The 121,179-nt window shown below is 63.0% G+C and overlaps 10 protein-coding genes across 16 annotated transcripts; 3 read left to right on the top strand and 7 right to left on the bottom strand.

Annotated features, from left to right (window-relative positions):
- Window positions 1-7,151: 7,151 nt before the first annotated feature.
- Window positions 7,152-8,304, top strand: LAGE3 (L antigen family member 3; the record flags this gene model as incomplete). Its single annotated transcript, XM_084258143.1, has 3 exons — window positions 7,152-7,342; window positions 7,677-7,805; window positions 8,040-8,304. The coding sequence occupies 3 exons, from the start codon at window positions 7,152-7,154 to the stop codon at window positions 8,152-8,154; spliced, it is 435 nt and encodes a 144-aa protein (XP_084114269.1). The 3' UTR covers window positions 8,155-8,304.
- A 3,690-nt stretch (window positions 8,305-11,994) lies between these two features.
- PLXNA3 (plexin A3) lies at window positions 11,995-24,122 on the bottom strand (the record flags this gene model as incomplete). 2 transcript variants are annotated; one of them, XM_084258866.1, is made up of 32 exons in its annotated part: window positions 11,995-12,090; window positions 12,763-12,913; window positions 13,056-13,268; window positions 13,667-13,836; window positions 14,637-14,827; window positions 15,082-15,178; window positions 15,337-15,440; window positions 15,571-15,730; window positions 15,817-15,963; window positions 16,053-16,119; window positions 16,231-16,487; window positions 16,567-16,709; window positions 16,810-17,044; window positions 17,121-17,264; window positions 17,336-17,575; window positions 17,663-17,756; window positions 17,973-18,143; window positions 18,257-18,393; window positions 18,492-18,612; window positions 18,675-18,820; window positions 18,901-19,091; window positions 19,210-19,306; window positions 19,434-19,634; window positions 19,750-19,864; window positions 20,032-20,131; window positions 20,212-20,368; window positions 20,439-20,562; window positions 20,900-21,000; window positions 21,071-21,199; window positions 21,928-22,110; window positions 22,671-23,210; window positions 23,526-24,122. In XM_084258866.1, 32 exons carry the CDS (start codon window positions 24,120-24,122, stop codon window positions 11,995-11,997), a joined length of 5,619 nt encoding a protein of 1,872 aa, XP_084114992.1. The 2 variants fall into 2 exon arrangements, with proteins under 2 accessions (XP_084114992.1, XP_084114993.1); XM_084258867.1 differs by having other exon boundaries at window positions 17,567-17,575.
- An 8,559-nt stretch (window positions 24,123-32,681) lies between these two features.
- FAM50A (family with sequence similarity 50 member A) lies at window positions 32,682-38,774 on the bottom strand (the record flags this gene model as incomplete). The annotated part of the gene is made up of 13 exons (XM_084258505.1): window positions 32,682-33,118; window positions 33,217-33,327; window positions 33,420-33,490; window positions 33,577-33,625; window positions 33,757-33,811; window positions 34,120-34,196; window positions 34,361-34,422; window positions 34,581-34,647; window positions 34,760-34,836; window positions 37,138-37,280; window positions 37,507-37,606; window positions 37,683-37,767; window positions 38,664-38,774. The coding sequence occupies 13 exons, from the start codon at window positions 38,772-38,774 to the stop codon at window positions 33,110-33,112; spliced, it is 1,017 nt and encodes a 338-aa protein (XP_084114631.1). The 3' UTR covers window positions 32,682-33,109.
- Window positions 38,775-40,128: 1,354 nt separating this feature from the next.
- On the bottom strand, window positions 40,129-44,749 carry GDI1 (GDP dissociation inhibitor 1; the record flags this gene model as incomplete). The annotated part of the gene is made up of 11 exons (XM_084258411.1): window positions 40,129-40,281; window positions 40,372-40,426; window positions 40,540-40,684; window positions 40,866-41,037; window positions 41,449-41,548; window positions 41,949-42,080; window positions 42,311-42,509; window positions 42,964-43,098; window positions 43,237-43,336; window positions 43,464-43,571; window positions 44,705-44,749. 11 exons carry the CDS (start codon window positions 44,747-44,749, stop codon window positions 40,129-40,131), a joined length of 1,344 nt encoding a protein of 447 aa, XP_084114537.1.
- Window positions 44,750-45,888: 1,139 nt separating this feature from the next.
- Window positions 45,889-52,488, bottom strand: ATP6AP1 (ATPase H+ transporting accessory protein 1; the record flags this gene model as incomplete). Its single annotated transcript, XM_084258089.1, has 10 exons — window positions 45,889-46,210; window positions 46,463-46,694; window positions 46,775-46,822; window positions 47,409-47,647; window positions 47,982-48,067; window positions 48,676-48,716; window positions 49,191-49,384; window positions 49,936-50,010; window positions 51,965-52,091; window positions 52,340-52,488. The coding sequence occupies 10 exons, from the start codon at window positions 52,486-52,488 to the stop codon at window positions 46,001-46,003; spliced, it is 1,401 nt and encodes a 466-aa protein (XP_084114215.1). The 3' UTR covers window positions 45,889-46,000.
- Window positions 52,489-57,337: 4,849 nt separating this feature from the next.
- On the bottom strand, window positions 57,338-63,018 carry TAFAZZIN (tafazzin, phospholipid-lysophospholipid transacylase; the record flags this gene model as incomplete). The annotated part of the gene is made up of 10 exons (XM_084259062.1): window positions 62,885-63,018; window positions 62,592-62,720; window positions 61,638-61,683; window positions 61,336-61,421; window positions 58,582-58,662; window positions 58,466-58,507; window positions 58,237-58,299; window positions 58,035-58,087; window positions 57,553-57,630; window positions 57,338-57,439 (listed from the first exon to the last, which is right to left on the bottom strand). Exons 1-10 carry the CDS (start codon window positions 62,991-62,993, stop codon window positions 57,338-57,340), a joined length of 789 nt encoding a protein of 262 aa, XP_084115188.1. The 5' UTR covers window positions 62,994-63,018.
- A 4,834-nt stretch (window positions 63,019-67,852) lies between these two features.
- On the top strand, window positions 67,853-70,520 carry DNASE1L1 (deoxyribonuclease 1 like 1; the record flags this gene model as incomplete). Its single annotated transcript, XM_084258605.1, has 7 exons — window positions 67,853-67,987; window positions 68,332-68,420; window positions 68,496-68,582; window positions 69,607-69,707; window positions 69,848-69,960; window positions 70,040-70,288; window positions 70,371-70,520. The coding sequence occupies 7 exons, from the start codon at window positions 67,853-67,855 to the stop codon at window positions 70,518-70,520; spliced, it is 924 nt and encodes a 307-aa protein (XP_084114731.1).
- Window positions 70,521-72,004: 1,484 nt separating this feature from the next.
- Window positions 72,005-74,267, bottom strand: RPL10 (ribosomal protein L10). Of its 2 annotated transcripts, XM_084258538.1 has the most exons (6): window positions 74,234-74,267; window positions 73,410-73,468; window positions 73,213-73,320; window positions 72,914-73,052; window positions 72,288-72,450; window positions 72,005-72,213 (listed from the first exon to the last, which is right to left on the bottom strand). In XM_084258538.1, exons 1-6 carry the CDS (start codon window positions 74,254-74,256, stop codon window positions 72,061-72,063), a joined length of 645 nt encoding a protein of 214 aa, XP_084114664.1. In that variant the 5' UTR covers window positions 74,257-74,267; the 3' UTR covers window positions 72,005-72,060. The 2 variants fall into 2 exon arrangements, with proteins under 2 accessions (XP_084114664.1, XP_084114665.1); XM_084258539.1 differs by lacking the exon at window positions 72,005-72,213 and having other exon boundaries at window positions 72,296-72,439.
- Window positions 74,268-84,592: 10,325 nt separating this feature from the next.
- On the bottom strand, window positions 84,593-86,598 carry EMD (emerin; the record flags this gene model as incomplete). Of its 4 annotated transcripts, XM_084258687.1 has the most annotated exons (6): window positions 84,593-85,231; window positions 85,309-85,355; window positions 85,730-85,863; window positions 86,047-86,124; window positions 86,253-86,360; window positions 86,517-86,598. In XM_084258687.1, the coding sequence occupies 6 exons, from the start codon at window positions 86,596-86,598 to the stop codon at window positions 84,907-84,909; spliced, it is 774 nt and encodes a 257-aa protein (XP_084114813.1). The 4 variants fall into 4 exon arrangements, with proteins under 4 accessions (XP_084114813.1, XP_084114814.1, XP_084114815.1 ...); XM_084258688.1 differs by lacking the exon at window positions 86,047-86,124; XM_084258689.1 differs by lacking the exon at window positions 86,253-86,360.
- A 7,430-nt stretch (window positions 86,599-94,028) lies between these two features.
- Window positions 94,029-115,256, top strand: FLNA (filamin A; the record flags this gene model as incomplete). Of its 2 annotated transcripts, XM_084258452.1 has the most annotated exons (47): window positions 94,029-94,401; window positions 97,391-97,639; window positions 97,735-97,832; window positions 97,930-98,077; window positions 98,547-98,665; window positions 98,743-98,820; window positions 98,906-99,068; window positions 99,170-99,370; window positions 99,853-99,990; window positions 100,072-100,195; window positions 100,283-100,419; window positions 100,505-100,698; window positions 100,845-100,958; window positions 101,043-101,186; window positions 101,750-101,873; window positions 101,959-102,119; window positions 102,202-102,292; window positions 102,382-102,551; window positions 102,788-102,905; window positions 103,014-103,276; window positions 103,501-104,098; window positions 104,182-104,355; window positions 104,437-104,599; window positions 104,674-104,834; window positions 104,926-105,096; window positions 105,462-105,585; window positions 105,676-105,832; window positions 106,328-106,517; window positions 106,672-106,695; window positions 108,865-109,112; window positions 109,205-109,300; window positions 109,417-109,519; window positions 109,605-109,745; window positions 109,843-109,971; window positions 110,146-110,319; window positions 110,408-110,569; window positions 110,655-110,858; window positions 110,934-111,086; window positions 111,198-111,320; window positions 111,445-111,711; window positions 111,819-111,956; window positions 112,167-112,282; window positions 112,794-112,926; window positions 113,577-113,753; window positions 113,916-114,134; window positions 114,217-114,420; window positions 114,684-115,256. In XM_084258452.1, 47 exons carry the CDS (start codon window positions 94,029-94,031, stop codon window positions 114,869-114,871), a joined length of 7,944 nt encoding a protein of 2,647 aa, XP_084114578.1. In that variant the 3' UTR covers window positions 114,872-115,256. The 2 variants fall into 2 exon arrangements, with proteins under 2 accessions (XP_084114578.1, XP_084114579.1); XM_084258453.1 differs by lacking the exon at window positions 106,672-106,695.
- Window positions 115,257-121,179: the final 5,923 nt, after the last annotated feature.

Below are 121,179 nucleotides of genomic sequence, written 5' to 3'. Positions count from 1 at the left end.
CCTTCTCTCTTGATTATCACAATAGATTCTCTCATTCAACAACTTAAAATCCCTGAGTGGGGAGCCTCCCTGGTGGCGCAGGGATTAAGTCTCGCACTATCACACTACCACCAGCCACTGCAGCCTGAATTCCATCCCCAGCCAGGAAGCTGACCCACACAGCACAGCAGACCTCTCCTGTCTCCCCGCTGCTCCCCTCAGTGTATTTCAGTGGATCCGACTGTTCTGCTCCCCACTCTGTCTTGGGGAGTCCTCACACACCCCCCTCTGCACCTCTGGCCTGTACCCCAGTTCGTCTATGCATAAAGAAATAATCTTTTTTAAAAACCCATGAGTGGGCAACCTTTATTTGGACTTCAGCGTGCACACAGTAAGGGACATAAGCCCAGCGTGCACTGCTCAGTGGAGTTTGAAAGTGAATACACCAAGGAGCCACTCCCCTGCAGAGCAGATAGGGAACCTTGCTGGCACCCCAGTGCCTGCCCTGCTGCCCCTCCTCATTGTCCTCTCCAGAAGATCTCACAGCCTTCCAGGGCTTAAGTTCTGCTAGATCGGCTCCCGCGCCCGCACCCTACACTTCACAAGGTGCTCCAGGCTCGTCTAGTACTTTTCTCGTGGCCAAGCTCTAGAGCCAGCCATTTCTTCAAGGAGCCCTGTTTCCTTTTAGTGGAGAACCTGAGCGTGCAACAAGGTCAGGGGCAGGGCGTGATCACAGCACTGGGTGTCACTGCTTCTAGACTCTAAGCAGACAGAGCTAGGAGACACATTTTCAAGAGTTCATACTGAGATGCCCCATAACAGCCCAGCAGCACAGTTTTTTCTCACCTTCCTTCCCACAGTGAGAATTCTGGCTCCTGACAACAGCGATATATTTATGCATTTGCCCTCCCAGATAAGAGTCTTTTGGAAAGTACATCCCAAATAGTCACACTCCCCTCGGCACTGCCGTGCTGACAGCAAACACGCTTAAAGTAGAATCAGTCTTCTCATCCTTAGGATGTATCCCACAAAGAACAGGCAGACAGCTGAGTTTGAAAGGCACCTGAATTATTTTCTGTGTTTTTTTAATTAAAAACCACCATCCAGGGCCTCCCCGGTGGCGCAGCAGTTGAGCACTGGGCTGCGAAGCTCCCCTTAGCCTCTGCAGCGCCAGTTCGATACCCGGCCGCCAGCGAGAGTCCCACATGGTGCACAGACCTCTCCTGCCGCGCCCGCTGCTCCCCTCGGCAGTGTATTTCGTCGGTCTGCCTGTTCTGCTCCCCGCTCTGGCTCTGGTGAATTCTCACCCTCCTGCACTTCTGACTGTACCCAGTGCTTGTATAAATAAATAAATAAATAAATATTAAAAAAAAACCACCATCCACTGTACCCTCTCTGCCCCTGCTCCCACTCCCACCCTGGTAACCACAGCCCTGTCGTCCACTAGTATCTTTTTATTTCATTTTGTCTGTTCATCTGCTTTGTTTCCTTCCATTGCATATATAGGTGAAATCAGGCAATATTTGTCCTCCTGAATTATTTCACTTTGTATAGTCCCCACTTCCTTCCATTTTGCTGCAAATGGCAAAATGTCTTCTTTTTACAGCTGAAACGGATGCCATTGTATATATGCACCATGTCTTCCTTAGCCAGTCTTCTCAGTAGGTACGCAGGTTGCGTCCATATCTTAGCTACTGCAAGTCATGCTGAAATAAGCACTGTGGCGCATACAATTGGAGTTGATGATTTCCAATTCTTCAAATAGATGCCCAGAAGTTTATTGCTGGATCATGAGGTAGCTCCGTGTTTAGTTTTCTGAGGAAGGTCCATACGGTTTTCCAAGATGGTTGTACCAATTTTATACCCATCATCAGCGTACAAGGGTTCCTTTTTCTACACACCCTCACCAACACTTGTTTCTAACTAGTCCTTTTGATGTAAACTGTTCTCCCAGGTGTGAGGTGATAGCTCATTGTGGTTTTGATTTGCATTTCCCTAATAAGTGATAATGAGACTTTTCTCATATGTCTGTTGGTCATCTGTATGTCTTCTTGGAGAAGTAGCCATTTAGCTTTTCTGCCCATTTTCTTTTTTTTTTTTTTAAATATATATTTATTTATTTATTTAAACAAGCACTGGGTACAGTCAGAAGCACGGGATGGCAAGAGAATTCACCAGAGTCAGAGCAGAGAGCAGAAAAGGCAGACTGACGAAATACACTACTGAGAGGAGCAGCGGGTGGCAGGAGAGGTCTGCGCGCCATGTGGGACCCTTGCCCAGTGGCCGGGGATCGAACTGGTGCTGCAGAGGCTGCGGACAGCTTCGCAACCCAGCGCTCAACCGCTGCGCCACTGGGGAGGCCCACTGCCCATTTTCTTTAGTTTGTTTTATTGTTGAGTCACACAAGTTATTCATACACTTTGGCTATTAAGCCCTTATCAGATGAATATGAACAAATGTCTTCTCCCATCAGTAGGCTGCCTTTTTTTTCCTGCTAATATTGTCTTTCATTGTGCAGACTTTTTCATTTGATATAGTCCCAATTGTCTCTTTTGACTTTCATTTCCTTTGCCACTGGGCTCAACTCCCCACAGACATCTCTATTGCTGATATCATGGAACATAGCTCCTATATTTTCTTAAATATATTTTATGGTTTCTGGTATTTCATGAGGACTTTATTCCATTTTGAATTAATTTTTGTGTATGGAGTTAAAGAGTGATCTAGTTTTATTCTCTTGCATGTGGCTGTGCAGTTTTCCCAACACCATTTGATGAAGAGAATTACTTTCTTCATCATATGGTTATGGCTCCTCTGTCACAGATTAATTATTGATGCATGTGTGGGTTTATTTCTGGACTCTCCATTCTATTCCGTTGATCCACGTGTCTCTTTTTATCCAATACCATGCCATTTTAGTTACTGTCTCTTTGTAATATACTTTGAAATTGTGTACTGTGATGCCCCATTTTTCTTCTTTCCCCCCCCCCAAGGAAAAAAAAACTATACAGTATCTTTTGTGGTTCCATATATATTTTAGATTTTTGTTCTATTTCTCTAAAAAAAATCAGAATTTTGATCGAGATTGCATTGAATCAGTCTATTGCTTTTGATAAGATGGCTGTTTTAACTACACTAATTTTCCCCATCTATGTATTGGAATATTTTCCCATCTTTTTGTGTCTTCTATATCTTTTTTTTAAGATTTATTTATTTATGCATACAAGAACTAGGGTGTAGGCCAGAGGTGCAGAGGGTAAGAGGATTCACTAGAGACAGAGTGGTGAGCAGAACAGGCTGATGTACTGAAATACACTGCTGAGGGGAGCAGAAGGGAGACAGGAGAGGTCTGCTGTGCCATGTGGGTCAGTTCCCTGGCGAGGGATCGAACTCATGCTGCAATAGCTGGTTATAGCTTGATAGTGCTGAGACTTAACCCCTTGCACCACCAAGGAGGCCTGTATCTTCTATATCTTTTAATAGTGTCTTCTAGCTTTCATTGTATAGTTCTTTCATCTCCTTTGTTAAAATGAATTCCTAGGTATTTAATTTTTTTGATGCCATTGTATATTGAATTTTCCTAATTTTTTCTCACTTGTTTATGTATACAAATGCAAGGTTTCTGTATATTGATTTTGAAACTGATACTTGACTGTATTTGTTTCTAACAGATTTTTTTTTAATTTTTTTTATAGAGGCATGTTTTATTTATTTGTTTGTTTGTTTGTTTTGTTTATACATGCACTGGGTACAGTCAGAAGCGCGGGAGGGTGAGAGAATTCACCAGAGCCAGAGCGGGGAACAGAGCAGGCAGAAGGACCGAGGTACACTGCTGAGGGGAGCAGCGGGCGGCAGGAGAGGTCTGCGCGCCATGCGGGACCCTCCTCCGGTGGCCGGGGAGCAGCCGGGGATCGAACCGGCGCCGCAGAGGCCGCGGGCAGCTTTGCAACCCAGCGCTCAACCGCTGCGCCACAGGGGAGGCCCTGTTTCTAACAGATTTTTTTAATGGAGTCATTATATTCCACTATTATCATGCTGCAGATAGTGATAGTTTCAACTCTTCTTTTCCAACTCTGACTCCTTTTATTTAAGATTTTATTTATTGGGCCTCCCCGGTGGCGCAGCTGGATTGCAAAGCTGCCCGCAGCCTCTGCAGCGCCGGTTCGATCCCCGGCTGCTCCCCGGCCACCGGAGGAGGGTCCCGCATGGCGCGCAGACCTCTCCTGCCGCCCGCTGCTCTCCTCAGCAGTGTACTTCAGTCCTTCTGCCTGCTCTGCTCCCCGCTCTGGCTCTGGTGAATTCTCTCACCCTCCCGCGCTTCTGACTATACCCAGTCCTTGTATAAATAAATAAATAAATCTTAAAAAAAAAAAGTAGTTTCTCCCTCTTAAAAAAAAAAAGATTTTATTTATTTTTATTTTTTGCATAGAACTGGGGTATGGGCCAGAGGCACAGGAGTATGAGAATTCACCAGAGACAGAATGGGAGCAGAATAGGCAGATATACTGAAATATACTGCTAAAGGGAGTAGTGGGTAAGATAGGAGAGATCTGTCTGCAGGGACATGTGTGTGTCAGCTCCCTGGCTGGGGCTCGAACTCAGGCCATAGCGTTGAAAGTGCTGAGACTTAACCCCTAGGCTACCAGGATGACCCTCCTTTCATTTCTTCTTGTCTAGCTGCTCTAGCTAAGACCTCTAGTACTAAGTTAAATAGAAATGCTGAGAATGGAGAAGCTTGGCCTTAAAGGAAAACCTTTTGAATATCACTTTTGATATATTAGCTGGGGATGTGTAGCATACGGCTTTATTGTGTTGACATATGTTCCTTCTATTCCCATTTTACAGGGTTTTTTAAACCATAAATGTGTGCTGAATCTGCATTGATGTGTGTGGTTTTGTCATCAATTAGATAAGCAATTAGGCTGATTTCTGTCTATTTAGTTTCAGTATTTTTCAACAAATATTTTTGAACATATAAAAATTTTTTTTAAAGATTTATTTTTATACAAGAGCTGGTGTGCAGGCCAGAGGTGCAGGAGGGTGAGAGGATTCACCAGAGACAGAGCGGGGAGCAGAACAGGCAGAGGGACCGAAGTACACTGCTGAGGGGAGCAGTGGGTGTGGGAATCTCCCTGGCTGGCCAGGATGGAACTGGCATTGCAGAGGCTGCAGACAGATTCACAGCGCTGTGCTCAACCCACTGTGCCACTGGGGAGGCCCTATAAAATATTTTTGAACATATAAAAATATTTACATGAGTTAAAAGTCTAAATTATATAAAAAGGTATAGTCTTAGAAATTCCATCTCCATCTCAACCCCCTGTAAATTACCATTTTCTTTCCTTTAGTGTTTCTCCTTCCTATGGCTTCCTCCTCCCCCACTAAGTGTGTGTGTGTCTGAGAGTATGTGTTCCTTTGCACTGTACTTTTTTCATATAACAATTTACCTGCAAATCATTTTTTTAAAGATTAATTTATTTATACAAGCACTGGGTACAGTCAGAAGCGCGGGAGGGTGAGAGAATTCACCAGAGCCAGAGTGGGGAACAGAACAGACAGACTGACGAAGGACACTGCTGAGGGGAGCAGTGTGCGCGGCAGGAGCGATCTGTGCGCCATGTGGGACCCTCGCCGGCGGTCGGGGATGTAACCGGCGCTGCAGAGGCTGCGGGCAGCTTCGCAGCCCAGCGCTCAACCGCTGTGCCACCGGGGAGGCCCCAAATCATTTTTTTATTAAGAGATTTCCATAGCTTTGCTGCCGCTTTTAGGAGTGTTGTATGAGAGTGCCATGGTTTATTTGACGAATGCCCTGCTAATGGACACTGTGTTCATATAGTTTCATGTTATCAACTATGATATAGCGGCTTTGTAAATAGTGTTTCACATTTTTTCGTAGAACTGGGGTGTAGGGCAGAGGTGCGGGCGGAGGGGGGGGTGAGAGGACTCACCAGAGATAGAGTGGGGAGCAGAACAGGTGGATCCACTGAAATCCACTGCTGAGGGGAGCAGCGGGGAGGCAGGAGAGGGCTGCTGCGCCCTGTGGGTAGCTCCCAGGTGGGGATCGAACTCAGGCTACAGTGGCTGGTGATAGCTTGATAATGGTGAGACTTTAACCCCTGCACCACCAGGGAGGCCGTGATTTAGGGTCTATTTGAGGGGAGAGCTGACAGGACTTAGAGACCTGGGCCAGCTTCCGCTCGTCCTTGTGATTGGAAAGCAGGAAATCAAGCAGCCCAACCCTCGCCGTCGGGCCCGCTCCCTTACGACGGGTGGCCCAGAAGGGCACACTGTGAACAATTCGGGGGGCTCCGGGAGAAGGACGCTGCAAACCGGCCCCAATGCCAACCCGCCGGGGGGCCCCCTCAAGCGCTCCAGGGCACCGCAGGAAACGCGGCTCCCACGGGAGTGTGCGGGGCCTCCCGCGGTGTCAGTGCCGATGTGACCCGTGGGGGCGGGGGGCCGAGCGGGGCCCCGGGGGCTGTCCACGCTGCCTCGCGGTTTGCTGAGGTGCCTGGGGGGGGGTGGTGTCACATGGGCCCATGGGGCGGGGCTTCGCGCATGCTCAGTGGCCGTGGTGCCCGTGGGGTCCTGGCGACGCGGGGTGTTTGCGCAGGCGCATTAGGGTCACCACGTTCCAAGGAGGTGCGCCCAAAGGGATGCGCCTGAGGGGCCGCTAATTGGCTGGGAAGCTGCGGCCTCTGGGGCACCCCGGAGCACCCCGGACGCGACAGCAATGTTCGCGGAGGTGCCCCGTGAGTCCGCAGGAGATTGTGCGTCACGCGTGGCGCGAGGGGTGCTCACTCGATAGGCAACCAGGACTCGCCCGGGCCCGCGGGCATCAGGGTGGGCTCGGCGGAAGCGATACAATGTATGGCGGCATCTCCAGAAACTGCTGCATACAGGCCAACTAGTGGGTCCAGCTGCCGTCCCCCGGAGGGAGGAAACCTCGCGGAGGCGCCTCAGTGTTCCCGGCGGCTGACGGGGGCGCCTGGCCGGGCGCGAGTCGCGGGGTGGCCGAAGGCAGGAAGGCGGGAAGCGGCCACGCGCCTCCAACGTCTCGGACCCTGTGTGCGCAGGCGCGGAGGGGCGGTGCCGGCGCGGGGTGGGGGCGGAGCCGGCGGACGGAGCGAGCGGCTCTCTGGGGGCGGAGGCGGAGGCGGAGCTCGGCGGCGATGCTGGCGGCGGGCGCAGGCGCGGGCGGCGCCGAGGGCCCGGAGGACCAGGCGGCCCCCGGCAGTCCTGGTGGCGCGGGAGCGGCCGCCGCGGGTGCCGGTGGAATTCCGCGCATAGGGCGAGGCCTGCACGCCCCGGGCCCGGGCGGAGACGCGGCTTCCAGAAGACCGGGACACCGGCTGCACATATTGTAGCCTGCCCCAGGGGGCAGCCGGCGCGGCGGCCAGGGCGGGTCGGGAGTGGGAGGATGGACAGGCTGGGGGCCTGGAGAAGCGGGGTAGCCCAGGCCGCCGGCAGGTGCGTTTTTAGGGCTGCTGCAGACGGAGAACCGGGGCGCCTGAGGGGCGGCGAAACGCGCGCAGAAAGGCGCTGAGGCAGCTAGGGGGCGGGAGGAGGACAAGTGAGAGGCGGGCGCAGCGGGTGGCCTGGGGGGCGGGAGGAGGCCTGAGGGAGGAGATGAGATGGCTTGAGAGGGACCCGAAGCCCAAAATCGTGTGCATGTTGCCTTAACCGTACCCCACCAGCGCACTCAGCGTGCCTTTTCCATCTGCGCTGGAGGCGGAGATCGCCCGCGGGTCCCTGGCCCCAGATGCTGAGCCCCACGGAGCGGCGGTTCGGAAGGAGCTGGCGGTGACCGGCTGCGTCCTGGCAGTGTGAGTGCCACGCGGGGCCCAGTGGGCGTGGCAGCCAGCGTTTGCTCTGTCCGCTAGGGGCGCCCCGCGGGAGACTGGGAGGCCCTCGGGCGTGGGGCCGGGAGGCAGGGGTGCACCAGCCCGCCTCCGCCCAAGGGGGCTCCTCTTGGGCTCGGTGCGGTGGCAACCGGAGGGCTTGCCCGAGCAGGGGAGGAGTTACCACCGCCACTTGGATTTTCTTTCCTTCCCTTTTAGCCACTGGACAGCTGAAGATTCTCGCCTCCTCAGAATTTCCATCATCAACTTTCTAGATCAGCTTTCTCTGGTGGTGCGCACCATGCAGCGCTTTGGGCCCCCTGTTTCCCGCTGACCCCAGCCTGGAAAAGAGGCCTTGCGCGTACCCCGTGTCCCTCCCGAGGCATCCGTCCTAGGGCCCAGCTTCTTGCAGCACTTGCCACTTGGTTGCAGGGGCTTCATCTTTGGTGCTACTGGCCGGCCAGCACTCGGGTTCCCCACATTGTGTTTGCTGCTTAAATGCTAACTTCACAAAGTAAAACTGAGCAACTATTCTGTGTGTGCTTCTTTTCAAATACAGCGGCTCCAAATACTCTTGCCTTTGCCCTCAGAGGGAAGGTTGTACTCACAGAGTTCAAGGACATTGAAGACAATTTAGGACATGGAAGAAAAGGATGAAAATAAACTGGGCCAGTGTTTTGAATGTGGTGACTATATAACTTCTCTATAAAGTTCGGCATTACATTTTTAAATTTTTTTTCATTGAGCATGAGCTTTCCCTCTTCTTACAGTCTTTAAAAACCATTGTGTTCAGATTCTTTTCAATTTTTGCTCCATTATAGGTAATGATTCGGTGGCATTCTTGTATACAAATTCTTGCATGAATGATTGTGTTTCCTTAGGTAGGCCTTAACAGGTAGAAATGCTATTAAAAATACTTTTTTAAAAAAGGTAGACTTACTAACTTAACTACTCCGTGAGGTCAGGTCACTGTGGGAGGCGGCCCCTCCCTCCCTCCCAGCTCCGGGTCCCTCACCACTGCATCTCCCCAGTGAGGGATCTTAAGGCCCGCTCGGCCCGCAGGGGCCAGCCCCACAGAGGGAGTAGAAGCAGAGCTTGGGGCTGGCTTGGTTGGGAAGAAGAGGTGCTGGTGCAGGGCTTCAGCCTCCGGTGGGGGTGCTCCCTCCCCGGGATGTGGCCCTGCAGCCCGGAGCTCAGCCCTGGCAGCTGTCTCCCACAAGCAGGTGCACGTTGGCTCCAGGGCGGTCGTGTCGTCTCACCCTGTAGAGCCCACAAGGCACGGGCAGGCTCTCCATCTGCGGGCAGCGGGTGAAGGAGCGTCCTGTTGCCCTCAGTGGCTCTTTCTACCAGAGCCAGTCGTTCTACCGCGCCAGTGGTTGCGCAGCAAGCCCACAGGCTGGCAAGGCAGGGAGGCTGGCGGGCCTCCCAGCCCTGGCGAATCTCCACTCTCTGCTCGGGCTCCCCCTGGAGTCCTGCCCCTCTGCGGCCCCTCATCCTCTCGTGGCCGTCTCGCCGCAGCCACCTCTGTGATGCCGCCCTCACAGCCCCAGGCGCGTCCACTTACGCAGGCCCGCACCACGCTCCAGGTGCCCCCCATCGGGCCCGCGCGCCCCGCGTCATGCTCCCAGGCGCCTCCTGCATTCAAGGCCGCAGGTGATGGCCACGGAGGCCACCGCTCACCCGACAAGCATCCCGCCGCTTTCCGCTTCCCCTCTGGTCCGGGGCGTTGGGCCAGGATGGTCTGCCGCTGTCCCCGGGAGCGCTCTGCTCTGCCTGCGTGTCACCGGAGGCCCCTGTCCCTGGGGGCCGGCGGCTGGGCGTTCCCGCACTCGTCCGTGACTGCGTCCTGCCGAGCCGTGAGGCCCCGTGAAGCTTAGGAGTCTTGCCTGGGAGGCGGGCGACGTGCCCCCCGCAGTTCCCTCTCCACACTGCTGGAGCCCCAGGCCTGCTGCCCCTTCCTCCCCGCCCGGGTGCGTCCCCCTGGTGCTGACCGGTGTTGTCGGGTCGGCCCGAGGGAGCCTCAGCACACACAGGGCTCTCCCTCCGCCCCGCCTCCCGCCCACGGCAGCTGCCGGCTCCAACAGCCTGTCCCCAAGCGGGCACAGGGCGAACCCTCCAGGCCGCGAGCTGGGGCACTGGCGGGGCTCGCCTACCTGTCGTCAGCTCCCAGAGATCACGGTCCTTCACTGCCTGGCTACACTGTCTTGTCGGGTTTTGGGGGTGCTCCCAGTGGCAAGGCGAGTCCCCTCCTTGTCTCTGCAGATGCATGACACCCCGTTCAGGCATAAAGTCTAAGAGTTTTGGTCATCATGTACTGTCATGTAACCCCCACAATCTATAGCCGTGGCGCCATGATGGACTGCTGAGGCTGTGGGTGGCTTTACCCCCCGTTACACAACTCCTGTTCCATGCCTCCCCAGGGAACCCCTGCCCACCTCCTGCAAACAGGCCCATTCCTGCAAAAGGGCCCATCCATTTTCAGTGGCTCTTCCCCATCTGGATTTCTCTCAGGGCTCCAGCTGGCTCATTGAAATATCACCGCCCCCCCAAGCAAGGTACTCCTGGCCACCCTATTTTCAGTGGCACCCCACTTTATCCCCACCGGCTGCATGAGGTTAGCCAATGTGGAGGAGTGAGGTCGGGCACGCACCATGACTGTGATGCAGCTTGGGCAGGAAGGTGGCAGGCAGAAGGCACATCACAGGGCTCGGAACCAAACAGGGACAAAACCCACCTTTAATCTCAACTGGCTCCCTGGGCCTCCCTGGTGGCGCAGGCGGTTGAGCGCAGCGCTGTGAAGCTGTCTGCAGCCTCTGCGGCACCGGTTTGATCCCGGCCGGCCAGGGAGATTCCCACAGGACCCAGCAGACCTCTCCTGTCTCCCTGCTGCTCCCCTTAGCAGTGGATTTCTGTCGTCTGCCTGTTCTGTTCCCTACTCTGTCTCTGGTGAATCCTCTCACCCTCCTGCGCATCTGTCAGCTCTTGTATAAAAATAAATAAATCTTAAAAAAAACTCTTAACTGGCTCCCAGTGACTCCCGTCTGGAGAACAGGCTGAGGGCAGGGGGCAGAAGCAGGGAGACCGACTCACATTCAGGCAAGAGAACAAGGGTGCCTTGGACCAGCTGCAGCCAGGCAGGTGGCAGATGTCAGTTGGATGTTGAAGGCACAGCCACTAGGGTTTGCTGATGCAGCACCTGTGAGCCTGGGCCTCCTCGCAGCCCCAGGGCCTGGCCGTGAGTTCTGAGCTTCTCCCCAAGGACCACGCCACACACTGGCTGTTTTCCCAACATTTATTAGGAAAAAAATTTACATGGAGAAAGAAAAACTCATGCAACAAAAGAGGAAAGAACTGGGTTTCCGGGGCCGGGGGCCGGGAGCCGGGGCCCGACTCATCCGAGGCAGAGGGAGGGAGGAGTAAGGCACTGCCGCCTCGGCCCCTCGGGGTCGGCGCGGGAGGGCAGCTGAGGAAAAGGGCCCCGGGCTCGGGGCAAGCAGACAACACCGGGACGTTTGGCAGTGGGCTGTGAGAAGGAGCGTTCTGGAGCCCCAAGCGCAGGTCAGGCCGACGCAGGCCTGGCCTAGCTCTCCAGGTGCCTGGAGAGCACAGGGTCCTCTGAGAAAGGGGGAGTCCCACTCTTCGGGAGAAGCTGGGGAGTGCCGCGGGCCAGGTACACAGGGACCCCTCAACACAGCCATATCTGAGGGTGGCTGCAGGGGCCTCACCCGCCCCAGGTGCGGCTAATGCTGAGGCCCCCTTCTCAGGACCAGTTGCAGCCAGCCACAGCAAGAGGGGGTGCCATGGCCAGGCCACAGCCGACACTGTCCCAAGGCGTCAGGACAATTCAAGGAGAGAAGATGAGCAAGGGGTTGGCAACCCTGGGGGACGGTGCACAGAGAGGGGGGAAGGAGGACAGTTCAATAAATAGGTGGTTGGGGAGCACATCGCCAGGAGGGCAGGACCACTCACGTCAGCTGGGCACCCGGACAAGAGGCTAGGGGTATTGCTGCTGTGGGGCTGGGGTGCTTGGTCCTGTCACCCCCTCCCCTGCAGGGCCCAAAGCAAGGCACTCATGAAGGGGCCCCGTGCCACCCGACCCGGGGCTCAGCCCCGAGACCCAGCGTGAGCACACAGCTCAGGCCTAAGATGCCCCTCCTCACCCACTGCGCCACCCTTAGCTGTTGCTGGACACGAGGCCGATGATCTGTTCCAGCTTCTGGCGCAACTTATGCTTCCGACAAGAGGCGTCTAGGTCCAGAGCACTGAGAACCTGGGGGAAGAGGCCCCCCGGAGCTGGGCTCTCCTCCTGGGCCCAGCCACTACTCCCCAGTGGGCCCTCCTCCCTCATGCTGTCCAGGACCTGCACGGCACTCTTGGGGTCCCTCCCGGCCATGCTCAGTCTCCAGGGCCCGCTCCTCCTCTTGCTGCCACCTCAGAGCATCCCAGGGCCCAGGCTCAGGGCTGAGTCTCCCCTGAGATGTCACGTGGGTGAGCTCAGCCAGCGCAGGGCGCTCATTGCCCCCTCCCGCTCACGAGTGCTTGTCTCCAGCCAGAATACAGCCTGCGGTGCACGTGCTACGTCCTATATCCCTGCCTGCTGATGTCCCAGGTCACGAACCCCACCAGCCCTCTCAACGGCTGCATGTGCCCGTCTTCTGGTCCCAGCCCCTCTGCTCATCCCCCCATGCCACGCCAAGACAGAACACAGCTCTGGCCAGGGCCTCCTCCCCTGAAGCCGTCAGGTCTCAGCGTCTCTGGAGAATGTCAACTGTGCTGGCCTGGGAGCCTGACTGGGGAGGGACTATGACAACCCAAGAGATGGGCACCACGTCCCTCTGCCTCCCGGTGGCACTCCTGACCAACACCCCCCCCCAAGCCCGTCTTTGCCACCTGCTATGCTCTCAGGGCTATGCCGCCCAGGGGCCTGTGGGACAGCACGCACCTCCTGGCGGTACTTCGTGACGTAGAAGTAGAGCTCACTGAGCGCGCTCAGGACGTTAAAGTCATTGGCATGGAGACGGGATTGCTCCACCAGGTAGGCATCCATGTCCTGGTCACTGATGGACGCCATCTTGGCGATGTCTCGGTAGTACCTGTGAGGCCGCTGAGTAAGTCACAGCAGCAGGTGTCGCAAAAGCCCAAGATCCTGCTCTGGCTGCCATGCCTGCCTGAGGTGCCCCTTCCTGCAGCCAGCCCCCCACCCAGCCCCTGCATGGGCAACAGGTCAGGGCCCACCTCTCTACCCAGCTCTTGTAGCTGGGGATGTCCTTGGCATACAGCAACTTGTTGGAGGGCGAGTCCTTGCCCAGCCGGTGCTCGGACGTGGAGCAGGAGTCCATGAAGGTCTGGGCCACCACCGACAGGCAGGCGTCCGTGATGCTGCTCTTGTGGATGTCGAACACGAACTGCGGGTTCTTGATCACGTTCACCCAGAAGCGCAGGGGCAGGCTGGACAGATGGGGAAGACATGTAGCTCCCCACTCAGCCAGCCGGTGAGCACCCTCCCATCACCCTTCTCATCCCAGCTCCTGTCTGGTCAGCTTGATGATGCCCAGAGGTCACAACTGTGGCAGGCTCAGGGCTACTGGCCTTTGACAAACTGTGTCCATTAGACTTAAGCGTGAGTCGACGGCCCTTGGTCCTCAGAGCCTCCTGGCCCCCTCCGCACTCTGCTAGCACCTGGGCCAGGCCGCCAGCATCCCTGCCCTGTGCACCACCCTGGAGGCCTCAAGGCTACCTTGGGTCACCACTCTCCCTTGCCTCAAGCATCACTCCAGCCCGTCCCGCCACCCTGAGGCAGGGCTGAGCCACCGGCCTCCTCCACCCGCCGGGGCCCTGGGTGGCACCAGTTGCTCTTCCAGGTGTGGCGCACATCGGGGTCACTGATCTGTCGCTGGTCAGCCTGCTCATCTAGGAAGTCGAACATGTATTTGATGGCCAGAGGCAGGGCAGAGCCACGGTGGGCTGTGCTGAACACCGTCTCGAAGAGGTCGTCCACGAACTTTTGCAGCGTGCCCTGGGGGCACAGCAAGAGCACCATTGTGACCGCGGGGTCATCCACACAGCACGACAGACCAGACATAGCGGCCTGGTGAGCAAGGTGTCCTGACAGATCCGGCACCAGGAAGACGGGCCGAGTCACCCGGGGCCAGAAGGGCAAGAGTAAAAGCCTTTAGAAAGGCCCTCGGGATTCACATGGCCCAGCACTACCTCCCCAGGCCGGCCGGGCCAACCTCAGGGCCAAGGCCAGGCTAGAAGTCATCTGAGCTCTTTCCCTGCTGCCTGGAGTCGCGCAAAGGCGGAGACTTGGGTGCACTCAAGATCCACCCCTCCCACCCAAGCGACCCATGCCCAGCCATGCAGGCGCTGCAGCTGGAGGCTTCACAGACATTGACATTGCTTGGCAGGAGGTGCTGAAGACACCCCCACTCGCGGCGGCCTAGCCTGTGGACCTCGCGGAGCCGGCCAAGCCCGCCACGAGCACCACGTCTGTGTGCCGCGTCCAGCTACAGCAACCCCGTGGGTGGCGGGCTGCCTGGGCCCTTCGTGCCAAGCACTTAAGTGACTTCTTAAAAGCTGATGCTAAAAAAAATCCGGGCACTGGGTTCTGTACGCTGGACAGAGTGAACCCGTCGAGGGGCTGATTGCAGTTGTGTGAAGAACAATGGCAGAGTCTCGGGCCAAGGATATCCTCGAGGAATACTTCAAATGCAAGAAATGAGCAAATAAAAAAGTCTGGCTAACCTAAAATAAATAAAATAAATAAACTCGAAGGCATCTGAGCCGAGGCCAGGAGGGCACGGGGCCAACCCACACCTTGGTGGCCAGCAGGCGCGTCAGGTATATCTCGGAGACCATCTTGCTGCCGCGGTCCCCCTCTCGGTGGTCGGCATGGTCGTGGTTCTTCACCAGGTGCCACAGCTTGGTGCCCGTCTCCTGGTCGGGCGTGATCATTGGGGCTCGAGAGCGGAGGCTGTCAGGGCTGCTGGCTGTGCGCAGCAGGCTCTCTGGGCAGCGGACAGATGTGCCCGTTAGGCCAAGAAGCCATATCAGTCATCGCCAGGGCTCCCATCCCTCTCTGTCCCTGAAGCCCACAGCTGAGGGGCCCACTGACTCTCGGTCAGGCCATCCCACTTCCAGGCTCTGTGGATCTGGAGAGCTGCCAAGGGCAGGGTCCAGAGCCAAGCCCGCTGCTCAGCCAGGGGCTCCCCAGGGCCGCTGGCAGGCCTGGAAGGGCACAGGGCCAGCTGAAGACACCTACCGTAGCGGCTGAGGGAGCGGGTGAAGGTGAAAGAGTTGGCCATGTTATAGGCAGACACTTGTTTGGGCACCAGTGCCACCAAGGAGCCATCTGTCACCTACAGCCCCCAAACACAGAGAAGGAGCAGTGCAGGAGGCTGAGCAGCCAAGGGCCTGAGGCTCCGCCTGCCCACACCCTGCAGAGCACATTCCGGTGGGGGGGGGGCACCCTCGTGCGCTCCTAGGAAGCCCTGGGACGACAGGCCCAGCCGCTCACCTGGTAGTGAGCCAGCGAGTTGACCCTCTTCCAGTCGCACTCGATCTTGGTGGTGACGTCCTCGTCCTGGAGGATGACGCGGGCCATGCGGCCCTGGCGCCACTCTGCAGGCCAGAGATGCCGCCTGAGGTCCTGCTCAGTCTCCCTCCAGCCCCTGGGTCCACTCCCCTGGGAGGACAGAGCCCAGGTGGGGAGCCTGCGTGCCAGCCACGGAGGCGGGGGCCAGGGGCTCACCCAAGTCCATGTCCTCGGCTTTGGGGCGCTGGGAGTATGGGATGCCCTTGAACACGGCATCGAGCAGTTTGTCCTTGGCCTGGGTGATGCTGTCACAGTTGAGAACCTTTACCGGGACCTGAGCGCTGCCCTCGCTCTCCGGGCACACGCAGTGAAGGGTCTGAAAGCGAAGGGACCACAGGGTGGGTCCTGGGCTGTGCACACATCCCCCGTGCCCACGACCCTGCCCACCTGTGCTCTGCTCACCAGCGTCTTGTAGTCGATCTGCTGGCGGATGAGCTTGTCCTCGCTCAGTGAATAGCGGGCCTCGCCTGTGATGGCATCGATGGGGCCCTTCTCCATCTGCTGCTTGATGGCGCAATAGAGCAGGAAGAGCGGCTCCCCAGCACACTCCTGCAGGGGGGCGGGGATGCACAGCCCGCTGTCTGCCTGACAGCGCCGCGGCCACATCCACTCCCCAGCCACCCGCCCGCACAGCACACCTTCAGGAACTTATGAAGCAGGAACGTGAACCAGTTAGTAAGCATCTTCTCAGCCACCGACTCAGTCCTAGGGCAAGAGGGGCGCTCGAGCCCTGGCCAGGCAGGGGCCGCCAGGCCGGGGTGGGGCCGGAGGCCAGGGTGGGGCCTGTCCAGGGGCGGCGGCGGCAGAGGGCGGTACCTGCGGAGCAGCAGCTTCGGGTGGTTCTTGCTCTCCAGGTTCTTCTCGATGAGGTCGGCCAGCAGCTGCTTGAGCAGCCCCGTGGCGTAGTCAAGGCGGCTCTGCAGGGCCACCATAGTGAGCGAGGCCACAGTGCCGCGGTCGCGCATGGAGAAGCTGCTCTGGGCCTCCAGCGTGTGGATGAAGGTGAGGACGAAAGCTCGGCTGTGCAGCAGCTGCCCGAAGAGGCGCAGGGCCTTCTCGACGTTGGGGGGTGTCTGTGGGGGACAGCAAGTCTCAGCGGGTAGGGCTGTGGCCTGGGGCGTGATGGGGTGCAGGCAGGCCAGGGGGGCTCACGTCCAGCTCCTTGAGCACCGGATGAGCCTCTATGCCTGGGAAAAGCACGCGCACGGCGTAGGTCCGGTAATCCAGGAAAGGGATCTGCACCCCGTCCATGTGGTTGGTTAACTCGTTGATGTCCGTCTGCAGCTCAGCAAAGGCTGGGGAGGGCCGGGGGTGGACTGTGAGCCGAGCAGGAGGGGTGCGGCCCCCACTCCCGCTCCCACCCCACGCTGTACCCCACACCCCCGCCCCGGGCACCTTCCTTGCACTCCAGAGCCACGCGGGACTCCAAGTTATCCATCTGCAGCTGCAGTCGCTTGAGCGTGCGGTCCGCATCCTGCGTCTTCCGCTTGTATGCCACCAGCACGGCCGTGATGGCCAGCAGCAGGAGCCCGCCCCCCGCCGCCAGCCCCACCAGGGCCGGCAGCGTCAGGGCCCGCTCTGCCGTGATGTGCAGGGTGCCCAGCCAGAACTCCAGACCGCCCACCAGCACCTTCGGGGACAGGCACCATGAGTTGACCCCCACACCCTCCCCAAGCGCCCTGGGGCCCTCCCCGAGCCCCACCCACCATGACAGGCTGCCGGCCAGTCTGGCTGGGTGAGTCGCACAGGAGCTGTGTGTCGGAGACGGTGAGGGCGCACGGCTGGCCTCCGATCAGCACCGTGTAGTTGAGGCGGGAGCTGCCGGCGGCCGCAGGGATCAGGTTCTTGCCCTGGAAGTGTAGGGCACAGTCAGGGAGGGCATCCCCCGGCCCCACCCTCCCTGCACCTCCCAGGGCCACACCTTCAGCACCACGTGAGAGCCAGGCTTGACATCCAAGACGCCTGCAGGCCCGAGCGGCTCAAAGCTGGGATCAGGGTAGTAGGTGAAGGAGGACCGGTTCAGGGAACGTGCCGTCTGAACGTGGTCCAGCAGGAAGCCGAACTCGTCAGGGTGCTCGCCCTGGGCCCGCGGCTGGGGCCGCCCCGGGAAGATGCCAGGAGCCTTACACAGCATGGCGGTGTCGTTGATCACCTGGCACGTCTGCGGGGACAAGGGCGGGCAGCCCCGCACGTGAGGCCACCGGGGGTGGTGGCAGCGGGGGCAGCAGCAGGGGCAGCTGGCACTCACGTTGGTGGTCTCGATGCCTCGGTACTTGGCCCGGACCCGAGGCTCCTGAACTGTCAGCAGGTGCGTCCCGCTCACGGTGATGGCAGTGCTCCCGCTGGAGATGGGGGCAAGGACCTCAGGCTCCCTGCCCCACTGCCCCCCATCCAGCCCTGGAGAGCTAGTGAGGCTGCCGTGGGACTCAAGGCCCCCCACCTGGGTCACCCAGGGAGGCTCAGACTGCGAGGAGATATCATTTGATGCCCAGGACCCCAGGAGAGCAGCTCAGGGACCCTCCGTGCTGGCCAGGACCCCCATGTTCCCGGGGTCTCACTTGATGATGCTCCAGGCAGGCTCTAGGCGAGTGACGGTGGGGTCCTGGGTGTAGGTGTAGAGCACGCCGGGACTGGAAATGTTGGCACGGTCGATGGCCAGGGTGATGGGGGCCTGGCTGGGGCCCAGGGTGGAGACGGGCGAGATGCACACGATCGCCTTGGCGTCCCTCCTGCCAGCGAGCGGGGTGCGTGGAGGCGGCAGCCCAGGCCAGCCCTCACCCGCTGGGCTGCATCCTGGCAGGCCCTGCCCACGCCTGCCCAAGGTTGGCCAGGCTTCACCCACCTCACAAACTGGCACTCGCCGTCTCTCACGATCACGGTGACCCTGCTGCCCGCGTCCAGAGAGCTGCCAGAGATGGTGAGTCGTGTGCCCCCTGAAGCTGGGCCCCGACTGGGGCTCACGTGGTTGAACGTTGGGGTCTGCGAGACAAGCAGCTTTGAGGGGAGAAGGCAGCAGCCCCTTGCTGGCGCCGGGCCACGGCCCCCTCAGAAGGGGCAGGCTGGGGGTTGCCACGCACCACAAAGTTGTACAGCTGCTCCGACTGCGTGCGGAAGTCAGCAGAACAGTCACCCACGCACAGCTCCACGGGCCCGGGTGGCGGGCTGGGCACGAGCGACTCCTCCATCTCACACACGATCCTAGGAGCAGACACGGTCAGAACCGCAGCGGGGCAGCCCGGCACCCGCACAGCCACACTCACCTCTCGGCGCTGACGTACTCCGCGGGGACGGGGTTGCAGCGCACGCCGGCCACCCGCAGACCCACCTCTCGGGAGGAGAGGCCCAGGTTCTCGCCCATGATGGTGACTCGGGTGCCCCCTTCCTTGGGCCCCACAAGCGGGTGGATCTACAGAGCGGAACCGGAGGCCAGAGGGTGAGCCCAGGTTCTTGGGGGCTGGAAGGGCAAGGGGCGTGGGCAAAGCTGACCTGGGCGATGCGAGGGTGGCTGCAGCGCGCACCCTTCTGGCTCGGGTGCATCCAGTTGCTTTTGGGAACTGGGCAGTGGGCCCGCAGCTGGCACCTGTGCTCCGAGACACACCAGCCACAGTTGAAGCGGGGGTCAGCTTTGAGGCAGAGGCCACAGCTGGGCCGCTGCGCCCAGCACTTGTACAGGAGGGCTGTGGGCACAGAGGGCACTGCTAGGGGCGGCCACCGGGAGCACGCACCAGGCTCCCCCCGCTGGCCCCAGTCTCAGCGCGTGCGGACTCCACCTGGGAGGCCCGCGCCTGCGCTCACCTCGGAAGGTGGGAGGCTTGTCGATGGGAAAATCTCCATCCCAGACCACAGAGAAGTCCAGCTCAGCGTCGCCAGATTCGTCGCCGTCGTAGGAGTACTAGGAAGAGGAAGCCGCGTGACCCCCGAGGCGGGCGGACCCCCGCCCCCAGCTTAGAAGCCCCAAGAAGAAAGAGAAGACTTTGTCCCTGCCCCGGAGGGCCCCAGGGTGAGGTGCGCGGCCTCACCGAGGCGTTCTGGCACTGCACGCTGCTGCTGTTGAAGCGCACGGCGGGCACGCGCTGCTGCCGGCCCTGCACACGCACCACACACTCATAGTTCTTCTGGCCCGACTGTGGCTGCGGAAGGTTCTTGGCCCGCAAGGTGAGTGGCTGCATGACACCCACTGGGATGAGGAGGTCCCCACTGGGCAGGATCTCAGGGCAGCCCTAGGAGAGGATGCTCGTCAGCCCTCCCCTGAGGCAGCCCAGCTGGGCCTGCCCTGCCTCCAGGAAACCCAAGAAAGCCAAGCCAGGGCTGGCCTGCGCGCATCGCCCGCCTCACCTCAGGGCTGCGGACCCGGCCCTCCTGGAAGGAGCACTCGTGGGGGTGGCCGGTACACACGTGCCGGTACTTGCACCAGTGGCAGGGGTACGGGCTGCCGACGCACGACATGCACCTGCGGAAGAGGCTGCGGAAATAACGCGGAAGGCCAGGGTGCCCCTAGCCAGCCCTCCCGCCGGACACATGCGGAGCCCAGGAAGAAGCAAAGAAGGCAGCAGCCCCGCCTGTGCGCGTGACCCAGCGGGGCGGCGAGAGCACGGAGCTCAGGGAGCTGGCACTCACGACTGCAGGACGCTGCAGTTGTAGAAGACAAAGTCGGCCTCAGCGAAGCTCATGCCTGTCTCCTTGGAGAGCAGCTGGAGGCGCACGGTGCGCACAGCCCCTGCAGCGAGGCAGGGCCAGCAGTAAGCGAGCAGGGACAGGCCGCCATCCCCCCGCCCCAGGCGGCCCCAGCCCACTGACCGTGTCCCCTGGTGAGAGCCCGCAGCTCCTGCAGGGAGGGTGAGGGGCAGCGCAGCTCCCCGGAGGGCAGCAGGACGGCCTCACTCTCCGTCACCTCCTCAAAGGCACAGCTGACGCCCGCGCTGAGGTCGGGCACATTGCTCATAGCTACAGTCAGCTGGGGAGGCAGAGGACTCAGTGCAGGTGTTCCCCCACCGCGTGCTCCCCCCCGCCACCGCAACACTCACCTGCACCCCAGGCGACGTCACCGACACGTTGTTGGGGCGCACCCGCACCTGGACACACTTGCCCAGCTCCTCGGCAAAGCCACGAGGAGCAGAAGCGCCAGGACAGGCCCCCTCGCGGCAGCACCTGTGGGGGTCGGGGCACAGTCTATCTAAGGCTGCCCCAGGGTCTGCTGGGGGGGGGTGCACCGTGGGGGCCTGGACTGGGGGGACAGGGACAGCGGGCCCAGCCCACAGTGCCAGGCAGCAGCAGGCCTCGGTCTCCCCTGGGGTACAAGGGACGTCACTCAGGGTGGAGCTTCCGCTCATTAGCTGGGGAAAGCGGAAGGGCAGGGAGGGGGCACTGCAAGGGCCTGGCTGGGAGAAGCGGGCATGCGGACCAGGGCCAGCCTGGCCGGTTCCTCCCATGAAGGGCACCCCCAGTCCAGCGTTCCCCCCAGCCCCACCCCAAGAGGCGACCTCACCTGTGCTGTAGCACGCACCAACCACAGTGCGGGTCCCCGGAGCCCAGGCACGCTTCGCAGCTCAGGTATTGCTCACAGGTCTCCACCGGGAGCTGGCTCACCTGGGGACAGGTACGTCAGCACCCAACCTGCCCCCACCCCACCGCCTATCACCGCCCGCCACGGGCCCACCTGCTTCTCACTCAGGAGGTAGATGTGCCGGTGGTCAGGGCTGAAGAGCAAGTCTCGGAGGATGGGGCTGCCGTCCACCACAGGCACAGTCTCGTACAGGTGGGCCTCCTGCGAGTCATCCACCCGCACCTGGGCCGCGAGACCAGAGCGCGCAGGTGACAAGCCTGCCTGGTGCTGCAGCAGCACCCCCGCACCCAGTGTCTTCTTCTTGAGTCGGGGACCCTCCAGGCTGGGGCCGAGCTGAAGCCAGGACCTGGGGGCTCAGCACCCAACCCACCAGCTGCCACCAGAGACCCCTCGAGGTGTTCCCAGGAGATATGACTGAGATTCGTGTTGCCGAGGGTGGGGAGCAGGGCTGGGTGGGATGGACAGAGAGAGAGATAAGGGTGATGGAGGCATCATGGGGTGAGCCTGTCACACCATTGTGCAAACTGCTAAAAAGCACGAAAATACAGCTGGGGGTGGGGTGGGGCGTCTCCTCCAAGAAGCCGTTACTCTGCACCCCAGGCATGAGCAAGCGTGGGTCCAAGTTCAGGGGCTCCCGCACAAACCTCCCCAGCGACCCCAGCGCTCTCCGGGAAGGGCTCCGCATCCGGCCCCTTCCAGACTTGGAGCGGGAGGGGCCGCGCCCCGTGTCCTTCCCGAGGCCCACGTGTACTCCCTGTGCATTCGGCCGAGCAAACCTCAGCGCGGCCCTGCTCTCATGGCTGTCCCCAGGGCCACAGCACCAGCAGTCCCGGCGAGGGGGGTGGCTGAGCCCCTTGCCCCATGCGCTGGGCCCTGTGCCGTCTCTCCCAGGGCTGGCCTGCACGTTCTGCCCCTCCAGGCCGTCTTTGCAGCAGCGTCCAGGGCCCCACCTTCTTCAGACTGCCGCTGCGGGTGCCGACGAACACCACGGAGTGCTGCTGGTAGGTGTAGGCGGCCACGCTGGCCATGCCGTCACTGCTGTCGGCCAGCAGGGGCAGCCCCTCGATCACACGCAGGCCGCCCAGAGGCTGGTTCAACAGCAGCCCGCAGAAGTTGCCATTGATCTGCATGGGCTGGGACACAGGAGGGCACGGTGAGCGTCAGCAGGCAGGGCAACAGCGGGACAGGGGCCATGAGACCCCATGCTCCGAAAGGGAGCAGGGTCTGGAACTCACTCCCCGCCAGCCAAGACTGAGTGTGTGCCCTAGGCCCCCACAGGAAGCTGGGGACTGAGGAAGGAGCTGGAGGAGAGCGAGGACGGTGGCCTTGGGCCTGCAGGATGGGCAGACGCTGGGACGCTGCCGCCGACACAGGCCATCGAGGGACAGCCTGGAGACGGAGCCTGAGCACCAGGCTGGGGCGGCGGGGGTGGGAGTGGGGGGACAGAGCAGGGGTTAGTTGCAAGCGGAGCCCCTCCAGAAGCCAGAGGAATGGCTAGCAGGCGGAAGAAAGACGCCACAGACACAGGGAGAGCATGAGAGAGAGTGGGGACTCCTGAACAAGCAAAGTGGGGTTCCAGGGCCAGGATGCCACCTCCAAGGCCACACCAAGCCCGGGACAAGACCGGCAGCAGGCTGGACACTGCAGGCTGGCCAGGGCAGCGGGCCCGCCCAAGCGCGGGGGCGGGGCTCACGGTGTTGATGCAGGGCAGCTCCTTGTTGAGCAGCCAGGGCAGGGCCAGCGTGCCCTCCCCACGGTAGCACGACTGGATGCGGCGGCGGATGTGGGCATTGATGTCGCTGAGCGTGAAGAGGCAGAGGATGGTCTGCCGAGGCGGGCTGGCCCGGTTCTTCTGGCCCTGAGAGAAGACGGTGAAGAGCACGTCCTCGTCGGCCGGCACGCCCAGGGCCTGGGCCAGCAGCAGGCCAGGCTTGGCCAGGTGGGCGCTCTGCACCAGGCGGTACTCCACACCACGCCAGGAGCAGCCGATGGGGAACTCCACGTACGAGTAGAACTCCGAGTCCCCGGCACACATGCGCACGATCTTGGAGGTGAAGAACTTCTCCCCCGCCGTGTCCAGCAGTGTCTGCTGCGTGTCCAGCTGCAGCGTCAGGAAGTAGACAAAGGAGGCGCTCACGAAGCTGTAGACGTAGTAGATGTCGAAGGCAGGGTACAGGGACAGCGTGTCCGAGGGGATCTTGATCTGAGAGGAGACGAACTCATCCTGGTACACCTGGGCAGCAGGTGGCGGAGAGCGCGGGGTGAGGTCCAGGGTCGTCACCCACTTCCGCGGCCTACACGGGCCCTGCTCCCACGATGTAGCCCACCCAGGGCGCCCCCACGGCCCAGCACCGCATCCAAATGGTCTTGGGGATGAGGCCAGAGAAGCCCCAGAGGGCAGGTAGCTGCCCCATGCCCTGGGCCTGCCCGTCCTCCCACCCTCAGCAGCCTGCCCTGCCCCAGGGACCTTCCGGAGGTGAGCTGGGCAGGGCAAGGCAAAGGGACGAGGGAGGGGGAGGCCGCGCGGTGGCGGGGGGCGCCCACCTACCAGACTGAACATGTCGGCACCGCCCTCGTCGCCGACAAGCTTGCGGGAGCTCAGGGTGGGGAAGTACTCGGACTTGCCGTCCACGGCAGTGCCCACGAACAGCTTGCTGGGTCCCTGGCCCTGCTCCACGATCACACCGGCCATGGAGTCGGGCTCCTGGGCCCCCGACAGGTAGTGTTCCTTGCGGTGGTGGGGCTCGCCCAGCTTGAAGAGGTCGTCCAGGCGCAGGAACTGGCAGATGCCTTGCCAAACGCTGCCACAGGCCACCAGGCGGCGCGCCGCGTAGTCAATGAGCAGCAGCTTGTTCACGTTGTCCACGGGCGCCAGGTGGTGGGCACACACGCGCATGCTGGGGGGCGGGTAGCACCGGGCGTTGTCCTGGACGGGCCCCGTGACGTGGGCCCGCAGCTCAGTCAGGTTAGGGGCCAGCTTGAAAATGCGGTTCACCGCACCCACGAACACCTCACCAGTCACCCGGTGCACGGCCAGGTGGGTGAGCGTAGTGTCTGTGACTGAGAAGGTGCGGAAGGGCCTGCGGCTGCCCAGGACCCCCTCCAGGGCCAGGAGGAGCAGTGCAAGGAGGCAGACAGTGGGCATGGCCGGCAGCTGCTCCTGGGGACCGACCTGGGGGGAGACAGCCAGGGTGAGTTGGAGGGACCGGCCCAAGCCTCTCCCTCTCACCCTCCTCCAGCCCCACCAGGTCCAGGCCCCCAGCAGGCCAAGTGACCTGCCAGAGGGTGGCGGCCCCTCATCTCATACCCTGCCAGAGCCCCAGATGGTGACCGTGGCTGGGCGAGAGGAGGGGCCTCCAGCAGGGTGCATGAGTGAGCAAGGAGGCAGGCAGGCTTGGGGGCCTGTCCATCATCTCCCGCCCCTGCTGGAAAGGAGCCGAGAGACTTGGCTGGGCCACAACCAAGGGGGCAGCGAAGGCAAATGCTGGGAAAGGCAGGGCAGGAGGCCCTCCCAGAAGGAGACCCTGAACGCCAGCAGTGAGGGCAGCCAGCCACACACAAGAGTGACCGCAGGTGCGCCCCAAGCCACGAGAAGGCGACACCCCAGCTGGGGGAAGAGGGGAGGCAGGCAGAGAACAATCAGGGGGCGAAGGGGGGCCAGTAACATGGCCCCAGGAGCATGGCCCCAGGAGCTGGGGACAGAGGTCTGGGGAATCAAGGCTTGGGACCTGCCGACACCATACCCCACTGCTGGTACCCGCGGACTCCTCGCTCCAAGGGCCAGCCCGGGGGCTGTCTGGGAGCCCACAGCCTGCCTACCGCAGCAGCACAAAGCCACGCACGCCTGGCCCATGCCACGCACACCACAGGCAGAAGTCAGCATGGCGAGACGGCAGCCTGCCGGCCATGAGCGCTCGCCCCCATCCAGGGGTTGGGTGTGGAAGGGGGCCTGCTGGGGGACCCGACTCCCCTGCACCCTGGGGAGTCCCAGGAGTTCTATGAAAAGGCAGCAACATCCCGCAACAGGGCCGAGGCCCTGGGGAGATGGGGTGGGGGCCCTGGGAGCAGATGGCTGGACCAAGGCTTCACCCCCAGGCCACACCCAGCTCTTCAGCCATCCCAGGGGGCAAAGACAGCAGAGCAGTGCCGCGGCAGTGATGGGCAGGGCTCCGCACTTCCCTCTCAGCACCCAAGCCCCCAAGGAGGCAGAAGGAACCCCGTTCAAGGGAAGGGGTGCAGGAAACCGGAAACCCAGGAGGTGAAGAAAGGAAAAACTGCAGTTGCCAGAACAAGGAGCAGGCCCAGCTTGAAAGAGCGCAGTTTTAGCACAGACCATGCGGCTCTCCGGCTTTTGTCAGGTTCACATCCTGGACCCAGAAGGCAACCACCAGAGAAGAAAGGAAGGCCAGAGAGAAGGGAGGCCGGGCCCCACCCTCGCCTCCTTCACTCCCAGCAGGGATCCAAACCTAGGCATGGGGACAGGGACAGGTGGGGGGAGACCCCAAGACACGGTTTGGCGACCCAGCTTCCAGCCCAAGCAACCCCTCCAAGTGGGCTCCAAGGCACACAGGCACACCCAGAGCCTCAGCGTCAGCCCCGCCGCCCACAGCCTGAGGAGGGGCGCCCCTGGCTGAGATGCGCCCCAGCGCCTACCCCCACCGCGCTGCCGGCCGCCTCCTCCCGGCGCCCTCCAGGAGCACCCCCGGTAGCCCCGCGGGGCAGAGGAGCCGCAGCGGTTCTTGCAAGGGTCACTCTGGGCCACAAAGGGTCCCCATGTGGCAGGGGGCCGGGCGGGGAGTGGCCGTCTCTGCCCGCAGGGCCGGGAGTGCCAGGCAGGCCAGCGCCCGAGGAGCAGGGTCCGACCCCCTCTAAGCCGAGTGGAACCCCAAACTGCCCGCGCCCCGCACCGCCGAGCAGGCGGGCTCCGCATGGGCAGCGGGGGAAGGCGGCCACCTACTTGGTCCTCCGCCGCCGCAGGCTCCGGGTGGCCGCTCGCTGGACACGTGGACGCGACCCCGCACCCCACACCTGCCTCGCTGGCGCGCCCCCGTCACCGCACCCCGCGCGACGCCGCCGCCGCCCACACACTGGGCTGGCCCGCGGCCGCCGGGGCCTTTTAAAGGCGGACCGTACCACCGCGCTGGGCGGGGGCGTCCGGGGAGCGCGGGCAGCCGAGCGCGCGCGCGGGGGGCCGCACCCCACGGCGGCCGGGCAGAGTCCCCCGCGCCGTCCCGGGCCCGGGCGAGCAGCCGCGGCCCCGGGCCGACCGGCCCACCCCCTCCGCAGTGGCCGCGTCCGCGGCGCGCGCCCCCTCGCCCCGCCCGCGGCCTCGAGCCACCAGGGGCCCGCGCGCGCCCGCGCCACACCCCCTCGGGCCTGGGAGCGCGCCGCCGCCTCGGCCGCGCGCCGGCCCCGCCCCGCCCCGCCCCGCCCGGCTGTCGGAGGCGCGCCCCGGGCCACCCGCGGCCGGCTGCCCAGACCCCGCGGCCCGGCGCGCCCGACGGGCCCCACGCTAGAGGGCCCGGCGCTGGCAGCAGGCCAGCGCCGGGCATCAGGCCGCCGGACCGGCGGCACCCACACCTGGCCGGCGGCTGCGGTCCCCGTCGCCTGCGGGCTTTCTCCTTTTCTTTCTCGTCGGCGCGGTGGAGACAGGATTCCGCTAGGACACTCGGTGCGGACGTGAAAGCCGGTGGCTTGCAGTCCCTTCGCAAGTTGTGGGGGCACCATCGAGGGCGAGGTCCCCTTATTCCTGACCTGCACCGCATCGGCCCCTACCCCCATACCCCTGGCGCCCCCGCTTGTCCTTTTTGCCCCTGGCTCCCCGTTCTGCACCCGTGGACGGTATGGGGCCAGGTGGCCCGCTTGAGCCTCGGTGGCCTGCGGCCGTCTCCCTGTCAGCTGCGTCCCCACCGCTGCCCGACAGGCCCGCCCGCGCATCTTTTTCCGCCCACAACGTGCCGCTCTGTTTTCCGTTGACCCCGTCGGCGGGCACCAGCGTGCGGGGTGGTTTCTGTGCGGACACGTTTGGTTCTCTTCCTGCGACCAGTGCGATCGCTGGCTCTCAGGGCAACTCCATTTTTGACATTCTGACAAGCTGGCAATCTCTTTTCCAAAGTGGCCGCACCATTTCACACTTCCCTCGGCGGTGCTCGCCGGTCTGGTTTCCCCCACACCCTGCACAGCACTTGTCAGCCCGCCTGAGTTCGATCCCTGGCCACAGGGCGCAGCAGCCCTCTCCTGTCTCCCCGCGACTCCCCTCAGCAGTGCATTTCAGTCCGTCTGCCTGTTCTGCTCCCCACTCTGTCTCTGGTGGATCCTCTCACCCCCCACACCTCTACCCTGCACCCCAGTTCTTGTATGCGTAAATAAATCTTTTTAAAAAACAGTAGAAATTGAAGTTTCCCAGAAAAGTAGAAATTCTTCAAGACCGTAACATAAAAATCCTGCCCAAGTCTCCTTGCCAACCCCCACATTCACATGAGCGAAGCCCTCCATATAGTGTGTGTGTGTGTGTGTGTGTGTCCTGTTGTTTCTCCAGAGAGCTCTGACTAAAAGGGTGTCTTTCCATTTGTTTAGGTCTTCTGTACTCTCTGTCAATGCTATTTTGTACTTTTCGATCTGCAACTCTTACACTTCTTTGTTAAATTTATTTCTATTTTTTTGTTTTTTAATACTCCTCAAATAATTGTTTTCTTAATTTCATTTCAGATTTTTTTTTAATAATTATCTTTTATCCTACAGCCATGCCAAAATCATTTGCCAGCCCTAATGGATTTTTAGGGGATTCCTTAAGATTTCGGACAGCCAGGGTTACACCATTCGAGGACAGAGGCAGTTTTACCCCTTCCTCTCCCAAATCTGGATGCCTTGTATTTAATGTTGTGGCCTCAGAGCCCTCCGAGCCTCTTCCGCCCACTGTTGCTTTCTGTCTTCCTTATTTCCTTTTAACTTATTATTTTTTAAAGATTTATTTTATTTCGGGCCTCCCCGGTGGCGCAGCGGTTGAGCGCTGGGTGGCGAAGCTGCCCGTGGCCTCTGCGGCGCCGGATCAATCCCCGGCTGCTCCCCGGCCACCGGAGGAGGGTCCCACATGGCGCGCAGACCTCTCCTGCCGCCCGCTGCTCCCCTCAGCAGTGTCCCTCGGTCCTTCTGCCTGCTCTGCTTCCCGCTCTGGCTCTGGTGAATCCTTTCACCCTCCCGCGCTTCTGACTGTACCCAGTGCTGTATAAATAAATAAGTAAATCTTTTAAAAAAGGGATCTATTTTATTTATACAAGAGCCGGGGTACAGGCCAGATGCGTGGGAGGGTCAGAGGACTCACCAGAGACAGAGCGGGGAGCAGAACAGGCAGACTGACTGAAATCCACTGCTGAGGGGAGCAGCGGGGAGACAGGAGAGGTGTGCGCACCACATGACTTGCTCCGAGGCTGGCTGGGATCAGACCGGCGCTGCGGAGGCTGCGGACAGCTTCACTGTGCTGTGCTTAACCGCCTGCACCACCAGGGAGGCCCTTAAGTTCTTTTTCTTCCTCCCCCTCCCCCTCCCCTCCCCCTCCCCCTCTCCCTCAGTTCTTTTTCTTCCTCCCCCTCCCCTCCCCCTCCCCCTCTCCCTCCCCCTTCCTTCCTCCTCCCCCTCCTCCTCCTCCTCCTCCTCCTCCTCCTCCTCCTCCTCCTCCTCCTCCTCCTCCTCCTCCTCCTCCTCCTCCTCCTCCTCCTCCTCCTCCTCCTCCTCCTCCTCCTCCTCCTCCTCCTCCTCCTCCTCCTCCTCCTCCTCCTCCTCCTCCTCCTCCTCCTCCTCCTCCTCCTCCTCCTCCTCCTCCTCCTCCTCCTCCTCCTCCTTTCTTCTTTCTTCTTTCCCCTTTAAGTAACATTGGTATGTAACACCCTAGATGTTCCAGGTGTACACACGTATATCTCAGCATCTGTATTACTGCTCTAGGCTTGTCCCCAAAGCCCATCTGTCACCACACAGTTCATCCCTTCTGCTTGACCTCTCCCCCTCCCCTGTTCTGGTCCCCACTATTTTGTTCTTGTAGTGTAGGTGTTTTTGTATTTCTTTCCCTATCTTCTGCCTATGAGTGAAATTATAGTGTTCCCTTCCCTGCCTGACTGATCTCACTTAGCATAATCCCTTCTAGGACCATCCATGTTGGTGCAAATCCAGGATTTCATCTTTGTTTATAGCTGCATAGTATTCCATCCCAACAACAACAAAATAGACCACCCAATTAAAAAACAAGGAGCTGATCTGAATAGACACTTCTCCAAAGAAAACAGACAGCCCACGGACACAAAAAACAGCGATCCTCGTCACTCACTATTACGGAACAGCTCGTCAAAACTGTGAGACATCGCCTGCCGCACACAACGGCTGTCATGAAAGTGACAAGAAACAAGTGTTGGGGAGGATGGGGCGGGAAGGGAGCACTCGTCCACTGCCCCTGGGCTGTAAATTGCTGCAGCCACTGCAGGAAACACGGTGGTGATTCCTGAAGGAAGTAAGAATCGGAGCCCCATATGATTCACTTACAATCGGAGCCCCATATGATTCACTTACCCCACTTTGGGGCATCTGCCCTCCCGCATTATCCCTCAGCAGCTAGCCGTTGGGAAGAGCTCCTCTGTGGCCCCAGCGCTGTGATTAGCAGTGTTCATTAGCAGTGCTCCCTCTTGTTCATTATTCACCTCGATGCCCGACATCCCTCCCAGCTGGCCCCTACAGGTGGCGCCTGTGCCCTTGGCACGTGATACCATCCTCTTTATTACTTTTGCCTCAAGAACTTCTGGGATGTCTCCTTCCCTTCGCTTGCCCTAGACCGTAATCAGGCATATTTTCAAGGAGGCCTGGTTCCTGTTAGGGAGAATAATATTTAGAAATCAAGACAAGGGGCTGAGGCTTGCGCTCTCAGTGCGCAGAACTGGGAAGTGTGCGTGCGTGTGGCATGGCCCCTGTGCCCGCCAGCCTGGGTGTGCCTGCCGATTCCTGTCCTCACGCTCCAACTCCCCGACCAACGCGCTTAGCTGCCCCCAGGCCAGCAGTGGGAGAGCCATGTGGGCTTTGGGGACATTTGCCGATGGCTCAGGCCAGGCGAGCAGCTGCCTGCCAGGGCAACCCAACCTACTAAGTGGCGTTTGGGGGTCTTTGCGGGGTTGTTTTTCAGCTTCCATTGCCCTGAGACACAGGGCACACAGTAAAAATGCTGCGTTCAGGCGTTGCTTGGGTTTGTTTTGATTTCCTCTGTAGTTATGTTATTCACACGAAATACACTTAGATCACTTCTTTCTATTTATATTTTAGCTTTTTGCCCATCCTGTTGATTTTTATTCTGTGAAACTTCCAGAAGAGGCAAATGCATAGAGACAGAAAGGAGCTTCGTGACTGTGAGGGGCTGGGGACGGGGGCTGGGGACAGACTGTTTCATGAAATGGGCTCTCCATTTGAGATGAGGAATATTCTGGAGGTAGACAGAGAGAGTAGCGGCACCATGTAGTGAATTACTAAGTGCCCATTTAGGAGCGGTGGACTTCCACTTGTTCAGACATCAGCCTCAATGTCACCATGCCAGAAAGTTCTCATCTTCCTTGTTCATTTGTTGTTTCTCTATTTGTTGTTTATATAATACACTGGCGTGCACGTGCTTCCCCCCCACCCCCGCCACCCCAGAATGAACACAGCTGAGCAAGACTGGCTGTGCTCTCCGTCGTGTCTTCAGGACTTAGCTGGCGCCCACCCATGCTGGTTCTTGGAAATACCAGACAGCACCTGTCCCCGTCTCTGCGGCCAGAGCACCAGACACATTCATCACGAACGAGCAAGCCTCTGGGATGAGGCTGGATGCCTGCCCAGCCTCGCTATCCACACTGGCCCAGCCCTGGCCTGGGATCAGGCGCCTCCCCCCACACACACCTGCCTTGAGGAAGTGTGGATCTCCATCCCTGACACTCCCCCTGGTCCTCTGGGCTCCCTCCCACCCCCAGACTCCCAGGGGTGTCAGGCTGCCTCCAGAAACCAGGTCCTTTCCTGGGCCTCCCCGGTGGCACAGCGGTTGAGCGCTGGGTTGTGAAGCTGCCCGCAGCCTCTGCAGCGCCGGTTCGATCCCCGGCTGCTCCCCGGCCACTGGAGGAGGGTCCCGCATGGCGCGCAGACCTCTCCTGCCGCCCGCTGCTCCCCTCAGCAGTGTATTTCATCAGTCTGCCTGCTCTGCTCCCGGCTCTGGCTCTGGTGAATTCTCTCACCCTCCCGCGCTTCTGACTGTACCTAGTGCTTGTATAAATAAATAAATAAATCTTTAAAAAAAAAAAAAAAAAAAAACAGGTCCTTTCCGGGCCTCCCTGGTGGCGCAGAGGTTGAGCGCTGGGTTGCGAAGCTGCCCGCGGCCTCTGCGGCACCGGTTCGATCCCCGGCTGCTCCCCGGCCACCAGAGGAGGGTCCCACATGGCGCGCAGACCTCTCCTGCCGCCCGCTGCTCCCCTCAGCAGTGTACTTCGGTCCTTCTGCCTGCTCTGCTCCCCGCTCTGGCTCTGGTGAATTCTCTCACCCTCCCGCGCTTCTGACTGTACCCAGTGCATGTATAAACAAACAAACAAACAAACAAATAAATAAATAAATAAATAAACATGCCCCTATTAAATAAAAAAAAAAAAAAAAAAACAGGTCCTTTCCTGCCAGAACCCATAATTCGACCTCAAGGACCTCATTTTCCAGAAGCTACAGGGTCAAAGGCAGCTCTCTGGGAAGCCATGTGCTATTGGTTAGCCTGTTCCGGTTGCTTCTCAGAGGGCAGGGGGAGCTGGTGCCGTCGGCCAGACGACCCGCCCCAGGGTCCCGGAGCCCAGCCAAAGGCCCTGCTGAGGTTCTCTGGGGCTTAGGGTCAGGCCTGGCCGCCCGGGCGTGCTCTGACCTACTCCACCCGCCCCCCAGACACAGGACACAGACATCTGAGAGCTCCCGGCTGCCAGCTGGGCCTGCCTAGGTTGCAGCTGAACGGGACCCAGGTCCCTGCCATGGAAGAACCTGGCACAAAAGTCCCCACATGGGCCAAGTCTCCAGGCCCTCACTGCTGTCCGGCCTGTGCACTTGCCACAGTGGGCCAGACCTGTCCAGTCAGCTCTGCCTCAGGCCAGCTTGCCTTCCTCAGCCACTTGGAGCTGGGCCTACCTGCCTCAGCTTACCCAACGGGAAAGGGAACTGTCGCTGCTGAGGTGGGGGCTGGGGAGCAGGGGCCACTGGCACTGTGAGAACAGCACACACCCCCATGCCAGAATGCCCCCTTGAGCAGTGAGAGCGACAGCCCCAGGGAGGGTGGCCCACCGGGACCATGGGCACTGGGGGCAGATGCTGAGAAGGGCCCGGAGCAAGGAGGCCGAGGGCGGGTTTGCTGAGCTGTGCTCAGGGTGCGGAGCTGTGGGGCAGCCAGGAGACTGGAGAGGAGCCTAAGGACGTGGGACACCCCTCCTCTCCCGGAGGATGGGCACCCACAGCAAAGAAGCACAGTGCCATGCGGGTGCCTGTGGAAGGCAGGCTGGCCGCAGGGACAGCTGGCCCTGTCCACGGCCCAGTGGGTCACAAATGCCTCCTTCTGCCTCCAGACTCATGTTTCTGCCGACCTCCCCCCAGCATCCCAGCCCTGCCAAACACGCTTTCGCGGCAGACACAAGACCAGAAACACTGAGTCCACGTCCATGTACCATCCAGAATAGGTCAGCGGAGACACAGAGACACAGAAGGGGGGGTGGGGCTGGAGGGAGGGGAAAGATGAGACTGCTCATTGGGATGGGCTTCTTTTGGGGGTGATGGAATGTTCTGGAACTGAAGCTCGTGATTACACAACCCGGTGAATATACAAACCGCCTGTGGGTTCCAGACTGTGAAATGGTCAAAATGGTGTATTTTACATTATATGAATCTTATCTAACAAAAAAGTGTTGCTTTTTTTTTTAAAAAAACAAAACCGCACGGTCACTCCAGCTCCAACGTAGACATTTTTTTGTCATGAGACGAATGCTGAGAATGCCAGGGTCAGGGGGTCAGTCCTGTCCTCCTTGGAGTGGCACATCGCGGGAGGGGAGCTGGGCACCCACAGCCAGGAGACACGATGGGGGGACTGGAGGAACCAGGCTGTGTGCCTCCTGTTCACCGGATCTGGGGTGAGGACGAGGGACAGGGAACAGCTGAGCTGAGCAGGGGTCCCCTAGCGGCTCCCCGGGCCGGCACCACTGCCCCTCGGGCCGCCTCCTCACCGTGTACTTGTCCCATTTCTTCTCGGGGTCGTAGGGCTCCCAGCGGCTGGCGGGGAAGATGTGCTTGTTCTTCTCGTACCAGCTCCTCAGCACCACCTTGCCCGCGTGCGACTGCAGGGGCGGAGAGGGGTATGGGGGGCCGCTCAGGCCCTGCTTCTCCTTGCCTCTCGCCCCCCAGCCCCAGCCTCGGCCCCAGCCCCTACCTCATCCTTCTCCACGGTGGCATCGCTGAGCAGTCGCACGTCGTCGTGGACGTCAAAGTTAAAGAGCGGCCCTGGGGGAGAGGCAAGCGTCCCAGCTGGCACGCGCTCTGGCCTGCGCGTCTGGGTGAGGTTCGGGGGGAAGGGCGCGGGCACTCACCACTCTTCCCTCGTGCCTTGGTGACGATGAAGTCGTAGAAGCTGTGGTGCTGGCAGCAGAGGGCAGGAAGGCACAGTTGAGGGGCCACCTTGGCCTCTCCCGCTGTCCGTCCACCAGTGGCTGACCCGCGGCCCGAGCCCAGGCCCTGTCACCCCGCTGCGTCTGCCCGCCGGCACTCACATGGGGAATGATGAGGTCCTCCTTGATGTACATGAGCTGCTCCACCCCTGCCGACCTGCGGAGACGACGGGGAGGGCTGCTGGGGCAGGGCCGGCTGGGAGGCCAGCCCTGGAGCCGAAGGTGGCAGTTCAGGACACTTGGCGGCGAGGTCTGGGGAGCCTAGGACTCAAGTCCCAACGCCTCCACCTCTGGCCAGAAGAACTCCGAGTAGGTGGGGGGCGGAATGGAGCCTGCCACTCCTCCCAGGTGCTGGCACCCAGCGGGCCACTGCCCGGGCAGGGAGCTGGCCCACAGAAAGCAGCAGCCCCATGGGGCTCTGGTCGGAGCTAGGCCTGTGCTCACACGAGTCCTCAATGGTGCTACCTGAGCTCGCTGAAGTCCTTACGCAGGATCTCGAGCGCCTTCTGCAGGAACTGCTGCATCGTGTTGCCCTTCTTCATCTGCGAATCAATGCCCAGAACACCAGGCGCTGGGAAGGGCTGGGAAGGGCTGGAGCCGCAATGCCCCCCGGCACCTCCCTGTGGGTGTCCCAAGATCAGACCAAAAGCTCCTTCCCACGAAACCTAAGGGTGGCTGAGCCCAGGATAGGCCCTGTCCCGCCTACCTTGACGGTGCGCCGGTGGCCCGAGCCGTCCCAGTAACTGAAGGTGATCTCGATCTCCTCGCCTACAGGGAAGAACCGCCTCTGGGCCTCCAGCGCACAGTGTCCCCAGCCCACCAGCTCCCAAGGGCTTGGGGCACTGCCCGAGAAGCTGCTGGCAGGAGAGCCAGCCGGGCCCCCATCCCCTGACCCCCACAGCCTGGGCAACCCGCAGCACACTCACTCTTGATCTTCTCCTGTTTGGCCTCCCACTCCTGACGCAGCTCCTCCCGGAGCCGATTCTCTTCCTCCTGGGAGAAGACAAAGGCGGGTGGCCTGGGATAGCTTGGGGGGCACACAGGGCGCCAGTTCCTGAGCAAAAGCCTCTGCCAAGGCTGGAGTCAAGGTTGGAGTCACATTTACCTCACGATCTCGGTCAGGCAAGAAGCTGGTGTCCACATCTGGGTTCTTCCCCAATTTCCTCTTCTTTGTGGTGACCTCTGGAGTAAAAGGAAGCAGCGGTCAGTGGCACCACAGCCCCCGACCTCTGCTGCTCGGGCCTCAGTTCAAACGCCACCCCCTTGGAGGCTTCCTGGACTGTCCTGGCTCCTCACAGCACCCCTGGAGACTGGAAAAGCACTCTTGTTTGGGGGCCTTGGCCTCGGTCTCCAGTGCTGCAGTCTGGACAGAGACTGGAGACCGAGCACCTGGAGCGCCTCAGAGACCTGGAGTGCCTCAGGGGCCCTGGGGCATGAGCGCCAGGGCCCAAAGGGGCGTCCTCAGGGGCTGGGGCTCATTCTGGTCACAGAACTGATGCCATCCAATCTTCACGACAGCCCCCAAGGACATGACCTGCCTTTCTCCAGGGCGAGGGAACTGAAGCCCAGAGGCCCACAGCTGCCAACACTGGAGCTAGCAGCAAGAAGGACAAGTTCAGGCTGGCTACCATCTTGGACGCTGAGACTCAGTTTCCCCAAATAGGACACGGATGAACAAGTGACTGGGAACTCTGCACAGCTGTTATGGGAGGGGTGTAGACACGGAAAGCCATCAAATTAGAAACAAAACCTCCAGAACAAGGCAGCATGTGCTATATTAGCTACTGAAGCCACAACTTTGTCAGTCACATGATCTGTGGAAAATGCTACTGCCCATTCGTGAGAAAACGAGTGTGCCAATGGCAAAGAACATCTCAGTTAGATTATGAAGTTTTGACAAGCAGGCCCCCTAAGTCTCAGACCCCTGGAGTGCTCTTTGGGAAGCGCAGGCCTGGCGGACTGGCCTCAAGTGGCCCTTGTGGACCCAGGGCAGGGCTCCCTGAGCCTGGCTGTGCCAGAGAACCACTCAAGCTTGGGGCTGAAGACCAGGCCCTCAAACAAAACCTCCAGAGCACAGAGGCACCCCCCAAGCCTCCCTCTGGATCTACGCTGTCCAAAGTGGCAGCCCCTGGCACACAGACATGCAGCTTATGCTCATAGGCTCTTCTTGACAGTGTGACTCCTTTCAAAGCTGTCCCACCCAGTGTGGCCCCCAGGTCCTCAAACAAGCCCCCCCAAACTCTGAGTGCACTTGCCTCCACCAGTCAGCCCCAGCGCCAGCTGCTGATGAAATGCACCCACCCTCGGGCCTCCCCGGTGGCGCAGCGGTTGAGCGCTGGGTTGCGAAGCTGCCCGCAGCCTCTGCGGCGCCAGTTCGATCCCCGGCTGCTCCCCGGCCACCAGAGGAGGGTCCCACATGGCGCGCAGACCTCTCCTGCCGCCCGCTGCTCCCCTCAGCAGTGTCCTTCGGTCCTTCTGCCTGCTCTGCTCCCCGCTCTGGCTCTGGTGAATTCTCTCACCCTCCCGCGCTTCTGACTGTACCCAGTGCTTGTATAAATAAATAAAAATAAATCTTTAAAAAAAAAAAAAGAAACAATTATAAAAAAAAAAAGGGGGGCCTCCCCGGTGGCGCAGTGGTTGAGCGCTGGGTTGCGATGCTGACTGTGGCCTCTGCGGCGCTGGTTCGATCCCCGGCTGCTCCCCGGCCACCGGCGAGGGTCCCACATGGCGCGCAGACCTCTCCTGCCGCCCGCTGCTCCCCTCAGCAGTGTCCTTCGGTCCTTCTGCCTGCTCTGCTCCCCGCTCTGGCTCTGGTGAATTCTCTCACCCTCCCGCACTTCTGACTGTACCCAGTGCTTGTATAAACAGAACAAACAAACAAACAAATAAATAAATAAAACATGCCTCTATTAAAAAAAAAGGTATAAAGAGTTAAAAAAAAAAAAAAAGAAATGCACCCACCCTCAAGGACCAAGCCACGTGGCCTCTGGGATGCTTCCCTGAGCTCTGGGCCGGCTTGGGGGACTCCCACGAGAGGGATGGTGCCTGCTTCTGCCTGCCTGCCCGGTGCTGCGAGGAGCCGGCATAACATACCCACTCACCCCCACCTGCCGCAGGCGCCCCTGTTACCCCATCCCCTCGGCCAAGATCTGCACTGCCCGTCAGTAGCCACCGAAATGCTGTGGGCATCCCCAGTGCCATGGAAACCGCCACAGAGGGATCCCAGTCACGCCAGCTCGGCGCTCACGGGCCACCTGGCAGCACCCATGCAGTTCCGTTGCCACACCAAGGCCTACAAGCCGGCCAGCTCCAGTCTGTCCACGGTGCATATGAAGAGCAGCTTCTGAGGTCTTCTAGGTGGGCCCCAGCCTGGCCATGGCTGCCTCCAGCCCATAGGCTGGAGTCCCTCAGCCGCAGGAGGGTCGCTGGGTGACGTGGGGCCAGGGCAGAGCTCTGCGGGCCAAACTCCAAGTCTGTCCTCACCTTCCCTCTCCAACTCCTCCTCTTCCACAGCCTCCTCCTCCTCCTCGCCTGCATCCTCCTCTTCCTCCAGGGTAAAGGACAGGCTGGAAATCTTCCGCTTGGCCTCTTTTTTGCGCTCTTTCTCGCGCAGCTTCTCTAGTTTCCTGCGAAGAGGTAGAGAGGGGTCAGGTTCCAGGGCCAAGAGCCGCTGTTGCTCCCTGTGGGGGCTACTTGGGGCCAGCCCAGAGGAGGCTGCTGGCCTGGGCTGTGGTGACCACACAGGCTGACCCGGATGGCTGGTGTGCGGAAGGGAGGGCCCAGACGTGACTGGCTAGCGTTTCAGGGGACCAGAACACGCGCACTGACAGGGGGCTCCGGAAGGGGGCTCACAGCTGCAGTTCCTTCGACTGCTCCTTCTTGGCCAGCTGCTTCTCCCGCTCCTTCACCAGCGCCTCTTGCTTGGCCTTCATGTCGTTCAGGGTCACGAGACCTGTGGTGAGGGGATGTGCAGGGGTGTCAGTCCTGCAGGTGGCTTAGCCGCGCCCCGGGAGGGCAGCGCTGCTCACCCACGGTGCTGGACTTGAGCTCGGCCTCCACCGCGTCGTAGTGCGCTGAGAACTTCTTGTCGATGTTGGACTTCATGATGTTCTCCTGTGGGGTGTGGCGAAGGCCGGGGGCGCGCAGTGAGAGCCAGCGCCAGCCCCCAGGCCACAGGACTGGCCTCTGCTCCCGGGCTGCCTGGGCTCTCACTGCTGTGACCTTGGGACACTGGCCCTTGCTGCCAGCACGGAGGGAGCCTCAGGCTGTCCCCCGTCACGCCCACACTGAGGACCCTGGCTGCCTTGGCCTTCTGCATGCCCAGCGTCTGGGCGGTGGCTCTGGGCACCCAAGCCAAGAGGTGACAGGGAAGGGTGGCGGGGGCCCTGTCCCACCGCTCCCACCGAGGTCCCCTCACGCCTGTGGCCTTGAAGCAGGCGGCCAGCGGAGAAACGGGCCTCGGGAAGGACAGAGTGAGCACGGTGCCCAGCTGCCGGCCACGCGCCCCTAAGGCGGGCCTGCTCTTTCGACAAGTCTCCCCCAAGGACCCAAGCGCGGAGCTGCCCCCTTCCTGACTGGCCGCCGCCGCCAGCCTCTCGCTGGGGCCCTGACGGAACTGCGGGGGCTCCTGCCCGCCTTCCCCCGGGCAGAAGGCTCGGGAGCGAACCCGGGCCGCGGGTGGGCCCAGGCTCGGGACTGGCCAGCTCCAGGGCACAAGCGCAGAGGCCTCGCTGTCGGGGCTGAGCGGCCTGAGCTTGGATGCCCCGCGCCCGCGAGGGGCGCTCCAGGGCCCCCAAGGGCAGCACGACCGGCGCCCTCGGGATGGAGGCTGGCCGCGAGCTCCCGGACCCATGTCACCCCCGAGCGGACGGGCGCGGGCGCGCTCCTCCCCGGGGGCCACCCGCGCGCAGGAGTCCGGAGCCCGCCGCGCCGCCCCGCCAGGCGCCTCCCGCCGGCTGGGCCCTGGGGAGCGGGCGGCGCGCATGCTCCGGGCCCGGGCGCGGCCGCACCTCGGCGATGCGCTGCTTCATCTGCTCCATCTGCTCGCGCTGCTTCTCCCGCTTCTTCATCAGGTGCATGGCGCGGCCCGCCTCGCTCGCGGCGCCCTTGTACTGAGCCATGGCGGCGGCGGCGGCGGCGGCGGCGAGAGCGGCCCGGCGAGACTCCGGAGCTCCGCGGCGGCCGCGCAGTCAGCTGATGCTCGCGCCCGACGTCGGCCGCCCGGAGACGCACGGCGCTCGCCCCCACGTGACCCCGCCGGCCCCGCCCCGCGCCTCGCCGCCCGGGGGCACCCTCGTCCCGAGGCCGGGCCGCCTCGCGGCCTCCTCGCGTTCACTCCGGGGCCGGCCCCCTCACTTCCGTGACGTCGAACCCCGCCCGTGGGCCGACCCCCGGCACCTCGGCTCTCTCCCCGCCTCCGCCGCGCCGTTCACGGCTTCCGTGCCTCCTCCACGGCGACCCCCACCCGCGGCCGGCGCCCTCTCCCACCTCCCCCACCCGGGCCCCGCCCAAGCCAACACTCCGCCGCGGCCCTTTTGCCTTGGGAGCTCCAGTGACTGGTGCCAGAGCCCCAAGCTCCGCAAACAGCCTGGGCCGGCCCAGCACCCAGCTCTTGGAAAATAAAACGGAGATGGGCTCGGGTTTCAACACAGTTTTATTGGGAGGTTTGCTTTCTGTGAAATACACTAGAGTCGGGGAAGGGGTCACGTCCACTTTGCAAGATAAGGGTTTCCCACCACAAAAGGAAGATGCGGGGCGGGGCGAGCACTGGAGTGTGGCTCCTTCTCCCACTGCCTCCTGCTTAGCTCACTTTTCTTTTCTCAGCAAGCACCAGACACAGTCACAGGACAAGAAACAAACACGGCAAGATCAACCTCCACAGGGGCCTGCCCAAGCCCTCCCCCCTTGGGCTGTGGCGGGGCAGGGGGTGCCCCAGCCCCAAGGCCAGGCTTTGGGCCAGAGCCAGGGCTCCCTTCTCAGAGTGGGCCCAGGTTAATAAATTAGAATAAATTATGGGGGTGGGGTAGGGTGGAACACAACTTTGTGCTGGGAGGGCCCCTTCTCTCCAACAAGCAAGAGTTGGTGGGGGGAGGCAGGGGTCATCTCCAAAGGCCACTACAGTGGGTGTAAGAGCGGTGGGGGCAGAAGTCAGTTTTTCCTCCACTTTCTTCCCAAACAGCAGAAGAATTAAGGGTGGGGGGAGAGACGAACACAAGGAGCAGAACCCTCTTTTCCAAGATAAGGAAGGGTCAAGAAAGAGGATGCTATCCAGCCTCCCCACCCCCATGTCCCAAACCATCACTAAGGTTAAGGATTTGGTCAGTGAATCAATGAGGTGGGTAACAGGAATGTGGTGGGGGAAGCAGAGGGTGCTGGAGACAGGGGTGCCCAGCCACACCCATCTCCCCAACCCTAGAGAACAGACTTGGGTATGGGGAGAGGGCATCAGGGCCGGGGGTGGGGGGTGGTCAGCAATCACTGATCGGCTTCTCCAAAGACATCGTTCTGTTTGCGCTTCATGTTCTCAAAGTCAAAGGCGGAGCCTGCCATGCGCTTGTAGATGTCTTTGATGTCATTGCAGGTTGTCTCGAAGTGTGTGGTAGCGTCATAGGAGCAGGAACAGAACACCTGGGAACAGCCAGAGCCCGGGGCCCGGGTTAAGCCGGGCAGGGGCTCTGGGCACACAGCCAGGAGCCAGGGCCGGGACTGGCTGCTTACCTGGCTCTCGGCACCGTCGTCGACAGGCTCATACAAGTCACTGATGGCCACGAACCTGAGGGGCAGGGGGAGGAGCAGGGACGGGTGTCACAGACAGGCTGGCCTTCCCTGGCCGCTGCCCCCAGCCCCTCAGGCTCCTCCCTCCACCCAGCCTGGCTGGCCCCTCACTTCTGGTCAATAGGCTCCAGCAGCTCCAAGGCAGGCTCAACCTCTTTTTCAGGCTCTGCGGTCTCCACTGTGGTGCTGGCGATGGCGATGTACTTGCCCTGCGCAGCCACGTTGTGCGCGTAGGAGATCATGCACACGTAGATGTCTGGCCACAGGAAGGGCGCGTGAATGCCAGCACGCGGAAGACCCACCCCCACAGCAGGCAGCATCCACACCGCCACGTGCACCGAGGGGGAAGAACCCGAACCCTAGGGCCCAAGGCATGGGAACTATGACGTGGGTCCCCTTTCGCCCATGGAGGCAGAGCGCACTGGAAGAAAACCTACCTGACTTCCTGTTGACCTGGTTCTGGGGGATGATGATTTGGCAGGAGTTGGCATCGTTGGTATTCTTGATGGGGTGGCTGAGGATACAGATGATGCGGATAACCTGGCCAGCCTTTCGCACACGGTCTGGGATGTAGCTGGGGTCACAGATCAGCTGCTTGCAGCGGGCCACCTATGGAAGCACCAAAGGACTCGTCCCTGTCCAGTCACTCCCTGGGCAGACACAGGGTTGGGCCCAGAGAGGGCTGGAGGCTCTGGCGTCAGGACACAGCTCTGAGCAATCACCACTGGCCCGCCCGGAGCACACAGCTGTGGCCTGCGCCTCAGCGAGGGGGCCCAACACGCAGGGGCTAGGCAAAGCCACTCTCGGCTGAGACCGCGTGATCAGGAACACTGGCTGGACCCAACACGGCCCGTGGGCACTGAAAAAGCTCTCTCGGCAACAGGAACGACTAAGGAGACTCCCGGAGCCCCACTCCCCAACCCGAGGCCTACAGAGTCAGGGTCGCTGGGACAAGCGCCTCCAGGGCAGGGACTGAGCTCCCCCCGGCCCCCAGCCAGCACAGCGGAGCGAAAGGCTCACCTCTCCCTCGGACTTCACACCCACCACCTTGCCGTTCTCCATGATGATGTCATCCACGGGCTTGTTCAGCATGTATGTCCCCCCATAGATGGCGCTCAACCTGCCGTGGGGGAGAGTGCCGTGAAAGCCCCTCCCAGGGGAAATGGGGACGGGTGCCACGGCAGCCCCCCACCCACCGCTGAGACAGGGAAGGCCAGCATGAGGGCACAGATCCTCATGGAGATGACCTGGGGGAACAGAACAAAGGGCTCTGGAAAAGACCTCACTGGGGGAGGTTCCGGAGCCCTAGACCCAGGCGCAGCACTGCCGGACTCAGACAGGGAGCTGAGCAAGTCCCTCTGCGGAGCCCGGGCGCACTGCCCGTCACCCTGAGGCGGTGCCCAGTGAACTCGCGCCCTGATGGGAAAGGAGGAAAGGCCGCAGAAATGCCCACGGGGCTGTGTCCACCCTAAACTTGAGTCCTGCTAGATGCTGCCAACGGAGAGAAGCCAGGCGCTCACCTCGCAAAGCCCTGAGGCAGCTCGCCGAGGCCGTAGAGCGGGTACAAATATGGGCTCTTGCCATACCGGGCCAGGGACTCGCTGTACAGCTTGATGCGGTTGATGGTCTCAAGACAGGGCTGATCTAGGTAGCTGGAGGGACAAGGGTGGGTGAAGAGGCCCCGCCAGCAGCACCCCCACTTCACCCCCACCCAAGCATCAAGCCAGCCTTCCCCCGACCCTCCACGGCCTGGGGAAGACCGTGGTTCAAACAGAGGGAAGGAACGGAAAGGGGCCCGCTGGCCACGGAGCAGCGGGCGGGGGTGGAATGGGCAGGCTGCAGCCCGAGCCAGGGCTCCTCCGCCAGGCCGGCTTCCCCTAACTCATCGGTGCGGTAGAGCGCCAGGGCGTGGCCAGTGAAGTCGATGACATCTTGACCCAGGTCAAACTTCCGGTAAACATCGCGCATGCTGGTGTTCTGGGGGTCGACACCCTCAAAGGTCTTGGGGTCATTCTCATCAAAGTTTGCCACAAACACCAGGAACTTGCGGAAGCGTCTCTTCTCAAACATGCCCATCAGGTCTGTGGAGACGGGGAGGACAATTTGCCGACTGCCGCGCGCGCACCTGGCCTCCTCCCGCCAGCCAGGCGCCCCAGCTCCTGGCACGCTGCCGCTCGCTGTGTGGGTTCACATTGACCTCTCTGCCCTTCCTGGGCTCCGTGACCCTTTCTCTCCCAATGGGGAGTGGGCCTGGACAGGTTCCGAGGGCCTTCCAGGCTCTGACACGTGCGGATGCTTCACAGGTGAGGTGGGGCCCCTATCAAAGCCTTTCAAGAAAGAGCCTCCCCTACCCCCCAAATCCTCCTGTCTGTGGACGTCCCTCCCGGCCACAGCATTAGTTAGAGGTCAGAGCATAAGAGGGAAGACGAGGCAAGGGGCTTCTGGAGCTGCATGAGGAATGTGACCTTGGGCAAGGGACACGCTGGCCTGGACCACTGGCCCCGTGAGTCTCTGCCTCAGGAGACCCGCACTCACTGGATGCCAAGGCTTCAGTCTCGGTGGATGGCACTTTGTAAATCTTGCCACCCTTGTAGACGAAGCTGCCCTCCACCACCTTGAAATCCAGGTAGCGAGTCACCTCTGTGTACAGCAGCATCTTTACCAGCTGCCCTGTTGGGGGGTGGCAGGGGGAGACAGCAACGTCAGCAGGGTTCGCTCCAGAAGCTCCAGCTGGTCTGGCTGTCCCTGCTCTGGAGCCGAACCCTCCTCCGGTTGTCCCACTCACCCCACCCCCCTCACCTCCCTCACCATTGGCCATGAGGAACTTAGGGATCAGGTCAACATTCCAGTCTCGGCCCCGGCCCATCGCCTCAGGGGGGCCCTCCAGCAACTGAAAACGCTTATACAGCTGCAAGCAGGAAGGAGAGAAAGAGAGGCACCTCAAGGACCGCCTCTTCCCGCTCCTGCCCCCCCCCAAGAAACCCTGGGGAGCAGCTTCAGATTTGCCAGGGATGGGCAGGACCCTGGCTGCTCACCTCCTCCAGGGGTGTGATGGAGGAGCTCTCACCCCCATAGTAGGGGTTCCGGTCCATGTGCAGCACCTTCTTCCCATTCACAGACATGATGCCCGACAGGATGCATTCCTGGAAAAAAGGGGCGACACTCGCTGCACTCCCAGCTGCCCACCGGCGGATTTGTTCCCGCCCCAAACGTGAGCGAGAGCAAAATCAGAACTCCGCCCCGGTGGACAGCTCCTTCCACCGCGCGTCTCCTCCCCTAACACCCCCGGGAGCACTTCAACCGGCCAGTGACTGTGACCCGCTGGGCAAACAGGTAGACGCGCTGCAGAGTAACGGGGTGTCGAGGGAGAGGGAGAGTGAGCAGCAGACACGCGGAGGGGCTCTGACCACTGAGATGCCAAGAAAAGCACCTATCTGCGGCGAGCGGGAAGAAAAGGCAGCCGAGACAGACACAATGAGCCACGGAGGGGACACTGCAGAGCGCCGGGGCCAGAGGGGAAATGACAATGAGTCCACAGGCGGGCCCCGCTCTGGGGTGCTCCCATTAGCGGGCAGGAGCCCCCGACCCTGCCTTCACCTCCATGGGAAGGGCTTCTGTGGCCCCCGGGTGGGGGGGGAATGAGCCTCCCGGGTAGCCGTGCAACAGGGTATGGGGACAGGGGGAAGACACCCCCACCGGTGACTGTCACCAGCCCAAGGACAAAGGATGTAGATACTAGTCAGCGTGAGGTCTCCATGGGAAACCCGGGTGGGGTAGCGGAAACGTGGTCACTACCCCCACTGCTGCTCCTTCTGGAACATTCCCCGGGTTCCTCCGGTCCCAGCAGCAGCCAGAGAGCCAGACTGAGGGCCCACCCTGGCGAGGACGCCCGATCCGAGGTCCTTGGGCCCCACCCCCACTAGGCTTAGCGCAAGATGGGAGGGGAAGCTAGGCGGGCGGCGTCGGGGGCCCTGGGGGACAGCGGGCCTACCGGGGGTGCGTTTCCCGGCTCAGCAGGTCGGGGCAGGGGGCGCGGGAGCGGGAGAGGCCGGAGCCCGGGAGTTGAGGGGGCGTCAGGAAAAGGATGGTTTCTTGGAGACGGGGCCTCGGCGGCGGACAGAGACTGGAGCCCTCGCGGAGGCGGGGGGCTCCGGCTGTCTTCGGGGAGCCGAGACGCGAAGCGGCCGCGCCGCGGACGGCAGTGACGAGAGGCCGGGGACGGCCTCGCAGGGCGGGCTGCGGCGCCGCGGCGCCTGGGGGCCGAAGCCGCACTTACGGTGAGGCCGGTGCCCAGCACGATCACGTCGTATTCCTCGTCCATGGTCAGGCTCGGTGCAGCGCCGCGCGGCTCCTCCTCCTCCTTCGCCTCAGCGCCGCCGCACTGGCCAAAGATGGCGGCGCCGCGCCCGACCCCTCCGCCGCGTCAAAGAGTCCCGCCCCGCCCCGCGCCCCGCCGCGCCCGGCGCCTCCGGGAAGGGCCGCGGGGTCCGAGCGCCGGCACCAGCGCGGCTCCGCGGGACACGCCGCTCGCCGCAGGCCCCGAGGGGAGCGGCGGGGGGGGTGCGAGGGGGGGGGTGGCGGGCTGACGGTGGGGCGGGGCGGGCGCGACCGGTGCTGCGGCCGCGAGGGATCCGTGCGCGGGAGCCGCGCGCGCCCCGCCCCACCCCGCCCCTCGGGAGGCTCGGCGCGGCCCCGCGGGCCGGGCGCGCGCCGCTGCGGCAGTCGGAGGCGGCCCCCGTGGGGCGGGGAGCTTGCGGCCCGCTCCCCCACGCCCCGTCCGCGACGGTGGGGGGCCCCGCGGCCGCCGCGCTCCGGACCCCTGGCTCGGGCCCGGGGCCCCCAGCGAGGCCTTGCCCGCCGGCCTCCCCCCTCCCCCCACCTGGCACCGCTACATCCGGGCGCCTCCTCCTGCGCATCCCTTGTGCCCACGGCAGGAATGAGTGACAAGAGGCCCAAGCATGGCGACCCATCTTTATTGTATTAGGAAGGAAGCCCCCACGGAACATGCCAGGAATCCAGCAGTCACCCCCAGCCCACCTGCCTTGGAGGTCCCTTCCTTCCCAGGCCACAGAAATAAGCCCCAGTGCACTGCTATGGCTAGCACATCACCAAAACACGCTAAGGACAGCCAGGCAGAACAGTTACCTAGTACTTCACACCCCCCAAACTCAGGGACCCTTCTGCTCCTGACTGCCACCGGGAGCCCCATCAAGCCCGGGAGGGCGCAATGGCTACACAAAAGCACTATGAACAGCAAGGGGTGAGGCGCTGATGAGAATAAATAAGGAGGGGACAGAGGGGCCCTACAACGCAGGCATCCTGCCCTCTCGAGGACAGAGCCGGGGAACGCCACCTACTATCTAAGCATAATATGTACACCTTGTCTTAGAGATCAGGACGGCAGCCCCGGGGAAGCCCCTCAGCGGGGTGAACAGGGAGCAAGGCAAGCTGGGAGGACATTGAGGGTCATGCTATGGTGGGAGGAGGGAAGCCCTTGGGTCCCGCATGCCTCAAGGTGGGAAAATGACAACCTGGACCCCCTCGTGCCCTCAACCCCCCCACGGGTGCAGGGTCACACGATCTGGGTCAAAGAGATGGTAGGGCCCTTGTGGTCATCGAAGCGGTCCATGGTCTTGAGGCTGAGGATCATGTGTAGGCCATAGGTGAAGATGAAGAGCATGAACAGGGAGGTGAGCAGCCCCATCCAGATGCCCGGGGAGAAGAAGCCAGCGCAGTCGCTGGCATAGGAGAACTGCTCGCCTGTCACGTTGAAGGCCTGGATCTGGGGAACATGCAGACATGGGTCAGAAGGAACTATGAGGCCCCCGCGCCGAGGGGGGCCCAGTAAGGGCTGGGATGCCTGAGTCAGTGGGTAGTCCAGACGTCCAGTGACGTCACCCAACTGCGTTCCCCAGCCCCCACCCACACCCAAGCGACACTGAGACCAATGGGCCTCTCCTGTGGCCCCTCTACCAGTCCTTTGCTGCCTGCAGTGGGCTCCCCCTCTGAGGACCGGACCCACCCCACGCCATACCTGGAAGTCCCGCAGATTTATCTGCCAGAGAGAAGGCTGCGTGCGGGGCACGAGGAGGTTGCCATTCTGGCTCAGGCTGCTGACATACTCGCAGTGGAAGGAGTAGATGCTAGGTCCCGTGACCTGGGAGGCGTTGAAGACGACAACGGAGCCGTTGCTGTGGATTTCAAGGCGCTCCATGGTAAACCAGCGCCGGGCAGACACCGGGTAGAAGCGGCTGGCCAGCACGAACCTGGGGACGGCTGGAGGGTCAGCGGCTGTGCCAGTCGCAGCCACGCCCGCTACCCACACCTCCCCACCCCCTGGACTCACTTGAACATCACTGTGCTGCCAAAGAGGCGATCGTAGGTCAGTGCCAGCCTGCGGGCCAGAGTGAGGGGCGACGTGTGAGGCTCTGGGAGGGCACCAAGCGGCTCAGAGCAAGTGCCTCGGGTCTAGTCGCAGCAAAGCTGCCTTGGGCCTTCACTGCCACCCAAAGATGCAACAGCTCCGCTCGACAGATGGGAAAACTGAGGCCCTGTCACATCCTAAGTCAGGACAGCAGCAGGGTGCCCCTCTGGCCAAGGGCTACTCCCCTGCTTCCCCTGAGCCTGCTGGCCCACCTTCCAGCTCCCTTTTGGTGTTCCTGGGCTGTCCAGGTTTGGCTTTGGGGTGAGGGAATATCTCCAGCCATACCCTGGGGAGGGTACGGGAGTCCCAAAACTGTCTTGGGCCTGGTAGGCATGCGCCCTCAACCAGTTGCCACGAGGTGGTTTGGGGGGGCAGCGGGGAGGGGCCATGGTGCCAGGTGACTGATGTGTTGACCACCAAAGTCCCAGCCAAGGACGAGAGAGCAAGGGGAGGCAGAACTTGGAGCAAGCCCCAATCCCACACCTTTCACCCCTCGCCACCACTCACATGCCCCCAACACACCCACCCACGGCAGTGGCAGGTATGTCACGCTTACCCGGCAACAGAGTCATTCCAGAAGGAGCCGGTCAGGTTGAGGCCCTGGATCCCAAAGGTGACGGAGGTGAGGTCCTCCCACTGGTCCTTGTATGCCACAGAGAAGTTCTGGGCCCAGAACAGGATCCGGGGAGCAGTGTCATTGTAACTCACAGGGGGGTGGATCACCGCTGACTCAGACTGTCTCTGCAGCAACTGGCGACCCAGCCCCCCGGCCACCACGGCGACATCGCGGGCCACCTGCAGAAACAGCCGACAAGCCTCCCATCAGCACCCCATGAAGGCCTGAGCCCAGTGGCCTACCCTCTGGCGCCACAGCACCCTCCCTCATCTGCAGTCCCAGTGGTCACTCAGCAACTTTTGCCGCTGGCCCTGAACCCTTATGATATTCCTGGTCCCCCAACTTCAGTGGAACACATGGACTGAGTGCCCAGGGCTGCCAGCCTGTTAGGGCACAATGGAGGGCTGCCCCAGGTAGGACACAGGAGCCACGAGTCAGCCTCCCCCGCAAAGTTGGCCCGACACCCCAGCTCCAGGCAGACTCGGCCTGCAGCCCCTGCCAGAGGACACTCACCCTGGAAGGGCGAACCGCCGTGAGGGCTGCGGTGTACGGGACATCTTCGGACTGGAGCGTGCTCAGCACCTGCCCGATGACCTCGTCTGGGGACAACAGGACAGCAGAGAAGGTCAGTGACAGTCAGTGGAACCACATCATCAGGGTGGGGACGAACAGATGTCCCCACTGTGTAGCCACCGCACCCTGGGCGCTGGCACATCCCGGCAGTGGACACGCACCCTCGGCAGGCTCCCCGCACCCCTTGCGCCACTTTGCTCTCCTGCTGTCACCACAGCCGGCCCTCAGGTGCCCGCCCCACCTCCTGGGACGCCCGTGGCCTCAGCCTCGACTCCCTAACGCCAAGCCCTAACTCAGTGGTGCGAGGAGACACAGATCTTGAAAACGCCACGCCCGCCCACGGGAGGCACCCAAATACCTTTCTGCGGGGAGTGACCGCCCTTGTAGTAAAAAGGCAAGTTGTTGCTGGCTTGTTAAACCCGAAACTCGAGGAGCCGCACGCCACAGGCTCCCACATGGAGGGCCCCTTGACGGCCCGTAACTCGGCCAGGCAGGGCTCAGGTTAGGGGGGAGACCTGGGAGGCAGCAGGTCCCAGCTCAGCTGCCTTGAGAACCAGGGGGACCACCCTGCAGGGAGGTGGGGCCAAGGGCTGGACAAGGAAGGGGATGTGTACCCTGCTCCCACCCCACTCACCGTTGCCTGTGAGGACTTCCCTCGGCGCCATCAGACCCGAGCTGCGGGAGAGAGGCAGTGTTGAGGACCCTTCGGCCACCCAGGCCGACCTCCCACCAGTCTCTGCAGCGGCTCCTCGCTCCAGGCCATCCTCTGGCTGGGGCTGGGGACCCCGGGATCCCGTGTAGGTGCCAGGTCATCCCTCCGTACCCTTGCCCCCTCCTCGCCTGGCCTGGAATCCCTTCTTCCTTCCTCTCCTTCACAGCCCTGCTCCAGCCTCGGCCCACCCCCTCACCATGAAGGGGCCTGGCTAGGCAAGTCAGCACCCACAAGCAGGGCCTTCATGGGTCTCATCCCTGGCAGCCCGACCAGTACAGCCACAGACGCTGATCCTGGAGTCGCAGTGCACAGGCCCTTCCAGCCTCTTCAGGCCACACAAGGCACCTTCTGGAAAGACTTCAAGGTGCCAAGTGGGAGGACTATCATCTTTGCTGAATTGTGGCACCAGGGCCTCAAGGCTGTAGGCTGGGTCATACCTGGCTGTGTAGGGCAGGCGGATGAGCAGCAAGGCAGGGAGGCTGGCATTGAGCTTCAGCTCCCGCAGGGTGGCCAGATCCACATGCAGGGGGCTGGCCCCCAGCTTCTCCTGCAGGTAGGAGGTCAGAGTGCTGACTGCGTACCAGTCGACAGCAGGAAGGACCAGCGACGAGGGGGCCAGCTCCAGGGCATTCTGGGTTTGAGGAGAGACCAGAGGATGAATTAGCAAGGGATAGGTGGGCCTGGGCCAGCACCCCCCCTCAAACCTCTCTGGCAGCCCTCTCCTGTCAGGGTCTCATCCACAGCCAGAAAGAACACACCCCAGGGGCCTCCCTGGTGGATCAAGGGGTTAAGCACCATACTATGAAGCAATCCGCAGCCTCTGCAGCATGAGTTTGATCCCTGGCCAGCCAGGGAGCAACCCACATGGCGAAGCAGACCTCTCCTGCCTCACCCGCCGCTCCCCTCAGCAGTGTGTTTCAGTCAGTCTGCCTGTTCTGCTCCCCGCTCTGTCTCTGGTGACTCCTTTCACCGCCCCACCCCCACCGGCATCTCTGGCCTGTACCCCAGCTCTTGTCTGCATAAATAAATCTTTAAAAAAAGAACACACCCCACACCTGGCCCCTGACCCTCAGCTCTCAGGCCCTTCTACCCCCAAGTCAGCGTGGCTAAGGGCACAGTTGCTGTGGTGCTGGGGAGGGGCATACACTGGGCCCGGGCCCTCAGCCGGGAAGGGACTCTTACCTCCAGGTTAGAAAAGGCACTGTCCTGCTTATTTCCAAACACGCCGCCATATGCCGTAAAGTCCTCGACGCTCAACTAGCAGGGAAGCAGGGGAGACAGCCTCAGAAAGCTGGGTCAGGCGGGACGGACCCCTTCTGTGTGCATTCTCAGGGCCAGAAATATCTTACTTAGAGTCCGACTTGGTCTGATCAAAAGAGTGAGTAGGGGTGTACTTGATTGGGGAGGGGTGTGGAGAGTTTTCCATTTTTTAATCACCCTCCCTGCAGGGCCAGAAAATACGGAAGGCAGTCATGGGACTGGGAGGAAATGTGTGGGCAGCTGACTCCATAACCTCAGGAGTAAGAGCCAGCAGCTGCCTGCCCACAGACAAGAGAACTGTGGGGAAGGCAGGGGCAGCCAGGAGCATTCATTGCATGGACAGAAGTGGGAGCCACCTCTGTCCAGTCTGGACCAGCCCCTGTCCCTCACCCTTCCATAGGGTGGAGGGAGCTGTGCAAGCTTGGACCCTGCCGGAGGAAGCACTACGTCTTGAGCTCTCTGGACACAGGAAGCCAACCTCCCTTTTCCTCTGCAACCTAGAGACGCCCTTCAGCTCCCTGCCTCTCCACCCCACAGCTAGCTTCCTCTGGCTTCTCCCAGTTAGGCCCAGAGGCAATTTGAATCAGCTTCCCCCAGCTCACTCTGTTTAGTATACACACCTGCCCGGCCTCCTATCCCTGTGGGCAGGACCCTTAAGCCAGTTTGGCTACATGGGTTCTCCAGGACCAAAGCTTCCAACCAACCATTTCCCAACTCAGTCTCCTGGCTGACCACCTCGTCTACCCCTTCCTGTGGCTCACTGCACCCCAGCCACACCAGCTCTTCCTTGGTTTCACTAAGAGCACTGCTTGCCCAGGGCATTTGTTCTTGCTGTTTCCTGCTGATGGCAACACCCTTCCCCCACAGCCATGTGGCTCCCTCCCTCCCTCCATTGTGGATCTCACTGAGCTCTCCCCTCCTCAGGGAGGCCTTGCCTGAGTCACTCTGTCCCCTTAGTCTGCTTCCTTCTTCTCTAAAGACAGCAGCACTGACACGCCATCACTTCCGTGTTGCCCTCAGGAGAATGTCCGCTTCCTTAGGGTAGGGGCTTGGGTCACTCTGCTCACTGCGCTGTACCCAGCACTTACCAATACCTGGAACTCAGTAGTAGGCATATGAATGATTGGGTGAATGGCACTGGGTGGGGGGCTGACAAGATGTTGTGGATGCTGAGAACTGCTCCTACAGTACCCCAGTGTTGGGTAGTGTCTTCATTTTATAGAGAAGCTGGCTTTGAGGAATGATTTCACATCTCCAAAGCTGAGAAGTAATAGAACTGAGCTCCTGTCTAACTACAATATTTACCACATGGAAGAACTGCAGGGCAGCATGAGTGCCACCACCTGCCCACAGAACAGCAAAGCACAAACAAGAGGAAGAAACGGCATGCTGGTTATGAGCACACAAAATCTAGGGATGTTGGGTGGGGTGGGGGGAATCTGACAGGCCAAATGTGGTGTGCATAACCTGGGGGACTTCAGCCTGTTTTTGCACTTCCATGAGCCTTAATTTCCTTGGCAGTCAAACCAAGATAATGACATCAGCTTTGCACAGTGTAATAAATGATCATTTCTCAGTCATCTCTAGTATGATTATCACACCTAGAATCGCAACTCTGCCGCTCATTGAGTGGCTGTGTGACCTTGGGCAAGTCACTTACCCTGATTGGGCATCTGGTCTTTTAATCTATAAACAGGGTCCATGAAGAGTAGGTCAGATGAAACCGTGGTACTTAGTAGGCATCTGGCCTCTGACCCCTGGCTTCTAATCAAGTCAGGGGCATTTGGGGGCGCTCACCATTGCCAATGAACCTTCTCCTAGAGAGAAGCCACTCCTCCCTACAGTTGCAATAAGGTCAGGGAAGCTTCACCAGGAGAATGGGCCTCAGTGTCCTGGGGGCAGGGGCCGGCCTCCCTTCTGATGACGAGGGATAGGGCTGGGACAGGCGCACCTTGTCCTGCAAGAACAGCAGCACATTGCGGGGGCCCAGCTCCAGGGCGGGGTCCAAGTAGGTAGAGAGCTGTATGTCGTTGGTGATGTGGCCCTCATGAGCGTCGGCGGCAGGAGTCCACAAGTCCCTGCCGGGGGACAGAAGCGGGTGCTGTCAAGCGGGGGCGCACGGCTGGAGATCGAAGCCCCTGGACTCCAGCTGGATGCCTGGGGCTCGGAGTCCTAACCCGGCCCACTCGCTACGCGCCACCGAACAAGCTACAGTCCCCACTGGGCCTCGCCGCCCTTCGTCGCGGACAGTTCAGGAGTGGGGCGAGGCCGTCTCCGCCGCCGCGGCGCGGGGTGCAGCCCGCCCAGCCCGGCCCGCCCTGCTCACCGGTCGCTCGACCAAAGTACCAGCGGCACCTGCTGCTCGGCCGCCGCCGCCGCCGCCACCAGCAACAGAGGCAGCCACTGCATCTGCCAGAGCTCCGGGGCCCGCCGCGTCCCAGCCGGCACCCGAGCCGCCGCAGTCGCCGCCATCATAGCTTCGGTCTCCACAGCCTCGGTCTCCACTGCCGCCGCGGATCAGGTGACCGTCGCCCCCGCCCGAGCTCCGCCCCGCGGCGTCATTGGCCTGGGCTCAGGCCTGCTCTCCAGGGTCAACGGTGATTGGGCCAAGTGTATGTCACTCACGGCCGCTCCTTTTTTGCTGATTGGCTGTACGTGTCTCGGGTACGCACTCTCAAGTGGGAAAGGGGGCGGGGCCGAGCTCGGCCGGTTCCCACCACCCACCGGCCGGCGCGGGGCGGCGCGGGCTCCGCGGTAGCGGCCTCACCCCGCGCGCTTCCCCTCCCTGTTCCACTGTTCTTGCTGCTTAAAGCGGCAGCAGCGCTTCCGCGTCCCCGCGCCTGCACCTCGCTGGACCGCTGCGGGCCGCGGAGGGCCCGGGATGGGAACCGAAGACCGCGAGGCCGGGCCCTGCAGACAGGGGCGGAGCCGCCGAAGGGCGAGGGAAAGCCCGGGAAAAGCGCGCCTCAAGGACGCGGCGACGGCGCTGGCGCTGTCCTCGGCGCCGGGACGCCGCGAGAGGAGCGCGGGAAACTGTCTCTTGCACTTCGCACCCACAGCAGACGTGCCGCCGGCGACGTGGGCTCGGGAAGTGCAGCCTCCAAGGTTGCCGTACGGAGCGGACAGAGACCGTGGCCGCTGCCGCGGGCACCCGGGAGGCCCTGCCTCGAGGGGATGGACGCCCATAAAGACCTTCGTCTTTTTCGGTGCCGTGTCTGAGTTCTCAGACCGCCGATTGTTACAAACAAACAGCAACCAGAAAACATCCCTGAGGGAAAGTTGCGATTGGATTTACTTAGGAGGAAACGAGCTGATGTCCCAGACTTAGTTTGAAATGCGCCACGCAGCCGCCCTCTCCTGCCGCCCGCTGCTCCCCTCAGCAGTGTCCCTCGGTCCTTCTGCCTGCTCTGCTCCCCGCTCTGGCTCTGGTGGATCCTCTCACCCTCCCGCGCATCTGGCCTGTCCCCGGTTCTTGTATACATGAATGAATAAATCAAAAAGAAATAATAACGTTCAAGGCAAAAGGCAAGGGGTTTTTGCGAGTATGGTCTTACTGGCCATTGTTTTCTTGGGGAGCAGCTTCTGCCCTTGGAGGTGAATCTCACCTGCAGCTGCTTTTACTCACCCCTGAACAGCAGCAGATTCCTGGAGTGGGGGCTCTCAGTGTTTCCTAAGTCAGTCTGACACCCCACTCTACCTCAAGTTTTCTTCTGGTCTGGAGGAGATGGAGGGCAATGGGTCACAATACAAGTTAATGTATGGGGCCTCCCTGGTGGCACAAGGGCTTGAGACGTAACCTATGAAGCTGTCCGCAACCTCTGCAGCACGAGTTCCATCCCCGGCCAGGGAGCTACCCACATGGTGCAGCAGACCTCTCCTGTCTCCCTGCTGCTCCCTCAGCAGTGCATTTCAGTCAGTCCACCTGTTCTGCTCCCCACTCTGTCTCTGGTGAATCCTCTCACCCCCCACACCTCTGGCCTGTACCCCAGAGGTATGCGTAAATAAACAAATCTTTTTTTTAAAAAAAATAACAAGTTAATGGATGTTCCAAAGGAGGAGATACAGGCTGGCAGAGAGTGCCACCCCCTTGCTGCTTGGACCACAGAGTGACTTTTTTTTTTTTTAACATCAAGACTCTTGTGAGACCCTGGAGCAGGAGCAGATGGCGCTTGTTGGTGTAGCTCCTTAAGTGCTTCTACTCCATATGAAGATTTGTAAAGGACAAAGACAAGTAATCTGCACCCACCAGCCCCACATCCAGCACGCAAGAGAACACGCACCCCAGAAGGCACACCCTTCACGAAGACCAGTGAGAGGTGCAGTGCAGATCCTGAAGTCTGCTCTGAATGCTTCCAGCTCCTGGACAAGGACTCAGGCTCACTTCCTGGGAGGCCTCGGACACTTGACTCCATCCGGGGACTCTTGCTTCCCTCTCTGAGTTATCCTTCCAACTCCATCAGCACCGGCTGTGGTGCCAGCTGCTTTTGGCCTATGGCAGCTCAGGGATCTGAAGTCCTCTCTGCATGTTTTAAGGCCTCTGTCCCCTTTTGTCCAAACCAATACAATTTCTTTTTTAATTGGGCAGGTTTCTTGTAAATCAATTTATTTATTTATTTATTTATTTATACAAGCACTGGGTACAGTCAGAAGCGCAGGAGGGTGAGAGAATTCACCAGAGCCAGAGCGGGGAGCAGAGCAGGCAGACTGATGAAATACACTGCTGAGAGGAGCAGCGGGCGTAGCAGGAGAGGTCTGCGCGCCATGTGGGACTCTCGCTGGCGGCCAGGTGCTGTAGAGGCTGCGGGCAGCTTCTCAGCCCAGTGCTCAACTGCTACGCCACCAGGGGAAGCCCTTTATTTATTTTTTATTTATTAACTTATGCATACAAGAACTGGGGTACAGGCCAGAGGTGTGGGTGGTGAGAGGATTCAGCAGAGACAGAGCGGGCAGCAGAATAGGCAGACTGACTGAAATCCACTGCTGAGGGGAGCAGCGGGGAGACAGGAGAGGTCTGCTGCACCATGTGGGTTGTTCCCTGGCCAGGGATCGAACTCGTGCTGCAGAGGCTGCAGACAGCTTGACAGTCTGCGTCTTAACCCGTTGCGCCACCAGGGAGGGCACCCATTCTCTCTCTATTCTTCGTACGTTGACCGCTTGTGTCTATCTCTAAGCAGTCTCATTCTTGGTCTGCTCGTACTTGAGCTTAATAAGATGGCCTTGCCCTGCCAGAGTCCCCTGCAGAAGACGAGTCACATCACGCCACCCCTGCTTGAGCCGCCAGCCTCTGATGGGCTCATTCTCCCGGCGGAGATGCCGAGAGAGCTTCCTCCATGCCTGTTATTGGCTGGGAGGCCCTGTGCCCTACGCATGCAAGATGCCTCAATGCCATGGCGGACGTCGGCCTCTGCTGGCAATTAGTCTCTCCCCATCCCCTTGAAGAACATTCCTCCTGCTGCATTGCCCGGCTCAAGGACACCCCTTAGAGCTGTGACCCGGGGATATGGAAACATCTTTCAGGACCCCCAAAATCAGTGACCGGGCACTGGGACGTTGCTACTGAACCTCCGCGCCCCACACTGAGCTGGTGAGGAGGTGAAGGGGCAGGAAGGCCCCTGCCTCACGCCTGCATTCTGATCGCCTTTGAATCTTGTCTTTGTTGGCTTGCTTTGTGGGTCCACCTTTTCTTTCCATTTTTATATTATAGCATTGTTTCAAAGAGACTTTTTGAGGTGCACTTTTTCCATTTTATTTATTTTTTAAAATTAAATGAAAGACAACAGGCCCCAGATGGCGTCACTCTGCTAGGCCCACGTCCCCAAAGCGAGACTTAACACCTCGCCCAGCGGCAAGCGCAGCGCCCCCAGAAATGCACCCTGGTCAGCACTGGTGAGGAATCAGCTCACAGGCCCCGCCCACCCAGTCGACAAGGGGCGAAGGTGCACCAGGCCTCACGATGCTCTCTTTGCTTGTCAGTCTCCCCATTTGTACAGCCCTGTGGAGCTCGCTAGGGGCAGTGCTGCCCCTTCGTGGCCCTTTGAACAAAGCTAGTTAGATCTTGAAATTTATTCAGTTGCATTTTGTTATTTCATAGTATTTTCCACGTAGTTGCCCCGTTGATTTTGGAAGTCCCCAAAGACTTGAACCTTTTTTCTGCTTGCCAATACACTGCTCCGTGTCCTTACGTGCTTGGCAATCCTTGTGCGGGCTCCTGTTTGATTTTACCCTGTGGACAAACTGGGGGCCCACACTGAACATGTTTCTGTCGAGAATTTACTTTCCCTATGCCAGGAACATCACCACCCTGGACTTCCATGCTCAATCTAGGTGCCCCCTTCCTCACCCCCAATCTCGCCTGCACTGTTCATGGTGCCCTTCAGAGACCGCCTCCCTCCTGGGACCACGCCTGGGTCAGATGGAATCAAAACTTGCTTCCCTCCATCTTGCTAGTTCTGGGCTTTGAAGCAAGTCCGTTAAACCTCGCTCTGCCTCTTGGCAAAAGATTAACCCCTACATTTGCAGGGGTGTTATGGGGACTACGGGCTGTAACTGAAGTCTTAAGTGTGCAGGGAGAGATCGGTGCCCTGACACACCCAGGGCCCCGTGGGTGCGGCCCTCCTGCCCAGCGGGTCTCCTCCACCCCTACAGAAAGGCCAGCGGTAAAACAGAACAACACAGATGCTTTATTGTTTACAAAACAGGAAAACCCAGGTCCAGGGGATGGGAGTGATGCCAGGGAGGTAGAAAGGATGGAGAAGTTGCTGGGCCCCAGCATGGGGACCAATGGCCAAGGCTTAGGGTCTCGGGCCCTCGCTGCAGGCTCTGTTCAGCTGGGCTTGACTTTTGGCAAAGGTCGGCTTTTCTGCCTGCAGTCCAGGGCCTGGACCCATCCGAGGCTCCCACAAACGTGGCCAGCGTGGGCCGAAGAAAGAAGTGGCTGGCAGCCACCCCTGAGGCGGTGAGCTGCTCCAGGGCAGGTGGGCAGGTGGAAGCCAGACCGAGGGGCTTCGTGGACCCCTGCCCGAAGCTTGACAGGGCTACCCGCCCTCTTTCCTCTCCCTCCCTTCAGACTCCAGCCCCCAGGAGAGAATGGCTGAGGCAGGAAGGAAGGCAGCTGGGCCTAAGTTTCTTCCTCTCTTTCTAGCCAAGTGAGAGAGGAGCCGCTGAGGCCCGTGGGAGAACTGCAGGGGAATGGGGGTGCCCACCGCGAGGAGAGGGCACCTGTACAGGCAATCAACGAAATCTTAAACACGAAGTCCGAACTCCAAGCACCAGTCTGCGTGCGGCCCGCTCTGTGCAGGCGAGCGGCTGCTTGGAGCGGGCGCACCTAGCACGGGGGCTGCAGGTGGTTGTGCAGCTGCTCCGCCTGTGTCTTGAGGCGCTGGAACTCCTCCTGGATGAAGTCGGTCAGGGCTTTGCGCATCTCTACCTGAGGGAGGGACTGGGGCTGGCCTGCCGTCCTCAGGGCGCTTCACCCTGGGGTCCTGGGTGGCCCAAGGGGGCTGGGAGGCACAGAGGAGACCCAGGGGCGGGGGGACTCACCGTGGACTTGTTCTCCGCCCGGAGCCGCTCCAGCACTGGCAGGGCACTGAAGGGCTTCCCAATCAGCACGGTGATTTTCTGTGGGAAGGCAGCCGTGGAGGGGACAGGAACGGGGGTGTGCCCACCTCTCTGGCCCGAGCGTGCGGGGGAGCCAGAAACCAAGTCCTTCCCCAGACTTGCTGCAGGCTCCCTCGGGGCCACGCTCCCTCTTTAAAACGAGGTGGTTGGGCTAGCCCATCCTGGGAGCCAAGGTCTAGATGTCCTGTCCTGTCCCAACCTCCAGGCCCACCCCTGCCTGGCCAGATCGCCTTTGTTGTCCTTCTACCCGGTCTCAGGGCCAGGAAGTCCCTCTCTATGTGCCACTTGGTCCCCCTGCTGCAGCCTCAAGCTCGGCTCCTCTGCACGTGGCCTCAGGAGTGCCGAGTAAGACATAGGGCCGGTGGTGGACAGACGGACACACGAGGTTGGCAGCCCCTACGCACCTGGCCGAAGCGGGGGAAGTAGGGCGGGCTGTTAGGCAGGACGTCGTTCATTCCTGCAGCAGCAGACAGAGGGCCGGAGGCAGACGTGGGGTGAAGCCTGGCAGCCCCGCACTCCACAAACCCCCCCACCCCCCCAACACCACCAGGAAAGCCCCTCCCTCCTCCCATCCCCAGCCTCAGCCTGGACCGGGACGGGGCTCACCGACATGCCACAGCGGCAGGATTACAGGGTCAAGACGGCACTCGGCGACCAGGCGCCCGATTCCTGCCCCGGGGAGAGGCAGAGCGTTGTCGCCAGCCTGAGCCAGCGCCAGCCCTCGCCGCGGCTCGCCTGGCCTGCCACTACCGCCCCCACGGCCACACTCCAGCCGGGCGCAAGAGGCCAGTCCGGCGCCGGCGGCCAGCCCCGGGTCGGGAGGCAGCGCCCTTACCCCACTTGAAGCGCAGGAACTCCGAGCTCATGTTCACCTTCCCTGTGGCGAGAGGGTGGACGTGAGGCGGCCCTGCCCACACGCTGCAGGGGCTTGGGCCCCGGCACCCAACTGACCTTCTGGGAAGATGTGCACCCAGTCCCCATGGTTGAGCTTCTCCAGGATGAAGTCCATGCCCCTCTGGTAGACGCCGTCCCCTGCCAAGCGAAAGCCTCTCCCTGTCAGGCCCCGTCCTCCGCCCAGGGCGCCCCCTCCGCCCCTCCCTGGGGACCAAGCTGCAGCTTGGGGACACCCTCATTCTGCCCCGCGCCGCTCACCCCGAGCCCGCGCCCGCCCGCAGCTCCGAACCGTCTGCTTGGCCCAGCCCAGGCGGCCCTGGCCTCTCCCTCCGCATGAGCGCCCAGCCAGCAGCGCCCTGGCCATGTCGGGCAGAAACTCGGACCATGGCGATTCCCCCGCTCACCTCTGAGCCCCAGCGTGGTCCCTGGCAGGGCCCTCCCTCCCAGGCAGGCTCTGGGAGCCCGGGCTTTCTCCTGAGGATGAGGTGCCCCCCACCGTCGGAACAAACCTCCACCGTTCTGACTTCCAGCCTCACTCGGCCCCAGACTGCGGGCAGCAGCCCCTCGCTGGGGTCTCCGCAGGTGGGTTCCGCCACCCCTCCAGCCCGCCGGCCCCTCCTCCCAAGACTCTCCCCCAGACCCCCCCAGAGTCTCTCTAGGGAAGCCTTTAGGGAAAGGGAGGATATTCACCAGTTAGACGTGCTTCACCACCGGCGGGCAGGGAGCTGCCCCGCGGCGAGCAGCGCTCGCCTTGGAGGTGCCCTGAGACCATGACACTGGACATGGGCCTGGCGGCCAGCAACGTAACACGCGGCCTCATGCCCCTGCCAGCTTCCACCCTGCAGAGCGCTGGAGACAACATGAGCACACAGTTCAGAGTGGACAGCGACCAGAGGGGGCCGGGGAGAGCGCAGGGGCATCGACTCTCCTTCTCTGGGGGACTGGGGAGCAGAGAGCCACGTCACCGAAAGGGAGAGAGACACACAGACCCTCGGACTAGGGTGCCCGCGCGTCCACGCACGTGTGCGCTGCACAACGGACTTTGAACCTGTTCTCTGCAAGGCCAATTCTCATTCTGATGCAAATGGGGACCTGGGCCGTGAGCCGGCAGCTCCCTGAGGGGCTGCAGTTGGGGGGCAGTCGCCCCTGCACTCATCCAGAGAGCATGTGCTGGTGGCATCCTGTGGGAGGGCCAGGTGTAGCCGAGGCAGCTGGCTGGAAGTTGGGACCCTTGTGGTCGGCGCAGGAGCCACAGACGTCGCGTGTTTTACCTGTGCAGATGCTCTGTCCACGCCGTCGTGCGGCTGCACCAAAGACACTGATGCGCCGTGCCACGGTACCAGGTCTACCCCCGGGGAGAAGGGAGCTCTTTGGGACGGAAGCAAGGTATGCCGCCCCGCCCACGGCCTTACTGAAGGGGCTTCGGGTTCAGACTCTGCTCTTTTTAATTGTGCAACAGGACTTAGTGCAGATGGAACGGAGTGAGGTAAGTGGGCGGGGCAGGAGGCGCAGCCACACCCCCACACCTGAACTGCCCTCAGCTCCTGTGCCTGGGGGGGGGTTGTCTGTCCCTGGAGGCGTCCAAGGCGCAGAGGGGTCTAGAAGGCAGCCTTCCTGTGCCTGGGCGGCCCTCTACCCTCTGTGCTCTGAGGGGCTGTCCTGGGCCACCTCGCCTCTGCAAGACTCCCTTGTGCCTGTGTCCCCTTCTATCTTTACCCCCCACCATTCTTTTGAGTTCTGGCCTCGTGCCACCCATGCCGGTGGCCTGCCCCCCCCCCCACACCCAGAGGCGACAGGCTACTCAGATGAAGCGCCTGCAAAGAGGGGTTCCCACCTCACCTTGCCACTCCCCTCCCCAAGCCCACACTGCTTTGCACTCACGCGACCCTCCGGGTGGCTCAGCGTCCAGACGTCACCTAGTGTGTCTGTGTCCCCCTCAGTGTTCTCATTCCCTTGCTCCCCCACACCCAACCTATCCACACGTCCTCTCAGCTCTGCATCCAATGCCTGGCTCCAAACAGCCCCCTTCTCCGGCTCCCGCCCCAGGGGCCCAGCTGGGCCCCTCTGTTGCTAGAATTACTGCGCCAGCCCCTCCCCGGCTCTGGCCTCCCCAACCTGCTCCACACGCAGCCACACTGCAACCTGGCGGCTCCCCTGGGACCCCAGAGGCAGCACGGTACTGAGCTGCTTGGGGTCTGCAAGAAAGCACACCCCAATCCTTAGTCTGATTATTCCGTTCAGTCCACAACCTACATTTTCTCTTTCATTTTCTCTCCTACCTCTCTGGTGCCTGGCATGTGCCTGTCAAGAGCACCTTTCCCGTCACACGCTGCCTGGCAAAGTCCGCTTCTTCAAAGGAAAGAATCACCTGAATTCAAATCCTGGCTTGGCCACCCCTTGCCCTGTGATCTGAAGCCAGCAGTTTAATTGCTCCTGGCTCCCAAGTCTGCAAAATGGAGATCAAGGCGGCCGCCACCTCCCGAGGCTCCCAGGGAGTGCCGAGTGCTTGCTCCCTGCTATGCCCCTCAGCGCACAAGCCCGTCTGCTCCGCCAAACCCTGCAGCCTCCAGCACGTGCCACTACCACCACAGATGTGCGATGCCACACTAACACCAGCGAGCCTCAACTCCTCCCGGAGAGGGGGCCTGGGGTCACACCTCCCGGGCTTCAGACGCCGGGCCCTTGAGCACTTGCAGAGAACTGAGCACTGCTGCCTCTCCATGCTGCCAAACTCCAGACACCAGCCATCAGCCTCCTGGCCCAAAGGAGGCCAGAGAAGTCCCCAGCAGGCCCTCCCAAGGAGACGCTCACCTCTACACACCGGCACGCACTTGCCCAGGCTGAAGAAGTGCGAGTGCAGCTCCTTGGTGAAGCAGATGTCAGCGGCCGCGGGGGTCCTGGAGTGGGACAGACACCATCACCCCTGCCCCCAGCATGAGGCCTGATACCGCGGACAACATGGACTGGAGGCAAAGGAGGGCCTGTGGGGCCCCACCCCCTGCCCTGCCTGGACTGCTGGACGCCGCCTCCTGGGCAGAACAGGAGGAGGGCCAATCCCGGCAGAGACGGGTGAGGCCTGCCAGGCCCACTGTGAGGGGCCCATTCCTCCTCACCAACGCATCAACTTCAGGTTCCAGATGTGGCGGAGTTTCAGGATCCCTAGAGAAGAAGACGAAAGGCTTCATGCGCCAACTCACCTGGTCCTTAAGGAGCAGCTCTCCTGTCACCCATCTCAGGGGATGTGGGACAAGGACCCCAGCACTACCATTTCTCCAGTCTGTCTTCCCGACTCTTGGCTTGCACCCTCCAGTTCTCCCTCCCCTCCCCCCTCCCCCGATCTGATCTCACTCATCATCCCCTCCATCTGGTCTGCCTTCCTCCCCAATATATCCCGATGCTGCCTGTTCTTGGACACTTGTCCCTTGTACAGGCCAGTCCAGGCTGCTGGATGACCTCCTGGACTCCATCCATAGCAGCCGTGGGCCCTTCTTCACCCAGCAGCCAGGGCGGATGTTGAAAGATTGTAATGTCACCAGGTGGCTCCCCATGTGTGGTGGCAACCCTGGGCACCCTCCACCCAGCCAAGCAAGTCCCTGTGAGGCCAGCAGTGTGGGAACCTGGGGAGGGAGGGGCTTCCAATGAGGCTGGCTGAAGGATACAAACGCAGGCTGGGCCAACCTGGAAGCAGGACACAGGCCTTCGAGCCCATAGCCCAGAGCTCCCTTGACAGGACACCTGAGGCCCTTGGAATTGTTCCCAAGACTCTGGGAGCTTTGACAGTTTAGAGAGCGGAGGGTCCAACAGAGCTGATGCACCAGAGAAAGAGGCCAGGAAGCTGCCAGGGCTAGCCCCGCAGCCATTTCTTCACTTCCTCATTCCCTTATCCCATTCCCTGAGAGGATTCTGATGGGGCCACAAGCGAAACCTTCACCCCAGGAAAGGACACCCCAGAAATAAGCATGCCAGGACTATGTGAAGAGGCCAGGGAGGAAGGAGCTTGGTCTGCTTTTCTGTGGCCTGCTCCCGGGTTCTCCCGCCTCCCTGTGCCCAGCCTGCCATCTGGGTACCCCAGAGATGAGGGTCGTCCATGCAGGACTGGTGATTGGAGACCGTGATGAGGGGGGTGGTGGGGCCTCGGTTCTCAATGAGCTCGTATAGCACCTCCTTGTTGTGGACCGTGAGCTGGTTCATGTACTCTGGGGGGAAGAGAAAAATGGGGGGGCCTTGGCCTCCTTCTCCCAAGGTCCCAAAGTTACCGCCAGCCCACTAGGCCCAGCCAACGCCTCAAACCCCAACTCTGGTGGGTGTACATTCTCGTCTCCCACCCTACCCACCCCGCCTCCACTCCAGGCCCACTCACTGGTCCAGAAGCAGCTGTAGGTGCCCACCAGACCCATGACGACGCTGCTGGCCAGGGTCCAGGTGAGCGGCGGCACCGCCGGGAACGGCCACTTCACATGAAGGGGCATCTCCCAGGGCCACCCCCGCCTCCGGGCGGCCTGTGGGGCCGCGCTCGGTCTGTGCCCTCAAGCGCACGACCGCCGGACAGGGGGCGGGGGAAGCCACAGCTCGGGGCGGCAGTGGACAACCAAGGTCACCTCCCGGGTCAGGTCAGAGCCGGGCCGGGCCGGCCCCGCTCTCTCGCCACAGACGAGACGCCACCGGGGTCACGAGCCGGGGACGGCAAAGAGGGGCAAGAGGGGTCGGCGGAGGCAGCCGCGCGCCCCGCGCACACGCCGGAAAGCGAGCCGGCGCCGGCGACTGTCGCAAACTGCATTCCGGCCGCCGGGCGACGACGGGGCGGGGCCTACAGGCTCGGGGCCCCGCCCCTCCCCGGTCCGCGCCTGCGCAGTCCCGAGTTCCCGGCGCCGGGCCTGGGAGCGTCTCCGTGCGTCCGGGGCTAAGCCGCGCCCTTTCCTGCCACCGGTCAAGGTCGGGGCTGACAGAGCGCTCTTGCGGGGGCATCCCCCCCCTTTTTTTATGGAATAAAATTCATCTAACATAGCGTTAACCGTTTGATTGTATTTTATAGCATTTTATGTTATACATGACACTTCGTGTTTGTAGCATACGTTGTAGGTATGTAATGGTAGGTCATTTAACATAATTACATGCAGTTTTACTTAGGCTATTCCATAATTATACCATACGTATGCGTGATGTAACGTCTACTGTGATAGAGCACCAGGGGACGTACAGGACACCTCCTTAATGTCATTTAGTACGTTCACAGTGTTGTCAGCCATCAGCTCTAACTCCAAAACATGCTCATCGCCCCACAGAAAAGCCCTGTACCCTCTGCGCAGTCTATTTTTTTTTTTAAGATTTATTTATTTATGCATACAAGAGCTGGGGTACAGGCCAGAGATGCGGGGGGGGGGGGTGAGAGGACTCACCAAAGACAGAGTGGGGGACAGAACAGGCAGATGGACTGAAATCCACTGCTGAGGGGAGCAGCCTGGAGACAGGAGAGGTCTGCTGCGCTATGTGGGTCAGCTCCCTGGCAAGGGATCGAACTCGTGCTGCAGAGGCTGTGGATTGCTTCATAGTGCGGTGCTTAACCCCTTACGCCACCAGGGAGGCCCTGCGCAGTCTATTTTTAAAGGACAAGTTCATTGCTCCTCACCACCTGCCACCTTAGCTCGCCGGTGCTGCCCACTGGCCGTCGCTCCGCTGACTGCAGGACAACCACCCGCTGTCCACCGAGGACCGGCCGCCAGCCCACAGCCCCGACCTGGTCCCCCAGTCTCTAGCCCCTTCTTGGCACCAGTAGTAGAGCTCCCCTTGACTTCCACCGCCCTGACCAGTTCCAGTTGCGACTGTCCTCCCCTTGGGGTACCCAGGCGCAGGGGAGGGAGCAGTCATACTGGCACCAAGGCTGAGGACCTGGACAGAAGGCTAGCTGCCAGATTCCCCACTTTGGGTGCGAGCTCCTGCGGCTCCCTACACAACGCCAGGTGGGGGCCCAGCACCGGATCCCGGAGCCTGGGAGCCGCAGCATGGCGATGGGGGTGTGGGGGAAGGGGTGGGGGATGCAGGCGGCGCCAGGTCCCTGTCGCTGCGCGCCCTTGGCACAGGCAACCACTCATTAAAGGGCTGCCGCAGCTCGGCCACTCTCTGTGACTCACAGCTCTGTCGTGGCCCCCAGCCCCGTCGCCGCCAGTGTGGAGCCCCCTGCGGGCGGAGAAAGGCGGGGTCCTGCCTGGGTGGGCGGGGCGGTCGGCAGTTCCCAGGCCCAGTTTATCAAGCCAACTAACAACTGGGTGACGCGGGGTGACCAGTGAACACCTGATCCTCAGAGTGAGCTCGGGGCAGGGGCTGGACAATGCACACAAAGCCGACTGTCCATTAGCACCTAGTGCATCACCAGGTCGACCGTTTTCAAAAATCCTCAGGTGCAGTCCACTGGTAGCCAAGCCGGGTCCCGGCAGAGAGGGTGCTGGTGCAGGCAGAGGCCTTTTGCGGCTGCAGCCTGGTCAGGGGAGTGCAGTGCAGGCTGCGGCCAGCCTCAGGGAAGTCTGGAAGCTTCCAGGCAATTCCTGCATGACGACAGCATCGCCAAGCCAAGGGTCTCTGTCAAGATGTGCTGTGGTTCATGGCGTCCAGATGCCATTTGTACACTTTTTTTTTTTTTAAAGATTTTTTTTTTAGAGGCATGTTTATTTATTTATTATATTTGTTTGTTTGTTTTTTGTTTATACAAGCACTGGGTACAGTCAGAAGCGCGGGAGGGTGAGAGAATTCACCAGAGCCAGAGCGGGGAGCAGAGCAGGCAGAAGGGCCGAAGGACACTGCTGAGGGGAGCAGCAGGCGGCAGGAGAGGTCTGCTGTGCAATGTGGGACCCTCCTCCGGTGGCCGGGGAGCAGCCGGGGATCGAACCGGCGCAGCAGAGGCTGCGGGCAGCTTCGCAACCCAGCGCTCAACCGCTGCGCCACCGGGGAGGCCCGCCATTTGTACACTTTTTAAAGTCTCTGTCCAGGATCCGTGTGTCTGGTTGTTCAGACAAGGTTGGGGTAGTCCCCCGGCTTGTTCCCTGACCACTGGTGGTATCCTTAAGTCCACTGGGGCATTGTCTAATTTTCTTGCCCAAAGTGACTTGTGCTTTGACTTTAGTGACCCCATTTTATATCTGACATAGTTCATTTAAACTTTTTCATAACTTATTAAATAGCGTGAATACTGAAATGTTTGCACAATAAAAATCTCTGCAGCAGGGCCTGCCCTCCCTGAGAAGGGGAGGGACTGAGCTGGGCCCGCCTAAGGTTGGGGTGGGGCCTGGCCGGGTGTGTCCAGAAGCCTGGAGCCTACCACTTCCTCTTTTCTCAGTCTACTGGCTGCCTGGGCCAGTGCTGCCAGCCCGTGGGGTGTCTGCTTCGCTCCCAGCTGAGCCCAGCGTGGAGACAGCCCCTCTGCACAGGTACGGGAGTCTCCTGGGCACACTAGGGGGTTGGGCAGTTAGCCCCAGCCTGGGGAGGAGGTCGAGAGGGAAACCCAGGCCTGGAACCAAGCCTGGTGTTGGCTGCCCAGGCTGGGCTTTGGGTTGAGGCAAGGAACCGTCGCCCCCTGCCACTTGTTACCCTTGGCCCCCTCTGGGGACTGCTGGCCCAGAGCCTCCAAGCCTGTCCAGCGCAATCCAGAAGCACACAGACATCCCCAAATAGGCACCAGGACAGGGGCCAAACTAGCTTGAGTGACAGAACAGGTGGACAGGGAGAAACAGGCATTGAGCCCAGCCCGCAGGGTGAAGGGAATACACAGAGGGGTGAGAAAGAGAGGCGGCTGAGCCTGAGCAAGGCAGAAAGTGAGGCCCAGGGGCAGGTGACACAGTGACAGAGTAGAGAACAGACAGAAGTTGAGGGTCTTACGTTACTAACAAGAGCCACACCAACAGGGAGTGGAGTCAGGAGCTGAGGCCTGAAGGCAAGGCAAGAGGAGCCTAACACAAAGATAAGCCAAGAGAGAAATTCAGGAGGGGGGCTCCCGTTCATGAGGTGAACAAGGAGGGCAGGTGGCAGCAGGGGCGTGGGAAAGAGGCTCCATCACACTGCAATGGGGTGACTTGTCTGAGATCACTCAAAGGCATGCACCTCAAGCCAAGCAATTGTGCTACTGGGAGTTTGTCTTAAAGATAACATCTCAGAAGTGGGGCAAGAGGCCTGTGAAGATGTTCCTCCTAGGTGCTAATAGTGCTGAAGAGTTGGAATCACTTTAAAGCAGCCACTCTAGGGCCTCCCCAGTAGTGCAGCAGGTTGAGTGCAGTGCTGTGAAGCTGTCCGCAGCCTCTGCAGTGTGGGTTGATTCCCGGCCGGCCAGGGAGATACCCACATGGTGCGGCAGACCTCTCCTGTCTTGCCCACTGCTCCCCTCAGCAGTGTTTTCCATCGTTCTGCCTGTTCTGTTCCCTGCTCTGTCTCTGGTGAATCCTCTCGCCCTCCCATGCCTCTGGCCTGTACCCCAGCTCTTGTATAAATAAATAAATAAATCTTAAAAAAAAGCAGCCAATCTAAAGACGGTGCTGGGGTCTGCCCAGAGGAACTGAAAGCAGGAGCCTGAGGACATTTGCACACCTGTGCTCAGAGCATGCTTCACAGTAGCCAAGAGGTGGCAGCTGCCTGGGTGTCCAGTAACTGACCAGGGCCAGACACTCTGCAGTGCGCCCACACAATGGAATGTTATTCAGCCTTGAAAAAGAAGGGTGTGCGAGAGGGTCCTCCCTGGTGGGCAGGGGTTAGTCTCAGCACTGTGAAGCTGTCGCCAGCCACTGCGGCCTGAGTGCGATCCCTGGCCAGGGAGCTACCCACAGGGCGCAGCAGACCCCTCCTGTCTCCCCGCTGCTCCCCTCAGCAGTGGATTTCAGTGGATCCGCCTGTTCTGCTCCCCACTCTTTCTCTGGTGAATCCTCTCACCCCCCGCACCTCTGGCCTGCAGCCCAGTTCTTGTGTGCATAAATAAATAAAAATAAATCTGGAAAAGACAAAGAAGGGCATGCAAGTCCGAGGCGACACGGAAGGACCTTGGGGGCACGATGCTCCGTGAAATCAGCCAGTCTCAAAGGCAGGTGATCTACACCTCACTGGCACCCGCTCCCAGAGCAGCCAGATTCACAGAGACAGAGCAGAATGGGGGTGCTGGAAGGGGGTGCCGGGACAGTGGAGTTGGTGACTCATGGGGACAGAGGCCACTTGGGGGAAGAGGTAGGGGTGCGTGTACCACCATGTGCATGGACTTCATGCCATGTCCTTCTGGAACCAGAACTGAGTCCAGCTGGGACGGCACCCTGGGACGACCTGGATTCCTGCGGAGGTTCCCAGCACCCTAGACACAGACATGCACCCCCCAGCTGTGCTCCTGCTCCTGCTCCTGGACGCGGGGGCTAAGGCTTTTCGCATCTGTGCCTTCAACACCCAGCGCCTGACACTGGCCAAGGTGGCCAGGGAGCACGTGATGGACACCTTGGTTCGGGTAGGTTCATGGCAGCAGCCAAGCCCAGCGCCTCAGGACCCAAATTCCCCAGCCCTGCCCGACCAGGGGCCTGTCCCAGGAGAGAGAGGGCATGAAGAGATGTGGGTGCAGAGACGTGAAACTTTCCTTCTCCGTCACTGGGGTCAGTCTCCTCCTCTGTGAAGTGGGTGCAGTATAGGTGCGGGTAACACCCAATCTCCTCCCGGGTCCTTTCCAGTCCCCCTGCTCTCTGTGGGCCACAACCTGTGCACCAGGGCACTCTTGGCTATGCCATACCAGTTTTCCAGGGACATGGCCCCTCCTGGGACACCTCACATTGAGCAGCCTATGCTGGTGTCCTGCAGATCGTGGCTCGCTGCGACATCATGGTGCTGCAGGAGGTGGTGGACTCTTCCGACAGCGCCATCCGTCTCCTGGTTCGAGAGCTCAATCGGTGAGGAGGTCTGTGGGCCTGGTAGGGGCCTGCGCAGATCTTGGGGCCTGACCCTGGGTTCTCCTTTTCCGGCAGATCCGATGATTCTGGGCCCTTCAACTACCTGAGCAGCCCCCAGCTGGGGCGAAGCACGTACATGGAGAAATATGTGTATGTCTATAGGTGAGCGCAGATGGCAGCCAGGGCAGACCTGGCATGTGACCTGGGGCGAGGCGACCCCCAACGGTCCCCCCCAGGGAGACCCTCCTCATGGCCCCGTCTCCTCCATGCTTTTATTTTGGGAGCTTTCCTGCACCTCAGGACACGCTGTGTGCCTACTGCAGGAGGCCTTTTCCATGCCGATGCAGCCCCTATCCGCTTCCCGACGCAGCCCCCCTGGGCAGGGTGGGCTAGCCCGCTATGGCAGTGGCTGGCAGCGGCTGCGGTTTCTGAGAAAAGGCCCAATGGGGGTGCACTGTGGGTCTTGGGTGGGCCCAATTTCCAGGAACAGCCCTCAGGCCCTGGGAGGGCAACCTGGAGGGAGTCCTTTGGGGCCTGGGTCGAGAGGGCAAGGGGGCGGTCAAGAAGAGAGGCCTGCTTCTTTGCGTGGATGAAATTGTACCGTATCTAGAACTCCCGCCCAATGAGCAGGGACAGAAATGCGTCCACTCGAGAATGCTCTAGCTGAGCTCCGGCATCCCGCCCAAGGGAGTGCCTGGGTCTGCCAACCGAAGGGCTTCACCCACACTGGCCTATTGTACAGCTGTGGGAAGGAGAGATGCTCGGCCCGCTCCCCCCCCCCCCCGCAGCCATGGGTAGCCCCAAAATGCCTGTGCTAGGGCACAGATGCACACAGAAGCTACTACAGTGAAAGGCCAGAAGAGGCAGCTGCACAGAGGCAGAGCGGCTCGGCGCAGCCAGGGGCTGCGGAGGGGAGCGGGAGGCTTCCGTGGTGGGCGCGCGGCTTCTCTGGGGCTGAGAAGAATGAACTCAGGTGGTTGTGGGGATGGCAGCCCAGCTCAGGAGTGTGCTGAGACAGCTCAACTGTGCAACTTAAACCAGTGCCTGTTCGACTGGAAAACAGTTCCAGAGGAAAAGCTAGACAGGTGGAGCCAGGCCCGCTGCCCTCGGGCTGCTGCTCAGGGTCGGCACTTGCAAACCAAAATCAGGGACATGGGGCCCTGTTCCCGGTCCCCTGGTCACGCAGGTCACACAAGACGAGGGTCCTGGAGCACTACGTGTACAATGACAAGGATGACCTCTTTGCCCGCGAGCCCTTTGTGGCCCAGTTCACTCTGCCCAGCAACGGTAGGAGGGAGGGCTGGCGACGCTGCGGGAGGGATGGGAAGGGGTCTCTGGCTGGCTCTCCCAGGCTGGGCCCCCAGAGGAGACCGGGGCGGGTGAGAGCTAGAGTGGGTGGGAGCCCTCTGTGCCCGGGGGTCTTGCAGTCCTCCCCAGCCTGGCACTGGTCCCGCTGCACACCACCCCAAAGGCTGTGGAGACAGAGCTGAACGCCCTGCACGACGTCTTTCTGGACGTCTCCCGGCGCTGGCAGAGCCAGGTAGGGCTGGGCAGACGGCACATGGAGGAAGAGGAGGGGCCGGACTGGCAACTGGGCCTGATGGCTGCCCCCTCTCCAGGATGTCATCCTGCTCGGGGACTTCAATGCTGACTGTGCTTCGCTGCCCAAAAAGCGCCTGGGCGAGCTGGTGCTGCGGACTCAGGCTGGGTTCCACTGGGCCATCGGAGACGAGGAGGACACCACAGTGCGGGCCAGCACCCACTGTGCCTACGACCGCATCGTGCTGCACAGCGAGCGCGCCCAGGGCCTGCTGCGGGCCGCTGGTGCCTTCTGCTTCCCCAAGAGCTTCCAGCTCAGTGAAGTGGAGGTAAAGGGCTGAGGCAGAAACAGGGTCCCAGGGAAGGCCCTCGGCCTTGACGCTCATGGTCCATCTCACCACCTGCCTCCAGGCCCTCAACATCAGCGACCACTACCCTGTGGAGGTGGAGCTGGAGCTGAGCAGGGCGGCGCACACGCTTCAGCCCCTCAGCCTGGCCACACTGTTGCTGCCGTCACTGCTGCTGCTGCTCCTGCCTGCCCCGCTGGGCCCGGTAGCCTGATCGCGATGACTACACTACTGCCTTCGGGACTCAAACCTAGCCTTCCCTGGCCATCCTGCCCTGCAGCCCAAGAGACTCCCAAGGGGCTGCGGTTGTAGCGCCTCCCCTCCGCCCCCGCCGCCTTTTCTTTGCTTAGGCTTGGGCTGTTCTTTGGTGGGGCCAGATCAGGAATTAGAATGTGGAAGAGGAAGGTAGGGGTGCTGAGGCTGGGCCCTCTTCCCGCAGGTCATGGCAGGCCCCTGGGTTGAGGGACGCGGGGGTGGGGGGGGGGAGAGGTGGCAGGTGATCTTGGCTGAAATGCAGGGCTCAGAAAAAGGAATCACAGCGGATTGTTTTTATTCTATGAACAATAAAGCTACTTGCATACACACAACCAAAACTTGGACTGGAAGGATGTTGTGTGTGCAGAATGCCCAGAGGCCGGCCTGATGGCACACAGGAGTCAGAGGCCTCCACTGAAGACACACATCATACTAGGGCAAGCACTGAAGCTCGCTGTATCCAGGTGAATGTAAACAGCTGCCGAGAGCCCTGGTGCCTGCCTCAAAGTCCAAGTTCACAACCACTACTCCGTGGCCCATCACCCAGTGGCCTCAGCTCTACCTGGCTGGCATGCGCCAGGAGGCTGGCCAGCAAGGGCACAGGTGCTCTGCAGCCTGTGAGTCGGCTGTTATGGGCAGGGCCCTGGCTGCAGAGCCACTGCCGCCCAACTCCACTTTCCACAGAATTCAGTGATAGCTGGTGGGGGACCAGGGCCCTAAAGGTGCATTCATGCCCTAGAGCTATCTGTCCAAGACAAAAACAAAGCTACTTTTAAGCTTCAAAAATGGCTATAGTTGGGGCCTCCCCTGGTGGTGCAGCTGTTGAGCGCTGGGCTGTGAAGCTGCCCACAGCCTCTGCAGCACCGGTTCCATCCCTGGCTGCTGGTGAGGGTCCCACATGGCACGCCGATCTCTCCTGCCATGCCCGCTGCTCCCCTCAGCAGTGTACTTCATCAGTCTGCCTGTTCTGCTCCCCGCTCTGGCTCTGGTGAACTCTCTCACCCTCCTGCGCTTCTGACTGTACCCAGTGCTTGTATAAATAAATAGTAAATCTTTAAAAAAAAAAAAAAAAAAGGCTATAGTTGAAGGCTACCAGGCAGCATAGCAGGGTCTCCGATTCTTACCACCTGGCTAGCTGGCTCTGGAACCGGGGTGTATTTGTTACCTCCTTCAGTGCCCTATCATAGCTCCCGCAGCCAAGTAGCCCTTGGAAAACCAGAGCACTGAACTGTTGGCACACTTGGATGCCCAGGCCAAAGGTGGCACTTTGCAGCTAACCCCCTGGGCAGGACCCCTTACTCACCCAGAAGGGTGTGTCCCAACAGACAGTGGGAGTTGCTCCTAGCCCCTTCTGGGTTCTCTTCCCTCATTGGTGCTGCCGGCCTCTTAAGAAAAATGACCCCCCCACTCGCTGCCCAACAAACGCAGATGCAAAGACAAAGGTGGTTAAGAATGCGGTTTTTATTTGTGTCACTAACAAGAGGGCAACTCTTCTGCTCTCATGAGTGCAGGGCCCGCCACTTGTCCAGGGGGCCTCGATTTGGGATGTATTTGACACCACAGCCATCTGGGATGAGCCGTTTTTCAGCTACCATGTCTTCAAACTCATCTGCATTAAACTTGGTAAAGCCCCACTTCTTGGAAATATGGATCTAAAGAAAGAGACAAAGTCAGAGGGCCAGGGAACTGTGCTTAAGAAGGGTAGGACAGGTCACAGATGACTTACTTTCTGGCGGCCAGGGAACTTGAACTTGGCCCTACGCAGAGCCTCGATGACATGCTCCTTGTTCTGCAGCTTGGTGCGGATGGACATGATGACTTGGCCAATGTGGACCCTGGCCACGGTGCCCTGAGGCTTCCCAAAGGCACCCCGCATACCTGTCTGGAGCCTAACATTGGGGACAGCATAAGGTCAGACATAAAGGACCTCTAAAAAGGGCTGTCTCCAAGGTCCCTTAGAGCAACCTATATGATCAACAGGCTGCATACACTACCCAGGAGGCTGCTGTTTGCAGCCACTGCACACCGGGCCCCATGGGAGAAGCACGGTCGGCTTAATTGGCTGCAGGAAACAAACCTCAGATAGAGATGGCAGCACCCTAGCAAGGTGCCACGGGGTCATCTCAAAGGGCACCTGTGAGGCAACAGTTATGTGCTTGCTGCCAGATGGCCATCACATGGGTCAAAGCAGGAATGGCTCCCTTGCAAGCAGCCCCCTAGCAGTCTGAGGGCCAATAGGCCTCTGCTTGCATTCCCACTGCTGATGTGCACAGTGGGTGTCAGTCACCACAACCCACTCACCAGCCTGTGGCCTGGTTCTGCTGTGGGGGTTCACGTGCACAGCCACCTTACCTATCAGCCCCAGCACAGGACAGCATCTTGTTGATGCGGATGACATGGAAGGGGTGGAGCCGCACTCGGATGTGGAAGCCATCTTTGCCACAACTTTTCACCATGTACTTGTTGGCACAAATACGGGCAGCCTCCAGGGCTAAGAGGGAGAAACGGCAGAGTGAGAGGAGGTAACACGGGACCCCAGAGCCCCCCACAGCTCTCAGGGGACTTCTAGCCACTGAGCTGTGTACAGCGTGGCTATGGCTGGGGAGCACATAGAAGGGATGAAGTGAGAGAAACAAGCAGTACACCCTCACCTTCGGAGGAGAGCTGCTCATATTCATCTGATACCATGTGGCCACAGAGTGGGAACTCATCCACTTTTGCCTTCTTCCGCCCCAAGTCAAAGATGCGAATCTTGGCATCTGAAAAAGGCTCAGGTTAAGTGTACCTGGAGTGCTGCACGCACAGGCCAGCACAGCCAAAGCAGCTTGGGAGCTCATGCACTACTTACCAGGGACCCCGCGGCAGAAACGAGACTTTGGGTAAGGCTTGTTCTTACAATACCGGTAACTGCAGGAGGGAGAAAACCCAGGTTAGAAGGTGGGGGGAGTCACAAGTCAACTAAACGAGACACTTTGAGTGGCCCCTTAAGGAAAGACCAAAGGAGGGATGAGAAATGATTATCAGTGGTCTATCTTGGAGGTCTCCACCCCTGGAAATCAGCTTGAAAGCAACACGTGGTCAGAAAGACAATTTAAAAAGTAGAAGAACCTTCTCCTGTTCCCTCGTTGGGCTTCAAACTCCTCCAAGGTCAACACTTTGGACAGCCTAGTTCAGGCCACTGGCTGGACTTGTGGCCATGTGCCCTGCAATCGGCCTCCCAGCCACGTGAAGGGCTGCCGGCGCCCCCTGCGGGTCACGCGAGGCTCTGGCGACACTTTTATGGGACTGCAGCACACGTCGCCGGGAAATAAGAAGATGGCACACAAAGGCCGGGGAGGGAATCAAGCCCGAAAGGTCGCGAATTCCCAGCACAGAGGACCCAATGCAACGCGGGCGCGCTCCCAGCTCGACGCTGGCACAACACAGGCGGCCCGGGGCCAATCCGCCACCCGAACAAAAGGCGGACGGGGGAAGCACCGCGCAGCGGCACCAAGTTGTAAAAGGGAGCGCACACTGCATGGGGAGATGTAAAACGGCGCGGAGGGGAGCGGGGGGGACGTACAGTCCCCAGAACGGGACAATGCGGCCTGCGAGGCCCCACCCGACTTCTCGAAGCGGCCAAACGCGCTTCCCTCCCTTTTCCCAGGTGAACTGCATGGATTTGGGACTTACCACCGGGCGGGGCGGCGGCCCATCGCGACACCAGGATCTTGGGGGGCTGCGAGAAAGTAAAGTCAGAACAGAAAACGAGGCCAGGCCTCCAACGAAGGGAGAGAAACGACAAACGGCGCGCGCACAAAGCCCGAGACAGCGATACTCACCGCACCGAAGGCAAAGAGGCGATCCCACGCCCGCGCATGCCTTATATACGCCGACTATCTTCACGCCCTAGAAACCATAGAGTCTCAGGGAGGGCGGGTGGACGCTCTATCACACCTCGCTACCATAGACGCACTAGCGCTCTGCGCCGACGTCAGGGCGTGGCATGGAGCATGCGCAGAGCAGGGCGGCGGCCGGCTAGCGAATGAGGCCTGGCCACCTAGGCTCTAGGCGCCCGCCCCCCAGGGCCATCTTGGGCGAGAGCGCTCGCCCTCGCTTCCCCTAAACTGTGCCAGACGTGCGTGCCGGGGCTGGGACGAATGAAAATGCCTCCCAGAAGCGCTCACGGGTGGGGGGCGGGGTCGTGCGTGTCCCCGGGTTGGTGTTCTAGGGCACCAGAACCCAGGGGGCCGGTGCCGCGCTGGAGCTTCACGGCCCACGTCCCTTTGTCGGCAGGAAGCCTGAGCGGGGGGGCCGCCCCCAAGACCCCCGGCTCCTGGCCGGAACTGGAGTGCGGGGCCGCCGTCGCAGCGAGCTGAGCGCCATCTCCCCGTCTCACAGATCCGGAGCGGGGCCTGTGCCCACCCCGGCCGGTCGGCACGACCAGCCAGAGAAAGAACCGGGAGAATCCTCCCCTGAGATCTAAGGCTCGGGAGACCCCGTTGGGGCCACCCCGCCCACCCTGACCCGGCAGAGGAAAGAGCTGATGTCAGCTCACTGGGACAACTAGGAGGGAGGAAAAAGCTGAACGCTGACCCCGCCTGGATGACAGGGCACTGTCGCTCATCTCTGGCCACGCCCCAGGCCTGCCCTCTGAGAGATGGTTCCCTAGCTCGGACCTGCCCTCCCATACACTCGCAAGATGCCTTCAGCGACAGGGGCAGAGTTAAAGCTGAAGTCATCAGGTTTCAAACTCGGTCAGAGGGTCTCCCACACACTGAAGGAGGACAGCAGGAAGGTAAAAAAGCTCCCTGGGTGGGTTTTTTTTTTTTTTAAAGATTTATTTAGAACTGGAGTACAGAGCAAGGTGGGGGAGTGACAGGCGTCACCAGAGACAGTGGGGAGCAGAGCAGGCAGGTCCACTGAGAGAGACAGCCCAGGGGAGCAGCGGGGAGACAGGAGAGGTCTGCTGCGCCCTGTGGGTAGCTCCCTGGCCGGGGATCAAACTCGTGCCCCACGGCCGTGGCTGCCCGTAGATGGCGTTAAGATAGCACTCACGGGCCTCCCCAGTGGCGCAGCGGTTGAGCGCTGGGTTGCGAAGCTGCCCGCAGCCTCTGCAGCGCCGGTTCGATCCCCGGCTGCTCCCCGGCCACCAGAGGAAGGTCCCACATGGCGCGCAGACCTCTCCTGCTGCCCGCTGCTCCCCTCAGCAGTGTACCTCAGTCCTCCTGTCTGCTCTGCTCCCCGCTCTGGCTCTGGTAAATTCTCTCACCCTCCCGCGCTTCTGACTGTACCCAGTGCTTGCATAAATAAATAAAAAATAAAAAAAAAAGTTTAAAAAAAAAGATAGCACTCACACTTAACTCCTTACACCGCCAGGGAGGCCCTTCCCAGGGATAATTTTTTTTTTTTTAATAGAGGCATGTTTTATTTATTTATTTATTATGTTTGTTTGCTTGTTTTTTGTTTATACATGCACTGGGTACAGTCAGAAGCGCGGGAGGGTGAGAGAATTCACCAGAGCCAGAGCGGGGAGCAGAGCAGGCAGAAGGACCGAAGCACACTGCTGAGGGGAGCAGCGGGCGGCAGGAGAGGTCTGCGCGCCATGTGGGCCCCTCACGGGCGGCCGGGGATCGAACCGGCGCTGCAGGGGGTGCGGGCAGCCCCGCAGTCTAGCGCTGAACCATTGAGCCACCAGGGGAGGCCCCTTCCCAGGGATTTTTGACTAGTGTGTCCCACCCGGGCAGGCATCCTGCTGAGCAGCTGTTAGCCGCCCTGACCACACGTCACCTGAGCCAATAGCGTCACCTGAGCCAATAGCGGCAGCACCCCTTGGGAAGGCTTGGGCAGCTGTGCGGCGTGCGAGGGAAGAAAAGGTGCAGAAGCCTTCCCGGGGGCCCCAGCCTTCCAGGCCGCGCTCCATCAAGGGCTGCGGGGCTAGAAACAGGACGAGGCAGGCGGACGAGTAGGGCAACTTGAACCAGGGCTGCCTGGGCCCCAGGGCCTGGAGCATGCGGGGTTGGACGCGGACGCGGGAAGCAGAAACCCTGACCGGTCACCCACGCCAACGATCTGTCAAGACACTTGGATGCCTGCACACACCCCACCCCCACCGCCACGCCCCGGCGTGCTTTATGGCAGCCATCGCGGCCTCGGCGGCGCGGGCAGGACGCAGCTGCTGCTCGACCTCGACTCTAGCGGGCTTCCCCGCCGGACTCGGAAAGTCCACGTCAGGGATGTCATCGCCGAGTCACAGAAGGCAGAGGGACAGCAGCCAGAGCTGTTCGAGGACGCGCTCCCACTTGAATGCGCGTGTAGAGAGCTGCTTCTGGGTCGCCCGCGCAACACACAGGGGACGGGTGTGCAGGCCCAGATGTGCGGACTCTCCAACCTCTGGCCCCGGCTCAAGCCCTCCGTCTGCGGAGAGGGCAGCTCTGGCATTAAAACCTGGTCAGCACTGGCGGCCATCCATGTGAGGTGTTAAGTTTCCTGCCACCCGCATTCAATTGGAGCCTCTGTTAAGTGGACCCCAGGCACGGGACCCAGCCCCGTGGACCGGCACGCTGACCTCCTTAACCTAGCACCCCGAGAAGTCGCACAAACGTTCAGACAGTTCAGCCAGTAGCTACGTCTGGGAGACTTGCTGGCATGAGCTGGTCCCTTCTGTCAGATGCTGTCTGTCCCCGGGAGCAGCCGCATCGGGGCCTGGTTACGGGTTTCCTGCCGACAGGGTGGGTGCTGTGCAGGGTCTCGAGGGCAGCGGACGGCCCCCCCGCCCCGGTGACGCAGTGACAGTCCTCCAGCCGGCGAACGCCAGTCCCCCAGACGCAGAAGGGCAGGCCGCCGGCGCAGCAGGGGAGGCTCAGAGGCGCTGGGGGCCTGAGGCTGTCCGCTTCCGCGGAGCCCCGCCGGAAAGCTGGCCCGTTTCCAGGTCTCAGGGTCCCACTGTGCGCCCACGGCCCCGCCCTCCCGCGAAAAGGAGAAACACGGGCGCCTGGGGCGCAGCCGGCTCTGGGATCCGGGCAGCCCCAGGCGGGCGCGGCGCCTGACCCCCCGGCACGGTCGGCCCGGGGGCTGCAGGCGGAGACAGCAGCTGGGGGCTGCCCTGGGGGGGAGGGGGGCTCGGGCCGCACAGCTGTGGCTGCAGCTGAGAGGGAAGGACGCTGGCTATGTCTTTCGTCCCCGGGCCCCTCGGTGCCCTGACAGTCATCCATGCCTCGGTGCTGCCAGCCCTCAGGGCAGCAGCAGCAGCAGCAGCAGCGCCAGCGACCCAGGCACTTGCGCCACTGGGCCCTTCAGCCCACTAAACCACGGGGGGGAAGCTGGCCGCTGGCAGGCCCCCGCAGGACACCCCACTTCCCGCAGGCGAGGAGCTGTGGCCGGCCCTGCGGCCCAGGGCCTGGCAGACCCATGCCCAGAGCCCCCATCTGGGGCCACGCCCGGTGCCAGTTCTCTAGCAGTCGGGCCGGAGGCAGGATACACACACAGCTCCTGCACAGAGGGCAGGAAATGGGGGGCTGCTCAGTCAGGCGTGGCAGGGCGGGAGGTGCAGAAAGGGACACCCAAGTGCACAGGTAGCGCCGGAACAAGCAGCGGCCGCTCCGAGACGGAGGGGCAGGGGCAGAAAGAAAGCAAGAGGTCGGGGTCATGGGCGGCTTGGTAGGAGCCGGGCCGGTGGCCCCGATGGCCAGAACCCAGGTCTCCGCGTGGGTGGGGATGGTGGCCAGTGGCGCCTTCCAGGTCACTGACTCTTTGTCCAGCGGCATCTGCTTGAGGGTTAAGCCACCCCTGAGGCTTCTGCTTCCAGGCCGTGCTCCTCCACTTCGGAAGTGTTTGCTCTTTCCAAAGTCAGCCCGGGCTCCTGTCACCTCGCCTCCGTGCCTTGCCGCTCTCAGTCTCGCGCCCAGCCTCCGCTTGGGCCCCACGGCTGGCACCACCGCCCCCGGGTTGGATCGGGCTTGACTTCCGGGCTCTGCCGGGCCCAGGAGGCTTGGGCCCCCGAGTCCCCGGCCCCCAGGAGTCTCCTCCACCTGCCGGGAGCCATGGGCGGGCGGGCGGGCACCTCCGGCCCGCGGAAAACCTCTCGGACACCAGCACCCACCAGCAAGCCCCGCTGCCTTTCCACGACAAGTGACAGGCGACCGGGCCTCCCTGGGGTCTCAGGGGTGAGCCTCAGCGCCATCAAGCTATCGCCAGCCACTGCAGCCTGAGTGCGGTCCCCGGCCAGGGCGCTGACCCACAGGGCGCAGCAGGCAGGCCTCGCCTGTCTCCCCGCTGCTCCCCTCAGCAGTGGATCCGCCTGTTCTGCTCCCCACTCTGTCTCTGGTGAGTGCTCTCACCCCCCCTCCCCGCACCTCTGGCCTGCACCCCAGCTCTTGTACGCATAAATAAATAGAATAAGTCTTTAAAAGGGAGAGACAGGGCCTCCCCTGGTGGCGCAGCAGCGGTTGAGCGCTGGGCTGCTGAAGCTGCCCGCAGCCTCTGCAGCGCCGGTTCGATCCCCGGCCGACCAGGCAGCGAGGGTCTCACATGGTGCGGCAGACCTCTCCTGCCGCCCGCTGCTCCCCTCAGCAGTGTGTTTCGTCAGTCTGCCTGCTCTGCTCCCCGCTCTGGCTCTGGTGAATCCTCTTGATACCGGAATTGTCAGGCTTAGTCTCCCAGCCAGGAACGGATCCCAGGCTGCAGGGCAGCGCTGAGCCCCAGCCACGAGACCCCCACGGGTGGGTGTCTCACGAAGCCGCAGCAGGAACTTCGCAGACGCTCAGGCCAGCAAGCGAGAAGAGGCAGGTTTGTTTAGAGAAAGAAAAAGTTTATTGAGGAGAAAAAGAGCAGAAATAAAGTGGGACTCCCAGGCCAGGGAACCAGGCCTGGGAGGGGCAAGGAAGCCAAAGTGGAGTCGTGTCTCAGGGGACATAGTCTTTTCCCCCTAATTATTCTACAGCTCCCCCCGTCTCTTTGTGATGGGTGAGTTCTCGGCTGTCTCACTTCATCTGCTCCTGAGCGGGGGATCTTCACATTCCTTATCTAGCAGGTCTGTCTTTCCCCATTTGTTGCATCTTTATCTTTATGGCCCAGTCCTCTGGATGGGCCTCCCTGCATTGAAGCTAAACAGCTGCCCTTCTAAGTGGTCCATAAATGAAACCACTCTCCATTTCTCCAATCTCCGCCTCCCTTTACCACCCGAAGGAAACCAGGACCAGCGTTAACAATGTTGTCCTTGGTCCTGGGATGTTTGTTTTTCCTAGTGGAATGGGTTACACTCCTCTTGCTGCCCTTCTCTCTGAAGCCTTCCTCAGTTCTCCAAGGTCTCCTCCTGCAGTGTCCCTAAAACTGCCTAATTCCTCGCTTGCCCTGTGTCTCACTCTCACCCTCCCGCGCTTCTGACTGTCCCCAGTGTTTGTATAAATAACTAAATCTTAAAAAAAAAAAGAGAGAGAGACAGACGCCGGCCCGAGGGGCGCAGCTGCCACGTCCAGAGCAGGAGCCGACGGCCTCGCGTCCGCCGAGCTCCTGCAGAGGCACAGGGGGTGGCTGGCGGCGAGGACTCCAAGGGCCGCTGGTGCCCAGTGCCCAGCTGAAAACTGCCGTTTGGAACAAAACGGCCCCAGACCCGCAAGCGCGGGAACGACGGGGGATGCCCGCGGGCTGCGAGGAGGAGGCGTCCTCGGGCTTTGTGCGGGGCGGGAGGGGGGCGGAGGTCAGCCCTAAGCTGCTCCCCAAGGCCGTCCGCTAGCACGTGCGGAAACACTCGCGCCCAGGCCCTCGCACGTAGCGGTTCCAGGCCCGGGGGTGCGGGCCACCCGGGCGGAGCGCGCTGGGGGCGGGGCCGCCAGGGGCTCGATGCGGATGAACGGCCCCGATTGGAGGGAGACGTGCCCGTCAGGTCAGAGGGGCCGGGCCTCCGAGGGGCGGCGCTGAAGGACACCGGGTGTCGGCGAGGCCCAGCTTGGTCATAGGCCGCGCCAGCCGGAAGGGGCGGGCCCAGGAGGCGGGGCGGACTTCCGGTGGGCGCGGCGAGAGAACGCGTCAACCAGGGAGGCCAGGGGTGGGCGAACCCGGGCCCGCCCCCCGCCCTGGGACCCCGCGGGGCCAGCACCCCCGCCCCCACCCCCACCCCCACCCCGAGCCCAGGGTCGCCGTCCCGGACGCGGACGCCTCAGGAGACCGGCAGCTGTCCGGGGCCGGCGACCGCGGCGCTCCTCCCACCGTGCCTGAGGCGGCCGGCCCTCTAACCGCCAGGGACAGTGTATTGGGGTCCCCGGGTCCTGGGGCGCGGGGTGGCGACCCCACCGAAGGCAGAGGCGCCTGGCGGCCCCTCGGGAAGCTTCGCCGCGCCCGCTCTGTCCGCGCACGCTCGCCCGCCCGGCGCGCAGGTGCCCACGCTCCCGCGCGAACGCCACGCGCGGGCCACTCGGCGGAGTGGGGCGCCCCGGGAGGTGGGCCCGGGGCGGGGGCGGCGCCCGGGAGCGCGTGGCCACGAGGGGCGGTCGGCGCTTCTGGAGGCGGGGCCACGGGAAGGTGCCGTCTCCGCCTCCCTGGACGGGCGTGGGGTGTCGTGCCCCCGCCCCCGCTTGTCCCAGGCCCTTTTTTGGGGGGGTCGTGGGGAGCCGCGCAGAGGGAGCCCTGGGCTTCCCTAGAAGTGGGGCGAGCGGGAAGCCTGCCTCCCCGAGGTTCTCACGCTGGGGGTGCATGACCGCACCTGCGAGCTTGTTGAGACGCGGGGTGCTGGGCCCTAGCCCAGTCGCCTATCTTTTTTTTTTTTTTTAAAGATTTGTTTCTTTACACAGGCACTGGGTGCAGCCAGAAGCGCGGGAGGGTGAGAGGATTCACCGGAGCCAGAGCGGGGAGCAGAGCAGGCAGAAGGACCGAGGGACACTGCTGAGGGGAGCAGCGGGCGGCAGGAGAGGCCTGCGCGCCATGCGGGACCCTCCTCCGGTGGCCGGGGAGCAGCCGGGGATCGAACCGGCGCCGCGGAGGCCGCGCGCAGCTTCGCAACCCAGCGCTCAACCGCTGCGCCACCGGGGAGGCCCCCAGTCTCCTATCTTGCAGATCTGAGGCGGGGCTCAGACTTGGCCATCTCGCCGGGCTCCCGCGCTGGCCCAGGCTTGGGGGGGGGGGGCGCACTGCGGCTTGTTGGCCTGGGAACCCCACTCTGAGAAGCACGGCTCCCCAGCCTCGTGCCCCCCTGCAGGGGCCTGGGAAAGGTGGGCCCGGAAGGGTGGCCGTGGGGTGGGCGCCGCTGTCCCTCCCCTCCCCGCCCCGGGTGGCCTCAGACCAGAGGGGACCAGTGTGTCCGGGGGCTGCTCCCCCAACGGGAGCACCTGCTGTCCCCTCTGCAGACTCCTAGGTGAGAGGGCCCGGCCTGGGGGGGCGTGTCCCCCAGTCAGCTCTGCTGCTGCCACCCTGGCCCAGCACCCTGCCCGGTTCTGGGCACAGGGCCCCCGGGCGGGTGTGAGCCGGGCCTTGTGCCTCCTGCTCTCCTCCCAGCAGCTGGGTGGAGCCGGTGCTCCTCTCCCTGGTGCCCCTCTCCCTGGTGCCCCTCTCCCTGGTGCCATCTGCCTGTCCTTGCCTGGGGCCCCTTGCCGGACGGTGCCCAGTCTGGCTCCCTCCCGCCCCTGCCTGGGTGGGCCTCGGGCTCGCGCCAGGTCTGTCCTGTGCCCTCTGCCCGGGGCCTGTGTCCCCCACCTGGGCCTCCTCTGCCTGCGCCGCCCTGCACGTGGGCACGGGAGGTGGCGTCCGCGGGGACGGGCATCCCTGCGTAGCCGGCTCTGCTCTGGGGCACTTCTTCCCCGGGAGCCTTGCCCGCAGGGGCTTTGGGGGGGATGGACGCAGGACTGTCTCCTCTTGGCAGGAGCCCCCGCCGGGGGCGGGGGCAGGGGTGTGCCCCATGGGTGCAGAGCCCTGGGGCCGGTTGGTGCCGGTCGGCAGGGGCCCAGGGGCGAGGGTGGCCTCTCAGGGGAACCTCTGTTCTTCTAGGCGCTGGACGTCTGCGGACCTGGCTCTGCCTTCTCCTGCCTCGTTCCCAGCTGTGCTGCTTCTGGGAGCCTGGGGGGCGTGCCTGGTCCCTCCTGGCCAGTGTGGGCACGGCCGTGGGGAGCCGTGCGGGGGCGTGGCCGCGCTCGGGTGCCTCTCAGTGCCTGGCCACCAACCGGGAGCCCCGGCCAGGACAGTCCCGCGCGGAGCCACGGCCACTCCAATGTCTTGGCCCGAGGTGCAAGCAGTGGCTGGTTCATCTTGAGGAGCATAGGCTGTGCACCCCTCAGCCTGCCACATGGCGGGCGCTTGGGCCCACCTGGTCTGGTGGTGTCCTAAAGGGAGCTGGCCTTGCACAGCAGGAGGTCAAGGCATCGCTCCCCCAGACCTGCCCAGTGCTGAGGTGCTTCCCTCAGACTGGTGGGGGAGCCTTGGTCAAGGGGCTCATGAGGAATAACCTTGGGCTCCTCCCCGCACATCCCCTCCCTGCTGTCCCCAGGGCCTCCCGGGGCTCCGGGTGTGCTTCCCTCACTCCTGCCTGGGGCTCCACCTCACCTGGCAGTTCCCTGCTTAAGTCACTTGCCTTGTCTGCACCTGGGCATCTCTGCCTCCTCCTGTGCCCCTCATACCTGCTTCGGCCTTGGGAGGAAGTGCCAGGGGGTGGCCCCCGGGAGTGGGAGCCTGGAGCCCTCTAGGCGGTAACCTCAGAGCCTTCAGGAGCTTTTTGGTGAGCGTTTAGTTGGAGACCGAAGGCTTTGGCCCTTTAGGGTCCCACCAAGCCCTCGGGACCCTTGCAGCCATGCAAGACTTCAGATTGGGGGACCTAGAGCCCTAAGGTGCCCTTATAGATGTCAGAAGCCTTTGGGGTTGGGAAGCAGCCCCAGCAGCATTGTGGGCTGTTGGGCCAAACCTAAAGGGGAGTTTTCGGTGGGCCCCAGCCCACTGGGACTTCTAGGAGGCTCATCTTGCCACTCTGGGGCAGGAGCCTGGAGAGTCCTGAGAATGAAGCGGTGCCCTTGTGGAGTGAATGAATGAAAGACGGTTGTCCAAGGATAGCAACTGCTCTGCCCTTTCTTTCCCCTCAGCCACATACCGCCGAGTGGGGTTGCCCAGCTCACCTAGCCTCCTCTCCAGGCCTCGGCCGAGTGGCCATTTCCCCGAGAAGCTTTCGGTTTCCCCCCGCTTACGCAGTCCCTTGCTGTAGGGCCACACACACAGTAATGTGGGGAGCCTAGGACAGAGCCAGAAGAAATGGCCAGGAGCAGGATGGAGTGAGTGCAGCCCCAGCCCTGATAGAACTTGCCTGGGGGCTAAGAGCCCCCCAAGCCTTGAGAGCCCAGGGGTGCATGTGCAGGTACCATATGGGTACATGGGCACTGTGCCAAGTGAGAGGAGTTGGTCACAGGCAGGCAGAGGGACTGAGGTCAGTGCCTGCTGGGGAGCCCTGGTGACCCTCTGCTTCCTACCTGCTTGATGGTGCCGGCCCCCGCCCTGTGCTCCCCCACTGCTGACCCCAGCGAGCCAGGTGCATGATTTCCGGGGCCCTTCCGCCCCAGCGTGCCTTAGCATTGGCTTTTCGGAATCTAAATGTTGAAGTTCGGAAAACCCCCAGGGCAGAAGCCTGCACGTGAGACACGCCAAGCCGCCTTAGCCAGGAGATGGGCGAGTCCCCTGCAGTGCTGGACGGGGCTCCTGGAAAGCCAAGAAATGGCCCCCCAGAGGCCCCAGGTCCTTTCTGGCCCCTGCCCTGAGCTCAGCTCTTACAGGCTGCAGCCTGGCCTGCATCTCCGAGGGGCCCTAGTTTTTGTCCTAAGTAGTCCTAAGAGCTTTCTCTGGGAATGAGTCAGAATGAGCCCCGGAAGCAAAGCCCCAAGGTACCCATGGGCAGCATGAGGGCCCCGCCCCAGACCACAGCAAAAAGGCAGAGCGTATAGCTGGGGCAGGGAGTGGGGAGGAGGGTGGAGCCAGAGACCCGCCCCACACAGGGAAGAGCAGCACATAAAAATAAATGGTTTTTTATTGTGTATCCACGAAAACAAAGTCAGGGTGGCCTTTGGCTAGCCCCCGAAGAGGTGACAAGGAACAGGAGGCATGCAGAGCCACTGCCCTTGCATTCTCTCCAGAAGGGTCTTGCTCTCCTGGCCCTAAGGGTCAGAGGCCAACATGGTCAGGAGGCTCCAGAGGACAGCCCTCCGGGTACACCAAGCCAGAGGGTCTGGGCCTGCTGCCTCCCTGGCAGAACAAGGAAGAACAAGTCAAGGGAGCGAGCATGGGCCAGGCCCAGCACCCCCAAGCTAGAATACACACAAAGCCCCCACCCCACCCCCAGCAAACACTGCGAAGGCAGTCAGCCGGGACTCTGAGAGCAGCTGCCGGGGCCAGAAACCAGGGCCTCAGGGCTCCGTCCAGAAGGGGTTGCCGTCCTCAGCCTGCATGGAGTAGTAAACAAAGAGCAGGAAGGCAGCAAAAACCAGGAACAGGAGCAGCTGGCCCCAGAGGGGGACCTGGCGGTCCTGCCCCAGATCAGCCCCCGGAGCTGGCTTTTCGGGGCGGATGGCTCGTCGGGCAAGCCACGAAGAGGGGGGAGATGAGGACACGGGAGAGGGGGAAGATGGAGGATAGTAGGACAGGCCCAGGGAGCTTCTGGAGACGCTGGGCGCAGGGCGGTAGTGCGCAATGCTCTGGTAGGCGCTGTCCCGGCCATAAGCACGGCGTTCCCTGTGGCAAAGCGGGGCGCAGAAGGGTGAGGAAGGCCAGGGCAAAGATCAGCCTGGCCCCCAGCCCTCCCTACTCACCTATCCTTGCTCTCCTCTTCAGAAGAGAAAAGGCTGTCGTCACGCACCTAGGGAAGACCCAGAGTGAGGTAGGTGGCTGGTACGGACTTGCTGTAGCCCCAGTGTCCGTGTCCCTGCCTGGCCTGTCCTGCTCACAGCTCAAAGGCCAGGCCCTGTCTCAGCTCCCAGCTAGAGCTGCCGGCCAAGCCCTCCCTCGTGGCTGGCAGACCTGCCTCCTGGCCCACTTTCTGCTGAAGGACTCTCAGCAGCAGGAACCCAGATTCCGAGCCCAGATGCCGGCCTGTCCTGGTGCCCGAGTGACAGTTTCTCGGGGGGGGGGGGGCCGAGCGGGCCAGCAGGCGCGGGAGGCACTGTCCACACAAGTACCCCCTCCACTTCCCTGGCTCAGGCTGGCCCACCCCAGAGGCCTGGTCCCGCTCACCTGGCGGTGGAAGGTGTCCCCGCTGGAGAGTGAAGCTGGGGGCTGCCGGAAGCCCTTGGAAGAGCCCGTGGCCTCAGGCTCACCGTAGGTGCTGGTGCTCAGGTAACTCTCCTCGTAGTAGTCATCGTTACAGCCTTGGGAGGGGGCAGCGGTGGTGAAGGGGCAGCAGGAGGGTGCCCCCCCTCCTAGCCTGAACCCCGTTTGGGGGCCGCTCAGGGAGGGTGGGATGGGGGCCTCAGGGCCCACACGGAAGTCCCGGAGGAGGTGGAAGGTATCAGGGTGCCTCCCCCCACCCCACCCCCCGGGCCCGGCCTTACCCTTGCTCTGGTAAAGCAAGGCGTCCTCTTTCTTGGGCAGATCGTACATATCCGAATCCACGGAGGCAGAATCGAAGTCTGTGGGGGGCAAAACCGTTTGCCCCCAGGCTCCTCTCCCGCGGCCCTCCCGCCAGTGGCCGGGCCACACCCTCTCCGCCCTAACCCATCCCGGCTGTGCAGGTGGGGCTCCGGGGCGGGGGCCTCACCCGAAAACCGGTAGGAGAAAGAGGTCGCGGATGAGTTCGGCGGCGACAGCCTCCGCCTCTGGGTCTCGTATTCGAAGATCTTCTTCTCGTAGAGCTTGCGCGTGGAGCCTGCGGACGCGGGAGGGCGTGGTCAGAGGCGCCGGCCCCGAGCCCGGGAGCCCCGAGCCCGGGGGCGGCGCGCGGGGGGGGGGGGCGGCGCGTGGGGGGGGGCGCCGCGCGCGGGAAGGCCCGGAGCCGGAGCGGCGCGGGGGGGGGGGCGCGTACCCACGACGGGCCCGTGCGGGATGTTGTACTGGCGCAGCACGGCGGCCAGCTCGGCGTCCGACAGCACCGCGTAGTCGTCCATGGCGGGCGGCGGGGCCTGGGGGCGGCCCGGGCCTGTCGACGCGGGCCGAGCGACGCGGCCTCGGAGGGCGGCGGGGGCAGCGCGAGCGCCTCGGGAGCGGCTGCGCGGGCGTCACGCTGGCGTCACGGCCGCGGCTCGCGGGCGGCGCACGCAGCCGGGGCGGAGCCAGGCGAGCCGCCACCGCCGGCGCAGACCGGCCCCGCCGTGGGAGCGAGCAGGGAGGGGCGGGCCCGGAGCCGCCAGCGCCGGGATTGGCTGGAGGCGCTGGGGGGCGGGGCTTGCGCGGGAGCCCAGGCGGCACTGGCCGGTCTGGCCGTGGGAGCGGGCGGGGCCGCGGGGCCGCGGGGCCGGGAAAAGGGGCGGGGCCAGTGAATCCAGACGTCCCCTGCGGGGCGGGCCGTGCGCCGAGGAGCACACGCCCACGGCGGCCGGCCCGGGCGCGCGGGACCCAGCGACGAGCGAAGACGACACCCGCTGGCGGGCTGGGGTCGGGCTACAGGAGGGACAGGACCTGCAGAGTGGAACCGGCAGAAACCGGCCTGGACGCGCAAGCTGGGTGGGGTCGGCACTCTGGGCATGGCTCGCCCTGCCGAGTCACGGAGGCTCCGCCCCGCCCCGCCGCCCCCGCCGTTCCCCGCCCCCGGCCTCCAGCACGTGGGGTTCCCCGGTCCCACCCCGGCCGGCAGGCCGGAGACGCCGAGCGGCTGACGGCTGGGGCCCCCTCCGGACAGCGAGCCCGTGGGCTCCCGGGGCTGGCGCCGCGGCCTGCGCTTGGCACGTCGGGGACGCCCCCGGCCCCCGCCCCACCCGGCACCGCCCTCGGCTGCGCACCTGCGCCCGCCCGACCCTCCTCCCTGCTCTCCGCCCCAGCCCGGGGAAGTGGGGGCACTGGGCCAGGAGGCCGCCCGCTGCCAGCGGCCTTGGAGGGGGCCGGGCGTGCCAGTGGGCCCCGGCGCAGGGCGTCCGTGATGCCGCAGACGGCGCCGTCCGCCCGCCGCACCGTGCCCTCCAGCTCGGGCACTGAGGAGAGGGGGTTTCCCCTCCTCCGGACGGGCCCCTGCGCCCGGTGTGACGGAGGCGGGGGCCAGGTGGGGGCTCCCGGGCCCGGGGGGGGGCCCACTCAGGCGTTCCAATAGACCCGGGCTGGCTTCACTGGGGGGGGGCGCGGCAGAGTGGGACCGCGGGACTTGGGGGAGCCGAGGGGCTTGGCATCAAGCCAGGCGGCCAGGTTCTGCGCAGGAGCCTGAATGTGAGTTGGACTGGCGAGAGGCTTGGCCAGTGAAGAGCTGTCGGTGGAATGGGAAGGAGGCCACAGTCGTGTTCTAAGGGAATCCACCTCCAGGGCCAACAGAGGTGCCCCCGCCTGGGCAGGCCCCTGCACGGGAACATGTGGAGATAGGGTGCTGTCTCTGGTCTCCTACGTGGCAGCTGGTAAAGGGGAGAGAAGAGGACAGCTCTGGTCAGACACAAGCTGTCTGGTACAGCTGGGGCATCGCAGCAGTTCGCCGGGCTTCTCTCAGGGTGGAGAGCAGACAGCAGACGGAGTGGGAAGGAACGGGCTATGCTGGTTGCTGCACGAAGACCCTCAGAAGACTTGCTGTGGTCTGATTTAAAGGCCAGGCCTGTTCTGTCTCCCCAGTTATGGAAAGGGGGTATGTGGCTTCCTAGTCACGTGCATGGCAGCCCAGAGGGAGAGCCCTGGCTCGCTGCTTATCTCCTCCAGCAGGGAGGAGCCGGCTTGGGCTCTGGGCCACTCAGAGGCAGCCTCATGGAATCTTGAGTTTTGGCAAGAGCAGAGTCCCCAGCACCTCTCCAAGCCTCCTTTTGCACTGCTGGCCCCTGTCCCGGAGGCTCAGCCCTCCCCCATGCCACCCCTCCCTGCGCAGATCCAAGCTGTTTCCTTATGAGGTCAAGGAATCTAGTTTGCCTTCTCCCCAAGGAACACCCCCACCAGCACCTGCCTCGGCACTCTGCCTTTTATGTCCCCCCACCGTTAACCCACTGAAGTCCCACCATGGATGGCGCAAGGAGACTAAACTGTGACAGTCCCCTGTGCCCACTCTCTGAGCCCCTGGAGCCCGTGGCCACACAGGTCCATTCCAGACTAGCAGGAGTTAGGCCAGCCCTGGTGCACTAGGCCCTCGGGGCTGTGCACCACCCTGTCAGCTAGAGGAGGAAGCAGGGGCTGGGGCAGGAGAAGACTTGCCTGCCCCGCAGCTCCAAGTGCAGCGATTTATTCGTGGCCTGGCCCCCCAAGCCAGGACCTAGTCCTCAGCAAACCCCTTGGCTGGCTCAGCAGTCATCACGGGGGCTATGAAAGAAGTCTGGGGCCTGGTCCAGGGGTCTTCCTGACAAGGGTGGGCAGAGTGAAAGAAGAGGATTTCTCTGGAGCTGCAGCCGGGGGCAGAGGGGCAAGAAGCTGCCCAAGCCCAGTCAGAACAGGAAACGCTTCGCCTCCAGGTGGGGGAAGCAGCGTAGCGTGTCAGCTGCAATCCTGGCGAGGTTGGAAGTGATAAAGAAGGATCTTTGTCAGCTTGAGTGCTTGTCTCAGTGCCGTATCCAAGGTGGTTGCTCGCTGCGCTGCCAGTGTTTTCGAGGTCCGAATCTGCTGGGTGCTTTAGAACAACACAGAAGTTTTTTGTAACGTGAAAGAGTCTTTAGGTTGCAACTGGTGTTCAGGCGCTTTGAATCGCTCAGTAAGTCGCAGAAGCCATCAGGTGGTTATCGTGAGGACGAGTGTGGAGGGTGTCCACTAAATGCAAACTAGTGAGTGGTCGCTGCCCAGTGCTTCTCAGAGAACGCCTGTGTCCACACCCTGGCACACATGGCTCTGTCTCACTGCTGCTGGTGCGAGAGGGCAGGTCCAGCTGCCTTTGCAGCAGGAATGGGGCAGATTCCAGTGATTTTCTGAAACCCGCAACATAAGAACTGGTCTCTCATCTGTTCTGGCCTTCGCCAGGGGACAGCTGCCTCTCCCACACCTGGAAGAAGTCAGGACTGAGAGCTGCATGTGCTCAGGGTAGGGGGTGCAGGCAGTAGTGTAGAGGACTCAAATGGAAGTGGGGCTTCCAAGATTCCCCCCCCCCCAGCCTTCTGGGTGCTCACCCAGCTCTTGTGCTCTGGCTGCAATGCCTGTAGCGGGTGGATTTCCCGCCTCGAACGACAGCCTTGACCATGAGCTCCAGCACAGCTGCCTCGCGGGACCGCGCTCATGTGCTCGTTATCCAGTGGTGGTGGGCAGAGGGCCACTTCCGCCAGGGGAGAGACCCTGCTGGAGCGGCGCGCTCGGAGATGCCCACTTGGGTCAACATAGAAGGTGACCGCGGCACAGGCAAGAAGGCAGCGGAGGCCGTAGGGAAGCCTGGAGGGCCTCTGGCTCCCTGTGTTCGGGAACTGTAGATGGCAGGTGGGACCCAAAGCCCTCCCACCCTCCTTCCTGCTTCCCTTGCTCTTTTGTAATGAAGTAGATAAAATAGAAACTACCAAAGACTTTCAGATGGTTCGGGAAAATTTCCTTTTGTGAGACCCTTGGCTTAGTTGTTTGAGTCCATCTGTGCGCACAGACACTGACTGGGGGTATAAAAGTCACTTACTGGGGGCTGTGGGCAGGCAGAATGTCAAACGACATCATTTCATGCAGCCTCCCTGAGGAAGTGACACTTGAGCTGAATCTGAAGTTACCAGGAAATGGGCACATAGAAGAGGAAGAGGGTGTGCCTGGCAGTGCCAGGGTGTGGCTGTGCCCACCCATTTCACAGACACTTGGCTCTTTGGCTGCACTCCACTGCACACCCAGACTTGGAACTGCACCTCCTTTTTGCTCCTGACGCACCAGTATGTTTCACCAGTCCACCTGGCATCCAGGTGTCAGGGCCACATCACTGTGGCAGCCGAGATACTGGTTAGCCATGGGGCTCGGTAGCTGCCCCACGGTGGCCTAGCAGGTGGTGGGCCATCATGAACACCTGCCCCCACCCACGGGTGTGGAATTGGGGCAGCACGCCTGCAGGGCGGTGGCTGGGGGGGGTTGGTTCCTGGAGGAGGGGAGCCTTTTCTGCCTCGGCTCAGAAGTGGTCTCTTGAGGGAGCCCCCCGCCCCTCCCCGCGGCCCTCGCAGGCGGTGAGCTCATCCCGGGGGGGCGGTTTGCCAGGAGGCCCGGGCGCTGGAGCTTGCGGCACCCCCGCCCCCGGCTCCTGGGCGATTTTACCAATTAAGGCTTTCTCGCCGGGTCGGGCCGGGCCGGGCCGGGCGCGGGGCGGGCGTGGGGCGGGGGTGCAGCCACTAGAAGGCGGCGGTGGCGGCCCATTCGCCTGCAGGCGCGCTGCGCGCAGCGGCCCCGGCGGAGTCCTTGGGCGCGAGCGCGGCCGCCCCACCAGCCAGGCGCCACCCCGCGGTCGCCGGACACCCGCCCGCAGGGCAGCAGGTGAGGCTGGACTCCGCACCGCGCGGTGGTGGGCGGCTCCCCGGGCGGGGGTCGTGGCGGCAGCCTAGGAGGCCCCGTAGCCGCAGGGCCAGCGCCGAGAGAGGGCAACAGAGCGCCTTCCCTGGCTGGCCCGGGAGTCCACCATGCCCAGAAGGGTGGGGGCCGGTCCCCGGGGGTCCCGGAGAGAGTGTGTCTGGGTGTTTGGCAGGGCGTGGGCCAGGGCACACGTGCCAGGGTTCGCTGTGTTTTGGATGGAAGGGCCCGAGGGCATGACATCGAGTCACCCGAGGGTGAGTGGCCACCTGAAAGGGCACATCCCAGCCCGTGTGCTCCTGGGAGGGTGGTAGTGGGCGCCTTGCTATCACAGCCCTCAGTTACTGGGCTGGGCGCCTTCGGGACCCAAAGGGGGTGTGGCCAGATGGGGGAAGTCCCCCGTAGACTAGCCTAGATTGCCCGCAGGGCCCTGGGTCCTGTTACAGGTTGGCTCTGAGCGGATGGTCCATGCCAGCCGGGTGTGGGCAGCAACGTCCCCAGAGTCCCATGCCACCTGGGTTCAGGAAAAGCGGCTAAGTCGGCTGCCAGGCCCGCCTGCAGGTGTTCCAGGCTGTAGGTCAGGGTGGGAGCTCAGGAAAGGAGCTCGCACCTGCTGCACCTGGGCCTTGCCAGCCCAGATCTCCCCTCACTGTGCCCCCTTGTGGTTCTCTCCGCCAAGTGGAGCAGCGGCATGGAAGAGCCTGGCCTGGGTCTGAGGGCTGGGGGTGGGGTGGGGGTGGGGTGTCTCGAACATCCAGGAATGTACTCCAAATAAGGGAAAATATGAAAGAGCTGGATTTTGGCTTCTAGGGACTAGTGGTTCTGGGGTCTCCGGGATGGGGCGCCATCTGGTGGTGAGACTAGCCCCCACCCCAGGCACAAGAACCCTCTACACCCCTAGCCCTTGTCTCCCCAAATATGGGAAGGCTAGGGCTGGAAGCTAGGACACCCAACTTCTGGAGGGCTGGAGTTGACTAGTTCTCAGTTACTCTGGAGATGAAGAAATGGACACAGGTGCGCGCTGGGTGGCGCCTGGTGGGGAAAAAATCAATTTTCCATGTAATTCTGACCAGAGGAAGCTGCTTTCCAGCAGGGCAAGGGGACCCAAGGGACACTTTCAGCCAGCCTCAAATGGGGCCTGGCAAGGAGGGGTGAGTCTCGGTTCCCTCTTTACAGTTCTCCCTCCCACCCCACCCCAGTTCCCAACACGTTAGTGCGGTTTTGTGCAAGTGGGTCTGAGAGTGGTCAAAAGAGGGAGTGTGCCTGGGGGGCCTTGGGCTGGAAAATGCCTTGTGGACTCCCTACCAGCACCACTGGTGAGGAAAGATCAGAGGGGGGACTGGCAGTCCCAAAATGAGCGTGCTGGAGGGTGGGGGAGATGCATGCTGGGCCCCGGCTCCACTGCAGGTAACGTGGACGCCAGGCGACACCAGAGGCAACCATATTTGGGCATGTCACGCTGGCTGACCAGGGTCTTCTGTCCCACTGGCCTCAGCAGATGATCAGTGCTGACTAGTCTGCAGCTCAAGCTAAGAATTGAGCAGAAAGGACAGAATGCCTTCTGGACAAAAGACATAAAGGGGTAACCTGAAGGGGGGTTACGGGCACTTGGGGGAGAGTCCTGTCTGGGGATGAAGTCAGGTCGGCTGGCTTCTCCCGGCTGAAGGGGGTGTCAGCCTTGCCGCGTGCTTCCGCTGGTCTCCATGTCCCTACAGTAGCTCCGCAGCCTCCAGAGCACCGCCCAGAACATTAGGTCCGAGCCAATAGCTCCCCAGTGCCCTGTGGACACAGTCCAGCTCCTGCGCAGAACCTGGCCGCCTGGCTTGATGCCAAGCCCCTCGGCTCCCCCAAGTCCCGCGGTCCCACTCTGCCGCGCCCCCCCCCAGTGAAGCCAGCCCGGGTCTATTGGAACGCCTGAGTGGGCCCCCCCCCCGGGCCCGGGAGCCCCCACCTGGCCCCCGCCTCCGTCACACCGGGCGCAGGGGCCCGTCCGGAGGAGGGGAAACCCCCTCTCCTCAGTGCCCGAGCTGGAGGGCACGGTGCGGCGGGCGGACGGCGCCGTCTGCGGCATCACGGACGCCCTGCGCCGGGGCCCACTGGCACGCCCGGCCCCCTCCAAGGCCGCTGGCAGCGGGCGGCCTCCTGGCCCAGTGCCCCCACTTCCCCGGGCTGGGGCGGAGAGCAGGGAGGAGGGTCGGGCGGGCGCAGGTGCGCAGCCGAGGGCGGTGCCGGGTGGGGCGGGGGCCGGGGGCGTCCCCGACGTGCCAAGCGCAGGCCGCGGCGCCAGCCCCGGGAGCCCACGACGTGCCAAGCGCGGGCCGCGGCGCCAGCCCCGGGAGCCCACGGGCTCGCTGTCCGGAGGGGGCCCCAGCCGTCAGCCGCTCGGCGTCTCCGGCCTGCCGGCCGGGGTGGGACCAGGGAACCCCACGTGCTGGAGGCCGGGGGCGGGGAACGGCGGGGGCGGCGGGGCGGGGCGGAGCCTCCGTGACTCGGCAGGGCGAGCCATGCCACCCCCCACCCCGCATGGGCTTGGGGCAGGAAAGTCCCTTGTATGGTGAGCCGGCTGAGGCTAAGTGGTCCAGCGCCAGCCGCCGCCCTGCCTCTCGCTGCGTGGCTTCCTGCCCGCGGGCGCGAGGGCCGTGGGTCCGAGCGAGTTCTCGCCCCTTCAGGCCCCGACGACCCTCTCTCCGGCTCCGGGTCGGGTCCGAACCGAGGGGCTGCGGGGTAAGAGGGGCATTCCAACGGGTGGGGCGGGGCGGGCGCGGCTCCGAAGCTCCACCCCGAGGCTCCGCCCCGGCCCGGCCCGCCCTCAACCCCGCCCCTGGCCCGCATTTAAAGGGCTCGTGCTCTCTCCGCAGCCCAACCTCCGCTGTCTGCATCGCCCCGAGCGCGCTGAGGTGCCTGCGACTTTAATTAAAGGGCCGTCCCCTCGCCCAGGCTGCAGCACCGCCCCCCCGGCTCCTCGCGCCTCAAAATGAGTAGCTCCCACTCCCGGGCGGGCCAGAACCCGGCAGGCGCGGCTCCGAGCGGCGGCGCCGACACTCGAGACGCCGAGATGCCGGCCACCGAGAAGGACCTGGCGGAGGACGCGCCATGGAAGAAGATCCAGCAAAACACATTCACGCGCTGGTGCAACGAGCACCTCAAGTGCGTGAGCAAGCGCATCGCCAACCTGCAGACGGACCTGAGCGACGGGCTGCGGCTCATCGCGCTGCTCGAGGTGCTCAGCCAGAAGAAGATGCACCGCAAGCACAACCAGCGGCCCACCTTCCGCCAGATGCAGCTGGAGAACGTGTCGGTGGCGCTCGAGTTCCTGGACCGCGAGAGCATCAAGCTCGTGTCCATCGGTGAGGCCCTGGGTCGCCCCGCGCGCCCTCCCACCCGCCGCCCCCTCGCCGCCGCCCCTGCGGTCGCGCCGGTGCCCCCGGCCCCCGGGCCGGAGGGCTCCGCGCGCGCCAGGAGAACAAAGGCGCGCCGGCCGGCGGTCGGGCGTGCGGACCGCTACGCGCCCCCGCCCGCCGCGCCCGGCTGGCCCGCGCCCAGGCTGAGCTCACATCCTCCGCAAGCCGCGCCCCCGCGGCGACGCTCGCTGTGGAGAGGGTCTGGGGGTGGGGAGCGGGCACTAGTCAGGCCCTGGCCCTGTGCCCGGCGCCCCATCCCTGCGCCCGCGGCTGGGCTCGCCAATCTTAGAGCCGCTTGATGAGGGTCGCTGGCCTGCGGTGGCCGCTGCGGCTCCTAAACGGGCTTGGACCTTGTGGGTCCCATCGTGTAGGACTCTCGATTTTTTGGCCCTATCGGGGACAGAGGCTCCCCATTGCACAAGGCTCCAATCCTCTCCCCTCTTTAGCTCGCCCTTCCCAATTTTGGGGGTGGGCAGAGAACCGTAGCCAGCAAAGGGGCACCTCGGATGGATCCCAGTGGCAGCCGGTGAAGGGACTTGGCTTGACGTGGACGCCAACTGACTGTCCATGCAGCGCCAGACTCCAGCTTCCGCATGGGCCTGCCTTCCCTGTGTTTAGAGACACCAGTTGGTTGAGAGGTTCTCTGGCGCCTCCGGGCTCTCTGCCAGCCAGTGTCTCTGTCACTGGGTTGGGGAGGCTCGCACTGATTGGGCCTACTGCCATCCCAGGCCCTGCTCCAGACCTGGGCCCACTCTCAGCGTGTGCCAGCACTGGCCACTTGGGGGACTGTGCCACACAGAGAAGAGGGGACTGAGCTGACTTTCCTTCAGGATTGACCCAGCACAGCCATCAGTACCGAGTCTCACAAAGTGAGGGGCCAAGACTCAGGTGCCCCCAAGCATGCAGACAGCAGGTCTCAAGGGCCCCACCTCTTGCCTGGAATGCCTGTGGAAGCTGAGGCCCACCCCCCAGTCCCAGCCTCAGTCTAGCCAAGCTGAGTCATCTTTGAGGCTGGGAGAGGGGCAACCGGATGTGGGGAGGCAGGCCACACCCCACCTATCTGGGGGGGGGTCTCCTCCTCCCTCCTCCTTTCTCCCCTTGTGAGCTGGCTGGAGCAGGCCTAGTTCCCAGAGCTTTGCCATATAAGGCAAAAAAATGTTGGAAAGCTGCAGTGATTAGGGGAGGGAGGGGGCAGACCGGCCCAGGGGCTGGGGAAAGGGGGTGGGATGGGCGGGGCCATCCTACCAGGCCCTCTCCCAACCCTAGGTCCTGGTCCTTCCCTCCCTCTTTTGTGAGGGGCATGGAGAGGGCTTGACTTGGCCTCCCCTGGAGCAGGGGAAGGCCCCAGCCCTCCCCACCGGGGCTGCCGAGCTTGGTCTTGCCTGGCCCCTCCTGGGTGGGCTTGGGCTCAGGCCTCCCGAGGGCTCACTCGCTGGGCCCGGGAATTTGGCAGCGGGGGCCCGGGGAGAAGCCCCGACCGGTCCTGGGTCTTCGCTGAACCTTCCAGGCACCCCTAACCTTCCAGGCACCCCCTCGTCCACCCTCCCGCCTGCCATCCAGGGACAGTGCGAGGCAGAGGCGTGGAGCCGGGGCCCACCCAAACCCAGTCTGGGCACAGGGAGGCCGCTCTGCTTTGGGGCCTCCGGGCGCTGCCCGCGGGCTCTGGAGGCTGCCCGCCACAGATGCCTTTTGGGGGTGGCCGCCCCGCTCCCAAGTGGACTCCCTCCACCCGTGTTAACCTGAGTGTCTTCCCTTGGCGACCGGGCATCCACAGGCGAGCTCCTAGAAAGCCCGCCCCAGCCCTAGAGGAGACCGAGCCCCCAGAGAGGCCCCGGGTGGGGCCCAGAGCCGGGGTGGCTGTGGGACCGGGTGCAGGGTACCCGCCCTAACCACTTCCCCTGCGGCGAGCGGGCGGCCCGTTAGGTGGCGAGGAGGGGTTTGGTGGAGAGGAGGGCAGCGGGACTGGGGGCCCCCACCCGGGCTCCCGCCCCCTCCCAGGCTGGAAACACCCCCCCCGCCCCCCCCCCCCCGTGCCCATCCCGGGCTCCCTGACTGCACCCTCCTCCTCCTCCTTGGGCGGGGTGAGGGGCCCCAGAATGTGTCCTGCCATCATCCTGGCGGGCAGGCCGTCCCCTGGGCCGGTGAGTCAGGACCAGGCGGCCCCGCCGAGGTTCCTACGGGCTCCCCGCCCCTCCCTGCACTGGGCCTGCAGCTCTGCCTGGCTCCCAGCTTGGCCCTGGGGGCCGTGAGGAAGTGCAGGGTGGGGCGCTCACCCTCCTCCCGAAGGGTCCTTGCCCAACGCCCTCCACTTCCCCTGCGCATGCCTCACGCCCCGCCCCCACCCTGGGCAGCAGTTGTGTTTCCCAATGGCCCTGCCAGCTGGCCTTCCTCTTCCTCACCCCAGCCCCGCCACTCACGCCTGCCGCCTCCAGGCCGCCCGCTGCCTGTTTCCCTGGAGGCCACTCACGCCTGCCGCCTCCAGGCCGCCCGCTGCCTGTTTCCCTGGAGGCCCCTGTCGTGGGTGCCGGGCTCCTGCTGGGGCAGCTGCCAGGCCTTCCTCATGCTCACTCCCCAGAGCTGCCTTCAGGAAAGGGGGCTCCCCCGGCGGCTTGGACTTCCCTGGGCCTGTGCGGGGCTTCCCGCAAGGTCCCTTCCCGCACTGAGCCGCCACCGTGGTTCTCTGGGGCTCCCATCCCCCCAGAAGTCCGCTACACCTCTGAACCCCACCCCACACCCCCACAGAATCCCCGGGCAGAGAGGGCCAGGCCCGTGCCTCGCCCCGCCCCAGAGGGGACCTCTCCCCGCTCCCTGGGCCCCCCCCACTCGACCCCGCTGCCTGGGAGTGACCGACGCCCCAACCCTGAGTGCACGAGAGCACCCAGGACACCAGGGGCGGCCCCTGCCTGCCCAGCGCTGCCACCCCTTTCCCGCGCAGACAGCAAGGCCATCGTGGATGGGAACCTGAAGCTGATCCTCGGCCTCATCTGGACCCTGATCCTGCACTACTCCATCTCCATGCCCATGTGGGATGAGGAGGAGGACGAGGAGGCCAAGAAGCAGACCCCCAAGCAGAGGCTGCTGGGCTGGATCCAGAACAAACTGCCCCAGTTGCCCATCACCAACTTCAGTCGGGACTGGCAGAGCGGCAGGGCCCTGGGCGCCCTCGTTGACAGCTGTGCCCCAGGTAAGGGGCAGGGCCCCATGTGTGGGGTTGGCAGGGAATGGCCTGTGGGGTCCCACAGCCCTTGGACTCAATGCCCTCTCTTTCTTGCCCGGCAGGCTTGTGTCCCGACTGGGACTCCTGGGACGCCAGCAAGCCCGTGAACAACGCGCGAGAAGCCATGCAGCAGGCAGATGACTGGCTGGGCATCCCCCAGGTAGGGCCCTCCCGCCGTGCCTGCTCGCTTGAGGGGGCACCTGTGCAGGCATCTGAGCCCTGGAGGCCACATAGCTCATGTTTCCTGTCTGTGATAGGTGATCACCCCTGAGGAGATCGTGGACCCCAATGTGGATGAGCACTCTGTCATGACCTACCTGTCCCAGTTCCCCAAGGCCAAGCTGAAACCAGGGGCTCCCCTGCGGCCCAAACTAAACCCAAAGAAAGCCCGCGCCTATGGGCCAGGTGAGGGCGCCCCGGCCGTGCACGACGCTGTCCCCTAAACGCGGAGGTTGCACAGGTCCCCAGTATGCAGCGTTGGATCACCAGATGCCCCTGAAGAGCCACGGTGGGGGGAGGGGGGGAATCGGGATATGCCCCTTGGCTGTGCTGCATTAGCCCCAGGTGGGGTGAGTCCAGGGCGGAGGGCCCAGTCTCTGTGCTATAACTGGGGACCAACCCCAGCCAGGACGTCACACTAGAGCAAGGGCCCAAGCAGACTCCAAGGAGCATTCCAGAAAACAGGCCTAGGCCTGTCCCACGGCTGGGCCGCTCTCCATGCACTGAACTGGCTCACCTGGTTCTGAATGTATCTGATGGGGGTGCACAGATGGGGCCAAGCCTGTAGGGGGTTCTCCTGAAAGACGAGGGGTGGAGGGCCAAGATGTGGCCCTGACCACGGTGGCTTCCTTTTCACCACCATCCCCACCCACAGGCATCGAGCCCACGGGCAACATGGTGAAGAAGCGGGCGGAGTTCACGGTGGAGACCAGAAGCGCCGGCCAGGGGGAGGTGTTGGTGTATGTGGAGGACCCAGCTGGCCACCAGGAGGAGGTGGGGCCGCTGGCGGGTCGGCGGGGTGCTGGAGGGGCAGCTCCTGGCCAAGGCTCATGGGCTTCTTCCCACCACAGGCCAAGGTGACAGCCAACAATGACAAGAACCGGACCTTCTCTGTCTGGTATGTCCCCGAGGTCACGGGGACTCACAAGGTGAGCCTTCATCCTGAGGGGCGGCTGCTGGGGGGCCAGAAGCCGGCGGCAACCACATACTCACAGCCTGCACCCCTGGGGACAGGTCACTGTGCTCTTTGCTGGCCAGCACATCGCCAAGAGCCCCTTCGAGGTGTACGTGGACAAGTCTCAGGGCGATGCCAGCAAAGTGACTGCCCAGGGCCCCGGCTTGGAGCCCAGTGGCAACATCGCCAACAAGACTACCTACTTTGAGATCTTCACGGCAGGTGGGGGGCCGCTGCAGACTGGCAGGCCCGGGGGCAGGGCCACAGGGCTGAGGGTATGCACAGAGGCTCCAGGAGCTTACCTGGTGTGGGGCCTTCGGCAGGTGCTGGCACAGGAGAGGTGGAGGTCGTGATCCAGGACCCGGCGGGACAGAAGGGCACGGTGGAGCCTCAGCTGGAGGCCCGGGGCGACAGCACATACCGCTGTAGCTACCAGCCCACCACAGAGGGCGTACACACTGTGCACGTCACCTTCGCTGGGGTGCCCATTCCGCGCAGCCCCTACACTGTCACTGTCGGCCAAGGTAGGCCGGCCCCGCGGGAGTGCTGCCGCCTGGGCCGCGCGGGGAGGGGGCGCTGGGGCGGGATCCCGGTCTCTGTGCTTCCTCCATGTGGGCGAGTGCTCCTCCCCGCCCCGGGGCCCTTCCTTCTCCCGCTCTCGCCTCTCTCTGCCTCCTCTCCATGCTCTCACCTTCGGAAGCGCTGGCTCCCGCTGTCTAGAGTCCTGCTCTCCGCTCTGCTGCAGGGTCTACGGTACTTGGCTCTGTCTTCTTCCTTGGCGGGTGGGGGGGGGGCAGGGCGCTGATGTGGAACAGGCGGGAGGAGGCCTGTTCCCACCGGCCTGGGCCACAGTTCCCGGGGTCACGGTCCCTTCCTGTTCTCGTGTGCTCCTCGCCATACTGTTGGGCTCAGTTCTGGGGGTGTCTCTACTCCTGACGGCCCGCCCTATGGGAGGGACGGGAGGGCAGGCCCTGGCCTCAGCCGCTAAGCTGGCCTCTGCCCGCAGCCTGTAACCCGGGTGCCTGCCGGGCCGTGGGCCGGGGCCTCCAGCCCAAGGGCGTGCGGGTGAAGGAGACAGCCGACTTCAAGGTGTACACGAAGGGCGCCGGCAGCGGGGAGCTGAAGGTCACCGTGAAGGGGCCCAGTGAGTCAGCCTTGGGCAGGGGCGGGCGGCGGTCCCCTGGCTGCTGCGGGCAGGTCTGACGTTCTCCCGTGTTTCTGGCAGAGGGCGAGGAGCGTGTGAAGCAGAAGGACCTGGGGGACGGCGTCTATGGCTTCGAGTATCACCCCATGGTCCCTGGCACCTACACCGTCACCATCACGTGGGGTGGCCAGAATATCGGGCGCAGGTAAGGCCCCCAACAGAACACTTTACCCAGCCCTAGTGCACCCAGACCGACAGCCTCAGTGCCCCCGTCTGTCTCTCCCGTGTACAGTCCCTTTGAGGTGAAGGTTGGCACTGAGTGTGGCAATCAGAAAGTGCGGGCCTGGGGCCCCGGGCTGGAGGGCGGCGTCGTGGGCAAGTCGGCGGACTTCGTGGTGGAGGCCATCGGGGACGATGTGGGCACTCTGGGTGAGTTGGGGGCTCATGGGTGGGCATCTAGAGGCCCCCTGCCCTGAGCTTCCACAGGGCTGACGGAGCTGGCGGCTGTTGTCAGGCTTCTCCGTGGAGGGCCCGTCCCAGGCCAAGATCGAGTGTGATGACAAGGGCGACGGCTCCTGCGACGTGCGCTACTGGCCCCAGGAGCCCGGCGAGTACGCGGTGCACGTGCTGTGCAACAGCGAGGACATCCGCCTCAGCCCCTTCATGGCTGACATCCGCGAAGCGCCTCCCGACTTCCACCCAGACCGGGTAAAGGGCACACGCCCTGACCTGCCCCTGGGCTTCCTTCTCGAAGGGTGGGCACTGCCTCTCCTGTCAGCCAGGCTGAGGGCCCCTGCCCCACTCTGTTCTGGTGGTTCGCCCTTGGCCCCTGACATTGCGGTGGCCCCCCTCAGGTGAAGGCCCGCGGGCCTGGGTTGGAGAAGACAGGCGTGGCTGTCGGTAAGCCGGCGGAGTTCACGGTGGATGCCAAGCTCGGCGGGAAGGCCCCTCTGCGGGTCCAAGTCCAGGTAGGCACCCGCCCGTGACTGGGGGAGGTGGTAGGCAGGGGCCCGGGCCAGACGCTGACCCCATGCCTCTCCCCCACCTCGCAGGACAACGAGGGCTGTCCCGTGGAGGCCACCGTGCAGGACAACGGCAACGGCACCTACAGCTGCTCTTACGTGCCCAGGAAGGCCGTGAAGCACACAGCTGTGGTGTCCTGGGGCGGCGTCAGCATCCCCAACAGCCCCTTCCGGGTGAGCCGCCTACAGCCCATTTCCCGGGAGCCCCAGCTCCATTCTTATGCACCCCCCCCACATCAGATGAAAGCGGACGCCACTCAGCTGGCCCATTCAGCAGTCCAGCCTGGCAGGCGGCAGCGCAGTCTGAGGCTCAGATGTGCTCCTCATCCCGAGAAAGAAGCGCTCTGCCCCCACATCCTCCCCTTTCCCCCCCTGGGCCTTAAGCAACTTCTAACTGACTTTTCCCGTGTGGCCTGGAGGGGCCCCTGACACGGGCTGTGAGGAGGTGCCCACCATCCTGGCGTGCCCTTCCTGAGGCTCTGCCGCCTTGTTGCCCTGGCACATCCTTTTTACGGCGAAAGTTTTGGAAGCGCCACATTTAATTCATGAAGTCGTTCGCGGCTCATGTAGGAGCGCTCTGCTCCTGGCCATGGGGCAGCCTGCTGCCAGCACTCGGTAGGGTGTCTGGCCGAGGCCGCTTCCCTGGGCGGGTGGTGCTGGCCTGGCAATGGACGAGGGAGCAAATCCAGTCCCGCCCAGGCTGATCACGCCCTTGCATCTGCTCCTCTGCGCGGCAGGTCAACGTGGGAGCTGGCAGCCACCCAAACAAGGTCAAGGTGTACGGCCCAGGAGTGGCCAAGACAGGACTCAAGGCTCACGAGCCGACCTACTTCACCGTGGACTGCACGGAGGCCGGCCAGGGTGAGCCTCTGTCTCCATGGGCGGGCGGGCGAGGGGACGTGGCGGCCCCTCTATGTCCCAACCTCTGCTCCCTCCCCTGCCACAGGCGATGTCAGCATTGGCATCAAATGTGCCCCTGGCGTGGTGGGCCCTGCTGAGGCCGACATCGATTTCGATATCATCCGCAATGACAACGACACCTTCACAGTCAAGTACACGCCTCGAGGTGCCGGCAGCTACACCATCATGGTCCTCTTCGCTGACCAGGTAGATGCTGCTGCTTCCACCCCTGACACTGCCAGGTGCTCGGGTGCTGCTCCCCTCTTAGCCCCTCTTCCACCCTCTGCAGGCCACTCCCACCAGCCCCATCAGGGTCAAAGTGGAGCCTTCCCACGACGCCAGCAAGGTGAAGGCCGAGGGCCCTGGCCTCAGTCGCACGGGTGAGTACGAGCACCCTGCAGCAGGTGAGAAAGCCATAAGGGGGCCCCGGAGGGGCACCCCCACACAGTCACAGGGTCTGTCTTCCCAGGTGTTGAGCTTGGCAAACCCACCCACTTCACGGTTAACGCCAAAGCTGCTGGCAAAGGCAAACTGGATGCACAGTTCTCAGGGCTGGCCAAAGGTGACGTGGTGCGAGACGTGGACATCATCGACCACCATGACAACACATACACAGTCAAGTACACTCCTGTGCAGCAGGTAACCCCTGGCTGCAGCGCCCCACTAGACCTTCAAAGCCATGGGCCTCCTCGCGTGGTAGGCTGGGCAGGCTGCTCCGGGGCATCCTGTCCCCTCATTTCCCACCTGGCAAGCACACGTCGGCGGCCCATGGCGTGCGGAGCAAAGCCGGTGTGTCTGATGCCTGCATGCCCAAGCGAGGCAGGGAGACCAGGCATAGGAAGCATGACCCTGTCCTTTCCAAATATCGCCCCCAGGGCCCAGTGGGCATCAACGTCACTTACGGAGGGGATCCCATCCCCAAGAGCCCCTTCTCAGTGGGCGTGTCTCCAAGCCTGGACCTCAGCAAAATCAAGGTTTCTGGCCTGGGAGAAAGTAAGTAGTTGGGGCCCTCGTCGCCATCACCACGGATGCCCTGGGGGCGGACTGGGATGGGCACCACAGTTCTCTCTTTCTGCCTCCCTCCTTTCTTCATCTCCACAGAGGTGGACGTTGGCAAAGACCAGGAGTTCACAGTCAAGTCAAAGGGTGCCGGTGGCCAAGGCAAAGTGGCATCCAAGATTGTGGGCCCCTCGGGTGCCACAGTGCCCTGCAAAGTGGAGCCAGGCCTGGGGGCGGACAACAGTGTGGTGCGCTTCGTGCCCCGAGAAGAGGGGCCCTACGAGGTCGAGGTGACCTACGACGGCGTGCCTGTTCCCGGCAGCCCCTTTCCTCTCGAGGCTGTGCCTCCCACCAAGCCCAGTAAGGTAATTGGGGCGGGGAGCCCTCATCTCCTCCGCACGGGCGCTCACCCTTTATCCTTTCTGTCCTTACCATCCACGGCCCTGCCCAGACCTGCTTCCTGCTTCTGCCCCGTCTGGTGGGGAGGCAGCCAGACCCAGAGGAGGCAGCAGGCGGACAGCAGGTCAGGTTGGGCAAGGGCCAGGGTCCGCAGGGGGCGTGGCCTCCTGATCTGCCCCTCCTCCCTCAGGTGAAGGCTTTTGGGCCAGGGCTGCAGGGGGGCAGTGCAGGCTCCCCCGCCTGCTTCACCATCGACACCAAGGGTGCCGGCACAGGCGGCCTGGGCCTGACGGTGGAGGGCCCGTGCGAGGCCCGGCTCGAGTGCTTGGACAACGGGGACGGCACCTGCTCCGTGTCCTACGTGCCCACGGAGCCCGGGGACTACAACATCAACATTCTTTTTGCTGACACTCACATCCCTGGCTCCCCATTCAAGGCCCACGTGGTTCCCTGCTTTGATGCCTCCAAGGTCAAGTGCTCAGGCCCGGGGCTGGAGCGGGCCACCGCCGGTGAGGCCGGCCAGTTCCACGTGGACTGCTCGAGTGCAGGCAGCGCGGAGCTGACCATCGAGATCCGCTCCGAGGCGGGCTTGCCGGCCGAGGTGCACATCCAGGACCACGGCGACGGCACGCACACCATCACCTACATCCCCCTGTGCCCGGGGGCCTACACAGTCACCATCAAGTACGGCGGCCAGCCTGTGCCCAACTTTCCCAGCAAGCTGCAGGTGGAGCCCGCAGTGGACACCTCAGGGGTCCAGTGCTACGGACCAGGGATCGAGGGCCAAGGTGAGCGGGGCCCCGCCACGGGCCGTGGAGATGAGGGGAGCCAGGCTCCTGGAGCCCCATGCCTTCTTCCCACGCCCCTGCAGGTGTCTTCCGAGAGGCCACCACTGAGTTCAGCGTGGATGCCCGGGCTCTGACCCAGACAGGAGGGCCACACGTCAAGGCTCGTGTGGCCAACCCCTCGGGCAACCTGACCGAGACCTATGTGCGGGATTGTGGCGACGGCACGTACAAAGTGGAATACACGCCTTACGAGGAGGGTGTGTGCTGGCGTGCCTGGACCAGGGGGCAGGGATGGGCAGGATCACCGCACTCCGCCTGACCTAGCCTGTCCTTCTCAGGACTCCACTCTGTGAACGTCACCTACGACGGGAGCCCAGTGCCTAGCAGCCCCTTCCAGGTGCCTGTGACTGAGGGCTGCGACCCCTCCAGGGTGCGTGTTCACGGGCCCGGCATCCAAAGTGGTACCACCAACAAGCCCAACAAGTTCACTGTGGAGACCAGGTGAAGGAGCACCTGGGGAGGGGGCCGTGGTGGGCCTGTGCCCCCAGGGACTAACCAGCTGTCTGTCTGGACAGGGGAGCTGGCACTGGGGGCCTGGGCCTGGCTGTTGAGGGCCCCTCCGAGGCCAAGATGGCGTGCATGGACAACAAGGACGGCAGCTGCTCGGTGGAGTATGTCCCCTATGAGGCCGGCACCTACAGCCTCAACGTCACCTATGGCGGCCACCAAGTGCCAGGTGAGGGGGCAGGCGAGCTGGGGCTGGGCTAGACCACCTGCTCCCCTGTCTTCTGCGTCACACCGCTGCCATCCTCTGCCCCGGGCCGCAGGCAGTCCCTTCAAGGTCCCTGTGCACGACGTGACAGATGCATCCAAGGTCAAGTGCTCTGGGCCAGGCCTGAGCCCCGGCATGGTCCGTGCGAACCTCCCTCAGTCCTTCCAAGTGGACACGAGCAAGGCTGGTGTGGCCCCGCTGCAGGTCAAAGTGCAGGGGCCCAAAGGTGAGTGTCCCAGGCCTGGGGGCAGGGGGTGCAGTCCCCCTGGAGGGCAGGAAGAGGTGACTGCCGAGGGCGCGGGCCGGGGTCATGCGCAGGCTGGCCTCGAGGGGAGCCTCCAGTGGGAGCGGAGCCAGCGTCCCGGGCAGGAGGCCAGAATGAGGGAGGGCAAGGGTCACGGGTCCAAGGTGGTGCCGACCAGTGTCTGTGCCCCAGGCCTCAGGCCCCTTCCTAGGGACTGGCAGGTGAGAGCAGAGTGAGGGCTAGTCCCGTGGTGGGGCCAGGTGTGCCACTGAGCCCCAGCTGTCTAGCGCGGCAGGGCTGAGTGCCCCGGGAATTGGCTGAGGCTCTGTGTCGGGCACTGGGGCCAGGCCTGGTGGAACCAGTGGATGTGGTGGACAATGCCGATGGCACCCAGACGGTCAACTACGTGCCCAGCCGCGAGGGCCCCTACAGCATCTCGGTGCTGTATGGAGAGGAGGAGGTGCCCCGGAGGTGAGCAGCAGTGCCCCCTGCCTGGGAGGGGGGCGGGGGGGGTGCCCCGAGCCTCACTGGCTGACCATGCACCACACCCTGCCTCAACAGCCCCTTCAAGGTCAAAGTGCTGCCTACGCATGATGCCAGCAAGGTGAAGGCCAGTGGCCCTGGGCTCAACACCACCGGCGTGCCCGCCAGTTTGCCCGTTGAGTTCACCATTGATGCGAAGGACGCAGGAGAGGGGCTGCTGGCTGTGCAGATCACGGTGCGCATGGCCGGGGCAGGTGCCTGGGCGAGAGCGTGGGTGGGCAGGTGGCCCGTCGGGGTCTCTCAGGAGCTGTCCCAGCGGGCTCGGCTCTCTGCTCTAGGCTGGAGGTGACACGCACAGGCTCCCCACAGCACTTACTGCCGACTCGGCAACCATCACCAGAGCCCCTCAGTGCCGTAGCCAGTGACATGTTTGCTGGCTGGGCCCCGAGGCGTCTGGGCAGCACCTCCCAGTGCTGGGCAGGCCTGCGCAGGGGATGGGCGCTGTGAGGGTGTGCACTCAGGAGAGGAAGCAGGGTGGGCATCTGGCTCCCCAGCCCTGCCTTTTGTCACATGGGGGAGCGTCTGGTGATTGGGATGCCACTGTAGATCTTGTCCTCGAGGCGCGCCAGGCCAGGCCTTGGCCCCCGAGCGGCTCGCCTCAAGCCTCGGAGGAGGGCCCAAGGCTGCGGGTCCGGGCCTGGCCAACCGCCTCCCCTGCGCTCCGCTGCAGGACCCTGAGGGCAAGCCCAAGAAGACACACATCCAGGACAACCAGGATGGCACGTACACCGTGGCTTACGTGCCCGACGTGACAGGCCGCTACACCATCCTCATCAAGTACGGCGGCGACGAGATCCCCTTCTCCCCGTACCGAGTCCGGGCCGTGCCCACCGGGGACGCCAGCAAGTGCACAGTCACAGGTGAGCGCGCCCGCCGGCGGCCACGGCCTCGGCACGGGGCTTGGGTGTTGCCTGTGTGCAGGGCTCGCTGCTTGGGGCGGCGTGTGGGAGTGGGGGCCGCCCCCTCGAGTGACTCACCTGACCTTTCTCCTTGCTCTCTGCCCTCTCACCTCAGTGTCAATCGGAGGTCACGGGCTAGGTAAGCTGCTTGCTGGGGCCACTCCCAGTGCCCTCCTGCCCAGAGGGCAGCTTCCTCTCCTCTCCTGTGCTGACTCCCAGGACAGTCCAGCTGCAGCTCTTGGCAGGGAGCGAGGGGCGGAGGGCTAACAGTGCAGGGAGGGCTCTGGGCTGAGCCTCAGAGCTCTGGCCCGTCCCTCTCCGGGACTCCGTTTCCCCGTCTGAGGAATTGGGTTGCAGCCGAGAGCCTGGGGTGAGGTGTGTCTGAGAGGCACCCCACTGGGGGCTTTGGGGTCTGGGGATCTTGGCACCGCAGGGAAGCCCCCGGGAGCAGGCAGCAGCCCCTTCCTTCTTGTTTCCTCCTTCCGTGTCAAGAGCTCCTGCGTGGGCTGAGGGGACGGGGTCTCCCCAGACCAGTGGGAGCCCCCAGCCTTGGCCGGATCCACAGACCCCCAGCCCCTCTCCCAGGGGCCCCTGTTCCAGGCCCGGGCGGGGTGCAGACTGCATGAGCGGGCGGGGCTGGCGGGTAGCGCAATAGCGCCGGCGTCGACTGCTTGGACGGCCAGCATGGCGGGGCCCGGCCCAGCCTCAGAGCCCCAAAGTGCGCTTGGTGGCCCACCCCCCTGCCTCCTTTCCCCCTCCCATTCCCCTAGCAGTGACGTTATTCAGAGGGTCCCCCACTGGGCATGGAGGGGGGAGCCAGCCCCAGCCAGGGACACCATTAAGATGCACTGACTAGTCAGGAGCCTCTGAAGCTGCAGGCCTGGAGCGTAGGCAGGAGGAGAGGAGTCCTGGGGCCTCCGTAGGCTGCGAGGGTCTGCGAGGCTCCGTAGAGCAGGCTGTGAGGCCTGGACAGGCCTGTGCGCCTGGGACAGGGTCAAGGCTTGGCCTGAAGCCACGGTCTCTACCTGGCTGCTGTGTGCAGCTGGGAGAGAGCCCCGTGGGAAACAGAAGTACCTCTTGGGTGAGCTGAAGGAGCAGACCGGGCCAGGCCGGTTCTTCTAGGCCTTAAGGGGGGGCTGGAACAGGGGTGTTTTAAGAATGGAATAGCCAAGGCCTGCCGATGGGCTGGGGGCCGAGGGAAAGTGGGGAGTAACTGTGAGGTGGAGGCCCAGGCCAGCTGCCAGCACGGGGGTGGCTCTGGGCTCTAAGCCGGGGAGGACAGGTGTGGAGGGGAGGGGAGGCCTCCCAGGGCAGGGAGCAGCAGGCAACCAGGTCTAGCGCTCAGAGGCCGGGGAGGGCTGGCGCAGAGCCTAGCGCAGCAGTGGCGCTCGGCAATAGGGGAGCTCAGCAGCAGGAGTGGGAGAGAGTCTCAAACATAGCCCCGAGTGGGTTTGCTACTCCCAGCTGCTTCCCTGGCAGGACAGGCTGCAGGAAACACTCGCTGCCAGGCCTCACAGCCCCTGAGCCTCCGCGGCTGAGCCCAGATCGTAACGTCACTGTCCCTCCCCTCTCCTCGGGCGCTCCGGGGCCCTGGAGGCTGCTCGGCTGTTGTGCCCTTGCAACCTGGCAGTGATGGCTGTGGCTTGGGCCTTCTGTCCCCTTCCCTGGGTGCTGCCACTGCCTGCTGTGCTGTGCTGCTCGGTGCTAACCCTCCGCTTCCCTGCTCCCTGCCTGTGCCGGGCCGCGCTGGCTGCCCCTCACTGCGAGCATCCGGTTCAAAGAGCCTTCTCAGTGGTCAGAAGATTCAGTTTCCCTTCGGGCCTGGGGGTGGGAGGCGAGTGTCACGTTCCCCCACGCTGCAGCAGGACCCCGCCTCACCACACCCGCACATGGCAGTGGGAGCCAGGGCCAGGCCGCAGGGGTGAGGGCAGCCGTGGACCTTCCAGCGCGCTGCTGCTGGTCGGCGCTGTCCACGCGCCGGCTGAGGCTGAGGTGGCAGGGGAGGGGCAGTCGACACTCGCACCCTGACAGCAGCAGTGGCCTCATGAGCCCCCAGGCCCTTCCTCCCAGAACCCTTGGGCCTTTCTCATGCTGGGGCCCACAAGACATGACTCTGGCTCGAGGGGGCTCAGGAGAACCTTCCCTGCCTTCTGAGAACTACTCGCCGGCCCAGCTTGGGGGTGGGAGGGAGGCCTGGCTGTGCTTGGTGGTGGCAGTAAGAGGCCTAGGCGGGCGGCAGGATGGGCGCGGCCCGTGCCCCAAGCTCACACACTGGCCCCCCTTTTGGGGACCCGCCCTGCCCCACCAGGTGCTGGCATCGGCCCCACCATCCAGATTGGGGAAGAGACGGTGATCACCGTGGACGCCAAGGCGGCAGGCAAGGGCAAAGTGACCTGCACCGTGTGCACGCCCGACGGCTCCGAGGTGGACGTGGACGTGGTCGAGAACGAGGACGGCACCTTTGACATCTTCTACACAGCCCCCCAGCCTGGCAAATACGTCATTTGCGTGCGCTTTGGCGGCGAGCACGTGCCCAACAGTCCCTTCCAAGTGACGGTGAGAGGGGCTGGGGGCGAGGGGACCGTGGGGACTGGCCTGCCCCGCCGGGGCCCCCTGCGAGTTTCCAGCTTGTGTGTGTTGCTCCACAGGCTCTGGCCGGGGACCAGCCTACAGCGCAGCCCCCACTGCGACCTCAGCAGCTGGCCCCACAGTACAGCTACAGCCAGGGCGGCCAACAGACCTGGGTATGGCCCGGCCCCAGGGCAGCTGGGTGCTCCAGCGGGCCCCGTCCTGCCACGTTCATGGAGAGCCTCCAGCTTGCCACCCCAGCCCTCACTTGGGCCTCCCATCCTCGTTGCAGGCCCCAGAGCGACCCCTGGTGGGGGTCAACGGGCTGGATGTGACCAGCTTGAGGCCCTTCGACCTCGTCATCCCCTTCACCATCAAGAAGGGTGAGATCACCGGTGAGTAAGGGCTGCTGAAGCGTGGGGGAGCCACAGACCAGGGTGCACCAGCAGACTGCCCTGACCGTGGCCCGCTGCCCCACAGGGGAGGTGCGGATGCCCTCGGGCAAGGTGGCGCAGCCAGCCATCACCGACAATAAGGATGGCACCGTGACCGTGCGCTACGCGCCCAGCGAGGCCGGCCTGCACGAGATGGACATCCGATACGACAACATGCACATCCCAGGTGGGCGGGCCCCCACGTGCCACCGCGGCCCAGGGCAGGGTGGCAAGTGCGGGTGGGTCAGGGTCCCAACTCCCTGCGACCCCTCTCCCTGCCCCAGGAAGCCCTCTGCAGTTCTACGTGGACTACGTCAACTGCGGTCACGTCACTGCCTACGGGCCTGGCCTGACCCACGGCGTAGTGAACAAGCCTGCTGTGTTCACCGTCAACACCAAGGACGCAGGAGAGGGTAACGGCAGCTCTAGTCTCCACAGGACACCCCCGGGGCTACCCTAGGACAACCCAAATGCTGAGAGCTGGACCTGGGGAAGCTGCTCCCCGAGTGGGCCCCCCTCCCTGCTGCTCGGGCCTGCTGAGTTTCCTCCTGGGCGCCATTCCTGCCCTCACCTGCGCCTCTCTCCAGGGGGCTTGTCCCTGGCCATCGAGGGCCCGTCCAAAGCAGACATCAGCTGCACGGACAACCAGGACGGCACCTGCAGCGTCTCGTACCTGCCCGTGTTGCCCGGCGACTACAGCATCCTGGTCAAGTACAATGAGCAGCACATTCCGGGCAGCCCTTTCACTGCCCGGGTCACAGGTGGGAGCCCGCCTGAGCGAGGAGAGTGGCCGCGGCGGGGGCGCCGTCGCCCTCCTTGCCGGCGTGCTCAGTGACTGTCCCGTACCAGGTGATGACTCGATGCGCATGTCCCACCTCAAGGTGGGCTCCGCCGCGGACATCCCCATCAACATCTCGGAGACAGACCTGAGCCTGTTGACAGCCACGGTGGTGCCGCCTTCGGGCCGGGAGGAACCGTGTCTGCTGAAGCGGCTGCGCAATGGCCACGTGGGTAAGAGCCCGAGGGGCTGGGCCTTCTGGAAAGGAGGGGGTGGTGTGGCCCCCGGCCCTGGCTGATGGCCCCACCCTGTGCCTAGGGATCTCATTCGTGCCCAAAGAGACAGGGGAGCACCTGGTCCACGTGAAGAAGAACGGCCAGCACGTGGCAAGCAGCCCGATCCCAGTGGTGATCAGCCAGTCGGAGATCGGGGACGCCAGCCGAGTGCGGGTCTCAGGCCAGGGCCTTCAGGAAGGCCACACCTTCGAGCCAGCTGAGTTTATCATTGACACCCGTGACGCAGGTAGGCGGGAGTGGCCTGCCAGCCGTGTGGAACCCACTGGGCTTGGCCTCTGGCTCAGGTGTGTCCCTCCCACAGGCTACGGTGGGCTCAGTCTGTCCATCGAGGGCCCCAGCAAGGTGGACATCAACACGGAAGACCTGGAGGATGGCACGTGCAGGGTCACCTACTGCCCCACAGAGCCTGGCAACTATATCATCAATATCAAGTTTGCCGACCAGCATGTGCCTGGTGAGGACCATCCCCACACAACCCCCGGGCTTGGTGGCTCTCCTCGCCACCCGCCAGGGCCCACCTGCAGGTGTGACCATGCCGGGCGCGGGCCTTGCTTCCCTCCTGCAGGCAGCCCCTTCTCGGTGAAGGTGACGGGCGAGGGCCGGGTGAAAGAGAGCATCACGCGCCGGCGGCGGGCACCCTCCGTGGCCAATGTGGGCAGCCATTGTGACCTCAGCCTGAAGATCCCTGGTAGGGGGCTTGGGGAGCGAGGGAGGGGGGTCCTAGGGTGTCCAGGGTGCCGGCCCCACCCAGTGGTCCCAAGCAGAGGGGTGGGGCCAGAGTTCCCGTTCACCGGGCTGTCCCCGACCCGCAGAAATCAGCATCCAGGACATGACCGCTCAGGTGACCAGCCCCTCGGGCAGAACTCACGAGGCCGAGATCGTGGAAGGGGAGAACCACACCTACTGCATCCGCTTCGTGCCCGCGGAGATGGGTGTGCACACGGTCAGCGTCAAGTACAAGGGCCAGCATGTGCCCGGGAGCCCCTTCCAGTTCACCGTGGGCCCCCTGGGAGAAGGGGGAGCCCATAAAGTCCGGGCCGGGGGCCCCGGCCTGGAGAGGGCCGAAGCCGGAGTGCCAGGTAGGCCTGCTTCCTGCCCCGCGCTTGCTCTCGAATCCCGGCGGCCTTGCAGCTCGCAGCCTGGCACGGGGAGCAGCTCTCCATGATGCCGCGCTGCTTTCCCACAGCCGAATTCAGCATCTGGACCAGGGAGGCTGGTGCCGGGGGACTGGCCATTGCTGTCGAGGGCCCCAGCAAGGCCGAGATCTCCTTCGAGGACCGCAAGGATGGCTCCTGTGGCGTGGCCTATGTGGTCCAGGAGCCAGGTACCAGGAGCCTGGCACAGCTCAGGGGAGGGCGCCTGGGTGGGGGTGCTGGCGGGTGGGTGGGGACACACCGACGGCCCCGACTTCCACTTTGAGGTCCCAAGGTGACCTGGGCTATTGGTGGGAGGCAGAAGGCTCCAACACTGACCGGTGGGGCCTCCCCGCATGTCCTCCATGCTCTCATGTCCTCCATGTCCTCCCCCTACCCAGGTGACTACGAGGTCTCAGTCAAGTTCAACGAGGAGCACATCCCTGACAGCCCCTTCGTGGTGCCCGTGGCATCTCCATCTGGCGACGCCCGCCGCCTTACTGTTTCTAGTCTTCAGGTGAGGCACCGAGAGAAACCGCCCGCCTGGGGCTCCTGGGCCCGGCCAGACCAGAGCTGCTGCGCAGAGCAGGCCTTGGCCCTACGTCGAGTTGACCCGCCCAGCCCAGCTCGGGCGCCAGGTCTCTGCTCTGGCCGGGTGCAGCCCACGCTTGGGGTGGCAGGGAACACCCCTGCCTACCGCGTGGAGTTTTTCTCGTGTCTCAGGTCTAAAGGCTTTGAACAGAAGCCTGTGCCCCTTGAGCACCAGGGCCAAGGTTTAAAGAGGGACAGCCTGCCAGGGCTCCGAGCTGCCTGCGGGGTGGGCTGCCCTGCTGCCCGCTGTGTGACTGGGGCGGGGCGGGGCGGGGCGGGGCGGGGCGTGTGCCTGGAGCTTGCTGCCCCTCAAGAAGCCACGGCTCTCCCTCTTTAAACCAAGTTGGACGCCAGATGGGTAAGTGCGACCCAGGGGGCGCCTGCCCTCCTCCCCGGCCAGCCCCAGGCCCTGTCTGACCGTGTCTGCTGTGTTTCAGGAGTCAGGGCTAAAGGTCAACCAGCCAGCCTCTTTTGCAGTCAGCCTGAACGGGGCCAAGGGGGCGATCGATGCCAAGGTGCACAGCCCCTCGGGAGCCCTGGAGGAGTGCTATGTCACAGAGATCGACCAAGGTGAGGCCCTGGCCCTGCTGGCCGGAGCGGGCTGAGAAGACGAAAGGAAGCGGCAGTGTTTGTCAGCAGTTAAGACAGGACCGAAATGTCGGGGCTCCCTCGGCCAGGTCACCTTTCCCAAGCTCGCGACCCCTGCCGCAGGGGGCTGGGCGGGCAGCCCCACTGCTAGAAAGGCCGGCGTCTGCAGACAGCCTCCCGGGGGCCTTGTCGTGGGGCCTGCCCCCAGCCGGGCACACGGGCAGCGCTGGGGCAGCGGGGCGGGGGGGGGGTGGGTGGGCGCCGTTGGGCTAAGTCAGGAGTCTCACCGCCAAGTGCTGTCCCTGCCCGGCCGCGTGGCCCCGAGCGAGGCCCGCCGCCTCTGCACCCCGGCGACACGCAGGGAACGCGGCGTCCACGGCAGCCTTTCTGCGGAGGCGGCGAGGGGGCGTCCCGCTCGTACAAGAGCCGGGTCCGGTGGGCCTCCGGGGCGGGCCGCTGGCCACCTGAAGCGCCATGCTGCGGCGGGTAGCCTGGCGTGGCCCCAGAAGCGGCAGGGCAGGCCGCGGGGCCAGGCAGGGCTCACGCTGGTGCGCAGGGACAAGCTGTTCGATGCCACCGGCGGCGTTTTAGCGGAGGGACCCCGGGCTCACCGCAGCCCCTCTGCTCCCCAGACAAGTACGCTGTGCGCTTTATCCCGCGGGAGAATGGCGTCTACCTGATCGACGTCAAGTTCAACGGCACCCACATTCCTGGAAGCCCCTTCAAGATCCGAGTTGGGGAGCCTGGGCACGGAGGGGACCCAGGCCTGGTGTCTGCTTACGGAGCAGGCCTGGAAGGTGGCGTCACAGGTGGGTCAGTGGGCACACTTCTGGTGGGTGGACACTGCTGCTAGGGGCCCTCCTGCACGTTCTCAGCGACAACAGGAGGCACGTGGAGGTGACAAGGCCGCACGGGGGGTGGGGGTGGGGAAATGGGCTTTGCCAGCTCTGCCTGACTTCCTGCCCCCCCAGGGAGCCCAGCTGAGTTTATCGTGAACACAAGCAGCGCAGGAGCTGGCGCCCTGTCAGTGACCATCGACGGGCCCTCCAAGGTGAAGATGGATTGCCAAGAGTGCCCCGAGGGCTACCGCGTCACCTATACCCCCATGGCACCCGGCAGCTACCTCATCTCCATCAAGTATGGCGGCCCCTACCACATTGGGGGCAGCCCCTTCAAGGCCAAAGTCACAGGTGAGCTGAGCACCAGATGGCTAGTGCCCGCCCACGCCTGGCACTCCAGCCACCTCTTACCCTCCCCTGCTCTGCTCTGCAGGTCCGCGTCTCGTCAGCAACCACAGCCTCCACGAGACATCGTCGGTGTTCGTGGACTCCCTGACCAAGACTGCTGGGGCCCCTCAGCACGGGGCCCCAGGCCCGGGCTCCACTGATGCCAGCAAGGTGCTGGCCAAGGGCCTGGGGCTGAGCAAGGCCTACATGGGCCAGAAGAGCAGCTTCACAGTGGACTGCAGCAAAGCAGGTAAGTGCCCTCGCCCTGGCGCCGGCCCTTCCAGAAAGCAGGCCAGCCTGAGACAGGAGGCCGGGCCTGAGAACGCAAGGAACTGGGCCTCGCTCCCAGAGCCACCTTCCCCATCGGGGCCGCCCACCCACTCCTCTAGCCTGTGGGAGAAGGCCTTGGCAGAACTGGGCTTCCGCAGGCTGGCCTGGCGGGCAGGGCAGGCAGAGGGAGAGCACAGGATGAGGGCGGGGTTGGGCCAACACTCCGGACCCTTCCCGCCCCAGGCAACAACATGCTGCTGGTGGGGGTGCATGGCCCCCGGACGCCCTGCGAGGAGATCCTGGTGAAGCACGTGGGCAGCCGGCTCTACAGCGTCTCCTACCTGCTCAAGGACAAGGGCGAGTACACGCTGGTGGTCAAGTGGGGCGAAGAGCACATCCCAGGCAGCCCCTACCGCGTCCTGGTGCCCTGAGCCCTGTGCCGGCCCAGCCGGCAACTCCCAGGACCAGACTGCCCCCCACCCTGCGCCCGCCCCCCAGCAGACCCCTCCTCCTCAGCCCTGGAGCCCTGGCCAGTCCTGGCCGCCCCATCACTGCAGCCGCCCCTGCCCTGCGCTGCGCTCACTGCCTCCACTTGGGCAAAGGAGAGAGGCGAGCAGATGCCTTCTTTGGTTCCAGGAGGGAGAAGGGTGGGGGTCCTGTGCGCCACCCCTGCTAGTTCTCTTCCCCAGCCAAGAGGAATAAAGTTCTGCTTCCATTCTCCTGAGGGTCTAGCCTTCTTGCCATGGCATCAGCGGGGGGCTCGTGGGCCCAGACAACAGGCTGCTGGATCCCCAGGCAGGGCCACCCCTCCTGCTCCCCACCCTTCCACCACCTGGACTCCAGGGGACGTTGTCTCTCCTCACCGCCCAGCGTTGCGCCCCGTGCAGGGGCCGGCACTGGTGAACTCGTCCCAGGCCGCAGGGGAACAGACACTGACGTGTGGGAAGGGCAGCCGGGAGGAGAGATGCAGGGCGAGGACAGGAGAACATGCCTCAAAATCACCCACACCAGAAACGCGCTGCCACAGCCGGGCGAAGGACTGTTAGGAGATTGCCCCGAGGGGCAAGCAAGTGGCAGGAGAACAACCAGCGGCCATGCCCCCTGGTGGCCGAGCGCCCACCTTAGCCACCAGCTTTAGAACTTCCCATCACCACAGCTCCAGGCAGTTCGCCAGGACAATCTGGAAGCACTTTCTGACCAGCTTGAGCCCCGACACCGGGCATAGTGCCATCAGGACGGCCCAGTGCAGAGCAGAGCACGAGACAGGGCTGCCCGGTGGCCAGAGCCCTAACGCCAGCTACACGTTCGCCCCATGGGCCTCCACAGGTGGGGGTGGGGCAGGAAGACAGCAGCACTGATACTGCGGAGAGTGGCCGTGGCTCCGCGCGGGACTGTCCTGGCCGGGGCTCCCGGTTGGTGGCCAGGCACTGAGAGGCACCCGAGCGCGGCCACGCCCCCGCACGGCTCCCCACGGCCGTGCCCACACTGGCCAGGAGGGACCAGGCACGCCCCCCAGGCTCCCAGAAGCAGCACAGCTGGGAACGAGGCAGGAGAAGGCAGAGCCAGGTCCGCAGACGTCCAGCGCCTAGAAGAACAGAGGTTCCCCTGAGAGGCCACCCTCGCCCCTGGGCCCCTGCCGACCGGCACCAACCGGCCCCAGGGCTCTGCACCCATGGGGCACACCCCTGCCCCCGCCCCCGGCGGGGGCTCCTGCCAAGAGGAGACAGTCCTGCGTCCATCCCCCCCAAAGCCCCTGCGGGCAAGGCTCCCGGGGAAGAAGTGCCCCAGAGCAGAGCCGGCTACGCAGGGATGCCCGTCCCCGCGGACGCCACCTCCCGTGCCCACGTGCAGGGCGGCGCAGGCAGAGGAGGCCCAGGTGGGGGACACAGGCCCCGGGCAGAGGGCACAGGACAGACCTGGCGCGAGCCCGAGGCCCACCCAGGCAGGGGCGGGAGGGAGCCAGACTGGGCACCGTCCGGCAAGGGGCCCCAGGCAAGGACAGGCAGATGGCACCAGGGAGAGGGGCACCAGGGAGAGGGGCACCAGGGAGAGGAGCACCGGCTCCACCCAGCTGCTGGGAGGAGAGCAGGAGGCACAAGGCCCGGCTCACACCCGCCCGGGGGCCCTGTGCCCAGAACCGGGCAGGGTGCTGGGCCAGGGTGGCAGCAGCAGAGCTGACTGGGGGACACGCCCCCCCAGGCCGGGCCCTCTCACCTAGGAGTCTGCAGAGGGGACAGCAGGTGCTCCCGTTGGGGGAGCAGCCCCCGGACACACTGGTCCCCTCTGGTCTGAGGCCACCCGGGGCGGGGAGGGGAGGGACAGCGGCGCCCACCCCACGGCCACCCTTCCGGGCCCACCTTTCCCAGGCCCCTGCAGGGGGGCACGAGGCTGGGGAGCCGTGCTTCTCAGAGTGGGGTTCCCAGGCCAACAAGCCGCAGTGCGCCCCCCCCCCCCAAGCCTGGGCCAGCGCGGGAGCCCGGCGAGATGGCCAAGTCTGAGCCCCGCCTCAGATCTGCAAGATAGGAGACTGGGGGCCTCCCCGGTGGCGCAGCGGTTGAGCGCTGGGTTGCGAAGCTGCGCGCGGCCTCCGCGGCGCCGGTTCGATCCCCGGCTGCTCCCCGGCCACCGGAGGAGGGTCCCGCATGGCGCGCAGGCCTCTCCTGCCGCCCGCTGCTCCCCTCAGCAGTGTCCCTCGGTCCTTCTGCCTGCTCTGCTCCCCGCTCTGGCTCCGGTGAATCCTCTCACCCTCCCGCGCTTCTGGCTGCACCCAGTGCCTGTGTAAAGAAACAAATCTTTAAAAAAAAAAAAAAAGATAGGCGACTGGGCTAGGGCCCAGCACCCCGCGTCTCAACAAGCTCGCAGGTGCGGTCATGCACCCCCAGCGTGAGAACCTCGGGGAGGCAGGCTTCCCGCTCGCCCCACTTCTAGGGAAGCCCAGGGCTCCCTCTGCGCGGCTCCCCACGACCCCCCCAAAAAAGGGCCTGGGACAAGCGGGGGCGGGGGCACGACACCCCACGCCCGTCCAGGGAGGCGGAGACGGCACCTTCCCGTGGCCCCGCCTCCAGAAGCGCCGACCGCCCCTCGTGGCCACGCGCTCCCGGGCGCCGCCCCCGCCCCGGGCCCACCTCCCGGGGCGCCCCACTCCGCCGAGTGGCCCGCGCGTGGCGTTCGCGCGGGAGCGTGGGCACCTGCGCGCCGGGCGGGCGAGCGTGCGCGGACAGAGCGGGCGCGGCGAAGCTTCCCGAGGGGCCGCCAGGCGCCTCTGCCTTCGGTGGGGTCGCCACCCCGCGCCCCAGGACCCGGGGACCCCAATACACTGTCCCTGGCGGTTAGAGGGCCGGCCGCCTCAGGCACGGTGGGAGGAGCGCCGCGGTCGCCGGCCCCGGACAGCTGCCGGTCTCCTGAGGCGTCCGCGTCCGGGACGGCGACCCTGGGCTCGGGGTGGGGGTGGGGGTGGGGGCGGGGGTGCTGGCCCCGCGGGGTCCCAGGGCGGGGGGCGGGCCCGGGTTCGCCCACCCCTGGCCTCCCTGGTTGACGCGTTCTCTCGCCGCGCCCACCGGAAGTCCGCCCCGCCTCCTGGGCCCGCCCCTTCCGGCTGGCGCGGCCTATGACCAAGCTGGGCCTCGCCGACACCCGGTGTCCTTCAGCGCCGCCCCTCGGAGGCCCGGCCCCTCTGACCTGACGGGCACGTCTCCCTCCAATCGGGGCCGTTCATCCGCATCGAGCCCCTGGCGGCCCCGCCCCCAGCGCGCTCCGCCCGGGTGGCCCGCACCCCCGGGCCTGGAACCGCTACGTGCGAGGGCCTGGGCGCGAGTGTTTCCGCACGTGCTAGCGGACGGCCTTGGGGAGCAGCTTAGGGCTGACCTCCGCCCCCCTCCCGCCCCGCACAAAGCCCGAGGACGCCTCCTCCTCGCAGCCCGCGGGCATCCCCCGTCGTTCCCGCGCTTGCGGGTCTGGGGCCGTTTTGTTCCAAACGGCAGTTTTCAGCTGGGCACTGGGCACCAGCGGCCCTTGGAGTCCTCGCCGCCAGCCACCCCCTGTGCCTCTGCAGGAGCTCGGCGGACGCGAGGCCGTCGGCTCCTGCTCTGGACGTGGCAGCTGCGCCCCTCGGGCCGGCGTCTGTCTCTCTCTCTTTTTTTTTTTAAGATTTAGTTATTTATACAAACACTGGGGACAGTCAGAAGCGCGGGAGGGTGAGAGTGAGACACAGGGCAAGCGAGGAATTAGGCAGTTTTAGGGACACTGCAGGAGGAGACCTTGGAGAACTGAGGAAGGCTTCAGAGAGAAGGGCAGCAAGAGGAGTGTAACCCATTCCACTAGGAAAAACAAACATCCCAGGACCAAGGACAACATTGTTAACGCTGGTCCTGGTTTCCTTCGGGTGGTAAAGGGAGGCGGAGATTGGAGAAATGGAGAGTGGTTTCATTTATGGACCACTTAGAAGGGCAGCTGTTTAGCTTCAATGCAGGGAGGCCCATCCAGAGGACTGGGCCATAAAGATAAAGATGCAACAAATGGGGAAAGACAGACCTGCTAGATAAGGAATGTGAAGATCCCCCGCTCAGGAGCAGATGAAGTGAGACAGCCGAGAACTCACCCATCACAAAGAGACGGGGGGAGCTGTAGAATAATTAGGGGGAAAAGACTATGTCCCCTGAGACACGACTCCACTTTGGCTTCCTTGCCCCTCCCAGGCCTGGTTCCCTGGCCTGGGAGTCCCACTTTATTTCTGCTCTTTTTCTCCTCAATAAACTTTTTCTTTCTCTAAACAAACCTGCCTCTTCTCGCTTGCTGGCCTGAGCGTCTGCGAAGTTCCTGCTGCGGCTTCGTGAGACACCCACCCGTGGGGGTCTCGTGGCTGGGGCTCAGCGCTGCCCTGCAGCCTGGGATCCGTTCCTGGCTGGGAGACTAAGCCTGACAATTCCGGTATCAAGAGGATTCACCAGAGCCAGAGCGGGGAGCAGAGCAGGCAGACTGACGAAACACACTGCTGAGGGGAGCAGCGGGCGGCAGGAGAGGTCTGCCGCACCATGTGAGACCCTCGCTGCCTGGTCGGCCGGGGATCGAACCGGCGCTGCAGAGGCTGCGGGCAGCTTCAGCAGCCCAGCGCTCAACCGCTGCTGCGCCACCAGGGGAGGCCCTGTCTCTCCCTTTTAAAGACTTATTCTATTTATTTATGCGTACAAGAGCTGGGGTGCAGGCCAGAGGTGCGGGGAGGGGGGGTGAGAGCACTCACCAGAGACAGAGTGGGGAGCAGAACAGGCGGATCCACTGCTGAGGGGAGCAGCGGGGAGACAGGCGAGGCCTGCCTGCTGCGCCCTGTGGGTCAGCGCCCTGGCCGGGGACCGCACTCAGGCTGCAGTGGCTGGCGATAGCTTGATGGCGCTGAGGCTCACCCCTGAGACCCCAGGGAGGCCCGGTCGCCTGTCACTTGTCGTGGAAAGGCAGCGGGGCTTGCTGGTGGGTGCTGGTGTCCGAGAGGTTTTCCGCGGGCCGGAGGTGCCCGCCCGCCCGCCCATGGCTCCCGGCAGGTGGAGGAGACTCCTGGGGGCCGGGGACTCGGGGGCCCAAGCCTCCTGGGCCCGGCAGAGCCCGGAAGTCAAGCCCGATCCAACCCGGGGGCGGTGGTGCCAGCCGTGGGGCCCAAGCGGAGGCTGGGCGCGAGACTGAGAGCGGCAAGGCACGGAGGCGAGGTGACAGGAGCCCGGGCTGACTTTGGAAAGAGCAAACACTTCCGAAGTGGAGGAGCACGGCCTGGAAGCAGAAGCCTCAGGGGTGGCTTAACCCTCAAGCAGATGCCGCTGGACAAAGAGTCAGTGACCTGGAAGGCGCCACTGGCCACCATCCCCACCCACGCGGAGACCTGGGTTCTGGCCATCGGGGCCACCGGCCCGGCTCCTACCAAGCCGCCCATGACCCCGACCTCTTGCTTTCTTTCTGCCCCTGCCCCTCCGTCTCGGAGCGGCCGCTGCTTGTTCCGGCGCTACCTGTGCACTTGGGTGTCCCTTTCTGCACCTCCCGCCCTGCCACGCCTGACTGAGCAGCCCCCCATTTCCTGCCCTCTGTGCAGGAGCTGTGTGTGTATCCTGCCTCCGGCCCGACTGCTAGAGAACTGGCACCGGGCGTGGCCCCAGATGGGGGCTCTGGGCATGGGTCTGCCAGGCCCTGGGCCGCAGGGCCGGCCACAGCTCCTCGCCTGCGGGAAGTGGGGTGTCCTGCGGGGGCCTGCCAGCGGCCAGCTTCCCCCCCGTGGTTTAGTGGGCTGAAGGGCCCAGTGGCGCAAGTGCCTGGGTCGCTGGCGCTGCTGCTGCTGCTGCTGCTGCCCTGAGGGCTGGCAGCACCGAGGCATGGATGACTGTCAGGGCACCGAGGGGCCCGGGGACGAAAGACATAGCCAGCGTCCTTCCCTCTCAGCTGCAGCCACAGCTGTGCGGCCCGAGCCCCCCTCCCCCCCAGGGCAGCCCCCAGCTGCTGTCTCCGCCTGCAGCCCCCGGGCCGACCGTGCCGGGGGGTCAGGCGCCGCGCCCGCCTGGGGCTGCCCGGATCCCAGAGCCGGCTGCGCCCCAGGCGCCCGTGTTTCTCCTTTTCGCGGGAGGGCGGGGCCGTGGGCGCACAGTGGGACCCTGAGACCTGGAAACGGGCCAGCTTTCCGGCGGGGCTCCGCGGAAGCGGACAGCCTCAGGCCCCCAGCGCCTCTGAGCCTCCCCTGCTGCGCCGGCGGCCTGCCCTTCTGCGTCTG

The sequence above is a fragment of the Talpa europaea genome (genome assembly GCF_964194135.1).
Source record: "Talpa europaea genome assembly, chromosome: X".
In the NCBI taxonomy this organism is placed as follows: Eukaryota; Metazoa; Chordata; class Mammalia; order Eulipotyphla; family Talpidae; genus Talpa; species Talpa europaea.
This window is presented reverse-complemented; position numbering and strand designations above follow the sequence as displayed.

Bases quoted from the DNA above. Each gene is read 5' to 3' on its own strand.
- RPL10 (XM_084258538.1), bottom strand. From the start codon at position 74,256: ATGGGCCGCCGCCCCGCCCGGTG. The intron at 73,469-74,233 runs GTAAGTCCCAAA...TCCCTCCTGCAG, and splicing joins GGCCGCCGCCCCGCCCGGTG to TTACCGGTATTGTAAGAACA. The intron at 72,451-72,913 runs GTAAGGTGGCTG...CCCCAATGTTAG, and splicing joins TCCTGTGCTGGGGCTGATAG to GCTCCAGACAGGTATGCGGG.